Genomic DNA, 142,390 nt, shown 5'->3' with positions numbered 1-142,390 from the left:
ATGGTTTGAAATCCAAAGAGCAGATCTACAACAAGGTGTATGAGGACATTCAGAACAGTCTGCTCAACCGTTTATAGGTGAGAAGGAAAGAAAACTCTCTGAAACATCTGTTATTCTGGCATGATTACTCACTTCCTTTTTGTGTTTTGTTGTTGGAGAGATGAAAAGTCATGTACTTAATAAAAAAAAGTAGATATTTCTTTGTGTATGAAATTATGTGCACAACACTGTCTAACATTATATTCTTCTGTTTTTTGCAGCAGGAAGACTCCTCTTCATCCCTGTACAGATTTTGTAAATAGTCCCGAGGATTCTTTTTTTATGACGTTTTTGTAATTTTATTCTTCTTTTTTTTGTAAATAGAACAAAGCAACATTAACTTATAATTGTCTTTTTATCATCTTCAGATGATCAATTTTTTGTTTTGGCCTAAAAGTGATTGCAGAACTGATTTACTATGTTACAGTTATGACTTGTGCTTGACTTCTTGTCTACCAATCGTTTACTTCTACAAATAAATACATTAGTTGCTGTTTGAGACACAGAACATCAAGCATCTTTGTGTTTTTTGCAGATTACATAATGTGAGTGTTGGATTTTGTGATCTTTGTTAAACTGAGCTACATTATTAGCTCACAGATTAGTAGTACCAAAAACATGTTGGTTTTATAATCTTAAATACTGATAACCTTAACTGTTACTGTATGCAGTGGTGTAAAACCAACATAAGCCACCATAGTTGGGTTTGAACTCACTGCAGCTGTTGAATTCATTTTATTTGACAGACAAAATAGTTGTTATCTAAACAGACAAATAGCTTTGAGACCGATTAAAATTAACAATTCTTTTGGATAATTAAAGCTGTAATGTGTCAACTACATTAATTAGAATTTATGTCAAGGATTATCAAAAATCTAAGTGGTTGCAAGATAATTAAGAAAATGGAAAAGGAAAAACATGATTTTTCTTCTAGTTTTTACTCATCTGGCCTCTAAAAACTTAAGTAGAGACCATTTTGGAGGCTAACATCACTCTGGTTACTGTATGTGACCTCGGAGGTCGTGAGTAGACATTGATTGGCTTTAAAGTGGCTCAAGCCAAAAAGATTGGTAACTTGTGCAGAGGGAGACCAGAGCCTGTTTTTGGACTATAGATGAAGAAACTGGGCCATTCTGGATTTCATGTAGCTCAGTTTCAACTGGACATGCTAAACTTGATCTAACTGGTGTTAAATTTAATAGTTTTAATGTCATTGTCTGGACACCGAGTCATTGATGGAAAGTAACTAAGTACATTTACTCAAATACTGTACCAGAGTACAATTCTGATTGATAGTATTTTAATTTTTTGCTGCTTTATACTTCCACTTCACTACATTTCAGAAGGAAATATTGTACTTTCTACTCCACTACATTTATCTGACATCTTTAGTTACTTTTCAGATGAGGATTTGACACAATGGATAATATAACAAACTTATAAAATACAAAATATTGTAAAAGATGAAACCAGTGTTTCCAACCTTTTTGGCTTTTGACATTTTACAAAAAGCCGTGTGTAGTCGGGCTCACGTTCATAAAGCTTCCTTGTACAAAGAGTTGCTCCTAGTAATGAAATTCTTAGAGAGTTCGTAGAATTACAGTTAAGACTAGATCCTGGTAAAGATAAAAATTATTCACAAAGCATCTTAGACCTTAAGAGAGCTCCTAAGGTGAAGAAAATGGCAGAAAAGACAAAGAGGAGGGAGAAACATTCCCCAAACGCTGAATGACAGTTTATGAAACACTGCAGATTAGATCATTCAGGGATAATGTTTGTGGTCGATCTCAATAGAGATACGCTCACATGTCCCATCCAATGACCCAATAACTATAATGCCAGAGATGAAAGTGATCACAACACGAAGATATTTGGCAGCTGGAAAAAAAGATTTACATGCCAACCAACACTGCTACTTATAAACTGACCAGCAATCACAGAAACTGATGAAAGCTGAGCCATTTCCACCTGTTAATATCAAATAGATAGAAGTACTATAATGACCAATATGGTAAATAAACATAAGAAAATAAATAACAACTATCAGCATGTGAACAGGCTACTGCACAAGCAGGCCTGTGTTTTCAAACATTTCATAAGCTACTTTTAAAGTTTGTTCATTACATACAATAGTATTTATAATTACACCATGTTTTAATAGGGACTAAATTCTATGATAAGGTCTATCGATTTCACTGTCCATTCTATGCCCATTATCACTAAGAGTGCCTTTCATTTTTCTTTTCCTTTTTTTTTGGATCAACCAATCACACCTTTTAAAAGAATGAATCATACGTAGCAACAGGGTCAACAACACCTCCTCACCAAGGTAAAAGTTGCTCACAGTTGCTCTGATAATTTTCCTAAATCACCCCTAAACGAGGACTTCTTGTTAGAAATTTTTAGGCTAAGTCAGGAGCTCTCCTGTTTGTGAATACGGCCACAGATGTCTATGAGCTCCACAAAATAGATTTTTCCCTCTAAACTTCTCACATTGTTTCATTTCAACCAAATATCAAAGATTAGAGAAAAAGTCCAAAAACTGAAAACAGTTTTGTGTATCAGAACTTTGTTTTTTCTTCTTTCCTCTTCCATTAATCATCTCACGACCCCTCAGATTTATCTGATGACCCTTTGGAGGGACCCAACCCCTAGGTTGGGAACCACTGGCCTAAACTAGCTAACTGTATATAAAGTAGTTCAAACTAGCTCCTCCTCCAGCAGCTACAACAGTAACATGCTGCTCTAACACTGATGCTTCAGTATTAATAATCTAATGTCATATATAATAAAAATGAGTCCTTTAATACTTTAAGTACATTTTACTGTTAATACTTATGTACTTTTACTTAAGTAGTTTTCATGCAGGACTTTTACCTGTAATGGAGTATTTTTATATTGCTGTATTGTTACTTTTACTTAAATAAAGGATTCTTCTTCCACCACTACAGAGGATATAAAACAATCCATATGAACTACATCCACATATTGTCGGAGCAGGAAAGGCTCTGTCGAACATCCATATCTGTCCCTGGGGTTTTTCAATATTAGCTCTGAAATAACTGACCTGCCTCGCCACAAGTAGATGCCTGAGTAGGTCACAGACTAACCATGAGATTTAGGCCATTAGCGCTGGATTTAAGGCGCATGAGGCCCCACGTCACGTGCTGATATCACCTATGTTTCCACATGTAAAAATAGGCCACAATAATTTCTCGTTTCCCCCCTGAGAGGGAATATAGTAGTAGCAGAGCAGTCAGTGTGAACTTCAGCTTATCATACCACTGCTAAATAAAGACCAAGGTCAGGTAGGTGCATGTATTTTAGGGAACCGCATTTCAAAAGTGGATTGAAAACCAACAGTTCTTTCATTAGTCGGCTTTCATGTGTGTTGGGGTTTTCCTCTCAGGTATGTGACTGCTCAGTGAGCCGGCAGAAGTTATTTGGGTCATTTTGAGTCCCAGTTGAGGAATAATAAAGTTAGAAATGATCAGACAGCAACAGTTAACTTCAGGAACCCGTCAGTGTTTTAAATGCTGGAAGAGCATCTGATGGTAACACTTTAAGTCCCCTAATTCAGCATTTATAAGCAGTATAGAAACAATTAAACATTTCATAACACTAATATAGGTGGCAGATATTTATTAATGTATAAACAGATTCAGTTAGTAGATAGTAAAACATTGTAAAAATGTAAAATATGTCTTCATAAGACAAATACTGTTCATTTTATTATAACTACATTGTGTTGTTATTGTGTGTCATAAACTATTAAAAGTATGAGCACATTTTCCTCTATGTGGAGAGCTAATCTTCCTCAGCCTCACATTCATAAAGGTTTCTGATAAACCCCATTAAACCCGTGTTTCATTAACACCTATTACAGTAACAACCGGTCTTTCAGCTCCTCAATGACATCAGCTGCAAGTGTACGTAATCTATCATGTGTGTGTCTTGTGGAAGTGAAGTGACAAGGTGATTGTTGTGACGCTCTAACAGGTGGATGTGGATGAAACCACACTGGCCTGGACTCCCAGTGCTAAAAATGACATCAGTGTGCGTGACGGCTGTGGAGGCATGCACTCAGGTGGATCTGTTCACCGAAGACAAACAAGAGAAAAGATGATAAGATTTCTGTTTCAAAGCACTTTCTACAAACATATCATCAAAATGTTTACAACAACAGATGCACATGTCAACTAATGCACATTTCACCACAAAAACAGTGGCCATGTTACCCTTGAGCTGCCTTATGGTGAAAACAAATCCAGTCTAGACATTTTCCTGGACAAACCTGACCTCATTACTCCACAGCTCAGGTGAACCATGTGACTGAAACATGTCCGTCACCAGTGGGGCCTTTCTGACGTCAGTTATATATCAGGTACACACACACACAATTCTGCCCAGCATGTTGAGGCTAAATACACGTCATGGAGAGATGAACTATCAAGGTTACGCTGAGCATGTAGACTGCTTTCTGTTTTTAATGATGTATGTATGCACATACAGTACATTATTGTGTTAGTTTGTGTGCATGTCAGGAATCAAACCATCCTTACTTTTATCTCTTAAATGCCTTTTTGGAATAGAGGACTGTGATGAATGGCTTCTTCACATGGTTACAATAATTTAACATGTGCATGAGGTCAATCAACGTTGCTCTGAAACATTACATAATGGTTTGGATGAAATGTCACAGCACAATGTACAAATTGCTTTCCACCACATCTCATGGCCTTCCTCAGCAAATGGAGACGTGGTTGTTGGAGTTTGATGTGGTTGAAAGCTGCAGAAACAAAAAGGTAAATTGGATTTTTGTCAAGCTGTTTACAAGGTCAAAAAATTTACCTTCAGTCTTTTAGTTGAGTTTATATTGAAGTTTTAAATTTGGATAAATGAGTAAGTGACATTTGAATTGGATTCACAATTGGATTCTAAACTTGCGTCATGGGACACTGAGGTTTATTACCTGCATGGAAAAACTGTCACTCACTGTTGTCACATTTAAACTTTAGTTTATCATCCACATGTTCACATTCAGAACCAGAGGTGGAATGTCACCACTGGGGATTAAGAGTTTACATACCAAACTTATGACCCATTCATGAAATATTGTCACCAATGTTGGTACGAGGTAACAAAGCAAACAGGAGGAGGATCCAAATGCAGACACCAGTGCAGGACAGGTTGAATGAAAGAGGCTTTAATAAGTGAATGCTGAAAAAACAGGTTAACAGGTCAGCAATGAAAAGGTAGTCCAAACAGGCAAACGAGTCCAGAGGGCAAAGCGGGCAGGTCAGAACCACTTGGAGGTAAAGGCAGGAACAGGAGGCTGGAACGCAAGTATACAACAAAGCAACATTGGTGATCTGGTGGCAAATGGACCAATATTTAAGCTTCTGGGACTTGTGAGGTAATGAGCAGCAGGTGAAGATAACTGGGGAGTGGCAACAGGTGAGCAGGTAGGTGTTGGAATAAGGCAAGAAAGTCCAGGAGCATCTGGTGGACAGGAATGAGATCTGCAAAAAGGGTTGCAGATTTGAGGAAAGTAAAATAAGGCAAAACAAGTTTTGGAAAATGAATAGACTTCAGTGGAAGTATTTCATTTTGTTTTCAGCATGTCTCTGCCCTCTGAGACTCTGTCTGTCCAACAAGATCAACACTTGACAACCAGATACAACAGAAGATATCTTTCAACGTAACAGTCTTTTTAGTGCCAAAGTCCCTCTTTTTGTTACTATACTTCCACCACAGCTCAGCAGGAAAACACTGATGCTAAAAAGACTAAAAATGTGGCAGATATCCACTTGATATGACTAACTCAGACTGCTGAAGCCTCATATAAGCTTCAGAAAAACTTTTATATGCGTTTTTGTGACTGTGTGGACACACTGTGGATTTTGTTCCCCATCACTTACATTGAAAGCGCATTTGAATGATCTTTTAATATCTAGTATGAACAGGAGGAATGATAACAGCGAGGAAAACCTCTTTCACTGTTCATATGAGCTGACCTGACTGTTGTTTTAAGACAGACTTGAACAGTTGTGAGCCTATCCTTAAAGTACAGTACGTGAGTCAGTGCGTTTTCATGCACATTACTATCCAGGTTATGATCCAGTATTTTGGGGCATCATGGTTTCATGTTACACATGTAAACACTTTTTCTTGGTTTCAGAAACCTGGATTTGGATTTTTTTTTTTTAAATTTTGGCTTTGAGAAACCTGGATATGCTAGCTGGATTAGTCTGATAGAAACCAGGATACTGCAGCATGTAAACACTTCATCCAGGTTTCTGGTCATTTTCTGCCATATTTGTAGGTGCATCATCAACTCAAGTTTCATAGTAGTTAGTTAGTAAAACAAGTAATATGATGGGAAATGATGTAATGACAGTCAACACACTGAAATAAAGGGAAAGCTGTTGAAGCTGTTATGTATTCAGGTTTCAGGAATATGAATAACCAACTTTCTCATGTTCCATGTAAACGCCACATCCTTCATATGATCCAAACCAGGATAAGACTCAAAACCAGAATATTCGTGCACATGTAAACTGACTCGATGTATTTTTATTACATCTCATCTGGTAATTTTTCACAAACAGACCTCCAGTAAAATAGTTCTGCCTCTTTAACCTCCAAAGCGGTTTTTAAGGAAACTAAAGCCAGTGTTCATTGATGGTATCAGGTCCCGCATGTGTGACGTTAGAGCCAGAGGAGGTGGTGGTTTAAATCATGTGTGTCAACAAGTTAGGAGACGGAGGTGTGGCACCGACTGAGAAACCTTAAGTGCTTACACTGAGAGACCAGCAGACATACTGAAGGAATGACAGTCATCCAGTTAAAGCTTGTCTGAGCCAACTAGACCTGGCCTGCCTGGACCCCGTGATCAAACACACACACACACACACACACACACACACACACACGCACTTCCCTACTCCTGTTTCTCACACTCACTCATGGATTTATACTCACACAGATTGCTGAAAGGCTCTGAGTGCCTGCCACAGTGTGTGGGTATATTTAGCGAGAGGTTCTTGTGGTGTTGCTGCAGGAGCAGATATGAGAGGTTTAATACACCCTGACCTCCTCTAATCCTCATTGTGCTGGCCGTATTCGTCACTATGCCCTCGGGACTGGCACTATGCTCCTGACCACCAGTCTGCCTGCACGTCCCTACAGACACAAATGCTGTTGCAGAGGATGAGTGGAGCAAAAGAGGGTGAAGGGTGATTCCTTCTCACTCACTGTAAGACAATCTGCAGCGTCTTTATTATGTGTGCAAACAGTGAAAGTGAAGGTGGAGACAACTTCATGGAAATCTACCACAAAAGCCTGACAGTTGCTGTTTGCTGTGGGATACAAGAATGAGATCTGCAAAAAAAAAGTTTGCAGATTTTATCAAAATACAATAAGACAATAAAAGTTTTGGAAAATTAATAGACCTCAATGGAAGTATTTGATTTTGTTTTCAGCATGTTTCTGCCCTCCGACACTCTGTCTGTCCTAAAAGATCAACATTTTCATCCTGATACAACAGTAATGTCAGTGGTGCCTTTACTGACCTGTCACCCAGTAAGATTATGAGTAATAAATAAACAACTGTCATGTCTCACCACCAAACATGACTCAGAGTCTTTACATTTCAACAATCAAGACCTTGAAAAGTCTGTAGAGGAGATATCATGATGGAAAAACACCAACCAACAACCCAGATCCAGGCATTATCTTCATGTTACTGCTTTACAACATTAGCTACGTTATTGTTATTGTATTTATTTATCCATTTATACCAGATTTAGCTTCAAGCTAATTTTCATCTGCAGTCCCTTACAATTAAAACATCTAACAGCACAATAACAAACAGCACAAAGCAAAAAACACACAGGACACACTACACAAAATACAAAGCCACACACAACAGCACATCACCTACACCCACAATGTCAACCGGGAATCAACAATGCAAGCATGTCAAACCAAAAACCAAAGATTATTTTGAGAAGACAATGAGATCAAATCCAGACTCAGTGGATTTAATCTCATGGTCTTCTCAAATAAAATAAAATAAAATCAATCAAATAATTTGTTATTATAAATCCAAAGTGGATCCCTTTAAATCAGGAGCTCATACAGTCCAATTGTATAAACAAAACATGGGATTCATACAGTTTAAATATCCCAAACTAGACTGATGTTAGACCCAAACTGGATGGTTAGATATGTCTACTATAAGATGTAAAGAGCTCCCTGATATGTCACATATATTACACATACCGTATACATTTGGAAACAAGTTTAAAAAGAGTTTAGGTCGCATATGAATATGTAATTTCTAGCAGACAGTGTTGCATATAAGCCATGAAGGATGTGAAGGCCTTTAAACATGCAGCAGTGATAAAGGGCTATAAATATAAATTTAACCTGGGTTTGAAGAGTGTCACACAGCCTATGTTAAGACATGACGTGCAGACATCTTTGGGGAGATAAGACTGGTATTGTGTATCTTAATTACAAGTTCACACAGGTTTTACCCTTCAGAGAATCATGAATACAAGTTATTTTTAACTACAGCGAGAAGTTTATCAGTTTATCTTTAATTCTAAATTACTGAGCAGAACTTTCTAGTCACTTCTCATCTTTGTCGTATCTCTATTCATATTCAGAGCTGTAGAAAAACGAGCTGTGACGTGGTGACACCTGCAAAAGTCACGAGTCCTTGGTAAAAAAATAGCTCTGACTTTCTGTGAGCCTTCATTGCCATCATGTGGTGAATAAGTCGACCTTGCTTCAGTGTGTTTATGAAGCAGGTTGAATGGAGGCCAGGATGGTCCTATACTGTATGTTACCGACACCACCTACTGTATCTGTAGTGTATGAGCCAAGATATTGATATTAACGTGGCCTCATTTCTTTCCAGAATACATTGCTCATTGTGCCTCCCATCTGGTGATGATGCACTTCCAGTTTATATAAAAACAGAGGCCACACTGAAGTGCACTTCTATGCGTATTTTCTATTGAAGAATAACCTGTAAATGTAATCATGCCTTTAAGGAATCACGTATAACCACTAGAACTATGATTGTTGAATTAAATAAGCGTCAGGACGCACTGAGTGTCATAAAGGAACATTTGAAACAATCTCATGGTGGTGAAAAGGCCGCTATTTTTCACCTTGAGGATTTAATTTTAGTCAGTTGAGTTTCTGGTGTGAAGCCCATCCCGTTAATGGTGGTGAAATGGTTAAATTGTGACAAGACAGAGTGAGTGCTGCTCCTTGCTCTACTTGGGAGGATAAAAGCATTTTTTTTCTGCGAGAAACTCACATTACAGACACTTGAAGACGTCTCAACACAAACTCTCTCTGTCTTGATGCTGTGCGTAACTGCGTGACGGAGTCAAGTGTTCAAAACAGCAACTCATCACCCAGATCAAATTCACATGTTCATCGTTAATGGTCTCAGGAGCCTCTCTGGAACCCTTCAGATAAAGAAAACAACAATTTGAGCAATGGAGAAGTTTGCGTTTTTATTAATTTGCCTTCTTGATGTTCTGGTGTGTTTTGGTACCGGACAGCAACATTTACGCACACGTGAGGGACCGTGGAGACACCGGATTCAGTGGGAGAATAACGGTCAGGTGTACAGTTTACTGAGCACGGGGACTCAATATCGCTCACCCACGCAGACCAGAAGACGCCCTCAGCTCTTATTGACAACAAAAAACCATTTTAACCGACCTCACCCTCCTGTTGCGCTCAGTAGATCCACAAGAACCAGATCTGGAGACCTCGAGGAGGCAGCCGGAGTTCACTCCAAAAGAAACGACCTCAGACAAATGGATGCGTTGTCTCTTGGTGCTGAAGCAGGTCAGTATTTGCTCCCCTCTGGACGACCCGGGACACACAATCAGTCCCCACCGCGAACCGCAACCACTGCAGATACTGTCGCCAGCGCCCCCGCTTCCCCCACCATGCAGGAGTTCTCCGGCAGCGGAATCCCAAGAGGAGGCCGGAGCACACCTGGAGATGTCACTGGAGCACAACAAACCACTGAGGCACCGGTAAGATCTCCGGACTTTACGCACGGCGGAGGCGGCCGGACAAGACCAGAGAACTGGGATTCAACACCCCGGTCACCTGCCACAACTGGATTGGTCACCATGGCCGAGGATGCGGGGAATGGACGTCCCATCCCGCAGCAAACCAGTTTGGGAGACGCTCGCAGCCCTTACAGAGCGAACTCATTAACCAGAGCCACACCAAGGACAAATCCCACAGCGCTGTCCAGTAACGCGGTAGAAGTACACTTTCCTCGTCCAAGGCCGGATACAACATGGACGGAGACGAGTGACCCACGGAATCCACATAGTATTCATCACAGGAACTCAGTTTTCTATGAAGTTTACCCGCCCGACCGCAGGAACAGGGTCCCTTCGCGCCCTCCGCCAGGGACTGGCTACGGCACCAGGTTCTTCCACAATGGTACGGCAGACAAGAGAGATTAAAACTTGAGCTAAAGTGTAACTTAAATTAAAGTGTATGAAAAGTAGTCAGCCTAACACAAAAAGTTTGGACGTTATAAAAAATATTTCTTAATTGTTAACACCCTAAACCATCTGAATAATCTAAATAATCAGCACGCCTCATCAATCACGACTCGTTTATAGTTGAAACGCTGCGTAAAGCTACATACCAGATGCCCTGTGCCCGTTTTCATGTTCAAAATTTAATTCTCTTTTTTTCTAACACACATTTAAATGCATTTTTAATGATAGTGAGAGTTAATGCTCCCCTCTGACAAAAGTAATGTCTCATTTATGAGAAGCTCTGAGCAAAATTTAAATTAAATGTTTGATTGATAGACTGGGAACAAGTCATTAGTAGTTAGTCAGCAGTGGTGGGGAAATTATCTCTATAATTTATGGCAGTGTAAGTATCCAAGTTCTCTATTCAATAATCTGTTCAAGTAGATGCATATTATACATGTTTGATATCAAAAGCACTCATGTATCTAAAGTAAAATTAGGGTTGTTTTTATTAATTATCTTTTAGTATTATTTTCTACATTTGTGTATCAAATCAGGAGATAGATGTAGATCTCTTACTATAGATACAGGTAAGATACATGTTCTGATGATAACAATGATACATTTCTGTTGATTATACCACATTTTTATGTTTAATACTCCCATTTCAGTGGAGAGTAGAACTGAAAAGCTTCCACCTCTTCTCCACTGTAGATTAAAGACTCATTTAACTGATTAAAACCCAAATTTTACAAAACTTTTAACCAAAAATAAATGACCCTACATTTATGACTGAGTCCTTTTGTGTATGAACCTTGTTGATTGATCTTTTCTGCAGGTCTCCCAGACCTGGTTCCTGACCCTTACTACATCCAGGCTGCCTCTTACATCCAGAGAGCGCAGATGTACTCACTCCGCTGTGCGGGTGAGGAGAACTGTCTGTCCAGGTGCACTTTTTTTATTTATCATTACACTGCATAAATCTGCCAGTCAAGTAGGACTAATTAATTAATCAGAAAATATTTCTGTAAGTAAATAATTTAATCTTTCCTCTTATACAGTGCACTTTGTCTTTGGTATGAGTGAAATTTTATAACTCAGCAGCTCCTCTAGACCAGTAGCTCTCAACCTTTTGGTGTCAAGGACCCCAAATTGATACACATCAGGCAGTGGACCCGTCTTTAATAGTCTTTAATAAATGTAGTCTTAGGGATCCCCATCTGATAAGATTTAATTATTCCATAACTGTCTAGACTGTAGATTGGCAGGTTAACAGTGAAACCTATGAACAGAACTGTCATTCTTATACATTCTCTCATTGGACTAACTTCTAGTCAATGAAATAATAGTTAAATATTCCCCATTTCTCTGTGGACCCCCTGGAAACCCCTCAAGGACCCCTGGGGGTCCCTGGACCCAAGGTTGAGACCCGCTGATCTAGACAACTTTAAACACAAAAATCAATGGGGTACACATGTGTAAATAAAGAAAAAATATAATGATAACTGTTGAGGATTCCTTTGAGGTTGCCACATTAGGATGTGTGCTGGCCTGAGTCCTGTTTGGAAGTTACAGTTGAGTGACAGAGCCGCTGGACTCAAACCTGGCAACCGCTTGAGGTTCTCTCCTCTGATCTGAGCAACCACTTTGCCAAGTAAAATAAGCTTTGAAATGAAAAGCAAAGGATTCCGTAGGTGAATGCAAAAACCTCCTGAGGCAAGACCAGAAACCACCTCTGTCACTTCAACAGTAAATCATAAAATTATGTCACCTGGTCAGTGAGAAGAAGATGAGGTTCAGTGTGCATAAAATATGAAGAATATGTTAATTATAATGTAACATAAAGATGCCACAAACAAATAATGATACTAGAGAGTCACAGCTATAAACTCTTTTATAGGTTTTCTCTCTGTCAGCTCATAGTAAAGATGCTTAAGTTAAACTTGACTGTCGTTTCTCTTCCCTCCAGGTCTGCATACCATCCAAGTGTGAGAGATCTGGACTACAGAGTCCTGCTGCGGTTCCCACAGCGTGTCAAGAACCAAGGAACAGCAGACTTCCTTCCAGTGAAGCCCAGACATGAGTGGGAATGGCACAGCTGTCATCAGTGAGTTCACTGTTACATACATATATATAAACACACCACACAGTCCCTGTACAGCATTGTACAACAGACAGGTGATCATAATTCATGTAGTTTAATCATTTAGTTTTGTCCAGTGTTCGTCTACTTTTGCTTATTATTCTTTGTTTTATTAGGATCCATATTAGCAGTCAGTCCTCACAAAGAGAAATCAAATATAAAGCAAAGTCAAAATGTGAATAAAATAATAAAGTGAAAACAAATCTGCAAGGAAATCAAACATTTACACACAGCAATGAGAAACACTAACTCACACTACAGTTTTGTTGACAGTCTTTCACTTATTAGTTAACTCTTCAGTGTCTTTTTTTAATCATATTTATCAATCGCGAGCCTGAGCTTGTGGTAGCTTATTCCACTTGAATATGTCTCTTACATTGAGTCACTGCTCGTCACCTTTCCAGTGAAATAAGTATGGCTGTCTTTAATCCTTCCTTAATCCACCTGCAAATAATGAAAGATATTTAGGAGATAAATAATTTCTGAAGAACTCATCCTATATTTTATTATCGAAGAGTCTGTCAAACATCCCTGCTTTGTGTATTTTGTTGGTACTGATGAGTATATGATGATTATATATATATTTCTTTCTTCTCTCTGTCCTCAGGCACTACCACAGTATGGAGGCTTTTAGTAACTATGACCTGCTGGACGTCTCCACTGGACAGAAGGTGGCTGAGGGACACAAGGCCAGTTTCTGTCTGGAGGACACGTCATGTGACCCGGGGGTACGACGGCGCTTCGCCTGCACTGCCCACACACAGGTTTGTCTGTTTGGTTTATTTATGTCCTTTGAACCAACCAACCGTCCTTCCATGTTTGTTTGGTTGTTTGATTTGTTAAATGTGGAATGAATTTATGCCATGGATACATTTTAAATACAGATTCATTCTTTAAGTCATCAGATGATAAAATTGGCTTTTCCTCAGGGGCTTGGTCCTGGTTGCTACGATACGTATCATGCCAACATCGACTGTCAGTGGATTGACATCACTGACGTACCGCCAGGAAACTACATACTCAAGGTGGGAGTTTAGAGCTGATTAATGAATCAGACAAGATATATAAGCAGCTGATTAATGATGAGACAACAGCACTTTTTCATACAACTGAAGTCAAATTGAATTTAAAAGAACTGAGTAGCAATGAGCAACGCTGCAATTTATTTATTTAGACTCATGTCTTTTCCATATTTCTCAGGTGACAGTGAACCCCTCTCAGCTTGTCCAGGAGTCAGATTTCTCCAATAATGAGGTGCGGTGCGACATTAGATACACAGGAAGCTACGTACAAGCAAGAAACTGCAGGATCCATGTGTAAGTCGAACTCATTAGTCGTATCACTCCTTAAAAACTGAGATCAGAAACAAAAAGAAGAGCTCATCACTGATGTTTGTTCTTTGTTTCACAGAAGCTGACCTGACCGAAGAGAATAAATAAGTCAATCATTTCTTGCTAACTGCAGCTAAATGAATCCTTTTGTATTTATGATATATTGTAGCTACAGCCAGGCTGGACTAGATGTTAAGTTATCTTAAGTTATCAATGGATTTTTAAGCAATGCATGGCTGTACTATTGGCTGTATGTGTGCTGTAACCTTGAGGAAAACTTGTCATCATGAATAACAATGTAAAAAAAAAGAGTCTTAAACAAGCTGTTTTAAATCCCTTCAATCAAATTGCACAAATGAAATGGTGCTTATTTCACAGAAAACTGTGGCGCTCTTCTCCCCTGAAATTTATTTGCATTTTGCCTTGGCAGAGAAAATATACCTACTTTTGACAAAATATGTATCAAAGTGAACAATGTATGACGCCTTTTAAAATATAAAGAACAGATACTCATGTATGTGTTTCTTGTAATGTTGCATGCATGATTTAATGCATTTTTACATATTACCCGAGCACAAATTTATAGTCTGTTCTTTTACATTTAAGTGAAAGTGTATTTGAATGTTCTGAATTTTTATTATATTTTTTAATAAAGGAGTTTTTGAATTTCTGGAAACAAAAGAACCATTGAAGACTGTTTCTTAGCTTTTTCTCTTAACATCCTCGTGATCAAAAATGATGTGGTAACGTGAGCAAATATTTAACAACATGAAGTCATTCCACACAGTCTGCCTGTTTTATATATATATGTACGAACTGAGCTGAGGGCCATAAGTGTGCCGAGTGGTAAATTTCTTAAATGCTTTTGGAATAACACACCTCGGAGAAATATCTGAAAGGATTCCACTTAGCAAAAGAAACACGGCTTCACACCAGGAGCCTGTTGCTGTGCGTGTCTGTCATGTTGTGTTACAGGAGGTGAGTGAGAAAACATTTATTCACCTGGCAATAACTCCGTGTGAGGTGTCGAGGAATGTCTCGCTCTGTTTGCACTTTGTCACCAGATTTATTAAGAACACTGTCTGACTGGTGAGTGGAAATGTATAAATAATCACCACAACTATTCTTAACACAAGTCATGCTTTTTGCTCTTTTTTTAACAGAAGTCTTTCCAGTCCAGCACAAATATACGACCGCATAGTCTTATAATGTCAAATTTATAGCATAAAGGTAAGAAGTTTTAAGGCTTTGGACTCTCGCTTCTTACTTTTCTCTTACTCTGTATAAGACGATAGCTCCCATCATTCTGTATGAAACTGAGAAACGCTTCTATTCGAGTTAACTTTTGTCGTTGACGAGGTGGAAATAAAACAATTTGACCTGAGAGATCTGTGGCTCAACAGGAACCTTTTTTGTGGTCTTTCCACTTCATGAAGTGGAAGATAATCGGCAACTTTCATGCACGACACAACAAAGAAACAATTTCAGGATGTTTATGAGATGAAAACGCAGGGAGGTGGAAGCTGAAGTCATGGAGCTTGTTCTCTCAAACACTTTAAAGCATCTATTACTGTTCTTGACTTTCTCAACTGACTCACTTAACTACAGATATGTAGGCAGCATGAACTGTGGGTTTCTCAGTTGCTGTGTAAGTTTGTGCTTGTTTGCTGGGAAAGGTTCTTAGTGTTGATGATTTACACCTCTTATTTCACATAAATTAGAGACGGAAGGAGCGTTGAACAAATTGTCAAAGGTTTCGAGGCTGTAAAAGATGTGAAAGTGTCAGAGATGAGGAAAAATCTCTCTTAAACACATACACCACATAAATCCACATCACACTGGGCTTGAACCCATTTCAAAAAAACCCCAGATTTCACTCATCCTCTTATCCAAACATGGCTTTTCTGTCGAGCCCAAACCATCTTTGGTCAGAGAGCCCTCGAGGTGAGCCACTGATGTGAATTTGAGTGTGACAGAGGGTCAGGGCAGAGCCTCCTCCGCCGCTCCAGGTGCTGTTTGCTCAGGGCAGGCCGACGTGCTAAGCCTGCAGGGCGTGCAGGATGGGCAGAGCTGCACCCGCTGGAGATGGCAGGGAGGAGAGAAATTCCACAGATCTGCAGATGGCCAGGAAAACCTGACTGCAAACTGCTGACATAAGCAGCACCCCGTCTAAACCATCCTTATCTTGAGCTCAGTGTCTGTGAGGCTGTGCCCAGAGGCCTGAATGAGACTCCCAGTCAACAAGTGTCAGAGCCAACAGGCGAGACTGCAGTGACACATGATGGCGGTCAGTTTGTTCCTCGTCCTGCACAACTGTCAATACTGACCCGTTAAACCTTTATTCTCCTGATGTTCCACTTAAATTTGCCTTTGAATAGATTTTTTTATACATCTTCTCACATAGTAATCCAATTATTCTGTATCTGCTTGTTTTACCACTTCACCTAAACTATATTACAATTATATTAAAGCTGCATTCATGGACTTTGTGGCTATTTGGGGGCAGCGGAACAAACTGAAAACACAATATTGACATAATATCACCTTATAAAGTTACTATAATGATTATGTTAACAAAAAAAATCTGTTTACACATCCAGCAGGCACAGTGTGACATTAACATTCATTTGGAGTCATGTTTATGTCCATGTGGAGAATGTCAGTCCAATATTAACTCTACTTTTTAGCTCTGTTTTGGTCTCCACCACCTCCTGAGGGAAATATCTGCTCTTTAGTGGTGAAATGCACCACTGTGTTCACCAGCTAGTTGCTAATTTTGTCTGTCTGTTTGCTTGCTGCTAGACAAATAGTGCACCATGGGTTTTTATAGCTTTTTCACTGCTCTCCTCAGAGTCTGTAAACGGGGTTGATGAGAGTTTGTGGGCTGGAAAATCAAAACAGTTCGCTTAAACAGGTTAAAATGTGTCGTAGAGCTGAGGGGAACTGCACAGTCGAGAGTGTGTGGGTTTCTCACTATGAGTGACCTTTTTCACCTACACATCGTCATTTGATCCATTGTTAATATAAAAATATTGATACTGTAAGGTTTATTTTGTACTGTATGTTGGTTATAGCATTTCATGGCATTTTAGACATTTTTTGTGTCAAATATTTTACTTTATGCATTTTATATCAGTGGAAACTTTAATTTATGGTCTTGCTGAAGAGTCACTGGGGATGAGGAGGTTAATCCAACTCAGACAGTGTAATAAACATTATGCCTGTGTTGATATAAATCAGCATTGTTTCAGGTAGGTATGAACTCTGCTCTTAATATCAGTTCAATCATCATTTCTCATCTGTGACAAATCATTCAACTGCATGAAGCTAATGTGCTGATCAGCTAGGTACAGAGGAATTTTGAGTCGATGGAGACAGATTGGAAAGTTGTTTTTCCACCCACAGAGCTAATTTAACTCTGTAGCAGCTGTTCAAATCTATTAAAAGCATTAAATTTACTCTGGTGTGTATAAATCTACAGATATATAACCACTGACTCACTGAACTGTTGATTTTTAACACTCTCTAGCGTGTCTGGAATATGAGTATGCATCATTAGTGAAAAGATTTTTGACGCCAACTCAGTGCTAATGCTCCGTTTTCTGTCTGAAAATGTGGTCTGTATTTATTTATCCGGGATTGTTTGTTTATAGCAAAGGGAAAAAGCTGTTTGTGTGCACACACAGTGGAAATGACTGAATATATTTCTCTCTTCATGGTATTAAATGGCTAAGTGTCTGACCCACTGAAAGAGGGAACAATGTTTACCTGGGCAGGAAAAGGACTCCTCAAGTCTGACCATATACTCATCATTACAGATTTTCCCTGTTTGAAATAGAAGAATGTATGCTTAACGACCTCTGTGCTTTTCCCCTCAGAGCTGCTGTGTAAATATCAAAATACTCCACAGGTTGTAGGAGTGAATGCATGCTGTTATTAATCCTGTTATTGTATTATTTTTGGGCCAGGAAGAGGGAATGGGAAGGGAGGCCGACCAGATGAGGCTGCGAACAGAGGAGGAGGAGGTGATGGTGAAGAGGAGAAGGGGGCGTTCAGGTTATTCAAGTGAAACCATCTAGTTATTTTTGGTCTGGATTTAGTTTCTAAATGCTCGTATTGTTTTATGGGTTTTGCACATGGGTGTCAGCCAATGTCGGGGTGTTTCCGTTCATACCAAACATCTGTTCATGTGTCATACTTCACGAGAAAAACGCTTTATGGCTCCAGAGACGTACATGTAAACATACACACACACACACACACACACACACACACACACACACACACACACACACACACACACACACACATACATGGAGACATGCAGACATGAGACTGTTCATGTCTCCTGTAGTACAAAATGTTGTTCTACTGTGAAAAGAGGAAGGAATGTACATGTACAGGAGCCGTTGTAGACAAGGAAAATATATTACATGTTTTGTGCAGTAGAAAAAAAATTTACAAGGAGTAAGAGGCACAAATATTCAGAGCTGTTCATTCCTTCAAGGCTTATCACAGTTATTTTGTAGAGTAAAAGATACAAAACATGATGAGCTCAATTATATCAATTTAAGTGCTTGAAAGGATTTCTATTTGCTTTCATTTTCACTGACTACACTACACTGAAATAAATTCAAATGCGTCTCTCTAAATCATTGCAATTTTTAAATATTTTTTCTGACTCAAACTTCATCCTTATTTGTACCAAAAGTTCTCCTCTGTTACTTGCTGTGCTGTTATTTCCTGGATCCTACTAGACAGCTCTTAAATGGTTGGTGTTCTGTATGTAGGTGATAACCTCTGCCAGCTTTGATTGTGAATGCATATTTATTCATCAAAATGACACGGCAGATTTAACCAGGCAGCTGAGGGTGAAGAAAAAAACCTCGACACTCTCTGATGAAGAATCAGACGTCAGGGACATTATGATGAGCTCTTTAAATAGCCTCCATTTGTCTGTTTCCATTTTAATCATAATGTAGGAAGATATTACTTTCGATACCACTCTCGGTGAAGAATAACTGATTGAAATACCTCATAATGAGACAAGAAACTTCAGTGGCATGTTAATGCACCTCATAAATGTGGGGAGACGAGATGTGCACTCTGCCCTCTCCCCTTTACACCTGCATATGACTTCCTGGGTTGCAGCCAGGCAGTAAAAACACAGAGACACAGATTTAACCAGAGTGTGTGTGTGTGTGTGTGTGTGTGTGTGTGTGTGTGCATGTATGAGAGGGTCTATAGTATCCCGACAGTCCTCTGTCTATAGGAAGAAGTTCTCAGACATGACTTAAACAAACAGACACAGACCTAAACCTCAAACAAAAACCTATAGAGTTTCTCCTCTTGATGTCAGATGCTTTAAATAGTTTGTGTCGTTACTGTGGTTTGAAAAAACTACTCAAGACTTATTGTGACAATCCCTACTTAAGGTCCACTTACTAGCTTTTTCTGGGCTTTAAGCTGCATCATATTGTCTTCATCAGTGGATGTAGTTTGCTCAATTGGCATGGATGGACGATGGATCTGTTAATGTGTGAGCTCAGTGAGCCTCCAGTTGGGATTTTTTTTTTTTTTTTTGTCAAACTGCTGTTTCCAAGTTCAAGAATGAACTTAAATGTGCACTGAGACTAAATATTTTTACACTTTTATGGTCTGTGATTTTACTGAAGTGCTCTCATATAAATCCAAGTTTAGTTTATTAATAGTCCCGTTAATGGCATGAACACACACTCACACACACACACACACACACACACACACACACACACACAGTGTAAATTTGGTTGAATGAGGGCGACACTGTGTGGCCATGAACGGTAGTGTGATAAAACTTTATTGATGCCCAGAGTGGAAATTCGCATCTTCCAGCAGTGCAGGAAACAAGGTAACAGAAAAGAACTAGGAGTAATTAACACAACTAAATAAAAAGTAAAGTAAATGGAATTTAGTCTATGTACATTATAAACATTATAAACATTACAGTACTTAGGCTACATGACCTGACTTGTGGGATGTAAAAATAGAAAAGTTGTGCAAAATATGTGCAGAAGCAATGGTTCTGGTAGGTGTAACTCTAGATATACCAGATACGAGAGAATTAAGGAGAATAAATGAGTAAATAAGTAATAAAAAATAAATATTTTTTTTAATCAAAAAGGATTCATATACACAGATCAAGGCAGAGAAGCCATAACAAACACCTCTTAATATACGAGGCACATCAGATCAGAAAGATAACTTAAATTATATAAAATAATAATATGATAATGTAAATAATAATAGAGAATAAATACAATTTAAAAATAAATTAATAATAATAATATGTCTGCACTCTTCCATAGTTGTTCTAGAGGTCATTATATATGTTCAGTTTTTCATAAGCTCTGAGGAGAGACTTCATGTTTTCTTTTCATTAGTCTCAAAGCACTGAGACAATCGTCCACAAGGTGCCTTTTAAAAACAGAAACAGGTTGTTCAATATCAAGTTTGTCTTAATGTCCTTCATGTTAATACCAAACACAATATTTTCTCTCGTGAGAGGAGCAAGTAGAGTGTCACAGAGTACATACAAAGGAAAAACTGATGATCTGCAGTTTCAATTTCATATCTCGATCGGTTTTCTATTGGTCCCTTTCATTTTATGTATATGGAATTGGCCTAAAATTATAAACAACTGGATTAGTCCATTGAGTTATTTTAAAAATAAATTAAAATATAACTACCATAAAGCATGACCACTTGACTGGTTTTCTTGATAGAAATATCAATCCATAGTATTTTGGAATACATACATGGACAAATAAGTGAAAATTTGTTTTTTATGGTTTAGACCTCAGTTTACGTTTTTGATCGTGTCTAAGTGGTAACCCTAGATTTGCGCGAATTCTCGCGAGATTTGTGTGAAAGTAGAAACTTTAACCCTCACCACATTTCAAGTGATCATTTAATCCAAACCATGATCTTTCCCTAACCCTAACAAAGTGTCCTTTGTGCCTAAACATAACCAGACCTTAACCACAGAACTGTCACATCATAAACAGCGAGACAAGAATAGCTTTAAGCGGGAGAGTTTCGTCAATCCAGGGTTACCGTCTAGACACGACAGTTTTCGGTTGGTTTTTGTGATTTCCTGGTGTGACGACACTGACCGTCGACGGGACACCAGGTAACCCGGGGTACCCAAATCCGAGGAGGAAGAGATGGAGAGCCTGAATAACTTTTGTGCTGTGAATTTAGCAGCTGTGTTGGTCTTCGTGCTGATATCAGCCTGTGTCCCGGTCAGCGCGTCAGCTGAACGGACGAAGACGGTGGAGTTCAACGTGAAACCGGGAGGAGTGGTGCACACGTTCAGCCAGGGCATTGTAAGTGACTGTATTTAACTATTATCTGTCATTTCATACAGTTTGCTTTTGCATTTTTTCATTTTCAAACTCCCCCGGATACATAGCGACAGTTAAAACACATCTAAACGTTTACATGAGTCTGTAAATGTGCATGGAGGCAAACTCACTCCATTGTTCCTTATTAATCAACAGTTAACCGACTAATAACACCAAATAAACACACGAGGAGCTTCACTGTATGTTTAAACGGTGCGTCTCATTCATTAATCGGTGTCAGATTCAACATATTTGCTAATTAAAACAACATAAGTGAAAAAACTACATACTGAGCGTCTGAGCGTGATGACGACACAGCCTCTGAGCAGCTGCCACGTCGCTGTGCGTCGCTGCCACAACGGCTCCTCTGATTGGCTGAGAGCTTCACATACTGACACACTGGTTTGTATTGTTTAAAACTAAAGAAAAAATTTAAAATAACAAAATAACTTAAAAAAATCAACTAAACGCTTTATTATTATCCATTGATTATTTTTGTCCATTAATTAATCAGTCCATAAAATAGGCAAAAATAGTAACAAGCAACCATCACAATAGTTTTACACAACAGTCATTTTGACTTGTCATCGCAGGAAACACACAGGTGCAACAGATGTAATGACAGCTCTGCCCATTTAAATAACCCAGCAAACCTGCTGTGGCTTACTGGGTTGAGCCCTCACACTAAAGCCCTTGAGCTGGCACACTTTCATGATATGCAGCCATTAAGAAAGTTAATAATACTTTTTAATGCCTCTGTGTCAGAGGTCAAAGTGATGTCCAATTAATGTAAAATAATCTGAAGTACAGATATTTCCCTTTATGAAACTGCAAAATGTTAATTATCTTTAGTATATTTGCTTGAAAAATGACAAACACAATGAATTGAGCATTAAAAGAAATCAAATCAATGACTTTTCTTTGGATCAGCTAATTGGTTAATCAACAAATTAGTTAACACTAGTTGCATTTTAACAATTAAACTACTTCATCTGACTAAATCTGTCATCCAAACGTGTCTAAATATGCCTATTATACCTGTCCCAAATGGCCTCATTCAAAGTCAGAAACTTGCATGAAAGTGTGTCTTTGTGGTTCATAACATGGATATAACAGCGCACACATTTGGACAATTTATACACACGAAAACTGACAGAAGCAGTTGTGCGAAGAATGAAAAAAGAGAGTGTGAGAGAGAAGTTCTGCCTGCTTTCTGACCTCCACATGCCTGGACAATCTCTGCACAAGGGGGCATTATTGTTAGATTGTCTATTAGATGCAGCTGACTTATACCGCCTTCAAAAAAGGGAGTTTTAGATGCTGTTAGATGATCTGATGAGCCCCTCATTTGAAGCATACTGATCCCTTTAAATAGAAAATAGCTCAAAAACATTTCTCCTTCATACCCTGACACTTAAACCAAAACACAAACACACACGATTAATGCAAATTGTCATTGAAATACTTTTTTGTAGCTCTGATTAAAACTAAAGTTAACACGCTGTCTTCTTACAGCAGGAGTATGAATGCTCATTCACGTACGCCTCACAAGGAGGAACCAATGAGGTGAGTGTCTCTGTTTCTGTCCAGCATCACGTTATTGATATTTAATTACAGCGAGTTTTGTGCTTAAATATTCTTCTGTTTTTGTGCCAAACAGCAATGGCTGATGAGTGTTGGTCTGAGTGATGACGACAGACTGTTTTCCTGCTCTGTGTGGAGGTGAGGTTACCCCACACACACACACACACACACACACACACGCACACACAGAGGATACAGAGTCTCAGCTTCAGCTCAGTGACCCTGACGACCAGCGTGTCATCAGTAACAATCTGTCTCGCCTGTCTCTGTTTCCACTGAGTCATTCTTTGATTTTAGCTCATCATGACAGTCACAGAAGAGACGAGAAGAGAAATAACACAACAATTTCTAACAATATGGTTTAAGTTATTCATGTCTGACTTAATAAGTGTATGAATGTATGCAAATAACTTAATGTTGATAACAAATATTCCTTTTTCATTCCTGTCAGGCCTCAGGGGAAATCATACCTGTTTTTCACTCAGTTCAAAGCAGAACTGAAGGGAACCAAAATCGAATATGCCAATGCATACGTAAGTATAAAAGAAACACTGGTGCTCTTCTTTTGTAGCTGCTGGGTTTCATATAACACCACAGAAACTCTTTTTTTTAAAACTCTTGTGTTAAGGTAACCACATACAATGTGGCCTATATATCAGCCAATTATATCTTAGAGCTTGTGTGTCAGTTTGAAAGGCAGCACTGTTGTTTCGATGTTGTTCAGACATAAACAAAATGAAATTAATTAAATGCATGTCTTTCTTTAAACTGATCAATGCACAGCCGAGGTCCTCACTGTTGTAATTTGTTGGAAGACAAATCGCACCACAACCTGCAGGCTCCAGTTATAACACTGCAGGTGGAACACATGATCAACTTTCTTCTCAGTTTTAGCTCCTCAGCTTTTCTCCTGCTGTGTGATTAGTTGGAGTTGAGCTTGTGTCGGACAGCAGAGAGCTCACAGGACATTACTGCCTAACAAAGACAAACTGTAATGAGAGCGTTTCCTTGATATTACCTGGGATGTGTCAGGCACCCCGTCAGTGTTGAGATTAAAGCTTCTCCTGTGCCTAAAAATCGTTTCAGAGTTTAGAAATTACAGAGTCTGCACAAGTGTCAGAAAATCGAGGCAAAACACAGTTGATGACCATTTTTGCATTGCCTGCAAATAATAAACGATCCACCTATACACCAGCAGAACAGCAACACTTTGTCAGGCTTAACTTTACCTTTCTAGAGTGTTTGTGTGAGATGGATTCTGCTGCTTCTGAAACTACAGATAAAAAAATCTGTTTTACATGTAAAATAACACACATGAATATAATATGCATGTAATACAGTGTATCTGTATGCAATAAAGAGCTGCAATGATTAGTCAATTAATTAATTAGTTAGTTAGATCAACAGAAAATTAATCATCTATTTTGATAATTAAATAATCATTTTAGTCATTTTTTAAACAAGAGTGCAGAAAAAAAATCTACTTCTCAAATTTGAAGTTTTGTTGCTTTTATGTGTCGTGACATGACAGTAAACCAAATATATCTGACTGTTGGTCGGATAAAACAAGACATTTTAATAAATCTCCTTGAGCTGTGGGAAACTATAATGCATATTTTTCACTATTTTCTGACAACTCATAGACTACAGTTAATCAAGAAAAATAATCAGCAGATTAATCGACAATGAAAATAATCATAATTAGTTGCAGCCCCAATAGAGCGTGTTAGGGTACAGCTTAAAGGATAAGTCTGGTGCTATTCTGTATTTTACTTACACCACGAAAAGAACAAAGCCAAAAATAAATTGATCACTAACAAATATTGCATGTGTAGCCAAAACCTGATGAAGCCTATTCTTCTTCATCATAGACGTCCATTATTGTCCAAAAAATATTAAAAGCAGCTGGAAACACACACAGGTGCAACAAATCTGTAGGTGAAAATCATCCCCAACAAATACATTATTTACTAAAAACTACAGTTCCCAGTTCTTTTAGGAAACTTTTGAGCCTTTTTCTAAAATGAAAGTATCTTAAAAACGAACAAATGGGCAGGAAAGTCAGAATGTATTAAGATACAGACTCAGGTGTTGTTGATCTTTTTTATTATATCTGTTTACAGTACGAAAAATAAAGAACATTTAATAATAATAATAATAAAAAACTTTATTTATATAGCACCTTTCAAAACAGTTACAAGTGCTTACAATAAAAACATTTAAAACACAGAGATTAAAACAAACTAAAAGCTATAAAAAAAATAAACACATTATAAAACACAAAGGGAGTGAAACGCAAAATTGAAAATAATAAACATGAAATTAAAAACAAAATCCAGTAAAATAAGCAGACAGCCTTATTTCCTCGGGCAGGTCGTTCCAGATCCTCGGGGCCCTGATGGCAAAGACTCTTTAGTTTTCATTCTGATCTCTGGAAGAGACAGAAGACCTCTGCCCGAGGATCTCAAACTACACAAAGGTTCATAAGGGATTAAAAGGTCTAAACCACAATCTGGAGCCAGGTCATGAAGAGCCTTAAAGGTCATCAATCTTAAAATCAGTCCTAAAACAAACAGGGAGCCGATGTAAAGAGGCTGAAACAGGTGTGATGTGATCGTGTCTCTTGGTTCTGGACAGTCTGTAGTCATTTAAAATGTTATGATTCACAAACAGAATCAGGCGTCACCGAACTCAACCAGACAGACTTTTCTCTTGTTTCCGTCTCGTGAAGCATAAATGTCAGTTAGAAATACGTTTTACTTCATCTGTTGAAATTATGCTTCGAAGAACCTGTTTGCTGGTTTCATACACTGCTTATACTAAACTCATGGCCAATAACGTTGCTTCAAGATTTTTTTAAAGTTTAGTTTTCTGAAATTATTGTGACGAGATTTTCTTTAGACCTCCGTTAGCTTTCAGAAATCTGGCTACACAACATTAATTGTCATCTTCCGAGAGACGGAGCAGTGCAGAATGTGCTTGACCACACAGTCCTGAGTACAACTGAACAAAGCATGCAATCACTTGCAATCTGCTGTCTACATCAACTCCGCTAATACTTATGTCTCCATGGAAACCAATAATTTGCTCCACATTTACCTGTACATTTTTAGATCCATGAATGATGGTTTGAACTACTGTACATCCAAGCCTGCATCATCTTCGACAAACTAACCGCAGGCAGAGAAAAAGTGACACTGAAACTTTATTTTGTTCTGGAAGTCAAACTGAGAGTCGTGTCTTTGCGTATAATGTTTCGTGGAAGGTTAATGTCCAGACTCTTCTCTGAGCTCAGTCACTTAGCGGAGGTCTGCCGTGTCTGATGTGGTCGTCGGTGAAGTGAAGCACACCTTGACACGCCTCCTTCCCCCAGCAAGGACAGTCCTGACACACTGTCATTAGTGAGAGCGCACGTTTCCTCCTCCCGCTCTGGCTCCGTGCCCTGCAAGTAGAAGACAAACGCACAGAAAGTAACTTCGCTAAATGACTGGGATAAAAATAACCTCACACACACACACAAACAAACAAACACTCCCGCCACCCACCCCCCACACAACATCTCCTTGACCTTGTCGTCAACACCCTCCCACTTCCCCCGGGTTGCAATTTCGTCGCAACAGACAGTTCTCATCCTGTTTTGTTTATTTTTCTCCTTGTTTTTTTTTTTCCTGTCTTCCTCCCTGTCCTCCTCCTCCTCCCCCCCTCCTCTTCATCACTTCTGCTGTCTCCAGTCGCAGACAGCGGCGGCGGGACAGAGTGACGTGCCTTTGAAGCCGGAGGAATTTACCGTAGGAGACTCAACAGGTGAGAAATTGATTGAATTTCCTAGTGTTCAATCAGCTCCCTCTGCTTGTCATGTCAATGTCTCTCTGCCTCTCTCTCCCTCTCTCTGCCTCCCTCCATCACGTTGCGAGTTTCCCACTGATCTCCCTCTAAAGCGTACGCTCCAGCTGTGAGTGGGATGCTGTTCGTCCCTGTAGCATTATTTGTTGTTATTCAGTTTCTGCACAAATCCCCACCGTGGCTTCAGTTCCGGACTGTGATTAGCAGGATTTGACAAGACACACTGAACAGCAATTAGACACTCACAGACTCCAAAACTCAAAGACTATCACAGACTTAAAGATAATCCCATCTGTGGAAAACACTTCCAGTCATGACTTCTAGCGATAGACTCCTTAAACACAGAAGGTAAATGGGTTTTTAGATGTAACGAAAATCAATGAACCGGCTTGTAACTCTCTCACAAACCTGCACGTTCGCAGACTGCAGATATTCCACAAGGGGGAGCCACTAGTACTGCTGCCACCATGACAAAAAATATTTACTCAGTGTTTTGTTATTACAAGAAACTTTTCTCATTTTAATGAGATCCTTTTCACGTTGTAGCAAGATAGTTTCAAATTATAATGACGTGCTTTTCTCATTATTATTAGATGCCAAATTATTCAGTTTTAACAAGAAACTTTTCTTGAAATAACAACTTACCACCACCACCTATCTTGTTATATCGCAAAACTTTATCATGTCATAAAATGAATGTATCTCATTAAAGCAAACTTTTTGTTATAACATGATAAACTGTCATAACAAGAAACTTCCATATGTTGTTAACACAAGACAGTCAGTGCCTAAAGAGATGATACTGTTGCCTACATCAGCTAGAAAAAGTCAATTACAAGAATTATGAGAACATTTAGTGATATAACAAGATGAAGTTGTGTGTTGTTACCACAAGAAACGTTTCTTGTTAAAACAGAATAATGCAGCTAGTAATTATGAGAAAAATTGGTCATTACAACATGAAACTATCTTATTGCAATATGAAAAGAATTGTGTTCAAATGAGGAAAGTTTCTTGTTATAACGAGAAATGACACTTTTTTTTGTAATGGTGGCAGCAATACGCTGCTAGTAGTTGACATTTTGACAGTAGTTGCATTTTTAACATTTGTGCTGCATAGTAGCAGTGAGTGTTGCGTGTGTGTGGTTTTGAGGTTTAACATTCAACACAGGCGCCACCTGTTTGCTAAAATAAAAATTATTTGTATATAGAAACATAATTCTGTTGCACAAACATCCACCAGACACACAAATATAAATGCAGTTCAGCTTTTGGCTGTAAAACACAAATGTTAAGATTGTGTTAATGAAAGTACTTTTTATTTCCTTTCTGTTTATCTGTGAGCTCAACTTCACATTTTCAGACATCAGACAGAAGTCTAAGTGCTCTTTGTACAGTAACCAATCAAGAAAAAAATATTTTTTCTACTAATAAACAACAAATATTGAATTAATTTACTAAAACCTCAGTTTATAGTTCAAGTATCATCATATCAAGTAAAGACAGAATTTAGTCAACCTGAGTAACTATTTTTCTTTTATTCTTTCATTGTTTCTTTTGATCTTTATTTTTCTTTGGACAAATAAAAAGTAATGATCAGAATTTAGCAGAAGAAAATGCTCCAATTAACAAAATTATTACCCATTTCAGGTTTAATGTGTAAAGTTCAAACACACACATGCAGCAGCCACAAAAAGCACTAATTGCCTGCAGGTGTTACGAGTGTTGAAAGTGCAGCAGCTGCTACTATGTTTACCTGTAGATGGAGCACATCTACATCTCCTGCTGCGGTAACTTTCCTTGCCAATGGGCCGTGCAGGTTTGACTGGAACTGCAGGTCTGAAACTGCTGCTTGTGCAGTTGGATGACGATGCCGGCAGGTTTCAGGTTCATTAGGTTGCATTAGTGACTCTGTGTGTCCTTTTTTTTGTTTTTAACGTCGTCTCTGACGGTAATTTTCCCTCCTCTCTGACTTCTAGTGACCCACACAAGCGGAAAGTTCAACGCTCAACTCTCGAAACTGACTGCCATCGGACGGACACGACACGATGAGCTGTGATTGGCCGGGAGTCTGACTTGGCTTTGGTCGTGTTTTGACCAATCAGAGCACTCGAGGGAGCTCTGAGTTGAGCCTGTGTGTCACAGCTCAATGAAGGATGGATTTGGAGTTCTTCCTGAGTAACAACCAAAAAAATTGAAGTTGGATGATGATATTGTCTTGGAAACACTTTGTATGTCAGTACATTAATCACCTGGTATGTTCTTACAACACCGGATTTACCCTCAAAAAAATAGTCCTACTTTAAATTCTGCCATAAGAGAAAGTGCTTCCATACAGTAGTTGATTCTGAAGCTATAAGACTTACAGAGAATAAATCTGTTCTGATCCACTGGTGATGTAGTGAATGTATATAGAGGATTGGAGACTGGGGGCTTATAGAGTATAGATAACATATTTAGAGTAGGGAGGGATTTATCCATCTTGTGTAATCCCCAATATCATCGCACACACATAAACAATTACATATTCCTCAATCTCTCTCCCTGTTCTGAGCCGCTGTTGAGGAGAAAAACCTCGGTCTGTTTCTTCATCTTTCTGTTTATCTTCATCTGCTCCAGATAACTATAAGCAGTGCATTTGATCCCCCCCCCCCTCGCTCTCAATCATCAATGAGTACTACTTGTGATAGGTTTTTGTTATGTTTTTGGCCAGAAGGGATACTTGTAATACAGCAGATAGCAGCTTCATAACATGATATTAAGAGAAAGATATACACATGATGACTGTATTTTTGCAATTTTTTTGATAAATCTTAAACAGTGTAAATGTGAATTCATTGTAAAATTCCCAAGTTTAGAAAATATGACAAAGTAATGGGAATAAATGTTTTTTATTTTAGTGAAAATGACCTAAATTGTGATCATTTTAATTAGACACGAGTAGCAGGTGCTGCACCAATCCCTTATTTGTAATATTCTCCTTTCTAATTTTAAAGTATTTCAATGACTTCACGCTAACGTTGTTTGAGCTTTAACCCAAAAATACTCAAATATAGAGTGCGCACACACATTTGGCTGGTATAGATGCCATCACATATTCCTGAGCCCTTATTGAACCCTTTGCTTTCATCCTTCAGTGCCACATGTGTGGATCAGCGAGGATCCTGCGCAGGTTTCTGAAGTACATCATTATTACGCGTCCTGCTCGTCTCCCCGCTGTCTCTGCTCTCTTATGTAGCGAGTAGGATTGCCTTTATCTTCCTGACATTGATCCAGCCCTCTTTAGATCCGCACAAGTGTCCACAGGACGAGTTCTGGTGGATTGATTTCAGATTTGAGGATTTTGCTGATTTGTTTCTGTGGTGGGATTACTTGTGAGACTCGTACCTTTGTTTGGGTCTGGGTTCGGTTTCTCTCATCTGTCTAGAGGTGATCGTCATGGCTCGAGGAAATGCTCAGCAGGGACGCCTGTGTCCCTTTTGTCACCGACGAAGCTCCCTCTGGGGTCACACAACAGGAAATAACCACGTCCAGATGCTGAGCCAGAATAGAAAAAAAACACACAAGATGTTACTTATTTTCTTTTCTTTTTTTTTTTTTTCTACTTTCTTGATGGTTTCTGATTAATGATGATACGTGATGGATGTTTCAATAAAGACGCGTTGTCAGTGTTCTGGAGATAACTCACTGTTTCTGGTTTGTTATGTCAGTCATAATCTGATTGAACCTCCCACAGCCTTGTTAAAGGGTAAACATGAAAAGTAAGGAGAAATTTGAGTGCCAGCGAAGACACATTAAATATTCTGAGCACTGTCACCGCCGGGCCACAGCGAACATGCGGAGAGCATTTATATGCCCCTGTCATATCTGTCCAAAGTAACAGCAATTTTAGCACTAGCACTAATATATTCTTAATTTAAACTCAGTTTTTATGCAGCATATAAAAAAGCCAGTTTCTCAGCATACAAATGAGACCTCATATGAAACTTATATATTAAAATAGGCATTATGAAGAAAATGTATTCTGTAAACGTACTCAATTACCATATATTGTCCTCGGATAAATGTTTCCATGAGATAAAGAGTTTCCATTGTTTCTTCTTAATTTCTGGGGGGAAAAGGCTTTGCAGTGAGGATCTACTAAATCCAGCGGCGCATATGGGAATGTATAGGGCTTTGATCTTTGTTGGCTTATAGAGATATAGAGTCAGGAGGGATTTATTCATTTTATGTTAAGCCAAAAGAAAATCAGTAATCTTGATTGTCCTCAAATTGGCATCAGTTGGTTTGAATTTTATGATAGAGGAACTGCCATGTTTTATTGAAACCATGCGGTTTACCAGTACTTAAATGTAAAATATAGCCATGACTGTAACTATGAAACGTCAGGATTTCATGTTGACAGACTCTATTGTGTTAGTAGCACTTTGGAAGAGCTGAGTTTCAACAACAACATCATGTACATGACAGGCCGTGCCAAAAAACTCCCACAGAGTCTCCTACTTGTAAGTAAAGCATCTTATAGCAAAGCTGTGACTATAACAAACTCTGTTTGTGGCCTTGTGGGGAAAGAAGAATTGACACTTTTCTCATAAGATGGTTGTTCCGTTGAGTAATGAGTCTCTGAAGCACAATAGCTCTTTATTCAGCACCAGTTCACTCTGTCTCTGAGACTCAGAGCTGCCTCTGTGCCCATATGTCACTACTGTTTACCATCTGGAACCAGTAGAGATGTTTACTTTCAACTTTTCATCTACAGTACAAGCATCAGGAAAATATGTACACTTGATGCTGCCAAACACTGGCTTAGATTATGATGGCGTGCATTAAATAAAGAAACACTTTTAATCACACTAGCGCTGTAGTAGGGGACGCCATTTCATTCATTGGTCGGTTCACCACTTTGGTACAGAACAATGTCAACAACTCTCAGATGGATTTGGAGGGAGAAGAGATGAACACAGGAGGGTTCTGGGGGGAAAAACATGTAGTCTTTACTCTCCTATGATAATGTATTCATGTCATACTTTCAATAAAGATATTCTTTTAAAAATAATAGATAGATTAGCATGAAGTTTTGTACACATTTATAGTCCCAAGATTATGAATCCTACTGATTTTGGTGATCTGCTGACTTTTCATCTCGTGCAACCAGCCAGCAGGTTTTGAGTGAAGTCTTGACAACTATTTGATGGATTGCCATGAAAGTTGGTACAGAAATTCATGTTCACCACAGGAGGGATTGTACACACTAAAAATCACTGGGTCAAAATTTACTCAATTTGGGGCAGGCACCAACACAAAACTGGGTTAATATTACCCAGAAAGCCACTGACGACAAATACGACAATATCAAGAGCCGTGACACCGTTTACATAAAAGTTGGCAAACTTCAAGTAAAGGCATGTTCTGCCCATCCACCTCAAGGTGTAATTATCAGTCTTTACTGCTTGAGCACCTGGTGTTTTAGTGTTATTTTTTAATTTACTGTTGGGTTATTTACACAAACTAGATAATCTACTTTACTTAAATTTACATGTCATGGTTTGTTATTGATTGATAATAACTTAAAACAATATGAAACAATACATTTGTGACAGTTTTAGGCTAATGTTTGTTGTGTGTACTGGGTCAAAATTACTTTTGGGTAAACCTTGTTGTATTGTGTTGTAATGTTGTACTGGTGCTATATTGACTCAAACTGGGTAAAATTTTGACCCAGTGATTTTTACTGTGTAATAACTCAATAATCCTCAGAGTATTCCTTCTGACTTTGTCCAATACTTTGGTTGATGCAACACTAATGACATTCCCATCAGCCTCAGCCGTACTTTGTGTGGTAGGTGCTGATTAGCAAATGTTTGCATGCTATGTAACACCCTAAACTTAGGTGCTTAACATAGTAAACAAACTAGCAAGTTAAACATCATTAATGTTAAACATTGTCATGGTGAGCATTTTAGCATGCTGACGTTAGCATTTACCTCAAAGCACCTCTGTGCCTTACAGCTGCACAGAGCTGTAGACTCATGTTTAAGCAGAAAACTGTGATGTTCTATGTTTTTCTTAATGTCAACAAATCCCACAAAAAGACAAACACCAACGAGTATTTTCTTGGTATCAAAAGCCTGATAGCTCAGTCTTCCATCGTTTATTAATATTTTATTCACCGCCAAATGCACTATTTCCTCCTCTAGTGTCCTGCTGTTTTAGAAAATTACTGCTGTTCTAAAAATGAAACTACAGATTTGTGAGACTTTTTCTTTTAAAGATTTACTTCTTCAGGAGGATCAATTGGGCTTAAGTCTGAGTGTCACAGACAGGTAGGAAAGTCATAAAGTATTGAGAGACGGATTAACACACTGTTGGTTTTGATCTTTTCACTTGATTTGTTGACAAGAAAAATATGGAATAACACCAGCTTTATCCTTTAAGAAGGCATGAAGGCATTGAAATGAACTACAGTCACATTTCAGAGAGGACAACATGAATGAATGAGCCATTGATTTACTCCGTCTGGCATTCCAGTGTCTCTTTTTTTTTCTCTTTCCTCTCTCACACACCTGCCCCCTATTTCTCTCTCTTTGCATCTCCTGACGTTTGGAGGGGAACAGATGGAGATTGTGGCCGGGTCGGTCAAGCCAGAGGCAGCAAAGGAGATGGGATTTTTGTAACACCAGGGGCCCAGTGAAGGGTACAACGAATGGCCAGCTGCCTCTTGTCTCCCCTGACGTGCACCCAGGTGCCGGGATGTTGACCTAGTCAGCTCGAGGCCACTCGGCCTGCTCACTTCTTATCTGGCCTCGCTAAGTTTCTCATATTATGAGACCTTTTTTGTCTCCAAATCTCCACAGATCTCTGGCGTCGCTTCCCCCGCATGAGTTCTTGTTATACCATCACGACTCCTGAAAGCAATTATCTAACCCAAACAATGCTGATACATGAGAGTGAATGTGTCTGGCTTCATAGATTGAAGTGCTCTAAAGTAATAAGGTCTTACTTTTTCCTGTCATCTTGCAATAATTGCACTTTCCTTCATATTTCTGACTAATTAGGTCTCTTCCTTTGCCCTTTTTAACTGTGCAATCTGTGGGAGTGTGAGAGGTGGGGTGCAAAGTGAGCATCTGTACAGGGGCTCTTGTTACCATCACATTAACCCAGACAGATGTTATGATGCCCTGTGTATGTTCAGCATATGTCCTCAAGAGATTTGAAGAGAAGGAGAGCTAAGCCAAGCTGTTTCTCCTAGCATACTCACCCCAAGTTGCGTCTAAAGTCCTGTCACCTTGGAAACTTGGTCTCAGCTCAACTTGGCGAGCCTTAAATCACTCTCCGCTCTTGCAGACTCGTGGCTGGTGCTGTGAATATGGCTCTGTTCGATCAGCCTCCCCCTCCTGCTGCATTTGTCTCACACTGTGGTCGAGAGCAGTCTTCTTTTCTCGGGGTATGGAGGAGCTTTGCGGGGCTCCTTGACTTTCTTTGTCTGTTCAGAGAGTTTGTGGTGTGGGTACGGCGGAGGCTTGCGACCTCTGCGGCCCTGTGCTGCAGTTGGTTTAGCTGTGGCCGCGGGGGTGGTGCACAACTGAACAGGCCCTGCTGAGGATGCTCCCCTCTCTCTGTCGGTGTTGGACACAGTTTGAGTTTCTGAGTCAGTGGGTGGGCAGCTGGCAGACGGAGGCTGGGTCAGTGATGGACAGAGCGGACCAGCAGATGGGTGGTCGCTTTGTGGGGTCTGGTAAGATCCGACTTTGGTCTCTATGATGACAGAAGGGCTAAGGGCAGGGGGTGGATGAGACTTTGGAGACAGAGGGGAGGGAGGGGAGACAGGGCTGACCCCGATAGAGGAGCAGTGACCAGGGGAATGAGGCTGAGAACCAGGGCTGCTGGAGTGATGGAGGTTTACTGTTAGAGGGGAGAGACCAGGAGTGGGAGGCCGAACCAGGAGGGTTCTTTGGGGAGACAAAGTAAGGTCATGAGAGGTGAGGTTTTGGAGTTGAGGTGGGTTGCTTATCTTAACTGAGGAAACTGCCGAAGGGAGACTACTGGTGAGCCAATGAGTTCGAGTCTTCTCTGATGAAAATCCAGAGTTTACTGGGCACATCTGCACATTTGGTGGAGATTGGCTCCTGGTGCGATGATTTCTCCTGAGGGTGCCAGATGAGTGTGTGGTTCCTGGCTGGTCTTCAGGCTCTGAGGGCCTCTGATGAGTGCTGCCCACCAACACCTCGCTGGAGCTGGAACCTGAACTGGGGCTTCTGTCTCCTCCTCTAGTGTGCTGCTGCTGCTCCTCCTCATTCAGATCAATGGACGAGGTTAGATGGTCGATCTGCTGCACAACCTAGAAAATACACACAATATGGTGATGAATAAAAAGATGTGATCAAATGAAAAAGGGCACTCCACTGATTTTACATGAGGGTCACTCAACATGTCACAAGTAGCACTACTCAGTATTTAGAGACAATTTTATAATGTTCTCTGTGACTCTGAAGCGTTCTAGTCTGAGAAAATTACCCTGATGACATCACTATGATGTCAAACAAACTGGAGTTGTGAAGTTTGAAAGATATGGGTGTTTAAAGGTGCACTATGTAAGATTTGACCAGAAAATTTTATTTAAAACATTGAAAAATTTACTAAAATTATCAACAGAATGTGAAGAAATAACAGTTTTCACATTATGTCAAAAACATTTATGTATTGTGTTGCAGAGATATCTACTGAAGTTAGAATGCTAACCAGCTAGCCCCAGCCTGTCCTATCTTGTAATACCACTTTGTACCTCTAGAGGCAATAGTGAGTCACTATAGTGTCCAGTCTGCTTTCAGCCAACATGAGAGGAAGAAGAAGTGACGCTGAGTTGAGCCAGAGACGGTTCAGAAAGGAGACAGCGTCATTTCCTGTATCTGTGTCACCTGGGTTTCGCCACTGCCCTGCCCCTTTAGGAGACTAATGGCAGGTCCTGAGTCTATTTACTCCAATGGGAGAAGTGAACGTGAGCACAGATTATTACCGATACTTTCGTCCAATTGTCATCAAAGTAAATATTGGACCTATTTTTCACAAGTCACATATCTTCCAAACATTCTGACACTAAAATGGCATTTTTCAGACAGACAAATTAGGAGAAAATTAACTTTGTTCAAGATCTGTCTCTGTCTCTGCAATGCACTCTCGTGAAATCTGGCAACATAGAAATCTCATCTCTCTGTCAGGGCAATCTTCATTTAATTCACGTGAAAATAAACCTGAACACCACAGTACTCCCTGCAGCTCTGTTTGTGTTGTTTGTGTGGGGGGGATTGTGCCTTCTGGTGATATGCCCCCCTTTATTTGTTTGGTGCAGGTGGCCAAACCTTCAACAAAAGATGCTAACAAGTTGCATCATGGGAAATATAACCAGTTTAAACCAGTGCTTTTTTACAGTGTTTTTTACTAGGGACAAAAAGTCTGCTGCTTCAATTTTGATTTTTTTTGTATCTGTCTCTTGTGAATCCCCCAATTTAAAGTGCAATACTGAATCACTGCAGTACTCCTTTAATGTAGGGCTGAAACTTTCGATTATTTTCTTTATTGATTAATCTGCTAATTCTTTTGCAATAAACTGTTTGTCAGAGGGTGGTGAAAAATGTCGGTTACAATGTCCAAGAGCCCAAGGTGACGACTTCAGGTTGTTGTTTTCCAACCAACAGTCCAAAACCCAAAGATATTCAATTTCCAATTATGTAAAACAGATAAAACCAACAACCCTTAAAATTTGAGAAGCTAGAACCAGAGAATGTTTGACATTTTTGTGTGATAAACTACTTAAATTATGAACTTGATTGTGACAGTTTCTTATTAATTTAAAGAGTTTTCTTCCAAGTGGAGACATCATTGTGAAAAACTCAAACAGAATAATTGAAAACACAAAACTGTAGCCTTGTTAAAAAAAAAAACAGAATAATTGAAAACATAAAGAAACACTGTAGCCTTGATATAGTGATGAAGATCTTAAATTATAGTTTGATTATTGTTTTCTCAAGTATTCATTTATAATTTGGGTCATTTTTGAAATGGCCTCTCACCAGATGTATAGCTCTAATCTGTAACTGTAAGTATGTCACACGTGCTGCTACTTAGTGCAAAAATGTTTACCTCAGCCCAGAAAGAATGAGATTACTATTATAGGAAATGTGTAAACTACATTTAAGTGGATTTCCCTTCTAATAGACACTATATAATAAATCATACACAGGCATACACATGTTGAAATGAGTGCAGTGCATGTAACATGTGAGTGTATGCACAACACACAAATGCTCAGCACAAAGACACAGTCAGGTTGGTGGACACACACACACACACACACACACACACACACGTGTACAATGATGGAGGCTGGAAAGATTGGAGAAAATTACACCGGGGAAAATGTTTGACCTATCTCTCCACCTGCTCTATGTGCACAGATAAATCCTCTGCCCCTGCTGGAACAGATGAATTATTACTTTGTTCTCTGTGTTCAACAACATCCTTGCTGATGTCAAAAGATTACCTGTTTTTTTTTTTGGTTGTTTTGTTTTGTTTTGTTTTGTTGTTTTTTTTGCTGTAGCTTTTTGGGCAAGGCATTTCATATTACTTTGAAGTACAACGTGTATATGCACATCAAGTGACTCTGGGCAGATGCTGCTTGTTAATGTCAGGAATCAGAGGAGATAAAAGAGCATGGGACCCTGGTTTTCTGCTGCTGTTCCCCAGAGTGTTTATTAAAAACAATGTTTTTTGACCCCTCAGGTCTTCATGTAGTGCTGATGAGTGTTAGAGCTCAGACATTTCCTTTAACTCTTTCAGTTTCATGCTGTAAGTTCTGAGTCTTGTACAGTTTTTGATCTGTTAGAAAGATCTCTATCATATTCAAGTGTGAGATGCTTTTTTTCTCCTGTTGTAAGAGAGAGAAGGTCTTAAATGTTGCTGTAATATCTGTATTGTCTGTCTAAAACGTTTTAAAGGATCACTCCAATTCTGTTTTATAACAGTGACTGATTGTTAGATAAAACCGAGGGTTTGCTGCTCATGCAACAGAATGATAAAACAGGGCTTTGAAATAAATATGCGACCAAAGTCTTCTCGGGTGCCTTATCTTCCTTTGATCTGTCGTCTCTGTTGTTAAAATTCGGGATTTTTCTATCACAGTGTCTTGTCTGCTCCCCTCCTCCTTCCCCTCTTTTTGTGTAGCGTGTATGCTCTTTCATCAGTGTTATATTAACACTGTCACACAAAACCTTGCACAGCCGACCCCCCCATCCACCCACCCTCCACCCCCTACCCAGCCAGGAACATGAGGTTACTACCTCGGTTTTAGCTTTGACCACGTAGACCCAGATCAAATGCCAAGAGGCGAGATTTACGTGTCACTTTTACTGGATGAGGAATACGAGGCAGAGGTACTGAAGACATAAATGGATTATGAAAAGCGTCGGACGCTATCCAGCAGTGCCTGGAGCAGCATCTGTCCATGAGGAGGGAGAGTGGAGGAAGAGATGAGAGAACAGAGAGGAGGGAAGACAGAAAAAGATGCAGAGAGGAAAGCGACTGCTTTGCCTAAAGTCACACAGCATCTTCTCAGCAACCTCTGAAAGCATCAGGCAAATGAGGCATAACTATTGTGTCATTCACCTCTGTGAAAATGTAGCCATGAATTCAGAACGAGCGCTGTATACAGAAGGCTTAGAGACAGATGACGGTGGAGAGTTGGAGAGACAGTTTGCAGACTGTGGTGGATTCATGCAACCCTGCTGCTGACTTTTTAAATGCATATTAAAGTGTAAGTGTAGAAGCCCTTGAGGGTTTTTAGCACAAGCACAAACATTTCCTGCATGAGGAAAAATCACTGTGAGAGGATGCAGTAACTTCTCTGTACCTATTCTGAACTGATTTTGTCTTTTTAGATGTAGATAGAAATGTGATGATTAATAGGTGAAGACCAAACATGAATCAGACAATAAACAGCTTTTGTCTTATTGTTTCTTACTAATTATTTTTTATGAGTAAATCAAAAATCAATAAAAAATCTGTATTTTTACCTCTTTCATTTCCTGGTGAACATCCCTCAGCGCTGCAAGAACCTGTTCCAGGTTGTCCACCACTCGTTTAATCTGGTTTCGGACCACTTTTCTGTTACAGCCTGCTTCCTTCCTCTGTGACTCCCCTTCTCTGTTTGCTTGTTTGTGCTGGACCCATGTCTGGTTCTGGCCCAGGACCGCAATGCGCTCTGAGCTCGGTCTGGGTTTCCTGGGGCCTCGTAGAGTCGCGGTACAGCTCAGGCCTCTCTGTGGAACCTCTGTGGAGAAGGTGACTCCGTTGAGGGGGCCGTTGAAACCCTCCACAGGTGGATCCCTCAGCGCTGTCAGGTCTTTCTGGCTCTGGGAGTTCCTGCTGATGTAGCTGAAGCTGGAACTGAACCCGTGCTGCCTCTCGATTAATCCCTGAGTGTCTGAGCTCAGCCAGCTGGATGAATGGAGGTCTCTCTGACGAATAGTGTGGCTGGCGTAGTCCCACACCTTCCCCCTCCTGTCCTCCATGCACGCCACAACAGGCACCTTACAGTTTGGCTCCTCAGCCAGTAGTGCAGGAACAGAAACCGGAGGGGGTCCCATCAGTGGCCCATATTTCCTGACTGTGGTGCTAGTCGCGTCATTCTGCGCATGAAGGAGGCTCAGGTGGCTGCTAACAAAGGTGTGGTTGTTCTGGGCAGAAGTGGAGCTGTTGCCCAGACCCTGCGGCCCGTCCCCTGGGCTGATCTGTGTGTTGGGGTCTGGTTCCAGCTCTGGAGACTGGTTCCACCTGGCAGGACTGTCCTCCCTTTGCTTCCCCAGACTCCCTGGCAGGATGTGGTGCCCCCTCAGCATCACTGGCAGCATCCTCGCCATCCCCACGCCATTACACCGAAGCTCACCCTTCTTTGCTCTGTCTTTCCCCTGAATGGAGAAGAACCCAATCCCTTTGGCTCTCTCCAGCGGGGTCAGGTTGCTGCGGGCCTCAGAGTTGGATTTGTATGGTCCGTTGAGCCCCAGGTCACTGCTGTGGTGGGGCTTCAGACTATTGCGCAGCCACGGGATGAAGTGAGGGGCGTGAGGCTTGAAGCCTTTCTGCTCCCCAGGCGCTGGAGCCCTGCTGTCAGAGAACATGGTGATGGATGATGTCTTGCAGCCTCACAGAAAGAAGAAGAAGCAGAAGAGGAACAGGAGGACTCCTGAGACACAGAGAGCTTCCTCCTTTTCTTCCATGAATCTCCTCCTACCTTTGCCATTAACATGGACTGTATCTGCTCTATCTTTTCGTTATTTTTCCCCTTCCCTCTCCCTCTCCTACTCTGTTTCCAAAACTTTTATCTGCTTTTTCCCCTCTTCGGCTCAGATCCCACCCACCCACTCCCCTTTTGCTGTTGGAAGCCTGTTTCTGATTTTATCGCCCTGCTTTTTTACCCTCTTCTTTCCCCTCCGTGCCCGCTTCTCCTCCCACTACTCTCTCGACGTTGTAGTGCTCTTGAGCCCCTCACCCCCTCGTTGGGCTGGCCTCAGAGATGCTGAGGGCCTCTCTCTCTCTCTCTCTCCGTCTTCTCTCTCTGCCTGCCTGCGTCTCACTGGCTCGGTAGCAGTGGAGGCTTCCTGTCTCTACATCTCTCTCTCTCTCTCTCTTCCTGTCTCTCTCTCCCCCCCGCACTGCGCTGCGCTGCCTCCTATCCTCGCTCTTTCTTCCTCCCACTCCCTCTCACTGCTCTAACTCCCTTTCTCTATTTCCCTCTTCTCTCCCCATCTCTGTCTCTTCTCTCTGTTACTCTCCGATCACATCTGAGAAACCCCTTATCATCCTCTGTCATTGCAACTCTGTCTTACTCTCCTCTCTTTTCCTCCCCTCTCTGTCACTCTCTTTCTCTCCCCCCACCCCTACCCAAACCCAGGAGGGAGAGCAGCTGAACTTCAATCAAGCCAGTGTTATTAATCCCCCGTTAGCCAATGTATATCCACGTGATTCCCCCTGCCTCCATTCTCATCTGATTACTCCCTCCCCAGCTCAACCCTCCACAATTAAATGCTGCTTAGGATACCAGAGTGGGTTTAAAGGAGGATGGCAGCAGGAAGGGATGGAGGAGGAATAGTAGGGGGGCACATAATTGCGACCTACTAGATCAGAGATCAGCAGTTTGACAGAAACTATAAGCTGTCCAGCTGCAAACAACAGCCTGCCTGTGGCACGGCTCTCCCCAGCTTATTGTAACTGTCAGCAAATCGTGTCACGTTACATCCCAGTTGTTTTCCTGTTTTATTTTCTGCAGTATATCCAACTTCCATTTGTTCCAATTATGCAGAGACAGCTGCTATTTTCGGGTCTCTCATTCAAATTCCAATTCCTGGCAGTCTGGATTAGATTTCTTGTGTCTGACAAGCCCAAAGATGCCTCCTAGGTGCCTTTTCAGTCAGCTGCGGCTGGATGGGTCCCTCCCTCTCTGGCAGCATCCAAAATGAAAAGACAGCAGCAGAGCCACACAAAAGCCCTGACAGTTGGCTGTCACTCAGCAGCGAGACCCTCAAAGCATCTGTCATTCTGTTAGTCAGCATAGCAATCTATTCCTCTGGTAGTGCCCTGTTAAAATATGACTTCATTCAGTGACATATTCTACTATACAGGTACGTGGGGGGAAGAGAAAATAGACCCAGGCTATGTGTAATCTGCAGGCTAAGAAGATTCCTGCCTACATGTCGACAGACTGCTGTCAGCCGGTAATGACCGCAAGTCTGGATAAAAAAACGATAAAGAGTGGAAGTAATAGAGCAGCCAGTGTTAATCCTTCAGAGCTTCTTTTTCTGCAGGACATACTGGTGAATGCACGAATGTGTGAACAACCAAGGTCTGTCTCTATGTGATGATGAGTTTGTGTTTAAAAATGTAACTGTGAATGCATGTTGGTGTTTGTGTGAATGTGTCTGCATATTCATGTTTGAAAGGTTTTACATAATGAGAATTTCAAACAGAATTTCATTTTGAAACAATGATTAGTCATTCAAGTTCATGTGTGGCGCTCAGTCTCATACAAAAGTAATTCAAAGTGCTTTATAAAATTAAAATTAGATCAGAAACACACATATACAAACATAAATTAAAGCTGAACTAAAAATGTGTGACTGCATTATATCTTTATTGTGTTGGTATAAACCTGATGTTAAAGATTATTAGTAATAACAATATTGAGGCATTTAAAATGGTCAATTACATTTAGACAAAATAACCTTCCCTGAACCTCTCTGTTTGATCGATTGATTGATTCTACTGTCCACAGTACATAAACAATGCATAGCACAACACATCATTAAAAACACAACACAACAAAATATACAGCATACAATAGTGCAAATGGACAGGTAGCAGCCTGAGAGGTTATATAAATAATACCTGAGAGCAAATCTTAAAAAATAACAAGTGTTCTCTGATGCAGTCATTCTGTGTTCAATGCCTGTATGGCACGGGAATAAAAGACTTCTTTATGTTCTGGCTGGCCCTTTGGACTCTGAATCAACGGCCAGACGGCAGAAGCTGAAACTCTGAGTGTAGTGGGTGTGAAGTATCTGCAGTTATATGTTTAGCCTTTCTGTGTTCAGCACTGTCAAATATATTTCAAAGTTGTTTTTGTGACCTGCCAATCACCTTCCCTGCAATGTTAACAATTTTGGAGAGCCTGTTTTTGCTCTTTACACTCAAGTTGGTGTACCAAGCTGTTACATTAAATGATAAAAATGCTTTCAGCCAGGTTCCTGTAAGCCATTTCAAGTACATATTCGCCAAAGCTCCTCAGCTTCCTGATTAAAAACAATCTCTGATTGGCTCTCTTAAAATTGCTCTCTGAGTTCTCATTAAAAGTTAAGGTCTGATCAATGATTGTGCCCAAATACTTCAAATGTTCTACTTCTTCTACAGGCTGGTTATTAATTATGACAGGGAGGATGTTACTGGTTCCACTTGGTTTTGTTTGTATTATATGTTCTTTTGTTTTGGCCACATTAATTTCCAGTTTACTTGCCTGACACCAGTCCTGCAGTACAGTGACCTGGCTGTAAGTAAGCTTCCTCATGTATGCCATTGTCTTTTATGAGAAGACCAACAAGGACAATATCATCAGCGTATTTGAATAGCCTGACATTACTGCTGTGAGCAGTCATTTCATTTGTGTAAATGGAAAACAGCAGTGGTGACAGCACATAGCCTTGTGGTGCCCCAGTGTTTAAAACAAGCTGGTCTGAGTAGACCCACGTTCATCAAAAGTCTCTGAGGGCGGTCAGTTAGAAAGCTTCTAATCCAATGAATGAGACCACCATTCACGTAGGAGGGTGCTGACTTCTCTCTCTAAACACGTAGCTAAAAGTGGAGTGAGTGCAACTGGTCTAAAATCTTTAAAAGATGTTGCTCCACAGACTTTAAGCACAGGTCTTATTGTGGATTTTTTTCCCATGAGTTTGGTAAAATACAACCGTTACACAGAGTCTAAACCAACCGAGTGATGACCCCTTTAAGCTGCTGAGAGCACTTTAAGCACCTTTCTTCTTAGACCATCAGGCCCGGGGGCTTTGTTGGGTCTGATTTTGGGGAGACACATGGCTATTTCTCTCTCAGATAGCTACATAGCTACACCACCTACCTGACTGCAGATAGTACTGAAGTTTGTGTGTGTGGTAAGACCTTGAATTCATGTCACTTAAAAGTCTCCGTTTTCCTCCAATCAGCCACCCTTTGTGAGGTCCATAAATAACATGGCAGTGAAACACACAATCATTGCTCATTTTGAAGTCAATGTGGCATAATTAAGTAGCTGTCACAGTTGATGTCCATTTAATGCTGGCTGAGCAGCCTCTCGAGTCCAGTTGCCTTTACTCCATCCATTATATAATGCGCTGAATATGTGTGTAAGTGATTGAAGGACAAAAACAGACTGAAAGAGGTCTAAAGAAGGGAAATTTCACCTCCTCAGTTCTGCTGCAGTGTTTCTTACATGTTCTCTTTCCCTGCAAACTCTCCTTTTCACCCTTTTTTTTCTACAGGAGGCCTTTTTTTGTCACTATGATGTAGTTTTCAATATCGGTGGAACAGTTGGGAGCATATGGCCTCCTTGTAACCTTGTCCACCGCCTCCTGTAGCGCTCCCTCACTTGTTTTGAGTCCTGTAACAGGGCGCCTGCCCATCGAGAAGCAGCAGAGCGTGTGTGCTGGGAGACTTCAGCCGCACGCGCGTGTGTGTGTTTGCTGAACTTTACTGCCACTGCAGATACAGTTTCCTGATTGAGTTTCTTCGAGCAGAAACAGGCAGAGAGACAGAGAGAAACAGGCAGTAACGGAGAGAGAGAGAGAAATAGAGAGAGAGCAACAGATAGAGAGAGAGAGAGAGAGAGAGAGAGAGAGAGAGAGAGAGAGAGAGAGAGAGCATATTACTGAATGCCTTACGTAAGTTAGTGGAAAAGATAGATGTCAAAGAAATGCTTTGAAAGGCAAAGGCCTAATGTCTGTCAGAAGTTCCTGTGCAAAATGGCTTTTAGTCACAGTGTGAATGCCTCTGGGCGCCTGAGAAATTTCTATAGTCACCTGGACAGCAGAAATGTATCGTTTGGAAAGGATTATAAGTGTTGAAATGCCTGTATTTGACTCTGTTTTTACACAAAGTGAGAATGAGAATTTTTCTGAACACAATGTTCTTTTTTGCGGTATTAAATATGGAAGTGAGCAGATGCTGTCTTCCCCGAAGTGTCCAGTGTCGCGCTGGTGATAATCCTCAGGGCTTCGGCACTGAATTCTGTATGTGTGTGTGTGTACAGCAGTGTCGTTTCTGTCCTCTCATGTATATTTTTGTGTTGTTTGCTTTTGGATTCCCCTCCGCCGCGCTTTTCATCCTTGAACAACACGTCAGTCAGGTGCTCTCTGAGGACTACAGCAAGTGAGGAAGAGGGAGAGACAGAGAGAGAGAGAGGAAAAGAGAGATGCGAGGACACCAAGAAAGAGTAAAAGAGACAGAGATGGGGGAGGAAGACAGGGGGAAAAGAGTTTTGAAAGACTTCTAACTTCCAAGCCGACTGTCATAGCTGTGCTTGCCAGAGGGGAGAGCACCTTTAAGCATACTGGATGAGTAACAATGTGGAGGGACTACAAAAGCAAAGTAATACATAATAAGCAGTGCTCGCTCTGCTCTGCTCAGGCAGCTAACCTACATGAGATTGGTGTTGAGAAAAAAAAATTTGGCCTAGTGTGGCTCAGCACACACTGAAATAAGATTTCGGAAGTATGTATGCAACTGTCAGACTGGGATGTTGGTCTCAACAAGTAGATTTCCATCGAAATGAGGAACAAAAACAGACAATGTGGTGACAAAATCAAGATGTGTGTTACTGTATGTAACCTCACTATCTGCTGCTACGCTGCAGCATAAATCAATACGTATTCCTCAGCTGATTTTGTTTGAATTTGTACAACAAAAAGCTATCACCATAGAGGTAGCTGAATCATTTTACAGTTTCTTCTTTAGTGCCTCTCTTCTCTTGACTGCAATCTTATTCCTTTTCACTCATTAGGCCTAAAAGGCATGTTCGTTGGCTTTGATGATAAAAGCAAATCTGTGATTTTGCACAAGTGCAGAGCATTGCCTGCTGTTTGAACACAATGCCCTGTGGTTTGTTTTGCAGCACCACCCAGAACTCAAACATTACAGCGTTTGTGACCGTATTGACAGCCAGCCAGACTTTACTGTGTTATGCCAAAACCAACTGCCTGTACCCTTGCAGGGATGGAGCGTGAAAATCCTGCTCGGTTTGTCCTTCCTCCTGTAGCATCGCCGTGCGTGCATACAGCCAAGCGAGGATTTCAGGGTGTCGTTTTTGATCCTAGAGGAAAGTGTGATGCTACAATAGCTCTGTTCAACTTTGTTTAGTTCAGGTTAGGAGTCTGGCTCACGAATCATAACTCGATAATCTGTGCTCGAACATGAGTGGAAAGAGTAATGGGTGCACGTTTCATCCTTCCAGCTGCCTACTTCTTAGGATGCAGGACAGCACCTTTGTAGTCACTTCATTATGTCAAAATGATAATTATGCCCCAGTGGAAGCTCGCTTCACCAAAATGTATTAGAGCCCTCAGTCACATCCACTGATAATCAAGTCCTGACTGTCGTTTTGAAATTTAAATTTTCAGTAAAGCGTTTGAGTGAGGCACACACTGGCAAGAAAGAAAGAAAAAAAAAAACTTTCCCTCCCCTCTTGACTTTTAGCTCTTACACGACTACCCGAAAAATTAGAGCAGGCAAAGATGAATCATAAAAGTTGATGTGAGGATATTTTTCCGCTTTATTTGACATCACAGTCAAGTCAAACAAAAAAAAGGAAGTACACAGAGAGACAATAAGATGCGACCGAGTTGTACTCACATCTCAGTTTAGTCAGAATATGGTCAACTGAACTTGAAGGTAAATTCACAAAAAAAAAAAGGAGATTGCTGAGATAATGACCATTAGAGGATAATTGGGCACTTGATACTGCAGTAGCCTTTCAAGTGTGCTGCAGGGAGGATCTGCAGACGTGCTATTATCATCCCAGTCAATGACAGATTAACTGAATTCATACAGCGAGTGTTGCTTTAAGTTTCAAAAAACAGAAGTCTCTCTGTGTAATGAATTTCCTGTTCTACCTTTGACTGTCACGTGGTCCTGTAGGAAGTGGAAAAAGATGACCCAAACGTGAGTTGTTTGTGAGTCAGATGAGCTTGTGTTTACTTTCGTGGATTCCCAACAATGCTGGGAGCAGGAGGAAGGGATTTGGCCGACTAAATCCAGGTCAGACTTGGTCAGATTAACCCCCCTGATCTGGCAGGAAAAATTCCAACATACTGATGGGAAGACACTTGTTTGGGGAGGAGGAAAAAAAAAGGCAAGAAGTATGTATTCTTTTAAAAAAGTAAATTGTATTACATTGTGCCTGGATACAATACAGAGACACAAAAACAATCATATGTACACAAGTGAAAATAAAAACATTTCACAATTCACAAGAGTGAAAAGGCAACAAGAGAAGAATGCGTCATTGAGAGCTTTAGTAAAATAAGCGGGGCTGTTGCAAAGGTTCCTAATCTTTCTATCTTACATGGATTTTAAACTGAGGGAGAACCCTGAGATGTGAGGGGAGTGGAGAAAAAGGCATCTAAAGATAATTAAAGTCAACTGCTCAGGCTATAAAAGGATTCGCTTTTATAGCCTCCCAAGTCAGAACAAAATGGGTCTAACAAACGAGAATATACTCAGGTGAATTAATAAAAAAAAAAAAAAGAAAAAAAGAAAAAGGACTGAACCCACAACAGCCACCACCTTTGTCTTCATCATTATCAGGGTTATTTATTAGTTATCAAGTGCATACGGTTTTCTGAAATGTTTCTCAGGGAAAAAAGGCTGCATTTTGAGTAACATCAGACTTCTTGTCTTTGGCAGAGCTGCTGTGGATGAAGTTAAAGTTTCAGCAATCCTATCTGGAAAAGCACAGCGCTTATTATACGGCTCAATTTCCAATTCTCTCACAGATACGCACACAAACACAAACACACACACGCGCACACACACTCACTCACTCACTCACTCACACAGAATACAAAATGAGGCCGCAGCACAAAACAATCTCCCAGACAGGCTCAGTGATACAAAAACACAGACAAAAAAAAAAAAAAAGAAAGATGGCTATTATGTGAGGATAGTAGTAACTATTCATACGCTCCTTTATAAGGAAGAAACAGAACATCTTTCACTCCATTAAAAAGGACTTGAATCCCGCAAACGGAGATGGTTATCTCCATCACATTGCATGAGGCTGCTGTGCGGTGAAATGGAGTAGCTGCTCGATGGAGGCAGGCTTCGGGCCATTATACCACCCCAGAGCTGGGAGCTATAATTGCAGTGGGAGAGTACAATCAGGTACTGTGTTTGTCTCTGCTCTAATCTCTACACCCTGCCTGGCCTTTTTCATAGACATGGGGCTGCAGCTTTTCGTCCAGCCTTTCATCTGGCTGCTCAAGGGGAGTCTTTTTAGTTCAGATCTGTCAGAATTCAAACTGGAGTTTTAGTGCTTTTTGGATAGACTGGAGGCACCACCGCTAAATCTGTAACACAGCTGACACTGAACTCCCAACATCTATTATGACTACTAGTTTGCCCGCTTCTCTCGCTTTATTCCCCTCTGATAAAATGCCAGAGCAACCTTTGCACCTGGTGCTACACTGTACCGCTCCCATGCTGTGATTATGACATTTATAGACAGAAAGTTGAAGTTTTTCTACGAGCGCTTTTAAAAGCACACGAGCTTGCAGCCAGTGAGACATTTGAGTCAGTGCAGAGACAATGCACAGCACAATCAAATTCCTGCATGTTTATGGTCCCCCTGTGACCCAAATACTTTATCTTTGTTGTGGTGGCTATAAACCACACTATTAAAAGCAGAACTGGGTTTATAGTTTCCTTAAACAAAAGCCTGGCCTCTCTACAAAGTGGAGTTCAGTGCATGATGGTGAGATCTGTAAATGCTAGCTAAGCAGGATTACTGTTGTGCTTCACATGGTTTCACTATTGCAGGAAAGTACAGTACAGCGCTTGTTCAGGATTGAGTGCAATACCACTTTTAGAAAAGAAACAAACAAAAAAAAAATCACTTCTTTATGTCCTTGGGTATTAAAAAGAGTCAGAAATTCACTTTCTTTCCTCTCCTGTTACTCCCAAAACCATTTTCGTCCATTAGAGGCACCTCACAGAGATATAACTGAAGGCCTGTGCCTGGATTCATGTCTTTATGACTAAGTGAGAGAGCGAGCATTGTGCCCTTGGAATGAAGATAAAAATGTGTTTTTTTTTCAAGGCACAGTTGTCAAGGCTCCTACCTCTGAATATACTGATAAGAGCATGAAGTTTTACATTCATTTAAAAAAACATCTGCTGGGTTTTGTTTTCTGTGAAATAAGAAAAAAAAAAAAATTTGAGAGGAAACAGACTTTGGACTAACTAGCCAAGAGAATTTCAGTGTTACAGTAATGTTTGAACGGCACACACAAACACAAACCAACAAATGAAAAGAAATGTTCATGATTGTCACCTATAAAAAAAAAAAAAGATATTCTGCAAGATGATACATGAGGGGTGACTGGAGGTAAAGGTCCCTGTTGACGAGGCCAACAGAGGTCAGAGGTTCCCCTCGTCGAGCATCTTGTTGACGCCGTTACAGATCCTCTGCAGGTGAGCACGATAAACTTCCGAGGGCCCGTAGAGAGCCGCCAGGAAGTCACAGTCGGCGAAGTGATTGAAGACGTGGTTGACGCGCGAGTGGCTTTTGGCTGTCAGGTGGCGTTTGATGGCCTGGTGCAGCAGTTCGCGGCACTCGTTCAAAATGGCGCTCATGACCCGGCGGTCAAAGGTGAACTCGATCTGGTGGAAGCTGACCGCCGTCATGGCCAGAGTGTGGACTTTCTTCCTGTGAGACAGAATGAAAGGAGAGGCTGTCAGTTTCTAATTCTGACTGCAGCAGCAGAAGCAAAGTGAAATCTGTTGGGTAAAAATAGAAACTGCTGTCTTGTGATTTTTTTTTTTCTGGAGAAGTTTCACTGCTCCCCCCCCCCCCACCGTCCCTGTATCTGTTATAGTATGGTCCTTCGCAGCGATACATCTCCATGCTAATATAATCACCATTCTCCACACTGTGCACTTATGTCAGTTTCACATGCCTCCAAGCAGAGTTTTACTATTTTAGTGGAAAATAAACTTATGTAAAACTCAATTTCCTTAATTTGCCTCCATCAGCACACAGAAATGTACTTGAGCTGCAGTTCTTCCTACGTGAAGCTTTCAATCAGGATTCACTGACTGTTGCTTCTCAAAGTTTGTCACCTTCTGACATACAATTTAATATGTTTTAAATGAATGTCTGAAAACCTTTTCATTTAAACCCCTTAAAAATAAATAAAGTAAAAAAACAATTTATTAGGCTTCCCTCTGAGAGTTAGATGAGAAGATTGATAAAATTCCTGAGCAAGAGCCAGGAGGCAGGAAGTTAAAAAAATCCACCTTCCAAAACCTCTGAATCACAAAGTAGCGCTCATTTAATCTGCACACAAACAGAAATGTAACAAGACTAAGCAGAGGATTAAGATTTTTTTCCTAAAAAGTGACTAAAAACAATGAACCAGTTATCAAAATTATTGCCAATTCATATTCTGATGCTCGACTAATCAATTAATCAACTAATTGTTGCAGCCCAAAATGTCCTTTAATGATTCTTTCTGCCCACCTGAAGGTCTCCACCAGGATCAGCTCCTCGCTGCTGAACTGGTTGTTCCTGTAGAGCACTCCCAGCTTCACCACCATCTTGATCAGGTTCTTGATGATCTTCTGCGACTCTTTGCGGTTGCGGGTGTACTCCTTAGTGACGCGGTACAGCTCGTCCAGCACTTCGCTGCTGGTGTCGTCAATGAAGAGGTTGGCCATGCTCTTGGTGGCCATCTTGCTCATCAGCTTCTTCTGCGCCTGCAGGGCTAAGCTCTTAGTGCTGAAGGAGTCCATAGTCGAGTCTAGAAAAAAAAAAACGCCGAGAAAAAAAGAGCAAAGAAAAGAAAACAGTTTAGTTAGATGGTTTTTCATAACATAACATTGAAAACATTTTTGGTTTCTAAAACTAATATACACACAGAAATGAACAGACAAGAACTCGTCCTTAGATATCAGCTTAGACTTTCTCATGTTGCACTGACAGCCTGCACTGTGTGAGGTTATTGAAAATAACATCTACACTAATACTGTTTAAACTGCAGGGCCAAGAACTGTCCCCTTTATCACATAATGAGCAGTGGCAGCTGTCAAATTAGTCGCAGCAACCCTGTGGCTCGTATCCTACCAGATAGAGAAGAACGTTTCATTATCCATGTAGGAGTGAAGTCGGCTACAGCACGACCAAGCAAAGCAGACAATGTAATCTGGACGTCTCATCTGTTGAGTGCATTTCAAGAACAAGGTGTGTATGTGTGTGTTAAAGCGAGAGTGCCAACTCATTCACTGCACACGTGTTGCTTGATTTATGTATGACGCTGCTGCTGTGTGTTTGTGTGTGTGGATGGATTGTGTGTCGAAGCACGGTGACTCAGTGAAGGGTTGCGTCTATGACAGAGACTCATAAATAGTGGGGGTCAGTGAGGCTGCCAGCTTCCACATTCCCTCCCATCTCCCCAATCAAATGAGGCAGGTCCACAGCACGCCACATCATTTCAGCGCCCGCGTCTCAATGCGGGTCACTTCTTCAGGTTTGTATATCCTGTTTTTGAAAAAAAATAAAACCAATCTATTTTCCTGTGCACTCCCTCTCTGAGATTCACATTTCTCCAAGGATAACATCAAGTACACGAGAGTTAACGGGCAAAGAAAAAGTTGGTTTCCACAAGTGCGTTCCTATTCCAGCGCAAGAAGAATGAATAAGGGTGAAGGAGGGAGCAACTGTATTACAAGTTTAACTTTGACAAGAGATGGCAACAATTTTCAAACATTTATTCTTACAAAAAATGTTTTTGTTATATTTTGAACCTCCCTTAACTTCATTTTAGGAATCCTGAAATAGGGCTGCAATGACCCATTATTTTAATTAATACTGATTATAAGGCCCAGAACCAAAGATCCACAATAATACAAAACAGAGAAAAACATCAAAAACCTCACACTTTACAAGCTATTTCTAGCTAATTTCAGATTAACCTGCAGATTATTTTTTCTGATTTTTGGGGTTTTTTTTGTGTTTCATTTATAAAATATCAAAAATTTGCAAAAAATGTATGATATTATTTCCCAGAGACCAAGGTGACATCTTAAAATGTCTGATTCTGTCTGAACAACAGTCCAAAACACAAAGATATTCAGTTAACAATAAAACAGAGAAAAGCAGCACATCTTCAGATGAAGGTTTTTGCTTGTGAAATGACAAAAAATTGAAATAGTTACAGATTCATTCCAAAGAAAACATGGTTACATCTTTCAAAGTAAGGTATCGAATAATGTCAAGAATTAAATCAGCACTAGTGTTGAAAAACAAAACCCAGCGTCACTGCGAAGATGTCTCAGAATCAAGCAAATAAGTGAAACACTTCTGCACCTGAGGGAAAGAAAATACATAAGAAACAGGCGTAACAGTCAGATCTTATTTCCTTGATACATCTCACTGTCTCTGATATGCTAAATGTAGCCTAATAGGTGACAGCCGCAATGAAAACAAAACAATTATATTTAAGCAAAGTGTCCTATTCACATCACAACAGGGGATTCATCTTTATACAATAGCCTGAAAATCTGTGTGATTGGCAAGTTGCCTGTTCAACGTGCTGGAGAATAATACAAATCCAAGAGAGGTGCTATTAGAGCAGCAGACAAAATGAACGGTGACACATCCCTGCTGGGTGACTTGTGATTTTTTTTTACCGTTGTTGGTACTAGAAGGCAGTGCGACTGCTGCTACAGTGTGACTTTCATTCCTCTCTTTCTCTCACTGCAATGCCTCTCCAAGAATATCAATAAGACTCCTTAGAGAGAGTGTCAGCAGGATGCTTCCCAGGGAGGAGACACATGAAGAGAGAGCGAGAGCAAAGACAGACGCAGAGAGATAGAGACAAAAGGGCCGTGGGTGTTACATATCAATCCTCAAACATTTGGGAAACGTAGGTGTTGAATGAGAGGTCATTTATATATTGTCTCATGCTGAATCTAGTTCACCCTCTCTCCCTCTCTCTCCCCCTCTCTCTCTTTGCAGGTGCTGGACGTTTAATCAGGCCTCTCGCTGTGCTGATCAAGGATCAATGGCAGATCCCCATCGACCATTTCACCATCGTGATCGTAACTCTAAATTTGCCCAGCTGCACTTGTTACAGAAAATCCTGCTCTGATGCAATGTGTGTGAAACAGATAACAAGGAGAGACAGTAGCTGTGTTTCCATCTATCTGTCAAGCGAATTTTAAGCGAACTTTTCAAATGTCGTAAAAAAAACTAAAAAAAACTTTAATTGGAAGATGGCGGTATAGGCTACGTTACGCATGACTGTAATAAATAGAGTAGAAGAAATGTTTTTTTTCTGGTTGCGAACCAGAAAAAAACAAAACAAAAACAAAACAATCGCCTTGGCCATCTACGAGAGAAAAACAGATCGAGGTCTTCAGGAATTCATTTCATTTGGGCAAGTTGTAATTGTTCTTTCATGTCAGCTAGTACTGGTTGTTTAGTTGCTACTACCAGTCATGTTTTCACGCATTCTGGGAATGTCTGGGAAGACGCCGACAGCTGAAATACCTGATTTGAGTTAAATGTTCATTCAACAAAAGTGTTGCCATCATACTTGCCACATTAACTGTTTTGTCGAAAAAAGGCTCAAGCGAGCGTAAAAACCTTTTTGCAGAATTGAGGACATTTTTTTCAAAAAACCTTTACTAATGTGATACTTCAAAATGTGCATAAAAACACATTGACGGAAACACAGCTACTAATGATCAGACCGAGAAAAAAACAAAACAACAGAGCTTGAGATCTTTATGTTTATGAGAGCGGCCTGCTGAAAACACTTAGTCCTACTGTCACCCTCTAATCAAAACGGTCAAGCCTCAAGAGGAGAATCACTCATCGCAACACTTAGAGTAAGTCTGCATTCACATCCCTCTCTTCCTCTCCGTGCCCCTTGTTGAACGGATGTATAAGACTTTGGAAAATTGCAAACGGATAATGGGCACATTAGGAAAAACAGCCTCTCTCTGAGATTGAAGGGTGACTTCACAGTGCTCATTAAATTCCACTCTCATCGGGCACTGGAGCCATCACAGCTGTCAACTCTGCGTAGCCTATCGATGAACAGAAAAAAAGCAAAAGAGGAAAAAGAATGAGAGAGAGAGGAGTGTTTTGTCTTTTTATACCCATACATACAAACACTTCAAAATGAGGTGGAGCATAGGACTGTCTCTGTGAGCTTTCACTCAAAGCTGAAGAGTCACATAACAGACCCGTGGCACTCTCATCTTACGGATGGAGGAAGATTCTCACTGTGGCTCTCGCTTCCCCCTCTCTTTCCCCCATGGCGAGAAAACTAAAGGTTTCATGAAAAAAAAAAAAAAACAGTCCTCATGGGACAAGTGCTCAGTATGATGAAAAGGTTCTCGATCAAGGATTCCTTTTTTTCTGGTGACTTTGCAGCATGAGAGTGGCTACTGCCAAATCTAAATGGCCTGTGAAGTCCGGTGCCCAGGGACAGCCTGGCCAACCCTGACACAGCGTCTCCACAGAATTTATAGAGGCAAAAAATTTTCACGGATTTAAGGCAGAACGAGACATGACAGCAACAACGTTGCAGAGTGTTACAGCAAAATATACAAGCCAGAGTCATCGTTGCACGCAAACAAACATCTGCACACTCGCACACACACATATACACATTACTGACAGGTCTGGCTTGCTGAGCGGATGAAAAATGAAATGAAAAACAAAGACGGATTGCGGCAGCCAACAGCTCCTCAGCGTAATTATGACAGTTAAACAAGCCACAAAATCATCAGCTCGCTCAGAACAAGCACATTCACTCACAAAGACGTGTAGTTGAAAAGCTCAGCAAACATGACTCATGGAAATGAAACCCGACCCTACCCAGCAGTGGATGGATGTCTCATGACAGTGAGGGAGCCTGGGTAATGTGCTCAGAGACTCACCCTCCTGCAGGTGTAGACAGCCCCATCACGGCGGTGTGACAGCCTGGCTGAGGGATCGAGGTAAAAAGAGGCTGTGATGATGAAGATATAACCTTACTGTCCTCTCTAGTCCTCATTATTAAAGTTGGGTCGGATGAAGCTGGATAGGCCCTTTATTATCTGGGTTTAATGTGCTCTGCCTCTTTGAGTTTCCAGACAAGTAAAACTGCATTGGTGACACTTGAGCCAAAAGCTTTTCCCAGTTCATTTGGGAAAAGAGTGGGATGACAACTACCGGCTGTGGTTTTCATTTAGCGCTGCCATAATGTGGCTGTTGTGAAGCCCTTTGAGACTTACAGTGAATAAAGGTGAAAATTTGTACATCTTGTTGCTACAACTTAGAGGCAACTCAATTAATAATCAACTATTGCAACTATGTTGACAATCCATCATTTTGCATTATTTTTGAGCCAAAAATGGTAAATATTCTCTAAATAAGATAGAACACGCTCAATTAACAATAATACCATGAAAAATGGGTGCTGGCTCCTTAAAATAGTTGATGATGAAAAAGAAAGACTAGGACAGTACTCCAATTGACTTTTTAATTGCCACAACTGTAGCAATTAAAAACTCATTTTAGAGTGCTGTCCTAGTCTTTCTTTTTCATTAAATATTCTCCGGTTCCAGCTTCTCCACTGTGAGGATTTGCTGCTTTTCTCACATTATGTGTGATAATAAACTGTGTTTGTGTGTGTTTTGAAGTATTTGTGGGACAAAACAGGACATTTGAAGAAGTCACCTCCAACTTAAGGGAAACTATGATAGCCATTTTTCACTATTTTGACATTTTCTTTACCATTGATCAACTGATGACAAAAACAATCGGCAGATTAATCAATAATGAAAGTATCTGTTAGTCGCAGCCCTAATACCTAATAGTTTACCCCAGTGGTTCCAAACCTGTGGATTGAGTGCCTTTGAGGGGTCACCAAATAATTAAAGGGAAAAGAAAGAAACAAAATCTATTTTTTTCTTGGGAAATACTTGATTATTTAATCGTAACTCCTTTAAAAAAAACTGTCTGAAAAGGAAAAGTCATTCTTGGGTTGAACTTTTTGCAATTCGTGTTCAAACTAAGACTGTAAACTGTGATTAAGGAGATGTCTTCAAATAGCTTTTTTTCTCCAACCTACAGTCCAAAACTTAAAGACAATAAAATTAAACAAAGAAAAGATTAAAAAAAAAAAAATCATATTTGAGAAGCTGGAAACAGTGACTGTTTGGGTTTTTCCACTTGATAAATAGCTTAAACAATTTCTTGATGCTTACTTTGATGTCGATTGATTGAATTGTTTCATTGGTGGCCTCGCTGCAGCATTTGTCACATGATGACCTACTTGCTAATTCATACATTGTGTAACAGCAGCCAAAAAAGCCAAAAAGGACGATAACAATGGCCAAAAGGGAGATATTTACTGGAGACCACAAAGAAAATTCCACACATGCTACTTCACATGAACATTTTTTGCTCTTTTGCTGCTCATATTTAATGTAAATCTAACATGATGTGAGCGTAGCATTGCTTTTATTAAGCAGAATCTAACATACATCCTCTGTATTGACTGTACTCACTTGTCAGTTAAACCAAAGGTGAGGTGTGACAGGTGAGAAAGGGCCAGAAATTGGATACACCTGTAGCTTCCACCCCCTCCAACCCATGATGTCACGCCTCATGAGGAAGAGGAGGCCGCAGCATCCAAAATATCATCACTCTAATAGCTGCTGCCGATCTAGACGTCTTGGTGGATACTGGTAACAGTCATAATAAAGAGAAAACCAATAAAGAATGTTTCTTTATAGTACTTGGCCACCACAAGTTGCTAAAAAAGCTTTGGCAGACACTGTAGAACTTTCCATGACACTTCATCGCACAAGTGATTGGTTGATGGCAGCAGAAAATGTCACGACTTTCATGCTCTTCAGGGATCACTAGTCACATGGACGGGGGCACTGTGACCCTGAAAGAGATGACTCCATCAGCAGAGAAAATCTTCACTGCTATGGGATAGAAGTGATTACTGAGAAGAGCTCTGTGTTTGTAGGGATTTACTGCTTTAACTCTCTGAATAGACATTCATACAAGATTAGAGCTGGAGATACTTTTGGCCGAAATTGGCCTATCCCAGATATACTGGTACTGGCATATATGTTGTCCGATATTCGCCAATATTTAAAAAAAAAAAAATTAAGTTATATAAACAGCATTTTATGCATTTTTGATCCTTTTTCTTAATTCAAGTTGAATATATATATATATATATATATAAAATTCCATGTGAAGTTTACTGTTTCAGTGGACTGATGTCATTTTGGAAAATAAAAGTTTATTGTTAAACTGTAAAACATCCTGCCTCCATTACATATCTATTTCATAAAAGTATTGTGCATATTTGAGGGATCATTGCAAAAAATGTCTCTGATATTTGACAGTAACCTTTTTCTGCTAACAAATGATCTCAGCAAATCATTGCTGTGACATACAGAAGTTTAAATCATTTTTTCCAGGTTTTAGCAAAAACAAAAAGGTTCTTTCTTGGTGTTCTTAATCCTGCATTTTTTCTAAAGCATAAACATTTAAGTATCTTGGTGACCCAGTGGTGTAAGACTCATAACATCGATCTGAGATGTGCCCGGTTTGAGTCTGGCAAATGACCTTTACCATATGTTTCCTCCACTCGTTCTCCTCTCGCCTGCTGTTTCCTACTGCTTTCAACTGTCCAATTAACACAAAATATCATAAATAGAAACTCTTAAAAGCTTCAAACAGGTCAAAACGCAAATAGATACAAGTAGTACAAACAGAATTTAGGGCTGCACTTAATATTTTAATGTTGATTGTTTTCTAAATTAATTGATTGTTTAGTCTATTAAAAGTCAAAAAATAGTGAGGAATGTCCAGCACAGTTTGTTTTGTCTGACAAACAGTCGAAAAAACCTGAAGATATTCAGTTTAGTACCTGTATATTCACATCAAAGTAAGAAACTGTTGCCAACTTTTTTGGCATTAATCAACTTATCGTTTAAGCTCTAAATCAATTAAATGCACATTTTGAAAAGTGCCTGAAAGAGACGGACCAATACAGACGCAGCAACATCTGCAGCCTTTCATGCAACCCTGCACAAGAGCTGTACAATAAAAACTGCCACTGTTTAGCTTCTAATGTTCCATTTTGTGCGACACTGTCAGACTATTGTTGATTCAAGTTTTTTCTTCATTAATCGTTTGATCTCAAAATGTCATCACAATTTCCCAGAGCCCAGGGGGATATCTTTAAATAGCTTGTATTATCGGAGCAGGACTCCAAACCCGAAAGATATTCAGTATACGATCACAAAAGACAAAGGAAAGTAGAAAATCCTCACAATGTGAAGCTGGAACCAGACACTGTTTGTTATTTGTGCTTTAAAAACGACTTACAAGATGAGTCAATTATCACAATACTGTAGTTGTTGATTATGTTTCTATTGTTTAACAATTGTTTCTGTGCTATTCAAGATGATGATAACTTTTATACCAGAGTTGTAGCCATATTGTGATGGGCTGCATAATAATCCACCACTTATGTGGGAGGCAAAATACTATAAACACTTCTCAATATAGTTGAACAATAACATACAGTGTTGAATCAACACCTCTGTGACACAGTGCCAACAAAAACTACACATAATAAGCATCATAAAAGTATAATTTATTGCAGAACTGTAGACCTGGATGGGATGTTGCTGCACTGTGTTCACTCTCTGTACATAGTGTATTTGCTTTGCTGCCTTTTGGTAGAACTCCCACGAGCAAAATGTAAATAAAAAACAGCCACCATGTGAACAGGGAGAGTCTATTGGATTACTATTCTACCTTTTCCAAGGCCATGCAACATTAGATGAAGATAGAACTAAAGTCTCTGTACACTGAATAGTCGCTAGAGAAAATTTTAGAACTGAAACAATTACTAGATCTAATCTAGATATAATCTATTAGTCCATTGACAGAAAGTTTATCAGCAACTATTTTGATAATCAATCATTTTTCATGTGTAATTGCAGAATATTCTCCATTTCCAGACACTCAGTTATGGGGGTTTCCTGCTTTTTTTGATCTTATGTGTATGTAAACTGAATAAATTTGGATTTGGGGCTGTTGGTTGGACAAAACAAGCTATGTCAAGACGTCACACACGGCTTATCACTTTTTCTGACAAATAATCAATCAATTAAATTGAGAAAATAATCTTTAGTTGCAGCCATAAAAAGACAAGAGAACTATGGACCCCTGAGAGCAAGCTTCTTGATCATAACCAGAAGCATTACGGATGTCGTTAAAATGCCGTCTAATCAGGAAATCTTGAATAAGAAAACTTCTTTCTCCACAAATTCTCCCCAGCTGTGTGATATAATCCGTCTCCACTTTGAGAAACAATAGACAATCCTGGCAGTTATATAAGGTACATCCGTGCTTTGTGTTCAGAGAGGACAAGTAACCACTCCAATGAGCTGTACGACTGGAGCCACTCCGCTGTAAGGGAAATCAACAGCAGGATTTCAAGTCAACGCTGCGATTTCATCTTTCATCAACTTTTGTAGTGTTTGTCTCACTCCTTCTCTTGAGATGTTGCATAACAGAGGAGGTGCTGACTGCTAATAAGAGAGCCTGCGCTGGGAACAATTGTATATGGCAGACGTGTGATTATGTGATGGTTTCAATGTTCACATAGTCATCTGGTACGGTGGCTCTGACATGAGATTCATAAATCGTGCCCAAAGCAAATGCAAGCAAGTAATATACAGCGGGTGGGGGGGACACTACATGCATGCTTTGCTTTGAATGCAGTATGTATGATGGTAATGTGCTGTCGCCTTCTCATCTTCCCACACAGTCATCATCTGTGAAGGCTTGTGCAGATCTGCTGAGAAAGGAGGCAATCAGTGCCTTTCGCTCAGACACCTACCCTTTTCTTTTTTTAACAGTTTTCTCAGATCTGCCAGAGCCCGCTGAACAATTAATAATTAATACATCGGCATATAATGGATCAGGGATTAATAATTCATCCTGCCGATTTGGACTAAAATAGACCGGAGGCTAAGAGAAGTCTGCCGTGGCGCAACAGGTTGGGGCAGCGATGTGGGGATAAAGAGCGGACTACAAGCACGTACAGTAGAAGACAGTGGCGGCGAGATGATGGCCTTAATTTAGGAACATCAGTCAGTGTTGCGCATGTATAATAAGGCTGGGAATACAGCAGCTACATCACTGCTGCGCTGCCCGAGGGCCAACACAACACTCACTGACAACATTTGTTCTTGCATTAAAATTCATAAGTGGGTAGTTGTTTGTTACAACTGAGTAGATTTGGCTTTACACATAAGAATAATAGAGATTAAAAAACGCCAGTCCACTCTCACGTGACTTAACTTTGACTGCCGTGTGCAAGTTTTAATAACATATTATTTACAATATAATTAGTAACAGCACTGCGAATAATTCAAGATATAATCAAGGTGCTAACGGGTGCTTGAGCTATGACTGATGTCTGGGCCAATGACATTTTAATTAAGGCCACCATAAGAGCAGGGCACATTATGACTAATTTTCCTCACCTCAAGCCCAGAGAGTGTAATTTGTTAACTTTGTATGTTAATGGAGTGGCAAATACCAGTGTGCTTGGCTGTAAGAACAGCGGGGATGGAGATCAGCGAGAACAGAGAGGGACCAATATGAGAAGACATGACTGTGACTAATAGATGACTTGAGAGGGATCTCAAATGAATCCAGTCTACTCTGTCTACTGGCAAGATACCGCCATCTCTCACTCTGTCTCTGTTTCAAACAATGCCATAATATTTGCAGGTCATGCAGCTCCGCTCTTTCAGACAAGGCCGCATGCTCGAAGTGTTTCAGGTTTCCAGGGAAACTGGAGGCCACCTGCGTGCTCGGATGAACTTTGCAGCCTAGTAAAAGCAGGTCAAACACCTCTCTTGTCTCGTCAATGAGTTACCATGGATTCTCCTCAGCAGGAACAACAGTGTCTCTAGCATTACTGCTGCAATTTCAAGCTCTGCCCTTAATAACACTGCATGGAGAATGTCTGGCAACGCCATTATATTGTCTTGTTCTAAAAGACACTCGGAGGAGGGGATCTTCATAGGTACAGTTACGCTGAAATACACATGAATGAGGCTCACCAGCTTCTGCCTAGACCTGCTGGCTAATTATTGTATATTATTATTTATTGTCTCTCACATTCATATTGTCCCAAAACAATGATAAAGTTGTTGTGAAGCACAAAGCTATGATTAATGATGAAAAGCAAATACTCATTAAAATCAGTCATGGATGAAATCTAAAATAAATGGACTTTAATTGTACTTGTATTGTATTGTGTTCCACTTTCAATATATTTCCATGCAGTTCAAGGAAGTGGACACCAATTTGATTATTCATTGATTCACATCAATTACGATACAGATTAACAATTGAATCTTTTTATATTACAAAATCTCAGAAAATACTAAAAAAATGGCCAGAACTATTTCTTAAATCTCAAAGTGGCACCTTCAGGTTGCTTGTTTTGTCCAACGAATAGTTCAAAACCAAAAGATATTAAATTTACAATGAAGACATTGCTCCTCTTTGAGAGGACCAAAACGGTTAGGAACCACTGATTTGGCCCACAAAATATCAGAAAACAGTGTGGATAAATGCCCACCACAATTTACAGGAGAGAAAAAAATAAATAAAAAAATGGCAATCAATTTCAAAAGAGCCCAAGGAGGCACCTTCAAATTACCAAGTATCCATCACAGTCAAAAATCCGAACGTATGCAAATTAAAATTATATAAACAAAAAGCAGCAAATACTAACAGTTGAGCTGCTGGAACTACTGCAGGTAATGTCTGGCATTTTTGCTTGAAAAATTACTTAGCCTAATCAATCACCAAAATCGCTGCTGATTAACGTTGTGATTGTCTACTAATTGGTAAATCGACAAGGTTACAGGTTATTTAGCCTGTATCTTTACATATGTTGGCCAATATGCACAGTAGATGTTGAAATGAAGCCTTATGGTTATTCTGCAATATTCATTTTGGCCCTGCCTCAGCTCACTGCTTGTCAGCTGTTGCTGCCAACAACAAAGACACAAAGGAAGCCCAGGAAACTGAAACACAGTTGGTAGAAGAACGCCAAATCATTTCACTACTGACACAGCTAATGCAAGAGGAGCGGCAACTCCAAGTCCTAATCCAAGGCCATAATTCATTTGACATGTCTGTTGAGGCTGTGCATGATAATGTGCGCTGCTACCTGCCAGAGCCTTAGCTGCACAGTGAAGCTATTCATCCACACTCAAAGCCATGTTCTGGAGAGACGCTTTACAATGTAAACACGGTGATGTGTTACAAAACATATCAATGTTTGCAAAACATATGTCTGTACCCTTAGTGAGGACACGCAGTGGAACTATAAGGAGGCATATAAGGTGCTGGGATAAACCTTAAGAGATCTTTTTCCTCTATGTTTCCTTAATTTCCTGTGACATGATACAGAATGGGAGGTTTTTTTTGTGCAAAACATAAGGTCTTTGTGAAATATTGCCTTACATGGCCACATATGGATATTCTCTCGATGGTGTCCTCCAAACAGTCTGACTTATCTGTTGTTCTAAAATGTTCATGAGTGGGTAAATTTGGAGCATCTGGTTCTATAAATACTAAATTAGTAATATTTGGATAACACTGATGCAAGGGCGTGCCATCAGGCAAGCCATCCAATTTTCCATTCATTGGTTTCACATACAGTAAAACCAAATATGGCAGGCAGTCCATTCTGAAAAGTTTCTCATTAGTCATCAATAACTAAGCTAATGCGTTTTAAAATCCAAAAACTCACTCTATGACACTGTTTCTCCCTTTTCTTAGTCTTCTAGTGTTAATATTACGCATGATAGTTGCTACACACTCTGAGCTCATCCTGCCAATATCTATCACATTAAATCAATAACTCTAAACATGAATCAATCTTATTATTAGTAATACTCACCAAACTAATATCATATGACTCATAATGAGCTGAAAATCATTTTTGCTGCCAGTTGTTGCTGCTAGCTAGCTATAATGTCAAAATGCTATATGAGTCACGTCCTAACTGATAAGCTAGAAAAAAAGAAACTGACCGTTACTTTCAACAACTTCCTATTTTAAAAAATACAGCAAGTCAAAGAAAGCCAAGTGACCTCGCTAGCAAACAAAATTAAGTCTTAATAAGTTCGTTTTTGTCAGTCGAGCATGACTGCAGTTAAGTTTTATCGGCCTAATTAAGTCGAGAGTGATTTAACCACAGGCCGCTGATAACGTCATAAACGTTGACCGTTGCTTTTAACTGTTACTGTTTGTTGATGAGACGTTACATTAGAAACTGGCCAACCGTTAACTCACCTTTTTTCTCTGAGCTCAGTGGGACACAGGAGTGGTCAGCCAACAAGATGACAAGTTAATCTCTCCAGTCAAAACCTCCTCAAGTCTTCATCCTGGCAACGCAGCGAAAGTTGTTTTACAGCATGTTTTTGTTTCTCTGGCTTGTTTTTTGTTGCGTCTCCGGTTGTTTGTGCGTTAAAAACACGTCCTCGGCTCGACGCCTCTTTTTTGTTCTGTTACCGTGTATCAAGCACAGATGTGTAAATTATTGAAAGAGTGTTTTTTTCTCTTCTCTCGGCTGCTGTGAGATCGGTTACAAGAGTTTGTTGTAACCCGATTCCTACTCGTAAAAAAAAAAAGTTTCAAACTTGAGGGGGACCTGGAAATGAACAGATTGATGTTGGCTTGAGCCAATGAAGGAGCAACAAGGGCAGTAGACCAGCCCAATCAGGCCAAAAGAAAGGAGCATTTACAGCCAGCACATTCCCCTGCCCCCATTAGGGTTTCCAGTAATTATCCTCGTCCAGTCCCAGTCCCAAGGCTGAACATTTCCCAGAGGAAACGGTGTTAAGGGAACAATGAGCAGGAACTGTGGGGAGCAGTTTTACTGTCATGGACAAAATGATATAGTGGCTTGTTAAGTTACACATTAATGAAGTACACTTGATGTTTTTGCATTTTCAGTTGTAACGAGTCAAACAAACAAGTGTATATAGGTAGTTATGGGAACAGACACGTAGACCAATATTAGTGTGTGTGTGTGTGTGTGTGTGTGTGTGTGTACCAGGTATTTCTCATGTTGTGGGGACTCGCCTCCCTTATGGTTAAAGTTCCCTTAATGTAAGTCATTGATTTTAGGGTGAAGACTTAGTTTAAAGTTAAGGTTATGTTAAGGTTAGGGTTAGTGTTATGGTTAGTAATGTGGTGATTGTGGTTACGCTTGGGGTAAATCTGCAGGAAATGAATGTAAGTCAATGCAATGTCCTCTGAAGGGATGGAAACACAACTCTCTCTCTCTCTCTCTCTCTCTCTCTCTCTCTCTCTCTCTCTCTCTCTCTCTCTCTCTCTCTCTCTCTCTCTCTCTTTGTGTGTGTGTGTGAGAGAGAGAGGGAGAGAGAGAGGTCTGAAATTTTATCAGCGGATGTTTTTAAGACAGGGGAAGTTTTTCCTCATCTGTCTAATGAGGACACAGGAACTCCCGAGGTCAAAATAACCTTATTGCATTGTTAGTTTAACACTGAGTTCATTTTATAGACGCACGTTTTACGTGTTTCAGCCACCTGCGTGTCCGTTTTAGCTCTATAGGGGATCATACCCAGATGTTACTTAAGAAATTGTGATACTATCCTATAAATTGGGCATTAATGTTAATATCAATTGGATTGTATGTCTAAGTACTGTATTGCAGCAGGTCTCATAATAAAACAGACACCTGTAGTGATGAAATCAATCTAGCTCGCCCTCTAGTGGGTGCCTTTATCAATCACATAACAACAGCTACAGAAATATACTGTAGATTTCGGTTTTGTCAGATACACAAATAACATCAAAACAATCATGTATAATTTGTATAATGTATAATGCACTTTTTTTTTTTTTTTTTTTTTTTACAAGATTGTTGTCTGTAATTTATTTTTGTTTTTTCAAGAACTATTCTCATTTCATAATTTGATTTTTTTCATGTGATACGCAATTTTCAGTGATTTGGCTGCATTATGTTACAGCCAATGATTATTTTCATTATCAAGTAATTTGACATTACTCGATAAATTGTTTGACCTATAAAATGTCAGAAAATAGTGAAAATTTCCCAGAATCTAAGATGATGCTTCCAAGTTTCTTGTTTTGGTTAACCAGCAGTCCTAAACTCAAAGCTATCCAGTTCTCTATCACAGAAAAGCAGCAAAAATACTAATTACGTATCAATCAGTTATCACAATTTTGCAAATTATTTTCTGGTAATCTACTAATTGATTAACTTATTGTTTCAGGTCTAATTATACTACTTCTAGTCTGTGAATAAATAGGCTAATACTGGCGCCTACCCTTTGTGCATTATCATTTTCATATGCGTGGGATTAAATGTCATTGGAAGCCCAATAAACCCATCATAGGCCTCAATAGGCTGATACTAATGGAAATTCATCGTTAGTGACCAAGTAAACATAAACATAATAGTGTACCTGTAACTATGTGAGTGTTGCCTTTCTGGACAAAACAATACAACGTAATAGCGTAATAAAAGCGTATATTTGATCCGTCTGTATTATTAATGTACCCTATAATGAGCTCTGAGCAAGCAAACATCCCACAGGATGTTTTTTTTTATTTTACTGTGTTTGTTTGTTCAAGGGGGCAGATACTGGTTCCCCCGCCAAAAAAAACAAAGATTTTTTTGTTGTTGTTGTTGTTGAACTCCACTTCCCACAATCCTCGGTACAACGCAAGAAGGTGACGTATTTGTGCTACGTGTCAGGAAGTTCTGTAGTCAACATGGCGGCGCAGCAGGGTGATGTTGATGAGCTCTTCGATGTGAAAAATGCATATTATATCGGCAGTTATCAACAATGTATCAACGAGGCTCAGAAGGTGAAGGTAGGTAACATTTGAACGTCATAAAGTATATTGTTGTGTCCACTCTGTAGCTCTCTGGCTAACAGCAGACAGCGCTGCGGTTTGCGAGCAACAATGCTAAATATTTTAGCTAATATTTCTTTCACTGAGTTGAATTAGCGTAGATTTATAACTGCTGCTTTTGTCTTGTATTTAAAAGCCGTCAACACCAGAGAAGGAGACTGAGCGGGACATGTTTTTGTACAGAGCTTACATTGCCCAGGTAAATCCAAGTGCCATTTTCTCTAGTAGAAATTTTATTATCATCAATGTACTGTATTATTTATCACTGTCACAGTTAATAAAGTAAAAACAGTAACAGATTAAAAGCGTGATCAATCAGACATGTTGTGTTCTGTGTTGCAGAGGAAGTATGCTGTAGTCCTGGATGACATAAAGAGCAACTCATCACCTGAGCTTCAGGCTGTCAGGATGTTTGCTGAGTATCTCTCAAATGAAGGCAAAAGGTAAGAGCCTTTATTTGGCCCGAGTTCAACATAGAAGTACAAATATATTGTAAGTCTTAGCAAAAGGATTTTTAACCACAATAATGTTTTAATCTACATTAAATACAAGCAGAAATGCAATCATACTGAAAGTTTTGAGTGTGCTTCCTGAATTATCAGATTTATTTGCCAAGTACACGGATTTCTGTGTGGTCCAGATGTCAACAGGAAAAGTAATAAACAGGAACATTAAACAATAAACATGAACACAAACATAACAGTGTAAGAAAGGCACAGTAATTTACACAGTGAGGGTGTACTATGTGCTCGCATATTGACATGATAAAAACTATGTGTGTGCAAAAGAGCAGAATATAAATAGAAGTATGAATACCAATGTAGATATAAATATATATTTGAGTGTAAATGAACTGTGTGTGTGTATCAACAGGATACACTCACCAGCCACTTTATTAGATACACCTGTGCAATTTAATGCAATCCAACACAACAGCTCTGCCATAAATTCTACATTTATAAAGCTTATACATTTTCAGTTTTATATTAAGTGTTCCTAATATTTTGCATATGTTAATGGAGTGGACAAAATATGAGGAACACTTTTTAATATAATTCACTCCAGTACAGCACCACCTACTATGACCTAATAATAAACATAAAGTAGAATTATCACCTTTCTGACAATGTCAACAAAAACTGGAAATGTATAAGCTTCGTAAAAGTAGAATTTATGGCAGAGCTGTTGTGTTGGATTGCATTAGATTGCACAGGTGTGCCTAGTAAAGTGGCCAGTGAGGATATGTACAGTTAACAATTAAAAAAATATACATCTACACAGTGAAGGAAAGATAAAAAGCTTGGTAAATAATATGTGAATTGATGGATCTTATTCAGCCGCCCGAGCCCAGTTTCTATACAATAGTGATTAATGTCTTTGATTATGTGCTACATGACAGCAGCGGTTATTTCTTCCAATCTTTTGCTGTGTTTGGCATACTGCACACTTTGGTAAAATAATACAGCTAGGTCTCTACGGGAGAGTTTTCATGACAGTGCAAGATGAGAACGATGACCTTCACAGTTTCATATCAGAGATGCTGTTTGAGGTGATGAAACATGTACAGTAAGTTGTGCTGCCAATTTTTGTGGTTGTCTACCTCAATTTGCAAAGTAAGGTGTTTTGCTCTGAACCAAACAGTGTCTGTGTCCAAGTTTTATTTCTTACTGAAAGGCAACCATTGTCATAAAAAGTGAATTATAATCAATATACATTTGTATGTAACAGAATATTTTAGAATATACTACATATTGTAAATATATTTGTTAAACTGTTTTCCTGCTGTTGTTTTCTGTGCAGGGATGCTATTGTCGCTGATCTAGACAAGAAGATGGCGAAGAGTGTGGATGCTGCCAACACCACCTTCCTCCTCATGGCTGCCTCCATCTATTACCATGAGATGAACACTGACGCTGCTCTCAGGACTCTGCACCAAGGAGAAAGCCTGGAGTGGTAAGAAGGGATCAGGATTTTACTTTAAAAGGTCTCAGCAAGATTTGACCCTAACTGATTTCCAGTCAATATACCAGCAAAGAAAATTAAATCTGTTACTTTCGGCAAACTACATTCAGACTACAACAAAGACGACAGAGCAAATTTGTTTCATTCTTATTCCTTGCATTAAAATGTGAACATATAAGAATTGCAAAAGTGATTAACTAAACTTATTGTCATTATCATCGTTAAAGAGAAAGGTGTGTCCTGATATTAATCATGACGTCATGTCAAGCTACTGCCATCTAATATAGCCAAATAAGTACAGATGCCTACAAAGCTGATATTGTGTGTTTTTGTAAGAGAGAGAGAGATTAATTACATTTGCAATAGGTACTAGAGTCATGTGACAGGAAAATTCAACAACATAAAGGGAAAGGTTGTTAGGAAGGAAGGAAGAAGTAGCCTCCACAAATTAAAGAGGAAGCGCACCAATTTTACTACTACTGCATATGTAAAAAAGGTTTGTAAAGTCTTTTGTGGCTCCAGAGGGAGCTGGGCAAAGTCTGGTAAAGTGATGTAATTTGAGGCAATGTTGATCGGGGGCTGAGCTCCAAGTTTAAAAATGAGAAAAATCTGAGGATCAGAAAGGAGTGAGGTTACCACCTCTGAAGCCCTCTCCTCATCTCTGCTTGAGGCTACATTAGTCACTGCTAGCATAACACACCTGAATCTCTGACCCACATCTACTCCACATCACTCTGTTTTAGTTAGAAGACACTGGCCTGAAACCAACATAACTGACCTAATCATTTATTTACTTTTCAGCATGGCCATGACTATCCAGGTACTGCTGAGTCTGGATCGTGTTGACCTTGCAAGGTATGGAGTACTTTAAAGGCCTCATGCAAAAACATGGACAGTAGATGATTTGCATTGCATTGAAAGGTCAGCCTTGTTACTGGAAGCCTCATGGAAAACATTCAGACGTTTTTTAGTATGCATTCAGAAATTTCATTTGACAGTGGTCATATTCATTATGTAAATTCTCATAAACCTTACAGTATGCATTTGCCAAGTCTGGAATTACATAATAGAAAGAGACTTTGCATACACGAACGCATGCACACTGTTTAAATTGTCTGTGTCCACTGATCGTGATGACAAGATTCTCTTTGCTTTGACAGGAAAGAGCTGAAGAAGATGCAGGAGCAGGATGAAGATGCTACTCTAACCCAGTTAGCCACAGCCTGGGTTAATATCGCTGTGGTGAGGAGACCAGCATATAGTTACATCTGTGTAACATTACCGAGATACATAGTTAATTTATAAATAAATGCTCTATAATGAATAATTTCTAAACGCTCTGTGCACAATGTAGCCAACATCAGAAGCCTAATGCCTCTCTGTGTACACTGAGGAAATTAAATTCCTATTCATCACATTATCAGCATCTGTGTTATTATGTGATTGAATGAAGCTGTAGAAGGCAATTTGTATATAGCTGTTTTTAAACCATGTGAAAGCTCAGCAGGTATTAGCTGGATTATGTTTTGTTTAAATTGCTCATATTTCACTCTAGAGCTCTGAATTCTTGAAGAGCAGCAGGCAGCCAGACACAATTAAAAAAGATGAAACAAAAACAAACTGCAGGGTTCGTGCACTCATTAGTGGCTTTTCAGCATGAACACTGCTGAACACTCAGATTATATTTCTTCTTGCCTACATTTTATTGCGGTTTGCTTGTCGTTCCAGGGTGGAGAGAAGCTGCAGGATGCCTACTATATTTTCCAGGAGATGTCAGACAAGTACTCATCTACGCTGCTGCTTCTCAATGGGCAGGCGGCCTGTTACATGGCTCAGAACAAGTGGGAAGAGGCTGAGGGAGTGCTGCAGGAGGCACTTGACAAGGTTAGAGGACAGTAGTTCTTTGTTTTTGTCTCTGTTGTTCGTCTCTTCCTCCCTCACACATCAACTGACATACTGAGCATATTGTGTCGCACATACTAGAACAGTTGTTTATTCAGTTGAACCTCTCAATGGTTTGTTTCTGAGACTGGTATTAGATTCACACTAATCCTGAATTAATGTGGCAGAAGTGCTATGTAGAGTGGATATAGGGTTAAGACAAGACAAGATACACTGATAATTATATGAGAGGAAGCAAAGATTAAAGAGGGGGTGTAATGGAAAACAAGAATAGTCTCTTTTGTTTTTTGTTTTTTTTAATGTGCCGCAGAAGCACTATTTGAAAAAGCCAATCTGAACTACTCCTTAGTGTCACAGCTTGAAAAAATAATGATATTCAGTATTGAATGTTTCTAATTTGGGTTTTTATCAGGTTTGTGTACTGATACATATGGTCTTTAGATAGGGGATGTTCAGGGACTCTGAGCTTCTGGCTACCAATAAGTGTAATTGTTAATTATGCAAACTGTTTTTTAATGTACCCCAAACAGTCTGTTTCATTTGAGAAATGTGTGAAACCAAATGCATTCTAGTGAAACTGGATAACCTTTAGTGAGAAAATATCACCAATATGTCACACTTAGTAATTAGGGCCTTATTATTTTTTTGAAAGATTATTTTTTTTTAGCATTTTGCTTTTTGTTTGAGAGTTACGGTCGCGATACGGACAAGACAAGCAGGGAGAAGAACAATTAAATGAAATTTGGGAACAATTTAGCAGTGTGTGGGTACTCTCGTGCTCTTTTGTTTTTGTTACTCAGCGCCTGCAAAAATGTATGAGATGCTAAAGCCTATCATTTTTAATAGCAATAACATCAGTCTCAGAAATTAGGCTGAATCTAGTGCAATTTGAAAAAATTCAGCTTCCTGCTTTGTACCAGTAGATGGCACCAAATACTGTTTTGCAGGCCACAGTAAGTCTACATTATCAGGATAGGGGTTGACTAGTGTACACTAATATACATATACAACTAAATATTCATTATTTGAAGGGGTTTTTGTCTTTTATGAATTTTCATTGTTATTATATGTTGCATATGTGCTGCTCTATGGTTGTGAATATTGCTTTATTGAGAATGAGGGCACAATGAATGATTTACATCTCATGTCTGTTTTTTTATAAGCAGTTCTGTTGACTGTTGAAACCAGACCTGGGTTAACCAGACCCTCTGAGCTCTGAGATTATGTTAGATCTGAGATGTCTATGTGGAATAACTAACAACTAAATCAACTGTTCAGGTTGATTTAAATGAGGCCTTTCTCCTTTTTTCCTAAATAACCACTTGTAACCTTTCAGTTATTGAAAAACTGTAATCCTGCTTCAAAAAATATGTTGCCTTGACTGGGTGACATACCATGATGTTGGTAAAATTATTACAGAGTGACGGTTATCCATTGATGTTATGTCTCACTAAACAAACACAGAAACACAACATAACCCAAAATGCAATGTGACTTTACATTAATGATCTCAATCCTCGTGTTCTCCAGTGGAAAAACAGATAAACTGTTTCTATGATGATAAACGGAGTAAATAAACTGACTAGATAAACAGATGTTGTAGTGTTTTACATGTACACGTTGATGCACTTTGGGAACAATACTCATTAATCCCTTATGGCAGATGTTAGCAGCAGACTGGAACACTGCACAAAAGCTGTCTGCAGCCGTGCGTTGTCTGCTGCACATTATGAATGTGATGGAGGAAATTAGTCATTTCATTTAGTTATTGATCTCAGTAAGCAACATAAAACATGCTGAATGGAAGGTCATTTTTGCTTTTACTGTCTTGTCTTCACTTTTCCATTTCTGTTGATCTATTGTCTCTCACTGTGTCTCACTTTTCTCCCCCCTCCTTCCCTTTCAGGACAGCAGCCACCCTGAGACCTTGATCAACCTCATAGTGCTGACTCAGCACCTGGGCAAAGCTCCCGAGGTGAGACTTTGGACCCAAAGCTGTTAACGAGACACTGCTTTAACAGCTATCAGTTTTGTTGTTTCCCTTGGTCTAAGAGGACTTTAGAAATCTTTCTTCTGTTGCTTTGAGTGCAAAATGCACCTCTCAGCAATTTCATATGTGTTTGCTTTGATTAAACCAGGCAAATGCATTCAAGCAAGCAATTCCTTGATTGCATTTGTGTTCTATCGTGAAAAGTGTCATCTAAGCATATCTGCTGGTTTAGTGCTGTGTGAGTTACACACTCTGAAACTCCAGAGTTCATAAGATAAAGACTCAATTATCTTACTTACGTTTGAAGGACTTGATAGTAATGCAATAGAATGCTGACCATTGACTCAAAGCCATCATTAAAAAGTTTCCAACTGTGATAACCGCTGATTACCTCGTCTTACACAAGGTTAACTGGAATTACGTGGACAATTTTTGCCAACAAATGTAATCCTCAGGTATGGTAGGAGATTGTAACCTTTTGAACGTGGAAAAAAATGTTCTAAATTTAGAAGAAAAATGTGTCCTCATGTAGGATCCAGTCGTTCATGATGAGAAACTGTTTAGGAGGCTTTTCTGGTTAACTTTGTCATAATTAGTTTCTAACATTTGTATAATTTGTTTACATGTGTCCTCAGGTAACTAATCGGTACCTCTCTCAGCTGAAAGATGCTCACAAAGCCCATCCATTCCTCAAAGACTATTTCTCCAAGGTAACCCGCTAATATCAGGATCTGTTGTTGTCTGTTCTCCCTCGTGTTCAGATGATGGGGAATTTGTCTAGATGCTACGTTTTAAGCATTGATCCATTACTCATTACTGCTCGAGCCAGATTTTCCAGAAGTCAAAAACAAACACGACGATAAAATCTGGGATGTATTCGAGGGGGCTGGGGCTATTCAGGTTCAGATCCACTCAATGTTGTTGACTGGCCTTTATAACCTTTACTGTTATAATTTAATTACCTGGCTTGGTTGTTTTGATGGGAGGGCAGCAGGTGTCCCTGGAGCAAAGCCAATGAGAGCTTTAAACTTTGAGTCTCCAGCCTTTGTCACACATTGTGTAGTAATTACACAAGAGCGCAGATGTACATAAACACAAACTGGGTTATACCATTGCCAAATAAACCATGTGATGCACAGCTGTTCCCTTGGTCAGATTTTTTTTTCCTGGTGTCTAACTGTTTCCTCTGCTCTTTGTTTTCCTGCAGGAGAATGAATTTGACAGACTAGAGATGCAGTACACCCCCACCGCTACAGCATAAAACATCTGCTTTTGTTGAGACAGCTCAACAATGGACTTCATTTCAGCGCCATGATGATAACACTCTCTTTCTCTCGCTCTCTCTCTCTAACTTGCATACCTGTATTTGTTTTGATATTTTTGACCTGTAAGAAAAAAAAAATGTTTAAATGAAACTGTTGTCTGTGTTATTAAAACCAGAACAGAGAAAACAGAACAGAAACCACCTTAGTATCCATTCTAAATAAATTTATCCAGTGGAAATCAACACATTTGTGTAATGTATGCATTCCTTTGAAAAGATAATAAATGTTTATTACCATTGTGGATTGATGTGTGGTTTTGTGTGTATGTGTGGGGGGGCTCTACAGACGGACACCATAAAATTAAGTCAGCAGGAAATGAGGTGTGAATTTTTGTGCTTTTGCATATGTTTATATGAGGGGGAAATGGTGATGTCTTGTATGTAATTTTGTTCTCATTTGGCTGTACTGTCTCTTTAAATCATCCTTTTTTTTTAATCCTCAGCGGTTCAAGCGAAGAGTTCAAAAAGAAAAGATAGCGGTAATTACGTCACGCCCCCCTTTTTTTTCTCCTCCGTTTCTCATAAACGTACGCTGTCGCCTTTTCAACGTAGCAGTTGAATCCTATTGAAAGCGGAGCAGCGCGGCTTGTCAAAAAACGCAGCGTTGGACACGTTGACCAGTGCAGAGCGGCGGCAGAGGAGGAGAAGACGAAGAAGAAGAAGAAGACGAGGCGTCTAAGAGGGAGGCGGCGGGTCTCTTCAATAGGATAATTATTTTTCTTATTTATCCTTTCGTCTTCGCTGGAATAACTCCTCTTCTTCGTGTGAGACACGCCGGTTCGCCATGAGTCTATCTTTGTAGCGGAAAAGAGACGTTATATAAGGCGAGTAACGGACAGAGATGAGACCGTACGTTACAGCATAGCGGCACAATAATCGCATGTGCTGGCTGGTTTCGACGCTGAGAGGCGACAGAGACGTAAGACCTCATGGACAAAAATTGAATTTGTCGATGTGTGTGTGTTTTCCATCACGTTTTTGATTAATTTATTACAGCTGATAGCTAGCTTGGAAGCCGCTGCCAATGCTGGCCCATTCACTATTGTGTGCGTTTGATTTAACTTAGCTAGGCGGCTAATCAGGACGCGCTGCCGCTGATGAGCCCGTGTGCGTAGCGGAATGATGAGCCGAAGAAACCTCCAGACAGTCGCGGATGGCTCCGATTAACGGTCAAAACACTATTAAATAATTGGTTTGTTTGATTAATAAATACAGGCGCATATCCAGTGTGTGTGTGTGGTCAGACCTGGTGGGCCCTAGCTATAATTCATAAAACTATCCTGAATGCGAAGAATGGGCCCATGCCTTAATTTGGAAAACAAAGAATTAGGCTACTGAGGAGGGTAAGCTGGTTAGATAAGATTGATTTTGTGTTTTAGGTGAGCTAGCAAGCTTGTTGACGGATTAGTCACACAGTCTGGACTGTACAGCTCCCAGGAATCCCTGTGTCCCGCAATCGGAGTGATTTCCCCCCGGTTTCTGCTCTTTCTGCGCCGCACTACAATGGGCGGTCACACCGGGGACACCGGGCCGGTAGAAGTGGATCCAATGCCGGGATACTGGGACCTCTTCATCAGAGCCTCCACTGCCATGCTGGAAGCATGGAGAGACTGTAGTTCTTGCGGTCTGGAGCTCACCAAACGGACTCTCCTGGATAACGCGTACATTACCTGGAAGGAAATATTCCTGTTCTTCTTTTGCGCCTTTTTGTGGACGCAGATCAGGCGGGGATTGACAGAAAGTCTGTTCAAGGTGGGTGACACACGATCACAACACATACTGATCCCTCAGCTGCGCAAGGTTAATTTATTTACATCCTTAATTAATGGGCTTAGTAGCTCATTCGTCTAATTAGAGCTCCTGCACTGCAGAAATGTGGCCCCCAGTCTCTCAGGAGTTGTTACTGAAGGCACATGCTATGGAGCAAGGCAAACAGAAGAAATGAGGGTCAGTGTGTGTGTGTATAAGCAGGTGAGAATCAGTTTAACAGATGTCAACAAACATTGGATCCAGTTGTAGGTTTAAGATAAAGAAACAAACCAGGAGAGACTGACAACATTCACCTCTGCTCAGATAGCTCAACCACTGTCAGAAAACATTAACCTGACCCACAGCCTGCCAAAAACACAGCTGGGAGATAAATCTTATACACACACACACACACACACACACACACGCATGTACACACAGTTTTCACACAAGGTTCTCAATGGTTCCTGTGTTTGAGGTGTGTAGTGTCTAGTAGATTTGCATTTTTTGTACATTCAATTGATCTGCAAGCTTCAGTCTCATATAAAGGAAAGTATGAACATTATTGAAGTATGTATTTTATAGTTCAGAGGCCAAATTGGGTCTCACTAAGAGTGAAACAGCTCATAGGTTTAATCTTCATCTTGCATTTTCATCTTTTACATAATGTTTGCTCGCTGAATGCAGCCCACTTATAATCTTCTGTTTAATGCATTTGTAATTTGCATTTGAGTCAATATAATCCTGAAGCTTTTAGATTTAGAGTCGGGGCTTTTAGGTACTTTTTGGGGAAAGGCAGCAAAGTCTGTACAGAGACATCCCCTCACACACCATGCCTAAATCAGTCAGTCAGTTTAAAATATTCCAAATTAGGTATGAATAATGTTGATCCAATGTAATCTACATGTAACTTTATATTGGGATATCAATATTAGAAGTATACATTTTATGGGAAATCAATTAAGAAGCTGTTAATAGAAAAATAAATAGACAAACAGGAATGTCTCAACTCCAGTTAATCAGATACCTGACAAATCAAAGCGTTATATCACATTGATGCAAAATTCGCACACATGTAATAATCAATATATTGCCATCAGTCTTGCCCATTGATTTACAACATTGCCCACACTGGCCTCATACAGCCAGAGATATTAATTAAAGAAATGGCCACTTCGATTTGAATAGTAGATAAATTTATAGCGTCCCATGGTGTCGATATCATCATATTGCCCACTGATATTTCAAATGTGAACTATTGTATCTGCTCTATTCGGAAATGAGACCAACAGACTGTGAAACATCAGATTGGTGCTGCTACTGTTGAATAGAAAATTATGGTATTGGTTAGGTACCTGAGAATATGCACTTGCAAAACTGCAAAAAGCCTCACATCACAACATTGTTTCTTGCTACAGCACATCACTTACAGGCCAGAATCTCTATGCTGACAAACTGGCCTTATGCCCGAGTCTCTTACATTTCCATGTCCTGTGTACCTCCACCCTGTTGGTTTAACTGGGGAGAGGCCTTTCTCAGCAGACTGCCTGGATGTGGCCTCCGGCTGCCATCATCGTGGGTGGGGGTGGAGTGTCTACACGTGGTGGATGCTACGATGATGATGCTGCAGCGGTATACTGTAGCTCAGGGCCCCATGTGTGAAGCCAGATGTGACCTGAGAATGCAAAGAATGAGGCCTGTTTTGCCTTTCACATTATGTATGTGTGTTTCTCAGCGTGTGACTCACAGACCCCTATGGAACAGTATGGGATGGACCCCATTTGAGGCCCCCATATTGTAATTTTTCTAAAAGATAAGGTGAGATTTTTTATATAGGGTGAATTAGGAATCAGTCTTTGTGCCCTCTGTTATTTAGTGCATGTATAATACTGCCTTTATAGTGCTTACATTAGGGATGAAGAGGATTGGTTCAGTGTTAGGTTAGCCGTGCTGAACTAATGCAATATGAATATTGCTGTTATACATCACAAAAGCTGAGGTGGGCTGTCAGATGGGTACAACCACATTATTTGAAGTCTTAATTGAGTACAGCGTATACCGCTGACTAGAACAAAACAGGATGCTTTCTCACTTGTTAAGTTGGACGTTACACCATAGTGCATTTAATAACTTGTGAGTAATGATTGAATATGTGGGTTTTCACAGTTGATTAGTACACAATTGCAGTAAAGTGGGTGAGCTGTCATATGAGCATAGTAAATGACAGCACAGACAATCATGAGTACACATACTTTATTGGGTTCAGAATTCACAAGACTGTATGTACATTAAATGTTAGCTTAGACATCAGAGGACAAAGCAGAACCAAGTGAATGAATATTCACTGTGCAAGCTTATCCTGTCGTGATGTGATCTGACATGTGAAGAGGAGTGTTGGTACCTCTGACAACCTTTTGAAAACACTGAATGAAAGAATGGTGCACAATGGAAGTTATGTTTGCATCAACAGGGACTGTTGACTGGGAATTTCATTTGTCAAATTACATTCTTCATTATGTAATTCAGGGGACTTTCTCATGCAGAGGTTGCTGGTAAATTTTAAGAATCCATCTGCCACAAGAGCTGATGGATAAAAATAATTAGCTTTCTGTTTTGTTACTTACAGCACTCCCAGTCATGTTTGAAGAATGACAGTTGACCCACTTCAAATCTTCATTTACTCTGGTCTGCATTTTCCACTGTACAGATTCCAATTATGAAAGCAGTCCAAGTGATACTAGCTCCTTTGTCTGTTCTGTATGGCCTGCTGTACTCAGTGAGTGGTAGCACAGTGACAGCAGCCAAACCTCGTTAAAGTGAGACTCATGTCTTCTGGTGGAATTCACCCACTGCCAAAAGCCTCTCTGTCAGAGCCTCTGCAACAGATTCATTACTCTCAATTGGGAAGATTTATATATACAGAAATACAGCTGATGAATCCAATCACATTTAAAGCCATCAAGGATTCAGTGTTTGGACACTTTTGGTTGCGGGGAATAAACCTGGTCCACAAACAAGAGCAGGGAAAGAGCAGGGAAATAAATGTCAAGATTGCTAACTTAGATCATCCTTTGTCCAGTATTTGGAGGATTCTGTGTCTTTCTGTTTATGTTAACCAAAGCAAGGAAACTAGGTTCCACATGGTACCATAATTTCACGTGTCAGTGAACATACCGTTGGGTGAGGTCAGGAGGGAGTGGTGGGGGTGGGGATGGCCCCTGTACACAGTGCTGTGTGGTTGAATGAGTGTTTCTCATCACGTTTCATATCAGGTTCAGTGTTTCCCCTAGGTTTACTGCTGTGGAGTGAGGTATGTGGGGGGGTACTGAGCAAAACTCGGCAGAGTCTCAGCAGCCAAACATTTCTGACATTTCATTCTCACTAAAATGAGGTTAGACTAACCCATTGTCGCTAACCTCGGGGCTAACCCCCTTCACTTTAAAGCCCCACTCTAGCCTGTGTTACTTCCAGTTTAACAGTTAATGTTCTTTTTCAAACAGAGAATGGGTTATGGTTAATAGTTGGATGTAATCCATTACCATGGCAACCAGCGCACTGGCGATGTGTCGGAATGGTAGTAATATTATAGCGTAACCTGTCCACTTACTACAGCATTAGCTATATAGACTTGGATACATGCCAGTAACAGAGATACAATGTGTGAAATCCAGTGTCACGACTAGGGCTGTGCAGTATGACGATATATATCGTGTGACAAGAGAAAAAGATCTATCGTGTCATATTATGTTCTATCGTTTATTTCGTTACGCAAATCACACTCTTTACGGCAGTATTTTTCATCATTTGGAGTCTGCCCATCTTTTGCACGGATTACATTGATAAATTTCTTGTCTTGGCTTTTTACTCACAAAGCTTTTATTGCACTTACAGTAACATAACGAGTTTAGTTGTCATCAGCTCTCCAACTCTCCACCGCTGTCTGTCTCTCCTCTGCTGCGCTGCACACAAACGGAGGGCGCAGCCCTGACTGTGCTGAAGAAGAGCAGAGAAGAGAGAAGCAGCGAACATTTATCTCCTGATTTCATAGTTTTCCCTTTTCGTTATCACAACGTGTTTCTGGCACTGTACAGTGTGTGTGCGCAGCTGCTCTCTGCTCAGGCAGTCTTTCATCCTGTCCTCTGCTGCTGATGTGATTCACTTCCTGCAGGTACTGCTGATAATGAGAGGCTGGTTTGTGTCAGCCAGTAACTAAGTTTACGAGAATTTGTCAAATGTTAGGATATGTGGCAAACTCAGATAAACAGTTAGGCTACATACAGACAGTTTTCATTGTGATGTGCTGTGGTTGTGTGAAACTTACCGGTGGTGGTAGTGTGGGCAAAGCAGTTTAAAATATCGCTTTTCTACATAATTATGCTTGTTAAACAGGTGATTTAATTAAGTGCGTATTGGCTTTCTACTTGTGAAGGTTTTGTTTTACTTACAATAATGAGTGTAGTTGTTGTCAACTCGAGTAAAACATTATCGTTCACATTAGTGCTCAGTGTCCTCTGTTCTTTTTGTTAAGAAATAGAGATGCACCACTAGGAGTGGACGCACTGGCTCATCTATGGCTGAACGTGCTGCTGTACGCATTCCCCCCGCTCAGCCTCATTGCTCCGATACTGATCAGAGTGAGAGAGCAGTGGCTATCTTTGATTTTTATAGCCCCATATTGGCCCAGCAGACCGTGGATGGCGGAGCTAGCGCGGCTCTTTCACATCCAGCTATGGCCGTTGCCGTTATTCAAGACTTGGTGTCACAGATGCACAGACAGATTTTTCGCCCACACCTTGAATGACTGGCTCTTTGGGCTCGGCATGTAAGAGGGTAAATTTAAATGAGTTGGGTCTTCTGTTGAGGGTGATTGAGACTATCTAAAGCACAAGGGCGCCATCTACGCATTCATTGTATAATGGTAAGTGGTATTTGAGAGATGGTGTGAAGCTGGAGCCATTTGTTTCAGAGTTCTGTTCCGGATATATTACACTTCCTGCAGGATTTACTGGAATTTAAAGCTTTTTCCACCATTAAAGTTTATTTGGCCTTGATTTCAGCCTGCCATGTGGGTTTTGGGCAGCTTTGGACAGCTTTCTCTGATAAGGAGGTTTATGACGGGAACCCGCTGACTGCGGCCTGCGTGTAAACCTTTAGTTCCTTCATGGGACTTGCCAACTGTTTTGGAGGCACTCTCAGAGTTGCCGTTCAAGCCTTTTGGGTTGTACTTACTTAAAGTTGCTCTCTTTCAAAATCCTGTTGCTGGAACCGACATCAGCCAAACGGATAAGTGAATTACATGCGTTGTCTGTGCATGTATCCTGCTTGCTTGTTTTCACCCGACTATGATAAGGTGATGTTGTGCCCTAACCTGGCTTTTGAGCCTACGGTTAGCGAGTCTTATAGCTGCCTGATACTGGAGGTGCTTGCTTATCACCCACCACATTTTGCAGAGGAAAGTGAGAGGCGGCTTAATTCACTTTGTCCTGTAAGACCCTTACACGTCTATTTGGACAGGAGTAAGGGATCTAGGAAGAGTGACCAGCTTTTCGTATTTTGGGCCCCTTCTCACAGAGAGAAGGCTCTGACTCACCAGTGCCTGTCACACTGGGCGGTGAAGGCTGTAATTCTGGCTTATGAGATTCATGGACTGGAGCACCCTGAGAGCCTGCAGGCTCATTCCACCAGGGGTAGAGCCACCTCATGGGCCCTGACGAGGGGCATTTCTGTGAATGACATCTGTGCTGCTGCTAGTTGCGCATCCCCACACACATTTATTTGGTTTTACCCCCTGGACGTGACAATGTCTTCACTGGCGCACTCAGTCCTTATTGTGGGTTCATGTTAACTGTGTGCAGGCTTATGGGGAGGGCTTTTGGTCTCAACTTCTTCTGGGTCAAGGTGTTATGGGCTTCGGGAGTGAGAGTAGGCCATATCTCCCATAGTGAGATACCGAGCAAGGTTTGAAAGTGCACCTTTGGTTACCAGGGTAACCACGGTTCTCTGAAAACTGAGTGAGGTATCTCACAACACTGCCCTGCTGACCAGTGCAACTTAAGATGAATGGTCTGTCTCGTGACAGACTTGGTGGTATTGTAGCTTCCATGATTGGTCACGCAAGAAGGTGCTTCCCATAGTGAGACACTTCACTTTGTTTTCAGAAAACCAGGGTTACCCTGGTTACCAAAAGTTTTCCTTCCTCATTTTCTTTGTCCTCACTCTGCACAAACATGTTTGTCAGAGCATGTGCAGGCTTATTTCTTTATATGCTTATGTTCATTTAAAAGTCTGTTCACCTGTTAGTTAATGAGTTGTGTGCATTTGATTTACAGTATATGCATGTGTCTGTCTGCATTTATGAGTTAGAGGTTTCAGATACATGCAGCGTGTTCTTGTTTGCATATGTTTTGTGAGTCATAAGTATGTAAGTGCAAGAGGTTACTTACTACATCACACACATTCTTAATCCCCCGGGTGGATGTGAGTGTGAGTGGAGAAGATGGTTGTAAATTAGTGTTTAGAGGAGAGGACAAAGTGATATTTCTGGAGTGAGAGAGGAAAGGTAGAAAAAGAAGACATGGAGTGATCTAAGGGGATGAATGAAAAGAGAAGGAAGACAGAGTAGAGGAAGGAAGGAATGGAGGAGAGAAGTGGGCTGAGGGGCCAAGCCTGCTGACTCAGCATGCAGCAGCCAATTATTAACACAATTGCACACATTCCCATACTCACGCTCATAAGTTGGTAAAAAGACATATGCTCTCTCATAGAAAACATACAACTTTTGTCCACTACCCAACTGTCATATCAAGCAGCATCAAGGGATAGGCAGCACATACCTAACACACAAACAGTGCAGATAAACAAGGCAGGCAGTGGTCCAACCCTCTCAGCAGCAGCAGTTTATAACCGCTCTCATAAATGCCTCCCATAGCCCCTCACACACACACACACACACACACACACTCACACTGAAGTAGTCACGCAGAGGAGTGCAGCTATTGCAGCAGTGTGCTTGCCATCTCCAGCCTTGTTTCAGAGCTTATCTCCCTGCATATAGCTGAGTAGTACCTCATACCCTGCTGTTGTGCTAAATGTGAATGCAGCCTGAGGTTTGACAAGGTCCCCGACCACAGATCCCAGATCACCTTCCACTAAGTCCCTGCTCATTGTTGTGCATTTGAGATGCAGACAGAAACCTGATACTGGCTTTGCGGTAAGGGGAAGTGCTACCCATTCAGCCAAAAGTGCCCACTCAGGTGAAACTTTCTTGTAATTTTGACACTGATTGGTAACAATTGTTCTGACATTTGGTTATTATTAGGCACATGCTGTGATCTCTCTTCCCCTTTCCTCTTGTGACGCAGCTATCTAATCCATCAGCATATGGCATTTAGATGAGCAGCACTTTCACTATCACCTGACATGTGATCTATTGCTTTACATGCTTCATTGTGTCATATATTATAAATACAAAGCACTTAACAGTTCTCAAAGCTGTCAGTCCCACTGTGCACAGGGGGTTCTGCTGTAATCAGTCATAATCTGTCACTGCAGTAGACGTAGCTGTAGAAATCAGCAAAGCCTAATTATATCCCATCATATTTGTTTACATCTATATTAATATTATACATGTAATTTTTTTTGTGTATGTTTAGATTATAAAACGCCTACAGTAATGCCAGTGCCACAGCATGTTCCTAACCTTGTGTGCTGATGGCTTTTTGTCCTCGTGCACTTGTAGGATTGGCTACCCGCAGGGTTGCTCCAGCCTGTAATGCACTCAGCATCAAGCTGGCCAGTTTCAATTCCTATTGATGCCTTTGGCAGCTTGTTTGTCAAGTTGCTGATTTCCATTCACATGCCCTTTTGACGCATTTAGACCTTCTGCAGTCTGTTAATTATTGAGGCATTTTGTTACATTCTGTCACAATGTATGTGGTTACATTTAGCTGGTTTCATCTTCTCAAATGTGATGATTTAATACTTTTCTTTGTCATACAGGATAGTAAACTTATTAACTTTGGGATTTGAACTGTTGTTGCTACAAAGACATAACCTTTGACTCTGGGAAATTATAATGGACATTTTTCACTACTTTTTAACATTGTACAGACAACAATAGAAATTAATCTGCAGATTTTCAATAATGAAAACATATTTTTTAAAACTTGTTTATTTAACAGGGACAATGGGCAGTCATTGACTGTCCCAGAGTTAGCTAGATAGCTAAATTTCATCAGCAGTCTCTGGGCAGACAAATTTACAGAAGAATTAATAAAAAATGTTACAGTTAATACAGGGGTACTGTAAATAAACATTGCATCGTACAAAATCAGAAGCACATTTCATTACATCATACAAAAATAAAACACCCTGTTTAGTATCTATGTGGTTAATGGTCACAAAAACCACATAGGTTGTTAATTGCAGCCCTAACAGAAACAGAAAATGCTCACTGTAACTGTTTCCACACATCTTCCTCTCAGTTTCTTGTAGTTTAGCGCTCACTTCAGATGCATGTAGACTCTCATTTCTTCATCAGCAGAACAGGAAGGAATGCAGCCTTCAGGTTTGTTCGTAATTTCTCCAGTTTTGATATACTCAATATTATATTTTCATATGCCATAATTAAGTACAAGCCTGGAGTTGGTTTAACCCTAAGACAATTGAAAGACAGCAAGTCTATCAGTGATTCTACAAGAGGAAGAACCAGGGGGAGTGGTCGGCACTCTTACATGGTGAATCATAGCTAAAAGCAGCCATATATACCACTAGCTACAATGCAGGATCATGAATCATCGGTTTGCTGACTGTGACAGTCAGACTCTCTCTTCTGGTCAACTGGAATGTGCTGTGGGGCGTTGACCTCTACAGAGCTGCTGTGCTGCCAGCCTCTCTATCTTTTTCCTCTTCCTCTCTCTTTCTGTTGCCCTTATTTTCCTCCCGACAGACACAGTGGACAGGCTTTCATTAGACAAGAACACACAGTCACTTGGCAGCTGTCTCACTTCTAACAAGGCCACTCTATAAATGTGTGTGAGAGCGCAGTGGTCAGACGAAACCAAAGTATGCACATCCTATGCATGTTTGTGTGCGTTTGTGTTTGTGTTTGTGTTTGTGTGCATGTGTCAAGTCAGGTCAGCTTTATTTATTTAGCACTACATCATAAAATAAATTATCTCAGGGCATTTTTCACATAGAGGAGATCTAGACTGTACTCTTTAATGTACGGAGACCCAACATTCCCCCCGAGCAAGCACTCGGCTACAGCAGCGAGAAAAAAACTCCACTTTAACGGGAAGAAACCTGGAGCAGAGAAAGAGGGAGGGAGAGAGGGGAGAGAGAGAGACAGAGAAGCACAGTAACAACAACAACAACAACAATAACAATAGAAATATGACTAATAATAACAGTAGTAGTGGCGGGCGTCAGGCTGGACCACGTGGTCTGCAGCTACAGGCAGCAGATGGTCTACAACCGAAGGTCCACAGATGCGAGACGAGAAAGCAGAAAATTGTGTGTTTGTTTCTGTGTTTCGTCGAAGTCCACGGGGTGTTGATAATGAATTGCTCGCCTCTCTTTACTTTGGTTATGGATAGTATTTCAAAAGCATTCTCGGGATGCAATTAGATCAGTTTATGCATCCCAGTCTCTCTCTTACTCTCTCTCTCTCTCACTTACTCACACACACATTGCAGTGGAAGAGACCAGTACATCCACATGGACTCACAGTCAGAAAAATTGCATTTTTCTGTTGCTAAATGTGACCAGAATAGTTGCCTAGGTTTTCATCTTTGTCTTTTTCTCTTTCCTATTTCTTCTGTATTTTTCTTTTCTTGTCCTCTGCATGCATATCTCTCTGTCTCGCCCCCCTACCCCACCATGTGGTATTTGGTTAGAATGATCATATAACTGGTTAGTTCAGACCCTTAGGAGAATTCACCAGCATCTGGCAGCGATTACAGAGGTTGTTCTAACACGGCTCTGACCAAAGTGTGAGTCAGACAGACCACACTGTCTTGTCACACTTTCAAGAACACCCTGAAAGACTGCCATGTTTTGGTGAAGAATGACAAATATCTTCCAGTGGAGATGATTATGTCTTCAAAGTTTGGTTTGTAGATCTGTTTTTAAGAGGCAGTCATCGGCCACAGCTTATATAGAGTCTTAAAAAGTGTGGGAAAGACAAGTGAAAATAAATAAACCTAAATCTAAAGCCATGCACAAGTCATCTTAATATATTGGAGTTCTTAGCTTGTTATAACCTTGTCATAAAAATTAGACTAGATTTTAATTCTGTGTTCATCAATGTGAATAAAAGCTAAAATAGATCTGGGATGACATTGTGTTTCCATACCACAGACCCCAGCACTGTGTGTCTGTCGTATTCTTGCTATAATCCATACCTGAACCAATAACCTAACCTTAATCCAGCCATCCGATCTTTATTTAACTCCATTAGTCTGTTAGTGTAATGAGGCCTATGTGCAATGTTGGAGCTGTTACCATCACTCTGAGCCAAGCTCCTCCAGCTTGTAGAAGATCCTGTTCGAGAAACACATGTACACACACACGTTATTACCTGCAATGTCATGTGGCTTTGTGAGCAGTGTTAATAGTATTAGCGATCACTAGGGTAAGGATCTCTCAATATCATACAGCATTGATTCTTACGGTGATAATTTGATATGAATTGCCTTTCTGTGATGTTATGATTCAGTATCAATTTTTGTGATTTCTTTTTCCTTTTTTTGGACTGATTGTGTAGAATTGTTGATCAATACTGTCAGCGATAATCAATACCATGAAAATGAGTTTTGATTTTGTTGATTTTTATGATTTATAAGTGTGTCAATTTTATTCCATAATATGTAGGACATTAATTAGAGTTTTTAAAGACTAGAATAAACCTTATAGGCAGTTTTTTTTATTATATATATATTTTTTTTATTGTTCAGCTCCATGTGGTATTGATCCAGATATGTCCTTGTGTTGTTTCTAATCTGTTAAACTCTGAATTGGCTCAAATCCAAAAAAGCACCAGAACTTTTATTAATCACAGCCAGTTGCTGCTTGAAATTGCGTCTTTGCCTTTGTATTAAAAGATGCGCTCATAATCTTTCAAATCTGTCTTAAAACAACAGTCAGGTGGCCAAATGAACACTGAAACAGGTTTTTCTTGTTCATACTGACTATTAGAGGGTTCCTTCATAATGCACTTACAATGTAAGTGACGGGGCTTCAGCCGTCCAAATTAGTGAAATCAAGTAGATATCATTTAATGTTCCCTCTTTTTGGCTGGACCTCACAGACCAAAGCTGGCCAAAGGCCACCGAAGCTAAGTATCCCAGAATGCATTTTACACCAACCAACAGCAATGGCGGAGATCAAGTTGTCACTGTAAATGTCACTTTATTAATTTTTAATATTTTTTCAGTCGAGAAAGTAACCATTTACATTCCCAATATGGGGTCAGTTTATCCAAATAACAACTATTTGGACATCTGCTTTGCTGTTTTCAGAGATGTAAGGAGCCACTGGCTGGGTGCCAGCTGGTCATCTCAGCTGCTAGCTGTCTATGAAGAGTGGATAGTGCCATGATTATCTACCGAAAGAGACTGTTGTGTGACATTTACATGAAAAGAGAGGATCTGTGCGCCATCACCAGTGTAACTTACTGTCAATTTCCACATGTTACATGTATCTAGTGTCTTAATAAAGCTCTTGTATTCACAGTAAATAAAATAAAAGCAATATCACAAATACATTTATGAATACAAACATTACATGCATGAAACACTGTATTTTGGTCATTTACATTTACATGTTTAATATTAATGATTAACTTGAAAGTTACTGCATTAAAATTATTTTTCGGGTTGTGGGTGAGTGAAATAATATATTAAACATACATTTGCTGCCTTATATTGAAAAAGGAGTTATTATGCCACTTTGAGTTGTGTGTGTGTTTTCAGATAGCTTTAGATTATTATGGATTATGGTGAGCTCATGAACCACCGCCTGTTGATGCATTACACACTGTAGACTGGCCTGTTGAAGACAATGCATTTACACACACACACACACACACACAATTAGTCCTCATTCTCTCTGTATTGCCAACGGGATAGACGCTGCATTATGAATGATAGCCATATGTCTTCTAGCTGTCAGTTTGTACAGGAAGCAGCTTGAGTGAATAGTTGAACACTTAGTGCAGACTGTACCTTTATGTCTCATATTCCTGCACTCTCTTTCTGTTGCGTAGAATTTGAAAGATCATCGTATTAACATGAAAGTTTTGTTTCTTCTGCAACATTCATAACCGCAGACATAATTAGAAATAAAGACAGAGAAACCACTATAACGATTATATACTGCACTCGTCAGTATGGTGTCATCAGACAAATAAAAACATATGATCACACATCACAAGCTTGGTGTTCCCTCCTCATAGCAAAATATACAACAGCATTAAATAAAGAGCTTACTGTATGCCACTTATTTCCTACAGTGTGTCTGTGCTGAGGTAGAATAGACACACTGAGGTGTTTCTGCTGTGTGTCAAATTCACGTTAAGCGATGTAGGAAAATAATGTTTTGTCCCTGACTGTGATGAATAAATGTAATAATGAAAACCAAAATAAGCTACATCTCACATCACTAGAGAGTATTGTGGATGAGGATCAGTGTTGTCACCTCACAGGTTTTTCTGTGTTATTCTTAGGCGAGTGTAAAAATGTGCAGCTGTGTAAACGATGTGCTGACTTTACTCAGTGCCAAACACTATATTATGAAACACCATTTTTACTGTCATCTTCATAAATTTAGACGGAATAAGCCTCTTCCAAAGCTATGACAGGGTGAACAAAGTTGCTAATCTGTGATGTTATTAAGAAAGATTCGCACCTGCTGCAACAGATGCTGCTTCACAAATATGTAATAGTAGTAGTACAGATGAGTGTATAGTATGTTTTAGTTTAATCCTGTGAAAATCTTCTGCTGTGAACGCATGTTCATTTTACTTTGATGCATCAGGAGTTAATTTGAGCACCAAGTCTAGAGGTTAATTCCTCCACTGGGATTGACTAATAGGCTAGACCTCCTCCTGACAGGTGCACCAGCTCTCTCTCTCTCAAACACACACACACACAAACACACACACAAATACACACGCAATTTCTTTCACATATGTACTGGAAAATGATATGCCCGCCACCACACACAAAATATAAAAGCTTCAAAGCCATTTCTTATTTGAATATATTTCATGTGTTCCTACAGCAGGAACTGAAACCACTGCACCTTTAATTCTCACTTAAAATAGGCTGCCAGATGCAGTGAATTGTGCACATTAGTGGTATTTGCTTTACTAGACAACAGGCTTTTTAAAGAATTTAAAGACTAAAAAGCTGCATTACATAATATTGAACTTCTGAGGACATTGTTCAAATAACCAAATTCATTCACTTTTTTCAAGACCTGCAGATTTTTCATCAGCGTTCTTAAAAAATTTGCTTAATCTTTGATGGTCAGGTGGCCACAGTGCAGCAAAGTCAGCAAAGTCAAATGTTTCAGAAGGTGTTTTTTTTCCATGCCTAATGGCTACTACAGTAGATGGGTCATTACTGCTCGTCCAGTCACGTACCTGCGTGCAAATTAGTTTGCTCAGTGGCAACAGTGCCTCACCTAATCATGTTTTTTTAATAAAATCGGGTTCAAATGTAGTTCAGCCACAGTCTTGGTTCAGCATCAGTATTGTGTCATACTGGCCATTTGGAGTAATGTGAATTTTCCAGCATCGGACCAGCAATATCGATATAGAAAGATAAAAGCCATGACATGCTATTTGATCCTGTGTTAGGCTAGCTTCATCCAGATGTGCTCGATATATTCAGTAGACCTCGTGGCCCTGTTCTTTTTGTCTGGAAGGAAAGAACTTTTATCCCTCAACTTCCACATGATTGAGCTCATTTCTCAAAAGGAACTCTATGTGTCTGTCCTTGCAAACTTCACTACGGCACATTTTCAGCTTTCAAGTGCATTTCACCAAGCAGATAATGACAGACAGACTGACTGAATTGTGCATAAAATGTAACCACATGTAACAGTTGAACATTTGTTGCCCCCAGGTGTAAACTGTGTGTGTGTGTGTGTGTGTGTTTGTTGTCCCTTTCCCAGTGTGATTATGTTAGCCATGCGTTTCTCCACCAAGTCACTCACATTCCCCTTTGGTCATGGTGAGGTGATTGATCACAGAATGTCTTTCATCTCTAGTCCATTTCTTTTCACTGAGTTGCATACAAATTAGCAGCTGGCTCATCTCCCAGCATGCATCACAACAGTCTGCCGTCAGCCTCAGCTGCTTCCAGTGAGTAGGCAGGATATGGATTATCCAACATCCATATCCAGTGACCTGGAGAGTTTAGGAGTGTGTGTGAGTGTGTGCGGAAGAGAGAGGGAGACTAGGGCAGGAGAACTAGTTTGTTCCAGTATGTACACACTACAATTCTTTTTTTTTAGTTTTTGTGTCATTTTTGGCTGGACTGGCCACGGACCAGCCTGATAACCCCGAATGTCTGTCCGTTACTGATTGACTGACTCACTGAATGATGTTAGTTAAACCATTGGTTGGCGGGCCCAGTGTTGGAGTTTCCCCATTGGCTGTTTCTCTTTCAAAATGAGTTAGCGCAAACAGTTTCAATTACATCTTCAGGGGGCGTTTATAGCACAGCTCACAGACCCGAAATAAGTTTTCAAAAAGGACGTTTACCGACTGAAGCGTCTCACACGGAGGCTCCGACACTGACAGGAACATCAACCCGCAGATACAAAGAGATGCAATGGATCCATTTTACCAGCCTGCACAGTGGCTAACAGCTAGTTAGCATAGCTAGTATCGTTAGCATAGCTATGCCGTGCTGTGTGTAGCCCACTGACTGCATAAAAATAAGGTGTAGCTACAGTGTTTCCAGGTTAACAGCACCGTGCTGGGCAGGTGACAGGTGTGTTTACAGTATTTGTGTGCTATGAAAGGTGTTACGGTATAGATATAAAGTCACACAGCTGATGGACTTTTAGCCTAACATGCTAACCCTACATAAATATATGGATGAGACCATATGTTTACGACATCCGCAGATGGAAACGGATGAAAGACCAGGGGGAGTTCACAGATAATTAGAATAGTTATAATTAAAATTAAAATAAGTTTTCTTTCAAATCAAACATCCCAAGACATTAGTGGAAAATATTGTTTTTGCAACTGCATTTATACCCTTTTTTATTCAGACGTTGCTACTTCAGTACACTTTAACAACAGTAATTGCCAATAAAGATTAATAACCAGGAATTCACATTATAGACACTACCACTGACTATCCCTGTAACATATTGGCCACAATTTCACACAGTGACCATACACGATCCAGCCATATACAATGCCCTTATTTGGTAGTTAACAGTGTAGAGATAGACAGGAAGTGTGAGGGGAAAGAGTGGGAGGTAAAACATGCAATAAAGGTCCTTGGCTGTAACTGGCGTAATGACGTGGTATTGTGGTATGTGCCTTAATTATTAGGCTACTGGATGTGCGATGCCCACGCTTTAACACTTCCTGATGTGATCATCACACTTGATGTGTTGTGATCATCTCCATGGCCACTGCGCCCTCATAGCCAGGGGGTAGCCACGCTGACCTGCAATATTATTGAACTGCATGGGAACAGAGCCAATACACAACAGGCTCTGCCATCACCTGAGCCCTACTGTCATGGTCCATCCATCATTCTCGTAACTGCTTATCCTGTGCAAGGTTTTGAAGGCCTAATACCAGTCCCAGCACACATTGGGGCAAAAGTCATGTTGGACAGGTCACCATACTATCACAGAGAGTCACTGTCACCTCATTGGCTCAATGTGTACATACAAGCAAGTGCCAAGAGAGAAAACAAGATTTTCAAAAGGCTGACTACTTTCTCCCGTCAGTAGTTTGTAGCTGCATAATGTAGATCTCTCTGTGGTTTGGAGTATAACGCCACTCCCACATTACTGTTAATTTTATCATACAGATAGTAGCCTTACGGTTGTCTGACCTGCTCTCCCTTGTTGGGCTGTTGGCACTGTAACAAAACCTGTTGCCGTGTTAAGCTGCAGATAATGAAAAGGCTTCCTTGCGGCTGCTTCACATTAAAAGTGTTCCACTGGTGAACTGACAACTAGAAGGCTTGTGATGAGAAACTGCTAATAATGTAGCCCGCTTCCAGACCAGTTAATCACCACAGACATCTTAGATTTGTTCATCGATTTTGACTGGTGTTTTTTCTGGTGTTTTTTGGAGAAGTATTTTATCATTCAGAGCTTGGTCGGCAAGAATGGGTACAACATTTTCCTACATAGCTAGCTACCTCACCACATTCATGAAAAATAGCAACAAAAAACTGACAAGCATGGATGAGGTCAACACAGCTGTACAAGTTAAGTCCACATACAGAAATAACACATCTTAAATCAACATGATTATTTGATGAATGTAAAAAAACATTTTTTTAACTGCTTCCTGTCAACTGAAAGACCCGTGGGACAGATCCGTTACTCTCCACTGATTGGTTAGGGTTAGGATTAAAATGAACAAAATGTTGAATATGCAAAAACCCAGTCATATGGAAATTCAGTATTAAATAGAGGCAGATATTCAGTTTGGGTTCAGGTAGAATAGATATGCAAGGGGAGAGGAAAAAGGCAGACTAAAGTGAAAACAGTGGATTGTAACCTACTTAAAGGGTCAATGTGTAAGACTTGGCCAGAATTTTAGTTTAAAAGATTCCAAAATTAACTAAAATTATCAACAGAATTTGAAAAATAAAGGTTTTGACATTATATCAAAGACCTATATGTGTTGTGATGCAGAGATATCTACTGAAGTTAGCATGCTAGCCAGCTAGCCCTGGCCCTGTCTGACCTGTATTGTCTTGTAATACCACTTTGTACCACAGGGGTGATAGTGAGTCACTGTAGCATCCAGTCTGCCCTCAGTCTAATAATGAGAGGAAGAAGAAGTTGTGCTGCCCAGAGCCACTGGCAGTAATGGCAGACCCAGGCTGAATGTTGAAATCTTCGCTGTAGGAATGTAAATATGTCACTTTATTAAGTTTTAATATTTTTACAGTTGAGAGAATAACCATGTTAGCTCCTTTCACACATACAGTCTATCCCTGAAATGTTCAGGAACATTTCCTGCATGGGGTCATGTGTTAATGGGAGCAGGGATCGATATTCAGGGAAATCTGTACCACCAACTTCCCACCTCAAGACCTAGTAACGTTTCAGAGAAAATGCTGGTACAGCTGTGTTGTGAATGAAAACAGCAAAATTGCAGGGACAAGCATGTAAAGGATTACGTCCATCTGACGAAAGACACTTTCACATGGAGTGAACAAACCGATTACAAGACTTGATGTGTGGGTGACGTACTGCAAGTTGGGTGGTGCTTGGTTTTGGCTTGTCTGTTGTCAACATGGTGGCAGCATCACAAACTCTCTCTTATTTTGGCTAAACAGTACCCAAAAATATGTTCCTGGAAACAGTTGAGGAGAGAAATAGGCAATGAAGTAACATAATCTTGATTCATATTAGATCAGGGCTGCCTAGTTTGACAGTTCAATCTGAGTTTCTTGAGTTTCACCCTTTTCTTCTATTGAGTTTTATGGTGGTTGGCATCCATAAGTGTTGCATTACAGCCATCTTGCCCCATCTATTCCAGCTTTGGCATGTTATGTGTGAAAAGGCGCAAGACGGAAATGTCCCCGAATGTAGCCACATGTGTAAATAGTGAAAACCACTAGGAGTGCCCGGAAGTTTATCCCAGTAATTTTCCAAGAACTGTAAATTCCTAATATGTGGTCAGTTTATCCAAATAACGTCTATTTGGAAAGCTAAACAAACGACATTGGAGCAGCTGGCTGCTGCTGCAGATTCTGGCTGGGGAGACATCAGCTGTTCATGTCAGCTGATCCGATGAACTGCACTGGGTTGCACAAGCTATGTGAAAGCTGGCCATTTGGCATTGTAGCACATAAGCTAGATCGATATTGAAATATCATATCAATAAATTAGGTCTCTACTGGATTACTGGGTTGCAAAATGGCAGCAGTTAATGAAAAATGATGCTGTGTGGCAGAAAAACTGCTGTTTTACCATCAGTGAATTCTGTGACCTTTTATGATTTACACCTTCCCTAAGGGCGTGTATGTAACTATTTGGTTGTTACTCAGAGTTATGTTGTAACTTACCTCCGTGGTGCAACTGCTCTCTGATCTGTGCAGTTCTTTTGTAATTTACCTCTTTGTAAATTTTCCATAGCATTTTGATATCTTGGGTGATGCGTTTGCCCCCTATTTGTTTGGATCAGGTGGCCAATTCTTACACATTGAACCTTTAAAGCAGCAGAAAGGTCTAGAAGACGCCTCAAATTGTGTTGTTTATATTGCTATTCACATAAATAGGCTTTATTTACTTGCATAGGTATATACAGTGTAGTCTAATACTCTAGCCATCCATTGGATTAGCCTTTGCAAATCCTATTTGCCCCCATTCTGGAAGAAGATGGAAAGAGAACAGGGGGAATCCTTGAAATAATTGGGTTAAAAGGTGACACATAGATGTCAGAGTGACGTCAGACTCAATGAGAGATACAAGATAGACAGAGCTAAAGGAATGAAAGAGTGAGTGAGAGAGTGAGCCATATTGAACAGATCCACACATGAGCCAGCATCCTGACTCACTGGCCCAGTTTATCTTCTTATGCAACAGGCCAGCGGAGTCCATTCACCCTCTCTCCTCTCTCATCACTTGCTTCCAGGAAGGGCAGGGGGGGGGACTGAAAACTTTTAGAGAGTGGAGGGTGGAAGTGAGAGAAATAGGGTGCAGCTGTAGATCAGCAGGGAAAGAAAGGAAAAGGAAGGACAAGAAAGGACTGGAGTTGAAGAGAGGTGGAGAGAGTTTTTAGCCACTCTATAGGGCTTTGCCAGCATCCCTGCATGGTTGCTAAGGGAACCACTTGTCAAGTGTCTTTCATACTGACTCTTGTCTTTTCATACATAGTCTAGCTATGTCATTTCTCAGTTTATCTTCCGTTTCCTCCTCTGTTTCTTTTTTCAGGCTGCTTCTTCCTCTTTACCAGGGCGATCGAGGCAGAGGCAGACAGTGAAATGAAAGCCAGCCAGGCCCTGAGCTAGAGAAAGAGTTCAGCCAGAGTCTGTCTGTCAGAGAGAGAGCGAGGAAGAGAGGGAGGGGGGTCTGAATGGTCGTAGGTCCCAGCTGAGTGTAATTCAAGGCCCTGTCATTTATCCGGCAGAGAACGAGTGGATTATCTCAGTGTCCTTGACCCACTATACCCCCACTGTAGGCTGGCACAGAAAACTAAAGGGTAGATGGATAGAGTGGGTGGATGGGACCTAGTGAGATGGTGGGCTGAGTGGCACACAGAGACAAGAATGGAACCATTGGCGGGATGTTATATAATCTTTCAGAATCTGCATTTGAAACAAAGATTTTATCCCCGCTGTGTGGTTTTGGTCGCAGTAAGGCTGGGACCAGAATATAGAGAGACCACCACTCTCCAAATCTAGTCAGAAGGCAAAAACATCCCATTTCCCCAACAAACACCTTGAGTAACTGAACCTCTTCCAATAGAAGATCCCAAAGATTTGGGTCTGGGGTTTATATACTCTTGAAAAGCAGCTGTTGCAAGGGTTCAAATATCAAAACTGAATGTAATCAGGGGTGATTGGATCTCAGTGAGCATTCATGCCAGAAACATCTAGTGGAATAGACTTGGCAGAGATGGAAAATAATATTCATAAGTATAATTTAATTATTGTATAATCCCATGAAAATAAGAATCGTTGTGTTTTTGTTACCTTAGAATGAGCCCTTTATATCTACAGAGGGAGTGGATCCCCTTCCACGAGTCCACTATGTTGCACCACCATGTTTCTACAGTAGCCCAGAACAGACAAATCAAACACTGGCTCTAGAGAGGGCCTTTTGTGTTTTTTGCGTGTTTTGTAACCACTGTAAGTTCACCTACATGCTTGGAAGGGGAGGGTGAAGGGAGGTAGATACCACTAAATCCTTAAATCAATACAGTGTGCTATGAGGGCACGGTGCTTCAGGTGTCAGCGTGACATGAACTATGATCCAGGAAGTCCAGTTTCAGTAACAGATCCATGAATTTGAAGGCATCGGAGATACTAAAACACTACACTTTGGCTTATAATACTCAGAGAAAGGATTTTACAACTCTGGAAATGTATTACAGCAGCAACAGTTTTATCTGCCATCATGACAATTGTGAGGTAAACAGTAAAAATACAGCATTCATGTTACAAAGTAATCCACCAGGAATGTACGCTTGCATGAATGTGATGCAGTCACATGTGATTGCCAGATGACCCTGCGTTTTTTATGCAGGGCTAATGTCAGTCTGAACGCAGCTTTAGAGACCTCGGGCCGTAAATACTGGGGTTTTTTTCAGTTGATCAAATAAATCTTGGGGTAATGGAGTAATTTTACTCTGGACTACCTCTAACTTCTCACAGACTTAGTTTTAGCACTAAAATGCTCTGTGAATTGCTGTTAGACCAAAAAAGTAGCAGTCTTAAAATTAGGACTGGCGCCCCTTATTCTTAAGAGTTTCTCCTAACACGGCCAGTTAGGAGCTACTTTTATCTTTGGGATGTTTTGTGAATATAGCCCAAGTAATAAAAGGGATTAACTTTGGTGTTGATGCGTTGGTACAGGTTCAGATTGAGTAATAAATCGGTGAGTTTGAAAGCTTATCATGCCAAAATCTGGCATGAGCACAAAGGAATGTGTGCTCATACCTACCATACCATACCAGTGCAGTGTTTTTTGCTGGAGACCTTGTGTGTTGGCACCCACACTGTGTCAATGCGGTGGTCCCATTGAAATGAATGAGGGGGCTGTGTTTTTCAAACAGTTTATGTGAACAGGTAAACAGTCCGTTCCTTCAGCTAACCTCTCAATAGCTATGATTAATGGCTGTTACCATAGCAACATGTAGCACAGATCAAAAATGGTGACAATGCTCCTGTGCTGTAATCTGAGTTTAGTGTTTTAGTTTCATTTTGACATTGTTTGATATTTCTTTTTGGCTCCCTTTGTGAATAGTTTCTTAGCTTTTATCAGTGTTATAAAAGCCTTCAAATTTATCTTTTTGTTTTCTACTCTCCCAAAAAAGCAATTTTATGTCACTACTTTTCAACATTTACCAAATGTAAAGAATGACACACAGACACATGCTCATATTAAACATACAAATGATGTTACTAACTGCAGAACTTTTCACATCACCGCTTTAGTTGCTAATTGTGGTTTTTACACTTTGTCATATCCAGACTAAGTTCAGTTGCAATGTGAACATCATCAGAGATACTCGAGATAGATGACACAGAGAAGATGGCATTGAAGAGATAGCGGGTATTGCATACAGCAGCTCGTCCTCACAAGAAAATTGATAGTATAGGACTAAAGTTCAGACTGGCAGAAACGACCTATAGTTACATTCACACCATTTAACGGCTGTAGTATGACCCGGGGAAGGTGACTTGATAAGATAATGTTGTCCAATTAGGAGGAGGCAGGTGAGTTGGGTGGATGGCTAGATAGAAAAGGGACTTTGCTGCAGAAGACCACTGTTCACTTCCTGTTTCCGACTGTGAGTCAGGACATTTTTAAAAAAAAACGAAACATCGTGGAGTTTACTGTTGCATTGATGACGAAAGTTGTGTAACTTTAAGGAAGTTAAACCATGTTTCGAGTGATCATTTGAACCCAAAACTGTTTCCCTAAACCTACCCAGTCCTTAACCGCAGCGTCGTCACACCGTAAAACAATATTTTTTCAGTGATTTGTAACATTTTTGGAAAGCAGCCCATGACAGTTCAATGGGTCATTCTGGAGTGCATTACTAGCAGCTAGATGTCATAAAGGTAACTATAGGTCGTTTTTTTGCAGGGTGAATTTTATTTACTTATGTTTAATTATCAGGATGTGTTGCATACAAAGGTAAGGAGAACAGATAACATGTTGATATTGGAGCATTAGTAAGAGATGTAAGAGCAGTAATGGTGATTAACAAGATAAGATATAAGATATGAGCTGCAGAGGTAGGTCTGGTGATTGCAGTAACTTGTATCAGCCACTAGTGTGTTTCAGCCTTTGTGAGCGTGTGTAGGCCTATGTTTTTGTGTGTGCAGGGAGTGGTAGTGGGGGGGTGTGATGTGGTGGTGAGGGGTGGGGGGGGGGGTATGCTGTGTGCTGACAGCTGGCTTCTATAAATAAATGTCGCAGGCAGGGGGGAGACACAGGGGTGGAGAGAGAGCACGAACGAAGGAGCCAGGAAGAGCAAGAGAAAGAGGGAAGATGTGGGGGGGGTGGGGTGAGCGGGGGATGGAGGGATGAAACAGAGGATGGGAGGGCTGATAGAAACGGACTGATACAGATGAACTGAGAAACTTAACAGAATGTGGCGAGTGTCTTGCGCTCCGGTCATGACTTACTGAACACACACCACATGTCCCCACAGTCTCAACCAATCAGCAGCCCCGAGCGGGATCATGTGCCCCCACCGCTCGCTGCCCTTTTTTTTTTTTTTTTTTTTTTTTCCCAAATGTGTCACGACTGAGGACCACAAAGTCTGTTGCTGTTACTTGTTATCTCACATCAGTGTTGCCCTGTCAGCTTCCTTCCCTGTCTTGTTTTTACTCTCGCATGTGACGCAGGGGCTCCATCAATTCAAGAAAACGGCGGAAAGAAGCAACGAAAAAAGAGAGAAAGAGAAAAAAGAAAGAGTGGGAGGGAGGGAGAATGAAAGTTTGGTGAGAGATAAAACACAGACTGCAGTATTGGTTTCATGTTTCCTCACACGGGCAGAAAAAAATATCAAGCAGGAACAGTTTTGTGAATTCCTGTGAAAGTGACTTTCTAAGAGCACATGGTTTACGTTTAGCTGTGGCGACACTTCCTCCATTAATTTGTCATGTAATCAGAGCCTTGTCGGCTCATGTCATGTAGACTGGTGTCTTGGTAGCAACTGACCGAGATGTACTGTATCACTGACACAGGCATCTTTCACTTTCCTGCCTCCGGTTACACAGTTTCATTGCTCTCCAAAGTGGTCTTGTGTGTACTATACGTGTGTATGGCATTTTGTTTATGAGGCGGCACGCTGGGTTTGGTTTCCTGTCTTGGCACAGCTATGAAACACTGAACACCTGCCTGTCTCACCGCTAGCTTAGCTGATGTACCTTGTCTTACCAATCTTACCTGTCTATCTGCCTGCACGCTTATGTCAATCTGTGTGTTTTTACAGATTTGCTTGCATTGGAAATTAATTATCAGCCTCAACTCCTTAACATTTCATCGATTTTGTTTGATTTCTTGGACATTTTTCTTTTTTTCTGCAAATTTGTTCAAACAGAAAGATTTTAAGTCTTCTTTAACAACTCAAGAATGAAAGAAGGGGGCAAAAGGTGGGACGGAGGAGACAGTAAGATTAGGGAGGAGAAGGAGGACGATAACGCCACCCCACCCACACATTTGTGGGGCGGCGTTATCAGGCTACATCAGTATGTCAGGAGCCTTCTCTCTCTGACTTCCTCTATTTCTGCTTGCATAGCAAACCCTACGCAGACTTGTGAAAGACACATTTCTGTGGGCAGAAAGTCACATGGTTGTGAAGTAGCTGAATGGCGGTGGTGGTGCATGCGTACATGTGTGTCAGAGGAGGAAGTGCATGTGATCACGTATATGAGTTAGTTTATTAACATTTACCTAAATGCTACAACTACAGTATCTTTAGCCATCTGAACAACATCCGTACACAGCCAGTAGCTCTGGCTGTAGGCCAACAGTGGGTCATCTTACAGTTTATTGACATCTCAATGTAAACTACTATATGAATGAACAAACAGTCATCTGATGTTTATTCCCTCTGTGTAGAGGATGTTGTCATTTTTTTAAAAGTATTTATTGTGCATAGCAGTCTCACATTTTTCTTAAATACTGCAATGTCAACTTTTTTTACATTGTGTCTTTGTGAATGTTCTGGTATTTCATGTGTTTATATGAAGAAACAATGTAGACTCTCTCCCTTAAGCTCATTTGTTTTCTGCAATCAGTGTTTATCAGTTCAGTAAAATGTAAAGTGTCGAGTGTCAAGTTGTTGCAACACTCCAAAAATATCTGTGGTCAACTGGCCAAAATCCTACCCAAGATTTATCCCTAAATGTCTCAGTTCATATCTCCCTGTCAAAAGATTAAAAAGCAACATTATTTAAGACTTTAGCATGAAACCATTTTTTCTCTCAGCCTTTTCAATATGACACAAAACTGAAGTAGTTTATAAAATAGCAAAAACAACCAAATGATGTCATCTCAGCTCAAAAGCCAGAACATTGCATAAACATACTGTGACCGAAATGTTTGTTTCACCACTCATACTCAATTGAGCGCCTTGTATTAAAGTTATAATACTATAAAAGAACACAATTTATATTAATCAGTTATTGTGTCTAAAGGCCTCCCAGCCACATGCCTGAAGAAAGAGTTAAATACATACTTTGTGTGACTTCCTCTGACTGACTGTCGTTTTCCTCTGCTCTGCCCTTGCAGCCTCTTGCACGGTGGTGCAGGCTGCTGCCCAAAGATGCTGCCAAGATGCCGGAGAGCGCGTGGAAGCTGGTCTTCTACACCATGTCGTGGTGCTACAGCACCTACCTGCTCTTCTTCACTTCCTACCCCTTTTTCCACGACCCACCCTCTGTCTTCTACAGTAAGATACAAATCTTTGTACAAGTGTGGTGTGAACTGAGACTGAAATGTTTTGTTTATTTTATTTAGCATTCCATGCACTATTCCTCTTTTGGATCTGTTAATTGAATCGCTTGACTCTGCTCCGCATCACATTCAAGTAAAATACCTCTTTCATAGTTAAAATCTCTCAAAAAGTTTAATTTAAATTGAATTAGTGAATTCTTTTCATTCCTTTTCAGAAGCTGGTCCATATTAGATAATGTTGCCCTCAGAAAACACACATTTAATAGTGAGCCAGTCTCTTACCTCACCTCTGAGGGTAGATAAGGAGCTGAAGTTTTAATCTAATGAAACAGCAGGCGACATGGCTTAATCCTACACAGACTCTCTGGGGGAGTGAAAAAAAAAAAATATATATATATATGTATATGTGTGTGTATATATATATATATATATATATATACACACATATATATGTGTGTGTGTATGTGTGTATGTATGTATGTATATATATGTATGTGTATATATATATATATATAGCAGTGCATACAAGTTACGCAGGCTGTATTCTGAACTTTGAATTGATCACTTTCTTGGTTGGTTCTTGTACGATCAGTGATGTTATCTATTTCCACTGACTCAGCGTTAAAGTTATGGCTCAACAGAAAACTATCTTCTTTTTATTGTGAACAAAAGACACAGAAATGATGCAACAACGAGCCAACTGAGAGCAAAGTTTTACGACAGAAAACATTAAGTTCTGCTCCAACATTTAAACAAAGAATTAGATGCATAATTGCACCTAATAGAGTCACAGTCATTGGGAGCTTGTGTGAAGACTGTCACTGCAGTGCTAATGAAAGATAGATGCGCAGTGGGTATTCCACTTATAATCCAGCAATGTCTTTTATAGGCTCTTGGCCTCTTCCATCAAACACGGAAGTGTCAGGGCTCCGGTCCATCTCGGCCGTTCTGAGTGGAGCCAGCAAAGGCCGGTTGACAGTGCCAGGTTCATCTTTAATAGCTGCGTCACCTCTAATAGCTGTCAGTCTGAGATGTGTACAGAAGCAGGGTAATGCGGCTGGACTGTTAGAGAGAGAGGGAGAGGGAGAGAGAAAGAGGGTGGAGATGTGAAGCCACAAAGAGGAGGTAAGAATTTGGAAATTTAGGGAAATTCAAAGTATCTCGAAGAGAGTAGAAAAAAGCGCTATAGTCTTCAGGAGGGAAAAATAAGGGCTCCAGTTCCCATGCTACCCACTTGGCAGCCCTTCATTTGTGATCCATCAGGCAGCCTTCTTCTTAATGTTTAATGACGGAAGGTCCAATCAATAAACATTACACAAGCCCCAAGAGTAACCCCATCCCACCAGAGACAACCCTTACTCAAACTGCAGAGGAGAAAGTTTCCGTCCACCATCGGATAGGTTTCAGAGACACGAACTAGCCCAGGAGCCTTAATGTACATGTGGCCTGTTTTGCCAGTGGTACTTAAAAAACCCTCTGTAATTCTCTAGAGGTTAAACCTGATCCCTCCAGCCTCCTCCCATACTTACTACCCCAAATGACCCGTCACATCTGGTATCCCTACAGGAAGTCACTGTATATAGCTCAGTATTTGGAGATATTGGTTATACAGTATTAGTTTCTAAATGAGTGTATGTGTGTATGACAATATTCCTGCTATATATATATACAGCATATTCATCATGGTTTCTCTATTACTTGTTACATAGTTGCATGTCTTTTAATTAAAGATAGACACATTTATATTAAGATGTGGACAAAACTAAAAATGTAAATGGCAAAAAGCGACAAATTATTGATAAAATGGAATATGATAAGGAGGCATTATAGTAAATCGATTATCAAGAAGTGCAGATTTAAAATCCTTTCACAAATCCACTTAAGTATTCATTGAGTCATGATTAAAACACTGAATAATGAAGCAAATAGTTGGCACATTTAACGTTTAATCATTCAATTACTTAAATAGGGTTTTGATCGCAAATGTATTCACATTATAAACTGTATAATGAACCACTGAAAAATTTACACGCTCTAGCCTTTATTAGAAATAGGTCATCTAGTTGCTGAAACATGCTTAACTAAATATCTAAACCTCCTGGTTTTAATAGTTGTTCTCAACGTTTGACCGTTTTTAAAATTTTTATTGGTTTGCGCATTAAAAAAATACCATTTTTGTAAAAGATTTAAGGATTTGATCATACATTCACATATATAAAAATACACTTTCATCAACATAACTCAGCTATACATGTGTTTAGAGTAAACAAACGCTTGTTCAGCAGAGGTGGGAACCTAAACGCTTATACGAAGACATACAAATCAAGTCAAGATAAAAACAATTACATTGAACAAATAGATAAAATAAAGAGGGATGAATACTACAAATAAAGACAGAGAAAAAGATAAAGAGGAGAAAAATATATATTTATATACAATATACAATTATGTCTTACTCCAGTTGTCCAATAGTCTTTACTGTACTTGGGAAATTACCAAAGTTTGTTGATGAAACAATGAAACAAACATTGAGAGTTGCTGTTTGGTTTATCTGTTCAGACTCCGTCAATTCTAAGACGTTTTTTCAGATTTCAGTCTCGTTGCACAGACTGATGTTGTGAGCTATAGTCGGATTTTTAACTGGAAAAGAGGTGAACACACTGTGAACTACATTCTGGCAAAGACAGACAACTGCATCCACCGCTAGAGCATGCTGCTCATGCAGTGAGCTCGAAGTAAACAGGCCTGTTGGCATACTTGTTCCCAACTCTGTGAAGTTATGACACAATTGCTGTTTTATGTTCTGATGCTGCGGTTTATGGTGTGATTAACAGTGTGAGATCCCCAACTAGAAACAACAAGAAAACAGAGAACAAGGAGAAAGATAGTCCAATATAATACATACTAGAACCTGCAAAACGTCGCACAATTCTCTTTATATTGATTTTTTAGGAATTTTGAATCTGCATCTAGATCCGGATTTGCATCAAAATGCACATATTGACAGCCTGGATCTATATTTGCATCAAAATACACATATTGACAGTGAATTATGGTGATCAGATGGGGACTGGGAACATTGAGCTGCATATATAGAAGACTTGTACACAGTTTTAAGAGAGTGGGACTTACTGTAAGACCACTGAGTTATGTCTGTTTAAATTGATCATGTCGCTGCAGTGCCACCTACAGACAATATGCCTCCATTTTATTTATGGTTATTATGTGAAATAGACCATGGCTACAGCATATGGTATAACCCTAACCCTATTTCAAACCAACTTTGGTGACATTTTCTCTCAAAAACTTCATCCAAAAAGTTGAAGAAGAGTTGATTAAAAAACTAATTTGAAACACATTGCCTGCACAGATATATTTTTCTTTAGTATAGCCTCACTGGACTTTTTTTTTTTTTAACCATAAACATACAATATAAACAAACAATCTTGATACAGATCCCTTGGATTCTTTTTTTTAAATTGAGACGATACAAACTGAGCGCAGTATTTTACAGTGTAAAATTAAACTCGTCAGTGGACAAACTATGTAATGGAGACGCTTTTTAAATGACCTCAACCTAGTTTGACCTCTGTATTCTACAATTTATTGTAAGTTATAGGCGCAGAGATCGATATATTTTGTAATAAGCTAATATCAGCTGATAAATTGGCCTGGTTTATTTATTGACCTAACTACAGTCTTTAGCTTTCTATGCAAACAGGATAAAACAACTCTCGTATGGGATCACATTCTTTCTCCTCATCAGTTGATTTTTAAGTAAAAGCTGAGATACCTCATATGTGCCTCCAGTGTGTATCAGACCTTAACGTCGCCACATGTCTCCCACGTGTTTGTCCAGACTGGAAGAGCGGTATGTCAGTGCCTCTAGACATCGCCATAGCCTACCTGATCCAGGGCAGCTTCTACGGCCACTCCATCTATGCTACAGTCTACATGGACGCATGGAGGAAGGACTCTGCTGTCATGGTGGTGCACCACATCATCACACTGGCGCTCATCATCTTCTCCTACGCTTTCAGGTATGTTTTTTTTTGGTCCACTTAAGACAACAAAAGATCATAAAACGGCATAAAACTGTTCACCACATAAACAAAAAAGTTCAGAAAGTACAAATTTACTTGGTTGGTTGTTCATTTTTCTGGTTGAACAGCATAAATTTTAACACTGAAAAAACAATAGAATACAGATCATTATAAGCACGTCAGGCTTTCAGCTTTCTGCCTGCAATTAAAGTGACAAAATAAAATGACGATACAGAAAACAGAATATAGGAACTACAGTTGTCACAGCTCAGCAAAAACTGCAACAGGAACAGGTGAAGTGATAAAGCCAAAAATCGGAAATGCTCGAGTTGGTCTCTTTCCTGTAATTAAATATAGATAAAATGCAACTGAAGGAAAATGGATTTTTACACTTGGGAATTGAGGCATAGCCGTGCTTTCAAAAGTGCATCACTGCTGTAATTACTTTCTGTTTTTATCTGTAAAATATTCCGTTTACAACTACAGATTTACTATAGCGGCTTTAGAAAGTTTGCTGGTTTGATCTTTCACAGATGTCGTCTTTTATAGGACACCACTCTGTGTTAGAAATAAGTCATTAGCTGTGCACACTGACACATCAAGCACCTTGGTGATCTGTCCCCTTGTGTACAACAGTAGAAGATAATACACATACTGTATGTCTCTGCCCTTCAGATACCACAACGTAGGGATTCTGGTGTTGTTCCTCCATGACATCAATGACATCCAGCTGGAGTTCACCAAGCTCAACGTCTACCTGAAGTCCAGAGGAGGAGGCTATTACCTGCTCAATGACGTGCTGTCCAACATGGGCTCTGTCAGCTTCAGCATCACTTGGTGTGGCTCAGCACACAAACACACACACACACACAGTCTCTTATTCACTCATGAAAACACATAGATATGTAGAATATTTTTATTTCTAATGCCATTTGTGTCTCTCTCAGGTTCTGGTTCCGTCTCTACTGGTTCCCTCTAAAAGTGCTGTACGCCACATGTGTGTCCAGTCTTAAGTCTGTCCCCACCATCCCCTTCTACTTCTTCTTCAACACCCTTCTCCTCGCTCTGCTCGTCATGAACATCTACTGGTTCTTGGTGAGGACGCAGGAATACAGAAAGGCTTCTTTATACATACTGGTTTCATGACATAAACACAGCCTGATCTGTTTGTGTTTCCCGCTCTGCGCAGTTCATCGTGGTGTTCGTAGTGAAGGTGCTAAAGTTGAAGGAGGTGAACGACGTCAGGGAGTACGAGGACGAAGACGGCAGCAAGGCAGCAGCGGGCCTGCTCAAAAAGCCTCAGGCTGTGAACAACGATGATGATGATGCTGGACATCACATCTCTGCCCAGGGGTGAGCAGCACCTTCAGACCCTGTGATGTGTTTAATGTGACGGAGAGATGACCACAGCTCAGGGTGGAAAACTACTACAGTTTGTTTGTTCTCACAGGCGGTTTGGCAGGAAACCAAACCAGCCGTTTAAAGTGCTATTTGTAGAATTTCCACATCAATAAATCATTAGTTTTAAGAGAGGTCGTTAATATATGGAGACATGAACTACTGTGAAGAAAGCTGTTGCAGCTTTCACACCAGTGTAAGTACTCCTAGAACAGAGCCTGCGCTATGTTGACTAAATGATACAAGTCAGAGAAGTTTACACTCATTAAATAGTCTATAAAGGACACTTTTTAAAGTTTCTATGTAAAATACATCAAAAAACAAAACCAGGCATATTGCATATTCTAAATATTCCAAAAAATGATCTAATGACATAATTAAACTTATCAATGTAGACTCATGCGTACTCGTACAGTAGATCTGAATAATAAACACAGGCTGCATACAAATGAAATTTGCTGTATATATTAAACACTTTCCTACAGAGACGGCGGTCAAACTCAGAGCCCAAAGTAAAACCACACTGAAACAGATTCAGTGCTTTTCTCAACCTAATTCTTTTCTGTCTAACCTACAACACTAATTGAGTCAGATGGGATTTAGTTCTTCCTTGATGTCACAGGAAACTGCAGCTTTTATGTGGAATTATGGCATTGGTATTAAGTCAGACTCTCAGTGCCACTGGCTCAAGTTTAGAGCTGCAACTGACAGTTATTTTCATTATGGATTAATCGTTTAGTAAAGGAAACGTTAAAAAATAGTGAAAAAAATGGCATCCACTATTTCTCAGAGTTCACAGTGATGTCTTCAATATACTTGTTTGGTCTTACTAACAGTCATTGTTACGATATTCAATTAACTGTCGGCATTGTTTGACATTTTTGCTCAAAAAAATGACAGAAATCGAAATCAAAATAGTTGCCAATTCATCTTTTGATTAATCTACTGATCATTGCAGCTGTATTTGAGTTTGATACTTCTTAATCATGGTCTCATTCACTAATAGTATTACCAGCTTACACTGTGTTGTTCCAAAGAAGCCGGTGTATTACGTAACACAGTGATAATTCAGCACTCAGTAGTGAGCTTTAAACTAGAAAACGCTAACGTGACTAAATCAGAGTCTATCTGTTTGTACCTTTATCTGAAGTTGAGGATTCATCACTCTTTATCTGAGGAGCCTCGTGTCTGACTGTCATGTGTACTTGTATCATCTTCTGAGGGTTATCATGGTAGCCTTTGACCACCACAACTCCAAAGAACCTGAAACTGCAGATATATATAGTCTATCTATAGATAGTCTATATCACACAGTCTCCTCTATTGGTTTAGTCTGACTCTGCTGGAGCTTTATTAACTCAAACAGGTTAAGAGTCTGTTGGCTCTTTCTCCTCCTCCTCCTCCTCCTCCTCTCCTGAAGGCAGGTATAGATGCACAAAGAGGAGATCTCCCATGGAGCTTGTGTAACCAGCGACCCTCGTAGGTAGATCGGATCAAAGAGCCTCAGACCATATGGAGATGTGATTATGTGGCACTCCTTATCTGCCCGGCCTTGAACACTGCTGATATCCTCTCGGCCTGCTAATACCTCACATCTGCTGATCACCTGACAAGCTTATTCTGCTTCTCACCCTGAGACTGCTTTGCTCTCAGTTCCTTGACTCTCTGTTGTCTCTCTCTCTCTCTCTCTCTCTCTCTCTCTCTCTCTGGTTGCAGGAAGCACGTGCAGAACGGGATCTCCAAGGAGAAGCATCTATAACAGGCTCTCTGTCGCCACCACCTGGCACTAGGCTACGAGTACAAGCAAAGACGAGACGCCCTCCTCGGATAGCTCACGCTCCAAAAAGAAAAAGAAAAAACCCAACAAAAAAAAAAAAACGTGGCTGAAGGGAAGAGCGTCACAAAAAAGAAAAAGGAAGGAAAAAACCTAGTTAGGGCGCGACACGTTTTTATTCTTTTCAATTTGTTTTAGACCATTTCATTTCATCACTGTCATTTTTGTTTTTATTAGAGCACTGTGAATGTTATTTCAAGTGACATTTTTGTCTTATTGTTGCTAACTTTGCATTTGATAGATTCAATAGAAACAATCCAGTTTCCGTGCGAGGTGGGCTGTAGTTGTCATGTACAGTAGTGCAGGGTGTCATAATTATCACCGTCACCCTTAACAGCACCCAGACAGTGACGAAGATTAGACCTGTAGTGATTTGTCTGTAGACATCTAGACCTGCAGTGACTTGATAATCAGGCAATACGCCATCAGTGAAATATTTCAGTGTTTCCTAAGGTCCCTGTCTGGAATTTTTTTTTTTTTTTTTGCTTTCCTCCTCTCCCCTCCTCATCATCCGTCCCTCATCTTCAATCTCCAGGCGTGAGGAGAGAAAAAGGCTGCAAAACATGATTCAGATGGAAAACACTGCGTCGTTTGTTCCTGAGTGTTGTGTCTCATAGCTGCAGCGATGCAGGAGAGCCCCGGTTCATCCGCTGCTGTTTTCACCACATGTATTGATTTTCATATCATTGCACAAGTAGGTGGTGGCAACCGCACAGCTCCCCCCCCCAAACCCCCAACCCCCCCCCCACGCCCATTAGTTTGAGTCTGAAAAGCCACATTGATGTGTGTGTAGGTATGTGTGAGAGTACGCATGTAGCCGAGTCTTTCAAACTCAAAATCACAACATTTCACCTCTCGGTTTGATTTACCATATTGTCTCTGATGATCAACAGACATTCACTTTGCATTCCTGTATGGAAAAAGCTTTTTTTTTTTTTCTTTTTTTTTTTGTGTCTTTCCTCTGTGTGTGAGTGTGTGTGTGTGCGTGTTTGTTGCAAAGCATCTGTTGCTGCACTGACATGAAGGCATACAAGCTGATTGCTGGTTTAATGACAGCAAATAGCTGGAATTGATTGACTGGGTTTCAGTATCATCCTCATGATTTCATTTGTTTAAACGATACAGTATTCAAATAACATTTATAAACGGTTCATGGGTGGCGACAGCTATCGCAGGAAAATTAGAGAAGAAGAATAGCCCAGAACTTGTGTAAAGATTAAAAAAAATCAGTATGATAAAAACATTATGTATGCACACATTATGGTATCCAGGAATGCATGACATCGGAATGATTTTGGAAATATGCTATGAATGTGTCTTACAAAACAAACGATGAAGAAAAAAAAATCCTCTAGCTATGTAATCATAATGTCTTGTCTAAAAGTCGTCTATTTTTTTTTTTTTAAAAGCAGCACTGACCACTGAACACACACATAATGAACACATACAAACCAGTGTGCGATTTTAAAAAAAAAAAGCTCCCATTTCATGTCTCACACACACACATTTAGAGATGGGAAGGAATGAGATTAAAGATTTGAACTTCCTACTTCGTCGGTGTGTTCGTGGAAACAGCTGCTGCACCTTGTAGAAAAATAAGGGATACTTCCACTCTTCTTACCTTTTCGATCAACTTCAAGCTCTTGTTTGGATGAACAGCATGCTTGTGTTGCTGGAGCAGGCCGCAGATGTCGTCTGTCCGTCTTTAGTTTATCTGTTCGTCTTCCACAATCCCCGACACCGCCGCGTCAGCACTTGGGGAGTTAAAACTAACTTTTTAATTTTACTTTCAATGTTATTGCTGTAGTTCAGGTTATCATCTGTTGTTTTTTTTTTGTTTGTTTGTTTTTTTTTTGAATTGCTGCTGTTTTCTTTTCTCTGAGAGCACTGTTTGTATTCTGGTTGTGATTTTTTTTTTTTTTTCCTGCTGTGTATGAGTCAGTGATAGTCTGCTTGGAACAGATATCCAGGGACCAGGGAGAGTCGTACTTTACAAAACATCTGGATTTAGTCTTAGATCTCTTCCTTTTAATCTGAATGCTGGCTCACACTCGTTTTTACTGTAGTCATTATCCATCAGTACTGTAAGTAACACAGTTTATCAACATGTTACTGTGTGTAATTTATCAAACGTTCAGACCAGTTTTACTAGTATGGTGTTCTGGCAGAGAGTGATATCTTTCGAGGTCCTGCCTGCTCAACTGTGAGACTACATTATCCATAATTTGCTGATGTTTTAGTTGTATTCATCGACTGTATGTCAGTGGTTACATGGTGACACAAGTAAATCGAGATTGCAGTAAACCCCACAAAGACCTGTGATCTGAATTAGGTGCGACTCATCCCTCAAGTCTGGTACGGTCCTGTGTGCAGAAAGTCCCACTGCGTCAGACTACAAACAGTGCTGTGATGTGTGAACGAGTAACTACTGCTAGAGGTGGGCGATATGACGACATATACTGTCAGACGATATCAATTTAACCATATTGTTTATACTGTTGTAGATATCATTTTAACATCTCTGAGTGTATTTATGGTGGAAATCAATGAGCTAGATTTCTGTAAGATCTTTTGCATTTCTGTCTGGTTATTTAATCCATTAACAATTTCCCAAATAATTTTCTATGTGAAAGTAAAGTTTGGATTGTCACACCTATCAGCACTGAGTTAATTAGATACAAAGTGTCCTGACGGACGCCTGATAAAAGTTCATGACTGAAAAGTTGTATCTAAACTAAGCAACAGTTTGAAGGAATTCAAACTTTTTCCTTCACATGATTCCATTTTACTACGCACCTGTCTACTACTGTAGGTGTCCACTAGATAACACTCAACTCAATTGATTTTCAAGTGTATTATGTGGTGATATAAAGTTGCAGATATATTTATACATATCGCCCACCTCTAATACTACCCAGAATTGACAAAACTACAGTACCTGAAATTGGGGAGAACACTTTTTTTTTGTCTTTCTGTAGTGATTTGGCTGATTCTTACTTAATTTAAGCATTTAATAGAACATTGGCTTCACTTCATCTTGCTTTGTAGTTGTATGTGAAGCTCAGTTCAGTCAGACAACTTACTTAGACAATAACAGATCATATGAATACACAGGGTTAGTGTTTGACCTATTTGCTAACAGCAAGATCAGCACAGAGAAGATAGGGGAGTGACGGTAAACAGGAGCCAGTTGATCAGTAAAGCAGCATCATTGACAAGGTCATCTTATTGCAAAGGCTCCAGTCTATGTGTTGTAGAGAGTAGAGAATAATATTTGGTGTCTAATCTCTGACCTCATCACTCCCTGTTTGCATACCAAGATCAGGAAAGAAAAGATTGGGGAGTGACAATAAAAAAAAAAAAATGAAGCAATGTTTGCGAATTTATCAGTAAAGCTGCATCACTGACAGGACCACCTTATTGCAGAGGTTGCAGTTAGTAGTTTGATATATTTGGTGTCTAGTTTCTGAGTTTATCACTCCCCGCTTGCATACACAAAACTCAGCACAGAGAAATTTAGGGAGTGACGGTAAAATATTAAGCAATGCTTGAGCAGTACAGCAGCTTCATTGACAGGACCACCTTGTCACAGAGCATGAATTGGATGTTTTGTACCAGGTATGATATACGAGCTGTCTGTCTGAACTGTCTTGCGGGCTTCGCTCCATTATGACACAAATTATTTACATGAATGCATCGATTGTGCCAAAATGTCCACCCAAATTATGAAGGCAAGTGTTTGTGGGAGCTGCTGACGAGCAGAGATGAGAGCTAAGTAGAAGGTTAGTAGAGAACGGTGGGCTGAAAGCACTGCAGGTATTTCTTAAAAGTTGCACTGTAATTTATTAGTATTATTTTTATTGTTCATTCGTAGATCAAAATTAGAAAAGGGAAGGGAGAATTTGGGAATTTTTATGACTTTCTGGGAAGAATCATTGACTAAAACTCTTAATTCAAAGTCTATTTTAATGAAATGTTTTGTTTTGTTTTTGGACCATTGATAAACACTGTAAGCTATACAAATTGCCCCATTTTTTTTTTCCTCCAAAGTGTTTAAATTTTACCACTTTTTAAATCTGACCACTTGATAAAAGACACTACTTGCTCTTTTTGTAATACAATTTTAATACCATTCAGCCAATGTTATCGTTTCATTTATTTTCCCCATAAAATAAAACATGTCAGTAAACAAAAGAGAACAGACGTGCAATTTTATTTTTGTCATTTATTTGTTTTTGTCTTTTTTTTAAATCACAACTGATATCATTTTCATCGCAAAGATCAAGTGTTGTGGATGAGGTGAAACAGTTCAGACCAGAGGAGCGTTCACTTTCAGTGCACAAATCAAAACGGATTTCAATAAATTAAAAAAAAAAAAAAAAAAAAATCATTTGTACCACACAGTCGTTCCCTTGTGTTGGTAAATAAAATGTCCCGTCATTGTTACCATGGCGACGGGAGGAGGGTTGGGAAGGAGGAGGAGGAGGAGGATGGGGGCACAAGTCATGCAGTAAAACACTGAAAACACAAAAAACAGCAAACAGACACCATTCACCCACAACAGAGCAAGACCAGGGCAGAGGAAAGGTCGAGACTTCACTGCATAACTGTTGAATTTACACAAACTAATCTTCTATTTTGTGTGTTTTAAGATACTCTTCCGATTTAACCGCACCCCCTTTGTGTTCTTGCTCATTTTAAGACATCTATTGTATAAAACCTGCAGTGCTGACTTGAGCTTTAAAAAAAAAAAAAAAAAAATCTGATTAAGTGGAAATCACATTTCTGCCACAGTCAGCAAAAGGTCCTATTCAGCACGCATGGTTTTACTGATAAAAAAGGAGTAAAGGGGGAGTTTTATCTCGTCATGATGTGTTGGCGTTGTACTCTTACACGCTAAAAACACACACAGGTGCTCTGAGCATGTGACCTTTTGCTGTCAGGAGAGTGTAATTCAACAGCAGGACTTTCTAATCAATACAGGATTTTAAAAAAAAAAAGGACTGAGTGGTAGAAAATAAGACACATGAAGTCACACAGCAACAGGAAACAAATCTCGAGTCTAGAAAAAGGTGACACGAAAATTAAGAAGGAAAATTTCAAGGTTAGTTTTCTACAGACGTCTATATTCAATGGGGAGAAATGAGGAGATTCATGCATACAATAATTGTTTGGCAAGGATTTTTTTTTTTCCTACCAAGGCAATGGAATCAGGATCATCTAAAACACTACTTCACATTTCATCTGGACAGGTCGACTTTTTCGTAAACGATATTTGTGTTGAAGAGGAGTCATTTTCACAGATTTTTCCAAGCACGTCTTTGTAAGATACCCACACGCCTACATGTACGTTGAAAGAGTTATTGGTGTCTTTCAGTGCAAATACACATTTTTGAGTTGAATTGAAGCGAACATGAAGCTTCAGCAGTCTGAGTTAAACAGATGAAGAAGGGTTTAGTCCAAAAATATGCTCTTCTTGGTATGAAAGTCCCCCTTAACAAAAAAAAACAATAGTCTACTCAGGCACAGCTGAGCTTTGAGCTAAATGCTAATGTAAGCAAGCTAACAAGTGCACATGTATTATTAACCTCATTAGTTTTCAATATATCAAAGTACTATAAAAATGGAAACTTTGATCTTATGTTGGTGCTAGAGGATCATAACAACAGGGACATGAGTGTGTGAACCAAATTTCATGGCAATCCATCTGATAGTTGTGGAGACTAAAGCTGCAACAATTTATCCATTAATCGCCAACTACTCTGATAATCGATTAATGGATTTGAGGCATTTCTTAAGAAAAAAATACTAAAAAATGGTTTAAGTTTCTTAAATATGAATATTTTCTGGTTTCTTCAGTGTCCTATTATGTTAACAGAATATCTTTAGATTGTGGACTGTTGCTCAGGACAAAAACATTTGAAGACAGCACCTTGAACGACTGATCGCTAATGAAAATAATCAGCACAAGTGGAGACATTTTACTCAAAACCAAAAAAATATCAACCTCATGGTGGCGCTAGAGGAAAAGTCAGGGGATCACCACAGTCATGAGTCTTCATCCTCTGGGTTTTATGACAGACTGTACAAACTTTCATGGCGTTCCATCCTGTAGTTGTTGAGATATTTTAGTCTGGACCGATGTGGTGGACTGACAAAAATAAACACTTGGGTTGGTTAACTCAGACTTCTGAAGCCTCTTATTAGCTTATATGTGTGTCCCATCTCTTCCACTGGATTCACATTAGAAGCAGGTCTCTCCACAGCCAGAACGGAGAAGAAGAATGATTACAGCAACCAATAATAACTCTTTCAGCCTACATGAGGGAGTTTTGTATCGAGACGGACTTAAAGAAGACAAAGATTGGTGATGAGCACATCTCTCGACAGAAGAAACTCTGGGCTAAACTCTGTGCGGTCAGTTTCTCCCTCTAGCTGCCTGAGACCGCACATGACGTCAGTTTGGCAGAACGATCACTCGTGCAGTGTACTGAGAAGAGGAATGAAGAGTGATCGGCGGTACAGCGACATCACAACCTCTCACTTAATCTCATCTGGATCTGAGGTGTGAACAAACAGATTACATCAATCAGGAGAGTCAAATAAATAGATATTTCCAACGCAGAGGAATTATTTTTAAATGAATGACGAGACATCTGTACTCATGAGGACAGGGAGAGCGGAAAATGATTCCTGATTAATCTGGTCCGTGAGACCAGATGGATAAAGTTGGCAGCAAGACAGGATCTGACATCATAGTTTGCGGTTCAGGATGAAGGAAATGAAAATGATTCTGCTGGTTTTGAAAACCATCACGAGAACTGCAGCTTGGCCCGGCGTCTGCGTTCTTACTGGCTAGAGTGTGTGGATGTGAGGAAAAGGGGGGAGAAAAAAAAAAAAAAAAAAAAAAAAGAAGAAGGTGCTGTGGGGCTTAGTGGGTCTTCGTCTTGGGTTGGGTGATTCTACGGACAATACTGTACAGGACTCCGAAGTTCTGTAAAGAGACGACAAGAGAAGAAACAGACAGCAATCAGTTCATGTTTTCAGAAAAGACTCACAAACATCTGCACGCTCACATTGTCACTAGTGTCCGTTAAACATCTTTTTTAAAGCTTACAGTTGAAAAAAGGGAATTGATTATTTGATTAGTTATTTGAAAGAAAAACTATTTTAATAGTTGAACAATCATGTCAGTGATTTTTTCCAACTGTGAGGATTTTCTGCTTTTATCTATTTTATGTCATTACAAACTAAACATCTTTGGGTTTTAGACGTTTAGTCGGACAAAACAAGGTATCTGAACACGTTATCTTGGGCTCTGGGAAATTACTGGACAGGTTTTCTTTACTTTTTGACATTTTAATAGACCAAACAACTCATCAAAAATATAATCAGTAGATTAATCTATAAGGAAATTAGTTAGTTAGTTAGTTGCAGCTCTAGCTTTATTCAAACATGATGGTATCGATACGATGCTGAAGTAATACTTGGTGTCTGCTGCACCAGAGGAAGCTGTGACGCTGCTGGAGCAGCGGTGAGTTGAAAAGTGAAGTGAAGAAAGAAGAGGGTTTGTTTTTAGGTCACAACCTTAATTAAAGACCCGAATGAAACAGCTTCAAAGTTTTCTCATCAAGTTTAACATTTATTATAATGAGATAATGACGTTTGTGTCTTTTACAGAAAAGTGACCCAAGTGTTTATTCACACATGAGATTGACATACAAAACTGAGTACTGAGGTGCACGTCTAAGAGGGCAGAGCCTTACCTGGATAGCCAGATACATCATCCCTAAGTAGGCTGCGATGCAGACAGCCAGCAGCAGGTCAAAAATAGCCGGCTTCACTCTGAGAGAAAGAGAGAATCAGCAGAGTGGGATTCAGAATTAAAGAGAGAAATGGACCAAAGTCTGATAACTGAGGATTGATTGAAACAACACTAAAGACTTTACAGACAGCCGTGAGCTGGAGGGTGCATACAAAGCATCTCAGAGAGGGGAAGAGCAGCTCATTAAACTGTACCTGTAAGCGTTCATCGTCTGCTTAAGCTGGTCATAAAATACAAACTCTGGATCCCTGAGGAAGAGAAAGTTACAAACTGATCAGGATATACCTTAAACATTAGATCTATGAGTTCTGGAAGTAGAGAGGAAAGAGTCATTATCATTATTTTGGGCATTCGAACATCTAAAAGTGTCTTTTCTGTTCGTTGCCCTTACCTTTTGTCGGCTTTGACGTAGTGTTTCTTGACATCCTTGAGGTAGCGTCCCAGGTGATACTCCAGCGTGGAAACCACGCTGCTGTCTTTGTCCACCAGCTGGGCGGCTCGGGGCTGCGCTGTGAGCCAGTCGACCACCGCTGACAGCTGCTCCTCCTGCACCTGCTGATGTCACACGAATCATATCACAACAGACACATACAGTATGAGGACACCCGCTAAAGGGCCGCAGAGCTACATTAAGAATAACCGTCAACCCGCGATGGAAAGCACTCGACAAAGTATCGTTTGAATATTTTTACTATGTAAAGCAATACCTGTATTTGGAGTGACTTCAAACTTTTTCTTTCTGATTTTACAACAAAAAAAAAGACTTTACAATATAAAATTCTAAACTTTTGACTTTTGTGATTTTTGTCATGATAACAGCAAAAAACAGCTGATTGTTGGCACTGGTTTTACTTTTAGAGATCTATCACAACTCATAAAAACTTCCTTAGATTTCAGAGTTCGTTTCTGGTTGATTTTGATGTGACTATATGACTCAGAAACAGTTTGCTGATTAGATGACAGATGACGCATGACTGTTTGTGAAAGGGAAGCAGGTGTGCTCAGTGACTGACCATTTGTTCGCTGAAGATCTGCAGGTCTCCAGGGGCCCCCTGTACAGCAGAGCACAAGAAACACAGAAGTGTTACCTCACAGGCTGGAAACAGGTAAAAGCATTTAACTGATACCACGTTTTTTTTTATCTGTGCATTTCACCTTTTCTGTGAGGTTGTAGATGACTCTAGCAAGCGCCTCTGCCACCACCTTAGTGTTCCTGCTGAGCTTCTTCACGTCAACATGAGGCCTGTAAGACACAAACACAAGTTTGCAAACAGTAAGAGAATGAAATTCTCAAAACACACCAGAGGATGAACAAAACAACCCGGGGCAACAATGGAGAGAAGAGAAACTGATTGCAGAGGATGTTTCCATACAGGTGGGTTGGAATGCAGAAAGTTTGCCAGAAAAAACAAAAAAAACAAAAAGAAAAAACAGCACAAAGAAAACATGAAGTTATCTGAGGATAACTGGTTTACTAACAGACAGGAAGATGGATGATGTGGTTATTTAACATGATGTGACAAGGAAAGTCAGAAGAGGTGAAAAGCAACAGGACCCTAACAACAACATCAATGACACAAATGAAAAAGACTCGCAAGTGACACGGAAACTCTTTTCTGTTGATGATTCAGAGACTTGCAGTAATGAACCCACCCAGCAGGGGGCTCTCCCGCTCCATAACGAGAGGAGGGGGACACTGACCGCACGTCCATGATGCTGGAGCGCTGTGCCAGGCGGTGGGACGGCAGATGGGACAGAGTGAAGGCCGGCAACCGGCGGATCCCGAAGCGCTCGTGCTCCCAGGCCAGCATGTCGTCGGCCAGGTTGATTTTCTTGTGGATCATGGAGAACTTGACCTCTGGATACTGACTAGAGACCACCTGGGAGGAGATGAGAGGGAGAGAAAAACAGAAATTATAAGCTTAGTTTTTCCTGAATGTGTACAGCTAATAATTCAAACAACTTGTATCAGGCAACAAAAACATATGAAGGCTGCTGTGAACCAGTAAACTGAGATATGAGGCAGAATATTTTAGTTTTTAGTCATCTAATAAATTTAAATTCTTCCACATTTTTTGTTTCAGCATATTCTCAGTGGACTGCTCGCCTCGCCTCGCCTCTTCCAGTGAATCATCTCTAAGTGTGAAGGCTCACGCAACACTTCCTCAGGAAATGTGTGTTTTCAGCTCTGTCACAGTTTAACTTTGTAGTGTCCTCCACCCTAAACATGTTAATCTATTGGTTTGCATTTAGAAAAACATCAAGTTAGAGGACATTAACTCAGTGTGAAGCAGCACAGGCGCTCCGATTCACAACTCACATGATGTGACTTGAGAAAGAAAGAAAACTTCTGTTGTGTTACAGATATATCTGCGATATTAAAGTGGGACATGCTGACTTTTCACAGTCATTTACATTTCTATGAAAGTTATGAGATTATTAGTATAGACAGACTCACGTGTCATCAAGTAAGAGTGTGCTTTACCATATACATCATATAATACTATATAGAATCAGTGGCATAGTGAGTACTCGTCTTACCATCTCCAGCTCTTTGAGCAGAGAATATTGAGGAGTTCCCTCTTTGGGAGGTTTGGACACATGAAGGTGCAGCGAGTCTCCGTTTCCCAAAGTGTCAAGACACAACACAAAGGCTACGTTGTCCTGCAGCAGGCTGGAGTCTGTTGAGAAAGGAAGGAAGTTCATCAATAAGATAAGAGATACAGAAAGACAGAGGACAGGAAGAAAAGAGCCCAGGACAAGTTAAGATGATTGAAAGATAAAAACAAAACCTGTTTATATGCTATGCAGAGAAGAATGAGGCACTGATAACCCCAACACCAAGGTAGTATTTAACGCAGGCAGCTCTTCATTGTTAAAAAGCTTATAAACTGTCTTTATTCTGATGTTGGTTCAAGTATTCTGGCACCAGTTTTATGTATCAAACCAAATCTAGCTGCATGAATCACTACATCTCCTTCTATAAGTGTCCAGCAAACTGTGAGACGACTGAACTCTACAGTACCTGTGTGGTCCAGATTGTCCTCCAGCCAACGTTTGGTGCCCTGGTAGTTAAACTTTCCCCCACCAGATAAAAAGAACAGCAGGTTGTACCTGAACACACACGAAGATTCATAAATGAGTCAAATCCACCAAAGGAATAACCTGATGAATGTCTGATACTATGATATACAAACATGGGAACAAGATAAGGTTAATCAGAGAATATCAGTCATTTCCTATGTGGACAATAAATCACAAGTTGTTGGACCAATCAAGCGAGTAGAGACGACTTTGATTCTACAAAGAAGAGTCTGTTTTATCTGTGTTAACAGTAAAGTCCATTATTCAGCACCTGAAAGAAATAACTCCTTCCGCTCAGCTAGTGTTGAGTACATTTAGACATAAGAACGAGTCTCCATCAGATTATTGAGCACTCTGAGTGTTTAACACAATCTGATATGATCCTTGTTGCACGCAGAGTGCACTGATAATGTTCAATATAGTTCTCAAAAAGCATTCGGAGCAGGATGCTAACCGTAACAAATGTGATAGACATGATAAATAAACTTAAACTGATGTTTGGATGAACGACTGAAGTCAGCAATCAATAACACTTTTACTGTTTCACAAGTTAAACGAAGGAAGCTCACGTCATTACATGAGCAGCCTGGAGCGTCAGTGTGGTGTTGAAACATGACCATGAATGTGCAAAAAAAAAAAAAAAAAAAAAAAAATGTTGTTGAAAAAAAAAATGTATGTTGAAAGTGTTTTGTGTCATTAATCACCCAGCGTGCGTCCTCTTGTACGTGTAGAGCTTTGAGAAGAGACGAGCCAGCTCTAATAACATGGACACTCCGCTACCGTTTGAGTCTGCTCCGTACGACAACCACTGCACACAACAAACAGGAAGTCAGATGGCAGTAAATACTTTGAACAGCGTTAGTGGGTTATTTCCTGAACTATTACCGCATCAACACGTATTATATGGTTCTTACATCTTTTATTCTCAGAGACACTGTGTCTGACTCCACTTAGAGACTAAATAAGCTGTCAAATGTAAGATAATCTTTCAGCTGTTTGCAGACAAAATGTCTCTTCAACTGCTAAACTCTCTGGATGTTTTTGAAGGCATCAAATTATTTAAAAAGAGAAAAGAAGCAGCGAACGTACTGGAGCGACACCAAAGGAGTCGTAGTGAGCCACCACCACAATAGTAGGCAGATCCTCTCCTCCGACTCCAGCAAGACGACCCTGGTGGACAACAAGGAAGCCGTTAGCGAGTTATAGATGGAAATGAAGGCAGAAACAGTAAATCAATAGCAGTGGATTCAGCTAATCCAGTGTTGCTATGTGTGTTTAAACTGTCAGGCTGTGACTGTGCAGCGTTGCAGTAGGGTTACAGTCACACAAGCCCCTCTGTCTCCTAATCCTCTGCAGTGTGACTAAACCACTTTTTTTTTTCTTCTGGTTTTAATACAAACTCAGATTAGAAAGTCCTGTCTTAACACTTCTCTCCGGCTTTATTTCGTGACCTTTCTGACTTAAATTCTTTGGTTTAAAAGTACTTTCAAACAAGGCATCCAAACTCCTTCATTAACCCTTATGAGAGAAGGACAGAAGTAACAGTGAATGACATTCATACAGAAAGGTCTCCCGTTGTGCATTAATAATCTACTTGTTCAGGCTTTTGTGTCGACATAATTAGAATTGAAGGTTGAACTTGAGGGTAAAATAGAAATAAATCTAAGCTTAAAAGAATTTTAAGGCCCATCAGGCTACACAGTGTGTTTGTTCATATAATTTAAACTGTATACAATTATTCTGCTATTCTGCTATTTAAGTCATCACAAACACTGAATAAAATCAAAGTAAGCCCTTCTGATCAAATCCATTGAGACTTACAGGCTTTAAATCTACTCAACCGTTTTTGTTCAGGGATTTAAGCCCACCCACATGTTCAGAGAAAAAAACCCAACACAGATTCGGCACTAAAATACTGCAGCAGGCAGCAAACACAATGCTACCCTAACAAAATAACACAAAGTGTCATTGCTGCAGTTGCTTCTCGCTAGTTTCTCATCTTTTTTAGTCTACTCAAAATGTTCTGAATAGCTTTTTGTAAGTGTTGGTATATTGTCTGGTCTTATAGCCACAAAACACGCCTAAAGGTTTAGTTATCAAACAGCCAATTAATATGACTTTCCTTGGCTGCAGACACAAAACAACAGTTGACAACTGCAGCAATTTGATCATGTTTTTTTTTTAGAGCTTAACACAAACCACACAGATGAACACTGATTGCTCAGAGATGTAAATCCAGGACCTTCTTGGTTTTAATCAACAGTGCAAACCACAAAGCCACTGTTCCTCTGCAGGTTGTGTAACACTGTTCCGCAACCTACTTTCTGCTGCTTCGAAGGGTGACTCTTTATCTCTTTAAAGATAAAGTGACACCCTTATATACTTAGAATACAAATGAAAGTGTGCAACAGGGTGCAAAATTAACTTTAAGTAAAAAACAAAAGAAAAGAAGAAGAAGTAAACCTACCAGCCACTTATTTTACCAGCATTTGGCTGGTGGTTGGTGCTAATTTTGTGCCCTGGTATGCAGCATGCAGAATTTGAATTTAACAACTTGGAAAGTATATTTATTCTTACTACTGAGTGAATGTTACCACATGATGACATGATGTCTCTATGTAATGCAGGCTCTGTTTATATCTGCATATTTTCACTGGTTTTATTTGTAATGTTTGTGCTTCCAACTATTTGCCTGCCCAGGGACTAACAGATGAAAATGAGCCTTTCTGGCATATTTTCAGAAATGTTATTAATATGTACCATCCCTGTCAAATAAAGTAATTAAAAAAAAGATTCAAATGTCTACTTGTGTTCACAGATAATAAAGGTCTGTACTCAGTATAACCATAATACCAGAGCCAGTGTGTGTTAGAGCTCCTCGAGTAAATAATGTAGCCAGAAGTTCCTTTTTTTTTTTTTTTACACTGGTGCTGTGTTGTGCAACAGCCAAGGGGAATTACAGAAGTCAGGTTAGGACTTATTTATGGAGTAGATCACAGATTTATAACAAAATCTCCAATGATATTTTTGCTTTAGCTATCAAATTGTCCTTGTATTTTAATGTGGGCGTTATTTTTTATCTAAACATTGATGATGTGTTTTTGGATTTCAGGATTTTATTGTTAGTTTTATATAAAATATTTCTTTGTCTTTTAACTTCTTAGGAACATGTCAAATGAAATGTTTTCCCTTTAACATGTTATGCCTTGGATTTTGTTTTTTGTGTCTGTAATGCATGAATAAATCATATCACAATGCTTTACATTTTTTGTTTAAAGCAGCTGATTCAGCTACAGCTGTCTTCAGATTATAGTTCAGTCTCACCTCTAGACTGGTGATGGCCCAGTCATTGACGGCTTTGCTCTGAGCTCCACTGGTGACCATCTGGAAGCCATTGGCTGTGGCCGTATGCAGCAAGACTACAGAAAACACAACACAATCACAAATTAAAGACATAATTATTGAACTGATTAAACTGAGTGTTCATGAGTGTGTACAATACAGAAAGGGAAAAAAACACATAAGGCGAGAGGTGAAGAAAACACAAAACAAACATGATCAGTTCAGCTACTTTCTCAACTGCGAGCAGATCCTGGCAGCACAATCAGTCTTAACCACAGACTGTATAAAATATGGACATAGCCATTGTGACGTCACCCATTGGTTTCTGACTCTGCCTAACTCGGCTAATCCAAAATGGGCAAAGAGGTGGAGGTGAGGCGGGCCGAATGAAGCCTGGTTGCTGAAACAAGCCACCTAGCTGCTAGCGACCTGTCACTCAAAGTGGCCACGTCCTTAATTACAGCTTAATAAGATTTAAATGGGTGAGTTATAAAAAAATTCACCCCGTACAGTTGTCATGAAAGGGGAAGTTAGCTATAGAGACCAAAACCATTTTTTTGTACCAGGCTGTAAACATGTTTATTTCTGCTGTAAAGTTGGGCATTTATCATGGGGGTCTATAGGGATTGACTTGCTTCTGGGGCCAGTCTCAAGTGGCCATTTAAGGAACTGCAGTTTTTGGCACTTCCATGTTGGCTTCATTTTTCAGCCCCGGGGTTTTTTCATTTGGTCTTTACCCTCAGCTGCTGATAAGGAGCCCTGGGAGGAGGAGGAGGTCAGGGTTTGGGTGTAGATGGACAGCAGTTCATCATCCTCCATGGCAAAGTAAACGGGGACGATGGTCTCAGTCGCCAACATCTCCGGCTCCAGCTCCATGAATTGCTACACAGGACAAGCAGGAACAGCATGTTTAGCAAGATAAGAGACCAAGCTGCGTTTATTGTCACGAAATGCTGATGGGTTAAAACTGAAAGAGGGAATCGGATGCAACTCCTTCAACTGCTCAGATTCAGTAAGTGACAGGAGGTAGAGACAAAGGAAAACAGGAAACAAACTGATTTATAGATTAACAAAGCTTTCCAGAGCTTTTGCCATTAACCAATAATTGAGTTTAGTTATGTAACAAAATGAGTAACACATCAAATGCCAACTTCTTCAGCTTCTCAGAAAGATTAATGATCCCCCTTCACAGGTGGGAAGTCTAATTAGTTACCAAGATAATCCTGAATTTCTGTGAAGGGTTAGCAGGACTTCACTGTTCACTACACTAACTCTAAACCTTTGTTTTTGAGCCACACTAAACTTGGAAAAGCTGAGCAGAAAAGCTTAAAATAGCTATTAGAAAGATGGCTTTGCAAAATAAATTGATTGTGTGATTCTGCTCAGTCATCTCAAAACTAAAATAGAGGACATTACTCGTGACTTGTAAACATTATCAGATGCCGAGATCGGAACAGAAACAACGCATAACGATTAACAACAAGAATGTGAAATAATAGTTGTTCCTCTTCTTGTGCTGTATATCTGTAGATCACATCGACTTTAATGTTGCTTCACAACCACCTACTGTTCATTTTTCACAAGTGTCACAAGTAGAGCTAAAACAATAAGTCAGCCAGACCGAAATAATGACTGATCTTAGTGTATTGCAGATACAGTTCATGTGTCAGCCAATAAATAAGAAATTTCAGTACTGAAATGATAAAGATATATTTGAAGTCATTTAGAAACAGTGTCTCTATTGCATGGCTCTTCTTCACTACATATCTTGAACTAAATTCTTTTCTAAATTTGCTCCTAGAAATACTAATTTAAAAAGGATATTTTGGTGTGTTCATGCAAAAAGAATAAAGGGAAAATCATATTTCACCAATATTTCAAGATACTCAAATACTGACGTTTGTATTGGCCTCAATTCAATGTTGGTTGGGTTTGTAGTCACAGTCACAGGCAGAGCATCACTTATAAATCACTTTTGGAGGTAGAGAGTAAAGGATCTCCACCTCTTTGTAAATTCACAAAGTTTTGCAATGTGACACCACCATGTTCCTTTGTACCACAACATGTTAAGGTTGAGAGTAGAGAGGGAAAAAATAGGGCACAGCACAAAATTTGTAACAACAGCGTGTGTGTATAAATACCTGTACTATGTCCTGGGGCATAGCCGACATGTTCTTGGGCAGGATGATGACCACAGCCCCCGCAGACTGACGCAGGGCTTTCTGATACTTGTCGTAAGAGAAGTCTGCCAGCCGCATGATGACACAGCGACGACTTAGTACCTCTGCCTCCACAGTACGAGCCTCAGTGTTCAGGATGGCATTCCTGGTACCTGAAGATACCAGATACAATGTTTGAAATCATGAATCGACTCCTTTAGAGGAACTTCTGCCATTTATATACACTAGGACTCCATTTACATAATGATGCTGATACGAGAATAAGATGAATCACAGTCAGGGTCCTGACAAAGACTGTAACAGCAGGATTGGGTTTGCAGGGTTTTTAAGACATTTTAATACCACATAAATGCAATTTAATACCTGTTTCATTCACCTGTTTATTTATCTTTCATGTTTGAAAGATAAATAAACAATGTGAAATAAATGTCAATTTATTGACATTTATTTCACAATTGTCATTACTTCCTGGCAGTATAATAATCATTCCCAATAATATAACTAGTTACTTATTAATCATGACCTAGATGTGGAGCAGCAGCAGGAAAACAATAGATGAATGGATGGAAAGATCAAACAATTAATAAATAACTAATTCATTTAAGGTTAGAAGTCTGCAGCAATATAGCTGTGGACTTTCCAGCCAGTTTTTGCTAAAAACAAATAAAAAATCATTTTATAACTAACATTACTGCCTGTTGCAGTCTAGAAAAAAATATTTAATACCTTTTTGAATGAAATTTAAGACTTTTAAACACCTTCTAAGACCTTTTTTTTGGAGGAAACCTAGACCTCTTCAGGATCTGCTGATACCTTAGTTTGGGTGATGTATTTGTCAAGTCTGGAAGCTTTCAGTCATTTTCATCCAAAACACAGAAAGAGTATTTATAGTACTACTGACTGAGTACTTTCACAGTATTGTACCAAATAGGAATTTATTTCTCCTGCTACATTGTGTGGATCAGAGCATTCATGATCTCTTTGTCAAAATGTTTTCTCCTATTGGAGATAGAAAGCTGAATCTTCACCACACTCATGCTCACACTTGTACACTATTTCAACAACCCACATAAAATGTTATCAGTTCATCAAGGCAGAAAACTGTGGGGAAGAGGAGCGAGACGGGGAGGAGGGCACATTGTGCCAGCCTTCAGTTTTCTGCCTGTTCAGTTCAAGTTTGATGATTTTGGCAATGATGTTAAGATAATAACGCATCCAAATCATGAAATGGGTGCAACTTACGGAGGAGATATATGTGCTTTATCATGTGGCTCAGATTTAAGTTTAAAAATATTGATTTACTTAAAGGAAATAAGCTACTTTGATCCTCCCTGCTAGCAAAGCGAAGCTACATTAGCAGCTAGTTAGCTGGCTAATGCTACATTAAAAGCTTCTTCACAAGAAACGTTCCCGTTAACTCGACACATATCTAATTACAGGCTAATATAAAGCAGTAAAGCTGACATTTACTCCTGTGTGAAGAACAGCTGTCTTACCGTACGGCTGCCCCTGCAGGTCGTACTGCTGCATGCGGTACACCGTGAACTCATGCGCCGCCTCGGCCGGCAGCGGGGACACCAGGATCAGCACTGCGGGCAGAAACACGATGAACGTGAGAGGAAACGAAGATTTAAACATGTTATCGAACACTTCACTGGCCTCCTCAAACATGGTGGAGACTGTATTCAGCGCACAAATAGAGGGTGAAACGGTATTTTCAGCTGTCACAGGCACTGACAGCCGGGGGGACAGGTTCAGCTTGAGCCAGCAGCAGCCGTTATTGAAATACTTCTGATCAGGCGAACAGCGGAACAGCCAGTTACCCTGAAGCAGGACGAAGACTTATAAATTATTATTTTTATTTTCCGTTCTGAAAACAGACTGAACCAAATCAATTCACAATGCTAAGTGTTTGTTTCTTTAACATATTTCTAAGATGATTAAATATTTCAAACTGAATTGAATTAGGGGTCCTTCAGGGACATCCAAGGACGGCTGTGCCATAATATTCAATGACACTCGGTGGCGCAGTGCACCCATGAATTAGAAATACTCTTTGCAGTCAAAGGGTAGGAAGGTATAGGCTGCTTCTGTTTGTTGATATGTTTTGATATGTGTAAAGACTCTGGACAGAGATGTTGATACATCTTGTATGAGTTTTTGCTTAATGTGGAGTTTATATTCATGACAATTCAGTTCATGTTGTGTGCCCCCTGTACCCATACCAAATTACATGGGGGGGAAGCAATAAAAAAATCGGTCACGAAAAAGACAGTTGAACTGCTCTATCATTGTGACTTTGTTACTCTGATCATTTACACTTTACTACAACAGAGGTTCACCAATTAAATCAATCAAGTTTCCTCTTCGCGATGGCAGTAAAGCACTCAGACAGGTGCATAACCAGGATTTTAAAAATACTGAGGTCATGTCATGAGTCCTAAATGCAGCCCTTATGGATAAGATACATTTTTGTTTGGTTTGGTTACAATAATGAATTAACTAGTAGGCTTACACTTTCACTGTTTGATCATTACCTAAAAAACAAAAGATAACTTTTTAAATGTTGCAAAAATATTGTACATGGAAGTGAGGACAACAGGCCCCTTGAAACAATGACGTTGATGGTGAAGTGTAACATATATTTAATTGCTTAATAATCTTATTGTATATTTAGAGCTGCAACGGTTAGTTGATTAGTTGATTGATAGAAAACGAAACGCCAACTATTTTGATAATCAATTAATTGTTTTTTGTCATTTTTAAGAGAAAAATGTCAAATTATCTGATTCAAGCTCATCAAATGTGAGTATTTTCTGGTTTATTAGGCTTCTATGATAGTAAACTAAATATGGACCACTGGTCGGGTCAAAAGAAGACATTATGCAATATTAACATGGGTTTTGGGAATCAACAAATTAGACAGATGAAATTAATCCTTAGTTGCAGCCCTACATTTATTGCATACACAACCTTTTTTTTCTGTTACACCAAAGAAAAGGGTTCTTTGGTTCAGGGTTCAGCTGTCCACCACAGGGTCTTACCCTAGACCTAAGGCCTAATGATGATGATCACTGCCCTGGAAGACTATTTCCACACCTGATTTCCACACAGTCCTGAGCACAGACAATCTAAAAGGTAAACTCAATATCACATTTCTCAAGTTTGTTTGACAGAATAGTCTGTAGCGTTAGCCTGAGTCTGGCCTGATGGTGGCATTAAAGTCACAGTGAATTCAAAATTCATTCACCAAATCCCAGGTTTCTTTTTATTTAATTACATTTTTTTCTGTCAGGAACCATGTACAAAAAATTGTTCTGTTGTCTCTTGGTAGATGTCAAATATATGTTAAAAATTAGTATTTATATGTATGTGTGTGTGTGTGTGTACTCCTAATGACTCATCCTGCTCTTATACATAAATGTATCCGATCAAATCAAAGGAAAGGTAACATGTCTCCAAGGAGAGTCTTAAAGCATCTTCCTGCTGGGAGCATTAATGTGCAGAGATAATAAATGTATGTTTATGAATGGAAAATTTGGCCTGATTATGATCCTAGTTCCCACCAGACCTTTTGACCAAAGTTTTATATCATAAAAAGAAATAGTAATAAAAATTAAAAGCCTGAGTCCAGTTGGGAAGAGCTGGAAATCATATTCTCTCTTTCTCCTCTCCCCTCCCTCCCTCTCTCCTGGGGCTGCTCTGCTAAGTGGAGATTAATGCTGATATGATGTCCTGCCATCCCACTTAATGGACCTTGGCGTCATTATTTCCTGTTGTATGAGTAATCCATGCCCAGGCTGGTGAGAGGGCAAGCAGCAAACAAAGCACAAAACCAATTTGGCGTGGACGTTGAAACTCGCTGTAATGATTTCACATTATTGAGAAATGATCATTTGGAGATCCGCTCAGATGACCTGCTGTCCGGTCAAACCAACAGTCACCGCTCAATGTGAAGACAGAAGCAGAAAAGAACAGTTGTCTCAAGAGGAAAATAATGTTCTTGTGTGGATGGTGCGTGAGTGGCACGACAGTCGTGTCACTTGATTCCTCAAAATCATAACATCCTGTTATCACAAGATCATCCGACACAGCAGCACAGCAAACATGCATGTGGTCACATTTTTCACATAATGTTGCCTTGTCCAAAAACATGAACATTTTTTTTTTTCCAAATGTGACTGTCTGCACACTACAGTGAAGACTGTGACACAAAAACAGTCAAATGTACTCAAATAAACACACACACACACACACACACACAGACACAATGCATAAGCTGTTCAGTGTCCTCATTTCTTTCCAGCGCTCCTGGGAATGTCCTGAATCACACCAGCCTTTGCTCCCGACCCCCGGCCACAGAAAAACACTTTCTCTGTGCGACCACACAAAAGGTGCAGTCAGTGTGTGTGGGGGTAAGTACCGTGGATTAATGAGAGATTAGCTACCTAGCAGTAAGTAAGCAATTTCTGTGTAGCATGCCTATGTAAGAACCCCCCCCCCCCCCCCCCCCCCACCCACCCCTTTTTTTTTATTGCCCCTTTACATTCTCAGAGGATGCTGTCATTTTCTCACCACACTGGCAGGTTGCTCAAACACTGGCCACACTGAAGTGCTTAAACCACTCAACGACAAGGTCAGAATCACAAAATACCAAAGATATACTGTAAGAGGGAGTGCTTTCTGGCCTGGGAGCCGTGCTCAATTCTCCACACAGACACTACTATCAGCACACAATGGTGGTCTTTCTAACTAAGACCTATGTAGCAGGTCTTCTGAGTCTTTCACCCCTCAACACACCACCCGCTGTAATCCCCTTGTTAATGAGCAGAGAGCTGGAAAAAAACAAGATCCTGCTCGATGGATGGACCTGAGAATTTTAAGGGAGGGGGTCCTTGATCTGACAGAGTGGTCAGAGGATGTGAATCATTTGAATTTTAATGTTTGTAAAGAGCAGGTTAACCAGAGCCAGTAAATTATATATATAGTCATTTTATTACACAAACACAAAAAAAATTGCAGAATCCAGTAATTATGTTCTCTGGATCCCCAAAATCTGTGAAAAATCAATGATGTTGCTCTGTACACCACACTCCTGAATTACAAGGCAGCGTCACCTTCACCCCCAATAGGAATCAAACAATAACAAAATTCCTTATGTTGGAACAAACAGTTACACATAAAATTTTGAAAGATTTTTATGGCTGCATAACAAAAACAAAACAAAACTATTATTATATTAAATCTCTAAAAGCCCTTTATGGTGCTATGATGAAGAAGAAGAAAAAGAAGAAGAAGAAGAAAAAGAAGAAGAAGAAGAAGACGAAGAAGAAGAAGAAGAAGAAGAAGAAGGAGAAGAAGAAGAAGAAGAAGAAGAAGAAGACTAAGTCAGCATACAATGAACAGAAACGTGAATCTTGCATAAAGAACAGAGAATTCCAGTCAAGAAGATTTATGATGCAATGATCTGTTAAGCAAATATATTATATTCACATCTTTTTGTTTGTAATCTCTGGCCTACTGTTCTTGTGTATTTGTCTTGTCTGTATTTGGTCTTATGTTTTATTCATAAAATGCAAACATATATATATATATATATATATAAGAAAAAGTAGTATTCAGATTTTGCTAAAATGTAAAAAGTCTCCATTAAAAGAAAATACTTATAATAGAGGAAGAATGGCCCCTATCAGTGTTATATTATTATATACTATATATATTATTATATTATGATATAATATATTATATCATCAGATTATTGTTATTGATGCATTAATCTGTAAGCTTTTTTTTTTTTTTTAAAAAAGTGCAGCTAGTTGAAGTGCAGCTACTTTTAAATACTCTATAATCAGTTATGGAAAGTAATACATCATATCTATATGTTCATCTTATTTTTTTGTAAATAAAAGTAAAGTAACTAGTGACTCCAGGTTTAAAATAAATGTTGTGGAATAAAACAGTAAAAACATTTCCCCCTGAAATGTGGACTTTAATTATGTATAAAGGATAAAACATTAATTGGAACTACTGAAGTAAAGTATAAGTACCTAAAAACTGGACAAGTTAAGTAGAGTGCTTGAACAAATGTATTCAGTTATTCAGCACTGAAATACAATCATTAATATTACACACCTGGTCAACACACACTGAGGATGCCGGAGCCCAAAACCTTTCTATTTTAGCAGAGTTGTCATTATATAAAATAAAAATGCAAGAAGAAAAATACGTTTTCCTGAATTCTTTGATCACAGTGAACCAGTAAAATCCAGTCTGAGGGTTTGAACTGTGTTTGTTCGCTCGACATGAACTGGTAATGATGGATCTGGTGTGTGTAGTGAGATGATGGCTGCTTCTCAATACAAAATATGGTCATCCTTTCTTCTCCTCTCCTCTTGATTTACAGTGATTTGTGGCCACAGGCCCGATGGAGGCAATATTTCCCTGGCTTTGTTACGTACCAGGCAATTGATTTACCAATCATTTTCATTAAGGCCAGTGGAAATAAGACAAAGAAAAAGGGAGAACATAGTGTATGACAGCTGAGCTGCAGCCACTGAGACCGTGAGCCTATTTGGTTGCGCAGGGCAACAGTCAGATAATAGATGACGAGGCCTCTTGGAGCCAGCCGTTCCATTAGGTTTTGTTAATGCGGTCAGAGGAGGTTGGCGTGGCTCATCCGCCTTCATATCCACTTTCAGAGACGCTCACTCATTATGGCCAGTAGCTTCAGCCTATCTCTCTCTCTCTCTCTTTTACTCTCTCCATTGTCCTGTTTTACTGTTGACTTCCTCTGCATGTCCCTGTGTCTCTTTTTCTCATCTGTTCTCTATCCTTCTCTCTTTCTTTCTGGCTCTTTCTGGCTTCCTGGGAGGGTTTGAATTCATCCATTTTGTATTGCTGTTTTAGATTAGTTGGTGGCTTTCCTGCAGTATCATCACAGTCATTGCACAAGAGCAAAAAGGTACATATTGTCTCTGAATAATCATGCTGTGGGATTTGCGGTAGATTCACACTTTTGCAACTCAGAATTCTTAGAAGCTTATTTTTAAGTCTATGTACTTCTCTTAAATGCTTTTCAAGTTTGTCACTGCAACGTTTGTGGCAAATTGGGAACTTCAGGCTTGTGAAAGAGGTGCACGTGTCAGTACTCTGTGAACTGTACATTTAGTGAGCAGAAGGGAGAGAAATTCATGAATGGAGACATGGGTGTATGTGGCAATCACAATGCTGGGAATTAAGGCACTATGATGGGAGAGGATGTTGTCTAATGCTTTCTTAGCTCAATCACTGCTTAGTCAGACATATATATATATACAGTATATATGTAGTATCTCCACAGTCTTGTTACTATGAATTATGTCTATGTATGTGTGCTGTATTTTTCTGTTGTGGTGATATAGTAGGAAGACAAAAATGAAGCAGGGGAGAGGAGGTGCGCAGGTGGGATTTGACTCCAGGCCATCAGGGGCATGTGTGATCATGATTTACAGTGAACCATTACCACCACATGTTAATTTTTTTTACCTTGATATCCAGCAAATTAAAGCAGCATTAATTGATTCTTTTTTGACCACCTGGGGGCAGCAGAACAAGCTGCATATAGAGTTCAGCAGTCCGACCTGAACCCAATGGGTCCTGACAACGAGCTGAGTGTCAGGTTGGGCTTGGGCCATTTTCAGTCCCTTTTTTTTCTTTTTCCACAAAGCTTAGGGCTCAGGTTGGTCTTGGGTTGTAGTATTTTCAAATGTAAATTAAGGGAAGCTTCTTAAAATCCCTAATGATTCAGGAAAGGCTGTTGCACTGTGGAAACTTGAAATCGTTGTGATAGCAGATTAAAACCTCTAACCTTCCTCCACAACTCTTCCTCCACAATTCTACACACTGCACAAAGGTGCAGTGTGTAGAATTTAGTGGCATCTAGTGGAACGGACTTGGCAGAAATGGAATATAATATTCATAAGTATGTTTTAATTAGTGTATAATCCCATTTAAATAAGAATTGTTGTGTTTTCATTATGTTACAATGAGCCCTTTATATCTACATAGGAGCAGCTCCCCTTCCACTGAGCTATATTGTTTGTTGTTTCCATGTTGCACCGCCATGTTTCTACAGTAGCCCAAAATGGACAAACCAAACACTGGCTCTAGAGAGAGCCTTGTACATTTTGGCAAGTTTCATGGCCACCGTAGGTACATGCTTGGAAGGGGAGGTGAGGGGATATTCAGCTGGTTGCAACCTCACCACCAGATGCCACTAAATCTTACGCACTGGTCCTATAAAGAGGGTCGTGATCGCTGCTTTGGATTATAATTGTTTGGACTGTTGTCAAATTCAGCTGGGAAAGGCATTTGGAGTTTACCAACCACATTAATTTGGACAATATTCAGGAACAAGCAAAGTTAAGCTATAACTGGTAAGACAGATAAGTTATTATTTTGAGATGTGATAGTGTTGGTGTGCTGGTAGAAACTGTATGTTTAATGCCACCAGTAGAAGATATAACGCTATATCTTTGCTGGTGGGCCACTGTGCCATATTCTGTGTTGGTCTATTGCCGTTGTCAGATTAGTTACTTTTTATGTGTGAGCCTCGCTAAAGCAATCATATGACATTGTCTTTAGGTTTATGCAGAACTCTATTGCAAACACAACCGTTACATATTAACAACTTATAACGTTGTTATGGCACACGTGCTAGCAAACAGTTGACTATTCACACACCCAGCCTGCACAGAGCAACATTAGCATTTATTTGCAGTCGATTTTCTAGTCATCTGATGAATGTAAGTCCCATATTTACTCCCCTATTAGCTGTTTTGGCACCTCTTGATGGAAACGAAGGAGCTGCTTAATACTGCACTGTGTTCACTCACTAGACACTAACTTTGTCTGTCTGTTTGGTGTTGGGCAGGTAGAGTGCAGCAGGTTTATCTGAGCCTTTTTTTTGTTGAAAACAGGCTGCCTGCTGTCTGGAAACAAGGTTGATGAGAGCAGTGGGAGTGAATCAGAACACTAAGTTGGTGGGCCATAAAACCAAAACAATGAGCAGAAAGAAGCTAAAATGCTTTGAAGAGAAGTGCAGAGTCAGGTCATAATAATCCTCTGTGAGTCACTATGAGTGACTCCATTATATTACGGTAAGTCATTTGATCCATAAAACTATTGATGAGTGCAGCTTTAAAATGTGTGTTTAGCCCCTGTGACGTATTTTCCAATGAAACAGAATATGTGGGCGATGTACAATTACCAGATGGATTTAAATCAAATCCCTCTGATTTGATTGGACCACTAAAAGGCGGGCATGGCTTAGCAAATACAGAACTGTCGAGAGAGACTGCTTGTCTCGACACAGACCTCCCTAACCCAGTGTTGTTAGACCAAGAAACAATGACGTGCCCAAAATTGAAGTCATACTGGGAGGGGATTCATACAGAGATACTTGCCATTTTGAACATTGATTTACCATTAGACCCATTGTATTATGTTATAGGAGCAATCCCCGATGGAGCTATGAATGAGAGAAAGGCATACTTGCTGAATATCCCTCTATTGGTGGCAAAAAAAAAGATTACTTTATCTTGGCTCAAACCACTGCCACCCACCCTGCATCAATGGAAAGACAGGTTTATGATGGTTTACTCAATGGAAAAAATAACAGCCAAACTCCATGTAAAGGCCGACCTGTTCTTAAACCGATGGCCTCCAAAAATTGCTTATTTTAGATTAGCAATGTGATAAGAAGCTGTACTGACGTAAATATGAAATTGGCAAAGATTAACATTTGTTTCTTGCAGTTTACTTTTCTTTCATTTATTTATTTTATCTTTATTGGGTGACTCCTCTCTATGTGGATGTACAAGATGTCATGATTTATAATTTTAATGTATGTTTGCCGAACTGTGAATAGTTCCCCTTTTAAAAAAAAAGTGTATTTCTTGTTGGTTTTGGTTTTAATTTTCTGATAAGGCAGATGTGAGCTATGCAAATGTGCAGAAATATAAATAAACTCTTTGTTCAAAAAAAAAAAAAGAAACAATGACAAGGGAGAAGTGAATAAATTAGACCTCAGTAACATTCTTTTGGAAATGAAAACAAAGTTTTTGCCCACTGATATCCAAACACACAAGCGGTCCAGTGCAGTTTTATATGAGGTGTGGTTAGCTAGCCGCCCAAAATCACATTTCATTGGATGCATTTTTGTATACATTCCTAAATTCAAGATGAAATATCAAACATATGAAAATGTTTTATAGGAAAAGGAAAGGCAGGGATTTTGTAGAAATGTCTAAATACTACATGTTTTTTGATTAAATGTTTTTTTTGCATATTTTTGGCATATATTAAGAAATAACTGAACAATTAACACATGGACACAGGTTTGGAGCTGGGAAAACTGCTGCTTCTCTAAGTCAATGTCGTCCAATAATTAGATAAAACATGCAAAGGCAGCAAATAATGAAGTGACTTTGTGGCTGATCGCATGTAACATAACATGCTGACTGTTTATGATGAAGGAGAAATAATCATCATACTAAACAAGCAGTTTTTTTTCTCTTGTGTATATTGCTGGCAATTTATTCTAAAAGTTTCCTGCATCCCTCCAAATGTGATGTTTACAGTTTGAGTCAACACTGCCTCTGACCTTCCCCTCATCGTTCCTTCGCCGCCTAATGCTTTTACATCCCCTCCAGAGCGACCCTGACTTCTCCTGGACAGATTAGGCCTTGGGTTCCTCGTCTGTACCTCCCTGTCATGTTTCGCTCCGCCCGGCTTGTGCATCACAATGGACGCCTGTGCCTGCTGAGCTCCCTCTGACCTTCTCCCTCACCCAGGCGAGCTCTCCCTCTCTCCCCCAGCTGAGCGGGAAGCTGCCTTTCTGCCAGCCTAATAAATACAAAAACAAATTGCGGCAGGTTAGAAGTATGCAGCGTGGGCCGGAGCTGTTAATGTAATGAACTTGGCTTCATGGAAATACGAGGCAATTAAACTCCCACGGTGCCTCCCTCTGGCCCAGACAGACAGACTGAAGAGGGGGTGTTAGGGGACCCTGGAGGGAGAGAGAGAAAGGGAGAGAGACACACACAAATGGGGGGTTGACAGGGAGAATAGAGCCATTTAGCAGGCCCACAGGAGTAGGAAGCGTGCTGACTGTGATTGGGCTTAAACACCAATTAGTCATGAGGCCGCCTCGTCCTGAGGTCACGCAAGGCCTACGGGAGCACTGTCCGACCATCGCTCACCCTCCTGCTGTTTGTTTTGGTTGTTTGCCAGTCTGATTGGCCTGATTACTGACTGATTGCCAGCCAGGTTTTGGGTCGTTCAGATGGTGAGAGAGAAACAGGAATCAAGACATGGTTTAGCGTCGCATGTGTTCACATATTTAGAGCTCAATGTCTCGTCATAACATTATTATTGGAGGAGGCTGTTGCTTCTCTGAGTAAAGAGTTTCCCTCCAACTGAAAGGAAAAAAAAAGTACTTTGCTATGTCTCCATGTCTCAACTTGATCATAAAACCTGCAGCTGAATGCAAGAAATTCACGCTCTTCAAAGGCATTCTGGGACATGTATGGCATCATGCTCTGTAGTAAATAAGGCCAGATGACGCAGGCTGAAAGAAATGTAAAAAACAAATAAAATAATAATAATAAAATGAATTACCTTACTGAGAGTATTCAAGTGGAAGCAGAGGGTTAGACAAGAAATTAAAGCATTTCACACTGAAAACTTACTTAACCAACTTACTTATACTGACATTTACACAATATTTTTCACTGTAACGATGCCACTTAAAGGATTAGTCTGATATTTTTGGAAATCACTTATTTGCTTTCTTGCTGATAGTGAGATGAGACAATCAATACCACTCTCATGTTTGTACATTCAATATGAAGCTACAGCCAGCAGCCATTTAGCTTACATTCACATAAACACTGAAAATAGGGGAAAACAGCTCACCTTGCTTTGTCCAAAGGTAACAAAATCTGCCTACTGGCAATTCTGAACATCACTTCTTAGCACATTACATTCTGTTTGTAAACAAATGTGATATAACATGTTCATTTGTGAACTTTAGAGGTGCAAGTAGGTGGATTTTTAAGCTTTTGACAGAGCCAGGCTAGCTCTTTCCCCCTGTTTCCAGGCTTATTGCTAAGCAAAGCTCACTCGCTGCTGACTGTAGCTTCATATCGAATGTACAGACATGAGAGTGGTATTGATCCTCACATCTCTGGTCAAGAAAGCGAATGAGTGTTTCGGACAGGGTGGTACTTGTAGAGTTACTCTCTTCCACAGGCCTCTGATCCATTCAGCTGAACTCGAGTCAAGAGCAAGAATCAAACGTGAGATGGTGATCTGCTCCAATCAAGGAGGCCTGATCCTCGGGCTTTTGCCACATCTGGTTTGTAATTGGCCATGCTGCTGTAAGGATGATGCTGTGGGCTGAGTGGTCTGTTGGAGGCTTTTGTGCCTTCCATCCAGCCCAAGTCCAATATCTGCCAGCAGCCCATCGCAGTATGTTTGATACAGTGTTGTATCTGCCTCCTGAGCCACACTGCCTTACTTATTCTATATCATTCTCTCTTTTCCTCATGGCGGATTCATTGTTTGTTATGAATATAAATATCGGCCGGCATTTGCCAGATGCACGAGAGTGAGGGAGGAAGGAGGAGGGGGGACATGATTGAAATTCCAGTGAACCTTCAGGAAGTAATCTGGACTGGGGCACGCAGGAGAGAGGGAATGGTTTCTGTCTGCTCCTGTTTGCACTCGCGCTGAGATTTGTGTGAAATGAGACTTTCTCACCACATGGCTCACACTCTTTCTCCATCTCTCTCTGCACATATCTCAGTACTGACCCACAGCTTATCGATCGAGCTGCTTACACAATACGTTGGGGCGTTAACCTGATCTCTCCACACAAACACAAAACATCTGTGCTGCTGACTCTCATAAAGCCAACTGACCACCTCAGTGAGAAACTGCATTCAAGATAGTGGAGAGGCTCTTTGGTTTAAAGCAACTCAAAGTCTGCAGGCTTTGAAGCTAGCAGGAAGCCCTTCTCTCGCTCAGCACAGATAACACTCAGGCCTTAGCCCAAACTCAGATCCATCTGCTTGCTGCACACAGGAAATGAAGAAAATGTGATGAAATGAGTGAGGAAAGCACAGAGTGTGAAGTTCAAACAGTAAAAACTAGGGCTGATCCAGCGTGTGAATGGGGTTCCTGGCAGACTGATGACTCTAAGTGATGAAAGTTTGCTCATGTGTCACAATATATCTACAATATATGAACGTGTACTTTGACAGGACTGAAAATGTTTCTATTTCAGCCGTACACTGTAACAGTACTCTAACAGTAACAGATGAGTTTTGTTGAAATCAATTCAAAAACACAGCTTCTCACATAAATGCCCTCTGTTTTTAAGAAGATCTCTTATGACAAAATACTGATGTGCAATAAGGTCAAAATCCTTTAATATGGAGAAAAGACAGCTCTGCACAAGTTCAGTTCAATTATTTAATGATTGAATGAAAGTCAAGCTTTTTGTCACTAGACATTCATCCAGACAAATTTTTCATCTCAAAACTGAATGACGTCAAATAGAGTAAAACCTGTACTGTCACGTAGGTACTGTAAATTTAAGTATAGGAAACTCCACGAATACAACAAATCCTAAAATACTGAGGAGAAATCAAAATATCAGAAAATCGAAATAATGAGATACATATTAGATGTAATAAAATGGCATTGAATATTGTGCAAGTTGCAACAATCAACAACATTTTCAATTTAAAAAATGCCAAAATTCTCAAGTTGTTTCAAGATGTAAACTGAAAATCTTTGGGTTTTGTCCTGCTGTTCTGACAGAACTAAAACATTTGGATACTTTGGTAAACTAGGTTAGACATTTTTGTCCACAAAAAGTGTTGTACCTACTTCAAATGCATCAGTAAACTCCATCTTATGGCAAAATGCTTATATCAAAATATACACTTAAAACCACACAGTGAGCCTAATGTATGTATCCAGTTAAGTTTTCTTTGTCTTAAGTCTTTTTTTCAGTCCCTTCTGTTTTAAATAAAGTTTTTAGATTCCAAGAAAAAATGTTTTCAGCTTTGTTGTAGTGAATTTTAGTGCGTGTGTTTCTGTTTTCACTGGCTCTAGAAATGATCTCACATTTTTATATTTTCAAGAGGAAAGCCTTTCAATCCTTCAGTTTCAAATCAAAGCGGAAACTACTAACATCATTCAACAATGATAATCTCACAACATTCATTTTGTGGTTTATTATTACTACACAATACGACATGATAGTTAATAATCATCTTGGCTTATGAGATATGGGTTGTATTTTAAAGTACAACGCAGGGCGATGGTGACGCTCCTCTCTCCTTATGGCTGAATCCCAGATGAGGATGTGTTGAGGACCTGACAGGAGTCGATTCATCATTCCTCACAGGTCATCCATCACCAGCGGCAGGCAGAGGAGCAGTGCTGGGCTGGGTGAGAGCCCAGAAGCGTCTGGGGAGCATTCTGCTCCGAGTGCCCCACTGGGTACTCAGCCCAACATGTGCTTCAGAGAGCTTCCTGTAGAGCACTGCAGTGATTAGTTCAACATGTGCAATGTCCACGTGTTGAAGTGATAGGCTGGGAAAAACAGAAAATAGGCAGGAGTTACAGGATATCAATTAATGTCATCACATCAGTAGAAAGGTCTGGTGCAATATGAATCCAGGCTGCAAGAAATGGATCATTGAGTTACTTTTTATAGGACTCAATCCGCTGGATTAGGATTTAGTTTTAGTCGGTGTTTTGTCTAACTTTACTTTTGACCTAACAAGATGAAAAGAAAAGATGTTTGAAGTGTTGGAGGAGGTTTCTGGTAAGGAGTGATAGTTCTGGCTTTTTTAAAAGAGATCAGTGGCAGGAGAGCAGCTTGGTTACCACAATATAATAATAATAATAAACTTTATTTATATAGCACTTTTCAAAAACAAGTTTACAAAGTGCTTCACAGACATAAAAACAGAAAATATACAAGGCAGTAACATTAAAAAGTTACAATGCAATAAGAAATGGAAACAAAGGTAACAGACAATGAAAAATCGTAAGAATAAATAAATGAGTGAAAGCATAAAACAAACAAACAAAAAACCCTCTAATTAGATGCCATTATATAAAAATTAATTTTTAGAAGAATTTGAAAAGAGGACACTGAGGTAACTCTGATTTCCAGAGGAAGGTTATTCTAAAATTGAGGAGTCCTGACAGCAAATGCCCTACTACCCTCTGTTTTAAGCCCTGCCCTGTGGACTGGGAGCAACAGCTGGTCTGCAGATCTAAGAGAACGAACAGGGGTGTAAGGGATGAGAAGGTTGGTGATGTAAGATGGGGCAAGGCCGTTCAGTGATTTAAAAACAAGCAGTAAAATTTTAAAATCAGTTTTAAAAACCACTAGTAACCAGTGCAATGAGGCGAGAATAGGGGAAATGGGGAAAGATTACACCCATTTCCTGGCCTCATGAGTGCATTGCAAACTCTGGGAAACTAAGATCTTACTTACGGAGTCCCTGTGTGCTTTGGTCCAAACACCATCACTTCAGTTTTATCATTGTTGAGCCTTAAAAAATTATTGGACATCCAGGATCTAATGTCTGCAAGACAGGCTGTGAGTGAGATGAGGTCTGATGGATTAATGGATAGATAAATTTGTGTGTCGTCTGCATAAACATGGAAGGAAATATTGTAGTTGCGGATAACTTGACCCAGTGGTAACATGTAAATGGAAAACAGTAAAGGGCCAAAAATAGACCCTTGAGGAACACCACAGGTGATATCTGAGTATCTGGAAGAGACATTTCCAATTGAAACAGAGAAAGTTCTGTCACAGAGGTCTAAAAGTACCAGAACAGTACAGCAGCTGACATTGGAATTGATTTTAATGTTGTTTTTTAAACATTTAAAAGTGCAGTTTCTGTGCTATGATGAAAGTGGTCATTCATGAAAGAAATAAGGTGAGAATAAACCACTTTCTCCAGTACTTTGGTGAGAAAGGGTATTTTGGATATGGGTCTAAAATTATTAAGATTGGAGGCATCGAGATTTGATTTTTTCAGAAAGGGATGAACAACGGCTGATTTAAAAATTGGAGGTATGATCCCTGAAGATAGAGATTTGTTAAAAACTGCTAAAATATTTGAGGGTAAAAAGGCAGAAACCTCCTTTAAAAATCTAGTGGGTAAGACATCTGAGGGAGAGGTGGAAGATTTCATGCCATTAATTATCCTCAGTAAATCTGACTGGGACACTGGATAAAAAGAATTAAAAAACTGATACGCCTCAGAGTCTGGTAAAATAAGTGCAGATGGCATGATTTGGGCTCTAATGTTGGAAACTTTATCAACAAAAAAGGAACAAAAAGTCTCACATATTTCATTTGAAGAGACTTCTATGGAACTGGGAGGGCGGTGGATAGGGGAGTTAATGGTCCTGAAAAGTAACTTGGGGTTGTGAGGATTTGCAGCAATAAGATGAGAGAAGTATTTTGATCTTTCTTTCTTTACAGTGTTATTAAACTCCTTTAAAAGCTCTTTCATGGCATTAAAATCACATCTTAATTTGGAAGCTTTCCATTTCCATTCAGTACGCCTACATGCCCTTCTAATGCTCCGGATACGGTCATTAAACCATGGATGTGGTTTTGTTGAAACAGGACAGGCTTTGGGCAATTTAAAGGGTGCTACAGTGTCCAGAGTAGTAGCACATCATTGCAAAAATTTAGTAGCCAGCTTAATCAATGTTCAATAATTTTTTATTACATATTATCATCTTTTAAGTTGACATGTTGAACTTGTTAGAAAACAGTTGCCTAATTACACATCCAGCAATTATGAAGCAACTTCATTATTGATTTGAAGTCGTTATTCTGTGCAGGTGATGAATGCAAGTCCAGTACTCACTCGCTTTAAGCTCTGTTTTTGGTCTCCACCAACTCCTGAGGGAAATATCTGGCACTTTAGCTGCTCAGTGTTCACTAGGTAGTCATTATCTGTGTCTGTTTGCTGTTTGTTGCTGAGCAGGTTGTGTACTGTGGGTTTTTTAGAGCTTTTTCTCTGAAAACAGCTGCCTGCTGCAGCCAAAATAACGCTATGAGAGTGCTGAGAGTGAACCAAAACACTAAAGTTGCGGCACCTCGCACTGTCATTAAATACATTATGATAAAAAATATTGATTATAGCTTTAAGGATAGTAATTGTAATTTTTGGGACAAGGATGAAAAAAGATAATTTTTTTGGTACATTTAGAGCAGTTTTGTGCCAGTTTTATCTATGGAGCAAAGGGTGTTAAATATATGTGTTTATCTGTACATCTGCACATACAGTATGTTTAACATGTATATACAGTATGTGTGTGTCCCAGTTGTCCTCCCCTGCCACCTGTCTGGCCGTCCAATGCGTCCCTTCCTTTGATGCTGGGCGGTGGTGTGTCATCCAGATGTGGCAGCAGAGGAGCGAAGAGTTCAGTTAGTCCCTGGGGATTTTCCCCCTGAGCCCCTCGCACAGGCAGGGCCGCTGGGGAGAGCCATACAGCTGACATACAGCATGTGTGTCTGTCCTTGCCTACCTCTCCTCCATTCTCACTCTTCTCTTCTCTTCCATCGGTCCATTATTCCTCTTCCTTGTGCAATATGACTCTCTCTTCCGTGCCTCTCACTTCCCCTTCCTTCATCTTCCTCCTTCACCCTTTGCTTGTCCTGCTTCTGCTTCTCCCTTTGGCTTCTGTCCACTTGAATCATTAACTGTTGCTGAATTTCAAACATCTTCAGTTGTATATAGTTATTACATACAAATTTACTGCACTGCATTAAGGATAGCAAAATCTCTGTGATTCTCAGCTGTGGTTCATTTGCTTTACTTCACGTTGTGTGTGTGTGTGTGTGTGTTATTTTTCCCTCTGGCTCTCTTATTTGACGTTAAGTTTTGTAACTGTTTTGTGATGATGCTGGTCTAGACCTTTCTGATGTAATAGCAGGAAAAGTGTAATTAATAACATTCATAATGCCCCGAGCCCTGGCTTCACTAAGACACTAAAATGGAACTGAGCCATCGTTAATATTATTAGTTACACCTGTGCCTTTCTTGCTATGACAAATCAAAATGTGCATGGAGGGAAAAACTGATTGAATGAATCAGAAAATGGCCGCATAAAATAAAGAAGGGTGCGTAATCCATCGCATTAGACTGAGGGGAGAAGTGAGCGTGTAGAAAATGAACATGTGTGTAGCTGTATAGCGTACAGTTATAAGCTGAGCTACAGATGACCTTATACTTGAGTGGTATGAGAAAGAATAGAGGGAGAACTCTGACAGAGCACCCTGCAGGCAGCATGCATCACACACAATCCCTCTCTTTAACGGCTTACAGCAAAAAGTCCCTGAGCTTTAGGGAACATATGTGTCTATTTTCACTCAAAAAACTGATCTAGCACGCCTCTCTGTGTGTTGGCTTGTATTTGAGTTACTTTCTCTCACTATATCTGACTTACAATTGAGGGCAGCTGCACCGAGGGTGTTCTGACGGTCACTGAAGTTATGATGCTGCAAAGAGGTGCAGTACTGTAAAATCTGGACCTACTGTACGATATAACTCAACAGCTGCAGAAACCAGCCTTCAGCTATATAATCTGACTTTAAGTCCTGTCTCAGCAAGCCTCTGCCATGCTTGAGATGCCCTTGAGCAACAATCTGAATCTCACCTCTGCTAGATAGAACATTAAAAAACATATTTTACCAGAAGTCGGTATGCAATCGCATTAACAAGGAGGCTGACACACAGATGTAAAGACCCGTACATGAAGTACAAGAAACTGGGAGTGATCTACATTTTGTCTTGAGAGAAAAAAAATCCAGAAATGATAAACATTCAAAAACTCTCTTTTTCATCTGCGGCCGTGCTGCTGCCCTGTGTGAAGAGGCGAGCTCTGGTTTGGTCTGGAAACAGGATGTGGGCAGGAGAACTGGGCATCTGCCACATGCCATGAAACTTCTGGACCTCATTTGCATAGGTTATGTGTGTGTGTGTGTATTTGTACAAGTGTTTGATTTGTAGCTGGGTGTCCAATGAAATCCTTGTGTGCTTGTATGTCTGTGTAGTTTGTGCATGCAAACGCTTGCACATTTTTTTGTTCATGCCCCTGTTT

General features: G+C 40.0%; 8 protein-coding genes across 15 annotated transcripts in view; 5 read left to right on the top strand and 3 right to left on the bottom strand.

The window, feature by feature from the left end:
• Positions 1-547, top strand: part of mibp (muscle-specific beta 1 integrin binding protein) — a 3,843-nt gene extending 3,296 nt beyond the window's left edge. For 2 of the 3 annotated variants that reach the window (XM_067596954.1, XM_067596956.1), the window contains 2 exons: positions 1-77; positions 261-547. The exon at positions 1-77 is cut by the window's left edge and continues 9 nt beyond it. In XM_067596954.1, the coding sequence (XP_067453055.1) occupies positions 1-77 (77 nt within the window). In that variant the 3' untranslated portion in view covers positions 261-547. The remainder of the gene's footprint in view (positions 78-260) is intronic. The other variant, XM_067596955.1, reaches the window with a different exon arrangement.
• Positions 548-8,845: 8,298 nt separating this feature from the next.
• On the top strand, positions 8,846-14,703 carry loxl5a (lysyl oxidase-like 5a). The gene is made up of 7 exons (XM_067596953.1): positions 8,846-10,533; positions 11,416-11,524; positions 12,547-12,684; positions 13,328-13,484; positions 13,650-13,745; positions 13,921-14,036; positions 14,131-14,703. The coding sequence occupies exons 1-7, from the start codon at positions 9,561-9,563 to the stop codon at positions 14,135-14,137; spliced, it is 1,596 nt and encodes a 531-aa protein (XP_067453054.1). The 5' UTR covers positions 8,846-9,560; the 3' UTR covers positions 14,138-14,703.
• A 6,328-nt stretch (positions 14,704-21,031) lies between these two features.
• Positions 21,032-30,546, top strand: mydgf (myeloid-derived growth factor). Its single transcript, XM_067596952.1, has 6 exons — positions 21,032-21,418; positions 22,952-23,002; positions 23,097-23,158; positions 23,472-23,553; positions 26,752-26,824; positions 28,843-30,546. The coding sequence occupies exons 1-6, from the start codon at positions 21,257-21,259 to the stop codon at positions 28,920-28,922; spliced, it is 510 nt and encodes a 169-aa protein (XP_067453053.1). The 5' UTR covers positions 21,032-21,256; the 3' UTR covers positions 28,923-30,546.
• On the bottom strand, positions 29,564-40,668 carry LOC137187784 (uncharacterized). The gene is made up of 3 exons (XM_067596951.1): positions 38,929-40,668; positions 34,122-35,201; positions 29,564-30,400 (listed from the first exon to the last, which is right to left on the bottom strand). Exons 1-2 carry the CDS (start codon positions 40,030-40,032, stop codon positions 34,272-34,274), a joined length of 2,034 nt encoding a protein of 677 aa, XP_067453052.1. The 5' UTR covers positions 40,033-40,668; the 3' UTR covers positions 29,564-30,400; positions 34,122-34,271.
• Positions 40,669-46,813: 6,145 nt separating this feature from the next.
• Positions 46,814-63,554, bottom strand: tnfaip8l1 (tumor necrosis factor, alpha-induced protein 8-like 1). Of its 2 annotated transcripts, none has more exons than XM_067596949.1 (3): positions 63,087-63,554; positions 50,187-50,466; positions 46,814-49,373 (listed from the first exon to the last, which is right to left on the bottom strand). In XM_067596949.1, the coding sequence occupies exons 2-3, from the start codon at positions 50,456-50,458 to the stop codon at positions 49,085-49,087; spliced, it is 561 nt and encodes a 186-aa protein (XP_067453050.1). In that variant the 5' UTR covers positions 50,459-50,466; positions 63,087-63,554; the 3' UTR covers positions 46,814-49,084. The 2 variants fall into 2 exon arrangements, with proteins under 2 accessions (XP_067453050.1, XP_067453051.1); XM_067596950.1 differs by lacking the exon at positions 63,087-63,554 and adding an exon at positions 62,692-62,973.
• Positions 63,555-65,499: 1,945 nt separating this feature from the next.
• cope (COPI coat complex subunit epsilon) lies at positions 65,500-73,124 on the top strand. The gene is made up of 10 exons (XM_067596948.1): positions 65,500-65,660; positions 65,839-65,901; positions 66,045-66,145; positions 67,503-67,655; positions 68,466-68,519; positions 68,825-68,906; positions 69,393-69,548; positions 71,473-71,541; positions 72,192-72,266; positions 72,764-73,124. Exons 1-10 carry the CDS (start codon positions 65,559-65,561, stop codon positions 72,815-72,817), a joined length of 909 nt encoding a protein of 302 aa, XP_067453049.1. The 5' UTR covers positions 65,500-65,558; the 3' UTR covers positions 72,818-73,124.
• Positions 73,125-73,383: 259 nt separating this feature from the next.
• Positions 73,384-111,149, top strand: cers1 (ceramide synthase 1). Of its 2 annotated transcripts, XM_067596947.1 has the most exons (8): positions 73,384-73,799; positions 74,260-74,632; positions 99,323-99,482; positions 103,347-103,527; positions 104,206-104,367; positions 104,478-104,625; positions 104,720-104,883; positions 106,645-111,149. In XM_067596947.1, exons 2-8 carry the CDS (start codon positions 74,384-74,386, stop codon positions 106,685-106,687), a joined length of 1,107 nt encoding a protein of 368 aa, XP_067453048.1. In that variant the 5' UTR covers positions 73,384-73,799; positions 74,260-74,383; the 3' UTR covers positions 106,688-111,149. The 2 variants fall into 2 exon arrangements, with proteins under 2 accessions (XP_067453048.1, XP_067453047.1); XM_067596946.1 differs by having other exon boundaries at positions 73,384-74,632.
• A 718-nt stretch (positions 111,150-111,867) lies between these two features.
• ncln (nicalin) lies at positions 111,868-124,989 on the bottom strand. Of its 4 annotated transcripts, none has more exons than XM_067596941.1 (15): positions 124,690-124,989; positions 123,155-123,345; positions 121,751-121,895; positions 120,996-121,090; positions 118,761-118,841; positions 118,376-118,479; positions 117,613-117,701; positions 117,129-117,268; positions 116,241-116,467; positions 115,743-115,830; positions 115,601-115,639; positions 114,979-115,142; positions 114,782-114,835; positions 114,529-114,607; positions 111,868-113,756 (listed from the first exon to the last, which is right to left on the bottom strand). In XM_067596941.1, the coding sequence occupies exons 1-15, from the start codon at positions 124,862-124,864 to the stop codon at positions 113,694-113,696; spliced, it is 1,734 nt and encodes a 577-aa protein (XP_067453042.1). In that variant the 5' UTR covers positions 124,865-124,989; the 3' UTR covers positions 111,868-113,693. The 4 variants fall into 4 exon arrangements, with proteins under 4 accessions (XP_067453042.1, XP_067453043.1, XP_067453044.1 ...); XM_067596942.1 differs by having other exon boundaries at positions 114,979-115,139; XM_067596943.1 differs by having other exon boundaries at positions 116,289-116,467.
• Positions 124,990-142,390: the final 17,401 nt, after the last annotated feature.

This window comes from Thunnus thynnus, chromosome 8, assembly GCF_963924715.1.
Source record: "Thunnus thynnus chromosome 8, fThuThy2.1, whole genome shotgun sequence".
In the NCBI taxonomy this organism is placed as follows: Eukaryota; Metazoa; Chordata; class Actinopteri; order Scombriformes; family Scombridae; genus Thunnus; species Thunnus thynnus.
The sequence above is the reverse complement of the archived record's forward strand: the minus strand, read 5'-3'. Positions and strand labels throughout refer to the sequence as shown.

What these genes read in the sequence shown, in the direction of transcription:
- loxl5a (XM_067596953.1), top strand. Translation starts at nt 9,561, where the DNA reads ATGGAGAAGTTTGCGTTTTTATTAATTTGCCTTCTTGATGTTCTGGTG. An exon ending in CACCAGGTTCTTCCACAATG is followed by an intron (nt 10,534 to 11,415) that starts GTACGGCAGACA and finishes TCTTTTCTGCAG; the next exon opens with GTCTCCCAGACCTGGTTCCT. An exon ending in GAGGAGAACTGTCTGTCCAG is followed by an intron (nt 11,525 to 12,546) that starts GTGCACTTTTTT and finishes TCTTCCCTCCAG; the next exon opens with GTCTGCATACCATCCAAGTG.
- mydgf (XM_067596952.1), top strand. Translation starts at nt 21,257, where the DNA reads ATGGAGAGCCTGAATAACTTTTGTGCTGTGAATTTAGCAGCTGTGTTG. An exon ending in ACACGTTCAGCCAGGGCATT is followed by an intron (nt 21,419 to 22,951) that starts GTAAGTGACTGT and finishes GTCTTCTTACAG; the next exon opens with CAGGAGTATGAATGCTCATT. An exon ending in TCGAATATGCCAATGCATAC is followed by an intron (nt 23,554 to 26,751) that starts GTAAGTATAAAA and finishes TGCTGTCTCCAG; the next exon opens with TCGCAGACAGCGGCGGCGGG.
- LOC137187784 (XM_067596951.1), bottom strand. Translation starts at nt 40,032, where the DNA reads ATGTTCTCTGACAGCAGGGCTCCAGCGCCTGGGGAGCAGAAAGGCTTC. An exon ending in TTCACCAGGAAATGAAAGAG is followed by an intron (nt 35,202 to 38,928) that starts GTAAAAATACAG and finishes TGTATTTTCTAG; the next exon opens with GTTGTGCAGCAGATCGACCA.
- tnfaip8l1 (XM_067596949.1), bottom strand. Translation starts at nt 50,458, where the DNA reads ATGGACTCCTTCAGCACTAAGAGCTTAGCCCTGCAGGCGCAGAAGAAG. An exon ending in ATCCTGGTGGAGACCTTCAG is followed by an intron (nt 49,374 to 50,186) that starts GTGGGCAGAAAG and finishes TCTGTCTCACAG; the next exon opens with GAAGAAAGTCCACACTCTGG.
- cope (XM_067596948.1), top strand. Translation starts at nt 65,559, where the DNA reads ATGGCGGCGCAGCAGGGTGATGTTGATGAGCTCTTCGATGTGAAAAAT. An exon ending in CTCTCAAATGAAGGCAAAAG is followed by an intron (nt 66,146 to 67,502) that starts GTAAGAGCCTTT and finishes TTTTCTGTGCAG; the next exon opens with GGATGCTATTGTCGCTGATC. An exon ending in CAAGGAGAAAGCCTGGAGTG is followed by an intron (nt 67,656 to 68,465) that starts GTAAGAAGGGAT and finishes TTTACTTTTCAG; the next exon opens with CATGGCCATGACTATCCAGG.
- cers1 (XM_067596947.1), top strand. Translation starts at nt 74,384, where the DNA reads ATGGGCGGTCACACCGGGGACACCGGGCCGGTAGAAGTGGATCCAATG. An exon ending in GTCAGCTTCAGCATCACTTG is followed by an intron (nt 104,368 to 104,477) that starts GTGTGGCTCAGC and finishes TGTCTCTCTCAG; the next exon opens with GTTCTGGTTCCGTCTCTACT. An exon ending in TGAACATCTACTGGTTCTTG is followed by an intron (nt 104,626 to 104,719) that starts GTGAGGACGCAG and finishes CGCTCTGCGCAG; the next exon opens with TTCATCGTGGTGTTCGTAGT.
- ncln (XM_067596941.1), bottom strand. Translation starts at nt 124,864, where the DNA reads ATGTTTGAGGAGGCCAGTGAAGTGTTCGATAACATGTTTAAATCTTCG. An exon ending in CTCCTTATCAGCAGCTGAGG is followed by an intron (nt 121,091 to 121,750) that starts GTAAAGACCAAA and finishes TGTTTTCTGTAG; the next exon opens with TCTTGCTGCATACGGCCACA. An exon ending in TGATGTATCTGGCTATCCAG is followed by an intron (nt 113,757 to 114,528) that starts GTAAGGCTCTGC and finishes GTCTCTTTACAG; the next exon opens with AACTTCGGAGTCCTGTACAG.